This window comes from Natator depressus, chromosome 17, assembly GCF_965152275.1.
Source record: "Natator depressus isolate rNatDep1 chromosome 17, rNatDep2.hap1, whole genome shotgun sequence".
Taxonomy (NCBI): domain Eukaryota; kingdom Metazoa; phylum Chordata; order Testudines; family Cheloniidae; genus Natator; species Natator depressus.
The window spans coordinates 12,188,864-12,331,286 of record NC_134250.1 but is presented as its reverse complement, the minus strand read 5'-3'; the positions used below and the strand labels follow the sequence as shown (position 1 = coordinate 12,331,286).

At 45.5% G+C, this 142,423-nt stretch overlaps 5 protein-coding genes and 2 long non-coding RNA genes across 9 annotated transcripts; 2 read left to right on the top strand and 5 right to left on the bottom strand.

Annotated features, from left to right (window-relative positions):
- Positions 1 to 5,287: 5,287 nt before the first annotated feature.
- LOC142000502 (uncharacterized) lies at positions 5,288 to 22,578 on the bottom strand. The gene is made up of 3 exons (XR_012642263.1): positions 22,465 to 22,578; positions 8,043 to 8,152; positions 5,288 to 5,371 (listed from the first exon to the last, which is right to left on the bottom strand). It is a non-coding gene; the product is annotated as an uncharacterized LOC142000502 (long non-coding RNA).
- A 22,714-nt stretch (positions 22,579 to 45,292) lies between these two features.
- LOC142000331 (uncharacterized) lies at positions 45,293 to 55,493 on the bottom strand. Its single transcript, XR_012642211.1, has 3 exons — positions 55,411 to 55,493; positions 52,671 to 52,822; positions 45,293 to 45,504 (listed from the first exon to the last, which is right to left on the bottom strand). It is a non-coding gene; the product is annotated as an uncharacterized LOC142000331 (long non-coding RNA).
- On the top strand, positions 47,244 to 92,011 carry SMTNL2 (smoothelin like 2). Its single transcript, XM_074974520.1, has 9 exons — positions 47,244 to 48,093; positions 75,096 to 75,183; positions 75,960 to 76,202; positions 76,902 to 76,964; positions 79,224 to 79,299; positions 81,557 to 81,730; positions 82,409 to 82,526; positions 84,187 to 84,338; positions 90,382 to 92,011. Exons 1-9 carry the CDS (start codon positions 47,689 to 47,691, stop codon positions 90,506 to 90,508), a joined length of 1,446 nt encoding a protein of 481 aa, XP_074830621.1. The 5' UTR covers positions 47,244 to 47,688; the 3' UTR covers positions 90,509 to 92,011.
- A 5,990-nt stretch (positions 92,012 to 98,001) lies between these two features.
- Positions 98,002 to 107,831, bottom strand: LOC142000329 (tricarboxylate transport protein, mitochondrial-like). 2 transcript variants are annotated; one of them, XM_074974521.1, is made up of 9 exons: positions 107,634 to 107,831; positions 105,288 to 105,395; positions 105,060 to 105,159; positions 104,046 to 104,184; positions 103,597 to 103,681; positions 103,257 to 103,361; positions 102,899 to 103,014; positions 102,071 to 102,144; positions 98,002 to 101,429 (listed from the first exon to the last, which is right to left on the bottom strand). In XM_074974521.1, the coding sequence occupies exons 1-9, from the start codon at positions 107,746 to 107,748 to the stop codon at positions 101,315 to 101,317; spliced, it is 957 nt and encodes a 318-aa protein (XP_074830622.1). In that variant the 5' UTR covers positions 107,749 to 107,831; the 3' UTR covers positions 98,002 to 101,314. The 2 variants fall into 2 exon arrangements, with proteins under 2 accessions (XP_074830622.1, XP_074830623.1); XM_074974522.1 differs by lacking the exon at positions 107,634 to 107,831 and adding an exon at positions 106,438 to 106,552.
- Positions 107,832 to 110,501: 2,670 nt separating this feature from the next.
- On the top strand, positions 110,502 to 121,831 carry TEKT1 (tektin 1). Its single transcript, XM_074974674.1, has 8 exons — positions 110,502 to 110,661; positions 111,574 to 111,820; positions 112,749 to 112,914; positions 114,138 to 114,266; positions 114,830 to 114,973; positions 115,878 to 116,100; positions 117,701 to 117,897; positions 119,583 to 121,831. The coding sequence occupies exons 2-8, from the start codon at positions 111,631 to 111,633 to the stop codon at positions 119,740 to 119,742; spliced, it is 1,209 nt and encodes a 402-aa protein (XP_074830775.1). The 5' UTR covers positions 110,502 to 110,661; positions 111,574 to 111,630; the 3' UTR covers positions 119,743 to 121,831.
- LOC142000419 (F-box only protein 39-like) lies at positions 120,750 to 123,065 on the bottom strand. The gene is made up of 3 exons (XM_074974675.1): positions 122,052 to 123,065; positions 121,667 to 121,843; positions 120,750 to 120,878 (listed from the first exon to the last, which is right to left on the bottom strand). The coding sequence occupies exons 1-3, from the start codon at positions 123,063 to 123,065 to the stop codon at positions 120,750 to 120,752; spliced, it is 1,320 nt and encodes a 439-aa protein (XP_074830776.1).
- A 4,622-nt stretch (positions 123,066 to 127,687) lies between these two features.
- Positions 127,688 to 139,616, bottom strand: XAF1 (XIAP associated factor 1). Of its 2 annotated transcripts, none has more exons than XM_074974440.1 (9): positions 139,483 to 139,616; positions 138,646 to 138,729; positions 136,214 to 136,349; positions 135,367 to 135,423; positions 134,518 to 134,776; positions 133,196 to 133,263; positions 132,067 to 132,411; positions 130,727 to 130,796; positions 127,688 to 129,304 (listed from the first exon to the last, which is right to left on the bottom strand). In XM_074974440.1, exons 2-9 carry the CDS (start codon positions 138,711 to 138,713, stop codon positions 129,291 to 129,293), a joined length of 1,017 nt encoding a protein of 338 aa, XP_074830541.1. In that variant the 5' UTR covers positions 138,714 to 138,729; positions 139,483 to 139,616; the 3' UTR covers positions 127,688 to 129,290. The 2 variants fall into 2 exon arrangements, with proteins under 2 accessions (XP_074830541.1, XP_074830540.1); XM_074974439.1 differs by lacking the exon at positions 139,483 to 139,616 and adding an exon at positions 139,211 to 139,455.
- Positions 139,617 to 142,423: the final 2,807 nt, after the last annotated feature.

The following is a 142,423-nucleotide window of genomic DNA, read 5'->3' as shown; positions in this document are numbered from 1 at the left end:
CCAGCTGTACTGTACTTGGGCAGCTAGTTTATGCCGCAGTGGCTACCCTGACGTTTTCAGCATTTTAGCTTGTTCAAAGCCAGCGTGTGCGCATGTCTACCCAAGCTGGAAATCCTATCTCAGCTGCACTGTGGACATACTCTTCAACGCCCTTCCTATACCTTAGGCTGCGGCTACGCTAGACATCTTACAGCTTCAACTACACTGCATAGGAGAATTAAGTCACATTTTCTAAAGCTCTTTGAAACCTGCAACTGAGATGAGCTACATACATGCAAACTACACATGGGTTAAAAGAAAGGAAGGAATAAATAACAACCCTACCTGAAAATGTCTGCTTTTCCTCCAGAGATGCTAGGAGTTCTTCGTCATTGTTTCAGCCCTCTCTTTGCCCTAGCTGCATATACGGTAAATGTTAGCAAAGCCATAAATATAGAGCATGGGAAAGGAAAAAAAAATCTTCTGGAACACGTATGGTTTCAATTACTTATCAGTTGTGGCTGACTGTGCAGATTGGTATCTGGGAGAAACATATGATGGGCCAGCTTTTAAATCACAAATAAGGCTCTGTTTCTTTATTATGGGGCAGTATTTTCCCTTATGAGGGACCAATGGGTACAGATTTGTGGGAGGGAGGGGGTTGAGAGAGTGTGGGAAGCAAGGGGTGTTGACTTGCTATGCCCCACTCCCACATTTGGGCTACTTGGTTCCACTTGTGTCCTGTTACTGAAATCAACATCTTCAGGACGCCATTCTTAGCAGCGCTGTTTTCTGGGAACTTGCCGGCATCAGGCAGAGATCTCCTGTGGGCCAGAAAGGCCTTGATCTTGCTAGCCCTTGTGCAGCACCGAAGGGAGTGCAAGGTTAATTACACAGCAGTACAAGTATTACTGGAGACTATGTGACACAAGTTATCCCCTTTGCGGCATAGAGTGGGACAGAGAGAATGACAGGCAATTGGGTCCTTTGGTTTCCTCTATTTGGTACTCTCGGCAAAGAGGGAACAGTGCGGCTGCAGATAGTCCAGCAGGTCCATTACAACGTCACTGCTGGTATTAACAGGCGACCGTGGGATCGCAAAGCAGCTCCCACGAGCAAGGGTGAGCAATTGCCAAAATCAACGTCCAAGTGATAAACTCCAAGAACCTTATGTGCTGGGGCTGTTTGGTCAAGTGCTGGGTTTTCCCACTGTGTGCTGGATAAGAACGGAGTGTGGCTCGTGCCGTTTTACTGAGCAGTAACATGAGATGGGATTGGGGTCCGGGCTGGTAGAAAGAGTGCACTTGCTGTGCGCTGAGGGTTCTGGGGCACACTGAAACAATTGCAAGTTAGTGCTACTGAGCACCATCTACAAGCACCGATGGGAGGGAAAGAGAATTCTGACAGATGATGGTGTCAATTCAGGGCAACTGCGCCTGTATTTCCCCTCAGTGGTCCATCTCTCAGGCCTCCAGCTGCAGCCTTTCTTGGGTGTCTCACATCCTCCTGAGCGGGGTATTTCCAGACTGCACAGGTCCCTGCTTTCACTGTGTTATTCCCAGCACAGACAGGCTGTGCGCAAGGACACCTGCTGGCTTTCTCTTTAGAGGCGGTTAACAGGTGTAATTGCTACAGGGACAAGTTACCCACACAGCACGTCCCATGCTTTATTCCTAAGGTAAAAGCAGGAGAGAGGAAACATTAAAAGCAATAAAAACCTCCATGCACCCTCACAAGCTTACCCGAGGCCAGCCCAGCCCTAAGACAGGCTGTGGCAGGAGCAGTCCTTCAACCCCCCATCCTAGGGGTTTCCTTCTGGTTTTAAGTTCATCGCAACTTCAGCTCAGAACGGCACATAGTTTTATGGGGCCTCTGTAGGCCCAGTCCCTAAGCACTGGGGCCCTCCATGGACCAGGGGTCCTGTCCATTTGCCGGATCAGGAGGAAGGTGCTGAGCCTTTTTAAAAACAGGCTATTTATCCAAAAATCCTTTGTCTGTTGCTTCCTGGAGAATCCAGGTTGAGCTAGGAAAGGTGCACCTCTCCTGGGGGTGGTTTCCAAGAGCTGATGACGGAGGAAGTACATTAGCACCCCTGCTCCATCTAGAGAAGGTACATACACTGCCACGATCACCCATACACCACTGCATTTTTAACACAATGGACCCCTAGGTACTAAACCTAATTCAATAAGGTTTAACTTAACAATTCAAGAAAGTTCATTCAGGAGATTGTCGGTCTGTCACAGATGACTCTTTAGTCCAGTTGGCAAAGGCATAACAAGATCCAATGGCTGGAGACTGAGGCTGGACTTCGGACTAGAAAGAAGGCAGGCCCATATTTTTTACAGTGAGGGTAGTTAATCATTGGAAGCACTTTTCTAGAGAGAGGCTGGTTTCACCATTCCTTGAACTTTTAAAATCCAGACTGGATCTCTTTCTAAAAGATCTGCTGTAGCTCACACAGAAGTTATGGACCTAGTGTCGGAATCACTTGGGGAAATTCTGTGCGATGCAGAAGGTCAAGCTAGATGATGTCCTTCTGCCTTTAAAAATCTATTATGTGAATACCGATAACATTGTTCAATGCTATTAAAATGCCTGTCTAATGGACCAGGCCAGCAGTTCAGGTTTCACGCCCTTCGGAGCCGAGGAGGCAGAAAATATTTGAGGGACCCCCTTGTTAAAACCTTAGCACCACATTACTAGTCTCAGAATACTGCTATGAATTAGGGATAGGGTGACCAGATGTCCCATTTTTATAAGGACAGTCCCGTTTTTTGGGACTTTTTCTTTTATATGCGTCTATTACCCCTCACCCTCATCCTGTTTTTTCACAGTTGCTATCTGGTCACCCTAATTAGGGAAGTGTCATTATCCCCATTTTACAGATGAGGAAATGGAAGCACAGAGAGGTTAGGTGACTTGCAAGTCTGTGTCAAAGCTGGTGTTAGAACTCACGCATTCCTAGCCCCCAGTTCTGTGCACAGAACCCTAGACCTCTGGATTCATTTATGTACATTTCTAAAACAAGACATAAAATACCCTGTTCTGCTCCTGTACCCAAATGAAAGGGGCGATAATATGACAAGCAAGCAAGTTTTCCAGACTCACAGGCCTAGAGGGAGTTTTACTCGGGTCAATGGAGAAAACATGAGTTATTTCAAAGGACTGTTTTGCAAGTTCATAAAATGCGATGAAGTCAGAATGACAGTGTGTGCTTAAGGCCAGATGAATGTTATATCATTCGCTTTACACACAGCCCCCTCCTGGCCTCAGCCGTCCCTTTCGGTGTCTGACGCTTCTTGAAAACAAAGCTCTGACAAATACTACTTGCCTCACGCTCCCTTGTGTCTCTTTCTGGTCCTGCTGATTCACACACTGAGGACAGGATCTGGAGGCAGTAATCCAGTTTAAACACTATTACCTTCTGTCCTGTCTCGTGGGTTGGAAGTCCTATATCCACCTCAGAAAGGCCTGATCCTGTAGTCTGTCCTGTCCTCACACAGAGCTCCCTGAACTTCTCTCAGCAGGAGTAGGAATCTCATGCATAATGCAGTAGGCAGATTGTGTCACGGCCCCAGATTTTCAGAAGAGCTCCAGGCCTGCGTTAGAAGGGCGCGCTGTTTGGGTCTGGGTTTTCAGAAGAGCTCCAGGCCTGCGTTAGAAGGGCACGCTGCTTGGGTCTGGATTTTCAGAAGAGCTCAGTGCCCAGCGCTCTGAGCAGTTTGGAAAATCTGGACGTATGTTTGTGACCAATTGCAAGACAAACTGGAATTAACTGAAGGGAAAGGTGAGCTAGCTGGGTGAACGAGTGGCCATGGGCTCATTTGCCAGAGTCCCCTGCCCGGGAGAATGCAGGAAATGTTGACTTCTCTTGCTTGCAGGGGAGCAGATTGGTGCTTGGGAAGCTCAGGAAGAGACAGCATTGTGCTGTTTTAGGTAAGCTGAGGGGGCTATTAGCCAAGAGAGTCAGGGATGCAACCCCATGCTCCAGGTGTCCCTAAACCTCCAAATCCCAGAAGCTGGGACTTGATGACAGGGGATGGAGGTCTCAAAATGGCCCTGTTCTGTTCATTCCCTGTGAAGCATCTGGCACTGGCCACTGTCCGAGACAGGACACTGAGCTAGATGGATCATTGGTTTAACTCAGTATGGGCGTTCTTATGCAGTTAATTTCCCACCTCTAAAACCTGAAACCTTTGGAAAGAAACAACAGTCCTTAAAACAAACAGCAACTTGCTGGTGTGCTCGGGATGGGAGTCAGGCGAGGAGCCCTTTCAGATGGTAGCTGTCTCCATCCAGATTCTAACAACCACTTAATGTCAGCCTCCTGCGTCCAGTATGCAGGGTTAATGCAAGGCACTGTTTTGTTTTGCTTCATTAACAAAGGGTTGATTAGTGGTTCCTTGCCTACACTAATGTGCTTTCCCATGAGGGCCTGTCTACATGCTGTAACTTGTGCTATATCGGTTGAGAAACCAGTTGTTGCTTTTCTGGTGACATTTTGGGGTGGGGTGGAACGAAATCAAACATATACATGATGACAATTCATCCCCCCCACCCCCCGCTGTTCTGAATCATGGCACAGCTTGCAGGACAATGGGTTTGGCACCTCCTCTCCCAGATGATTCTGCAACTGTTCCTTGTGTCCTAGGGAAACTGCTGCGTCCAGCACACTCTCATGCTTGCCAAAACTGCTGTTCTCGTCTCTGTTCTATTTCCATCCAAGTCTGGGTGGCTGCTATACCGATTAGTGCTAGGAATGAATTCACTCATCTGTTATTTCAGCTCCTTAGATATATACAAGTCCCGCTAGTGACTCTATCTGACTGAGATGGGAGATTGGGTTTTTTTTGACTGACATTTTTGTGACTGACTTGATTGATTAGGGTACTTCTGGAGATGAGTTTTCACTCCTGCTTAAGCTATGATATTCCGTCCAGGGATGGCTGCAAATTATAGTTACATTGCACAGTGCATTCGAATCACAGGATTAACTTCCTGCCTGTCTATTTCTATGCCAGGAAGAGGTTAGCAAATCTGCCTGCTAGCAACTAACCCCCTAGCTGCAATGATTCTCAGTCCCAAGGGTGTTAATTTTTGTTGTCTTCCTGACTGATCTTGCACTGTTCTGACTGCACTGTGGGACTATATGTGTAAAAAGTAACTAGTCACAGACAGTAAAGAAGATGGTTTTGTGGTTAAAGGCCTGGATTAGAACCAGAAGACATTCACTTCTAAGCTCTCCGCCAGGCCTAGTGTGTATCTTAGGGCAAGTCATTCTTGCTGCGTCTCAATTACCTTTGTGAATTCTTCAGGGCAAGGACTGTCTCTTGCTATGTGTGTGTACAGCACCTGGCATAATGGGGCCCGGATCTTGCCTGGGGCACTGCTGTAAGACAAATGAAAGATGATACAGTACTTGTAAAATTAGTAGGCCAAATATTCCAAAGGTGTAAGTGGTCACTACCCCACTGAGGGCCACTGAGTGAATTTAGCCCAATATCTCAAGTCTTTCAGTTAATTAACTGACATAATTTGCAGCTGTTTGAAAACAGAATCATGGCATTTCTAATGGTTAGTCTGCTGTCATTTATGTCTCCCCATTACTCTCCAGTCTCAAATGACATGTCACCCTTGGTAACATACTCTGTTGCACCGTCTGTGATTTTCCCAGGTCCTTATTGATAACAGATCTTGGCTGCACTAACCCCTTTATTCTTAGCCCACTTTATCTTAGCCACTGACTGTTGTTTTGAGGCGCTGCAGATCTTTGAGCCATCCGCATGTGGTTCCCATCACCCGGCCAACGCTAACTTCAGTTTCACCTTTTATTTCCTACTGCAGATACGTAAAGTCATTTTTTGTGCTGTTCCCTCCCCCCCCCAATTATTGTTTCACGTTATGCAGACCGCAAGCTTTTTGGGACAGGGACTCTCCTTACATTTTGTGTCTGTATAGCACCTAGCGGGGGGGACCTGATCCTTTACTGGTGTCAATGCAGGAGGAACTGGATGAAATCCTATGGCCTGCATTATACAGGAGGACAGACTAGATGATCACAATGGTTCCTTCTGAACTTGGAATCTATGAATCTATTAACTGAGGCCTGTCGGTGCTATTACAATAATATGCCTGAGCAGTGCACAAGCTATCCCAAGGCTTTCAGAATATGCCTCTCTCTTGGTAATAAGTTAATAACAAGGACACTACATTTCTAGAGGAGTTTTTCAACCTTAAGGTTTCCAGGTTTATAATTTAGGAATTATTTGCCCAGCACTAAAATGCAACCACCTCTGAGGCAGTATGCAGCAGCTGTTTAGCAACACATAGCAAAATGATACAACAATTTAGGACAAGAATAGAAGAATATCATATGCAGCTGAAGGCAACACAGGGAATTTTAGATAAGCAGAATATCAGCAGTCAAACTGGAATTTGGCCAGGATATAGATGTTAAAGACCCCTGGTAAATTTTGTGAATTAATGATCACGTGACAGTGAAACCCTGCCACAGGCACCCTCCCACAGTCCAGTTTTCCCTTCAGCTATCCAGGAAACGGAATGTTGTCTCTCTTGGCAGAGGGTTCAAACCCTTTCATTCACACAACGTGACATAGTCCCTGAATCACTCCTAGTCAAAATAGCTCCTCCCCAAACCCCAAAGTAAAACAAGGTTACAGCACAGAAGCTTTCCAGTCCCATTCAAAGGTTCCCAGGTCACCCATCCAAGAGTCATTGACAACTCAGTCCCACTTCCTTTCCCCGTCCCAGGCCATCAACCTGAGATTTCTAAGACCGGATTCTATCCCGTCCCAGGAGCTGTCTCCTGTAGCCACAGATCATGTCTCCTACAAGAGGGTCCCTGCAGAGTTTCACTCCACAGGCTTATCCTCCGTCCTGTGAATCCTATCCCTGCTCAGGGCAAACTCCCTCCAGGACCAACCCTTGTTCCTCGGCTCTTCCCACAGCCCTCCACCCCAGTCTTCTGTCAGAAGGCTCCCTGCAGTGTTGGATTCCCCTGGCCTCCATGCCTGTGGGTTCTACCGCTGCTCCTCTTGAGTGAGCCCATTGCTTCTGGGCCCAGTTTACACCGGCCAAACTGGTCCTTCCCCTTGTTAAAGGGGCCTCTGCACTAGCCTTCCTGAAACTCAGGAGGGTTCCTCAGCTCTAGCCATTCCTCTCAATAGTGTTCCTCAGAACGTGTCACCAGCAGCTCACAGTTACAGCTTTCCTTCAAGTCTCCTTCAGCTCTTTCCCATGGACTCTCTGCTGCTTCTACTGTCTCTCCTCTGTTCTCAGGCAGCCTGCCTGTCGGATGCATGCATGGTGGGCACACCCTCACTTGCTCTCTTTCTGTGGCCCAGCTGCCTCCTCTTAAGCACAAATGGGAGACAGCTGAGCAGTTACAGGTGAACTGGACCCCACTTCCTCTGAAAGGGGCCAGTCTCCCTCTGACAGACCACGAGTGATGAGGACCTGAGTTTTACACCTCCAGGAGCACCACAGTGTTCTGTGGCATTGGTTCAGGGCTGATTCAGATGGAAGCATGCCACCTGCTGCATCAGCCCTTGGCGGGTGCTTTCAAACCTTGCTCCATTTCCATTCCCAAGTGGGTCAGTTCTTTGCTAGTATCCACCTTTGGGAAGCACCAGATCTGCTTTCCCGACCTTCAGTATAATTCACAGGCTGCATGTTTCCCCCTTTTACAGAGACCAGGAAGCACAAGGGATAGCGCATAGGTGTTGGAACTAGAGGAGCCGCCACGCCCCCTGGCTTGAAGAGGTTTCCATTATATCCAGGGTTTACAGTGTGGTTCAATGGCTATCAGCACCCGCACTGTACAAATTGTTCCAGCCCCCCTGGGATAGCGTGACAGAGAATTTCACCTCCTTTGGATCCAGGTTGTGATACCTACACTCGCACTGCGGGATGCCGTACTCACACTAGTCCCGTTGACTAAAGTGGGACCGCTCCAGGTGAACATTCCATTCACGTTGAGTAACGACATCGCAACATGTGCTCTGTTTTTATACCTCGTTCCTGTAAGTAACGTCATTTACCTTGTTAGCACTGAGTCCGGCTGCTCACTTGAGCTGGAGTTACTTCCTTCCTGCCTCGGGCAGCACCACAAACAGCCTTACGTAATGGAGTGAAACTTCTCCCTCAGAGGCTGAAAAACAAATAGCCATTGGCAGTTTCCTCTAGCTGCTCTTGCCTTAACTTGAGAAACTATTAACTGGCAATCTGACTTTGATACCTGCACCAGGCAAGTTTGATACCAGCCAAACTACTGTCAGGTGAGTTACTTCTATCAGCCCTACCCTGAGTTCTTCTCTTACCACAAGTTTCTATTCATTCGGGTTTAACTTCCAAATATTGAGGCTTTCACTCAATTCTCTGGCTTCTCTTCTTTATAAGGTTCTTATACCACTCTCCTCACTGTAACATCTGAGCACCTTCCACTAGTGCATTAAATGACATGCCTAACATCTATTGCACATTTGTTCTCTCATCCTCTCCCCAGGGGAAGATACACAAGCATAGGAATGTCTTGCTTTGATGGGGTATTTTGTGTTGGTTTTTTTTTTTGTCTTCCATTTTGTTGGAGGGGATGTTTGTTTTTATTTTGTTTTAATATACCTGGTGCTCAGTGTTTATGCTGGAGAAGGCAGGTCAAAGAAACGTGCCTTCCACTCAGAGCAGAAGGTGTGAGGTTTGTGATGGCCCTTAGTCCTGGAGGAGTTCATTCCACAAGCTCAGACCAGCCCCTGAGAAAGTTCAGATTTCAGAGTTGGCAATTTATATACACATCACCTCGATCAATCGATTCCCAGTGCTTTGAAAAGTAACACCCCACGTACAGTGAGTGCTAAGTCCTTCTGACACCTCAAGCTTGGATTGAAAGCTTCAGATTTCAAACATTCAAAAGTTTGGATAGAGGCATGCAGTGGAGGTTTTGGTTTGGTCCGTTAGAACGATAGGAGCTATTTGCAAAGTTTGGAACTGGATCCAGGTTTGGAGTTCAAATGCTTCAAAAGCTCATGGATGTCAAACCCAGAACTCTGGTCTGAATCCATTTCTAGTTCTCACACAGAGAACAGCAAAGACTGAAATCCTCACATCAGCTGATCTGCTAAACATCTCAAACTCCCTGCTGGGTTAATTGATTTCTCTCCTTTGCTCATGTGTTTGTACAATTTCCCCCAAATGGCCTCTTGGAGCTTGGGGCATTTCTTGTAACTCCATATTTAGTTATCCTGACTCAGCATGTTACCTTGCTTTGAGTCCCTTTTCACTGTTGCAGGCAGAATTATTGCCTTCCTTTCTGAAAACCTGCCAATTGATTTTCATATTGAATAAGAAATTCACAGCTCAGAGATGGGTAGGGTTGCCGATCCTCCCAGTTTCGGTGTAAGTCTCCTGGAATTGGGCTCTATCTCCCGGAGGCTACTGAAGCCAAACTGGGAGATTTTAGGCCACTAAAAGTCCAGTGGCACACCAGGGCTAAGGCATGCTCCCTGCCTGCCCTGGGAGTGGGGAGAGGGTCTCTGCATGCTGCCCCCGTCCTGAGTGCTGACTCTGTAGCTCCCATTGGCCGGGAACTGAGGCCAATGGGAGCTGCGGGGGCAGTGCCTGCAGGCAGGGGAAGTACACGGAGTCCCCTCCCCCTCCCCCCAGGGGCTGCAGGGACGTGCTGGCCACTTCTGGGAGTGGCGCGGGGCCAGGGCAGGCAGGGAGCCTGCCTTAGCCCCACAGTGCTGCCAACCAGGAGCCGCCTGAGGTAAGCGCTGCCCAGCCAGAGCCTGCAGCCCTCACCTCCTACTGCACCCCAACCCCCTGCCCCAGCCCTGAGCCCCCTCCAGCACCCAAACTCCCTCCCAGAGCTTACACCCCGCACCCCTCCTACACCCCAACCCCTGCCCCAGGCTCAGCCCAGAGCCCCCTCCCACACTCTGAACCCCTTGGCCCCAGCCCAGAGCACACACACCCACACCCTGCCCCAGCCCAGTGAAAGAGAGTGAGGGTGGGGGAGAGCAATCGACGGCGGGAGGGGGGATAGAGTGATCGGGGCAGGGCCTTGGGGAAGGGGCAGGGCCTCATGGAAGGGGCGGGGCAAGGTTGTTTGGGTTTGTGTGATTAGACAGTTGGCAGCCCTAGAGATAGATTCTATGCCTTGGAATTCAGATCACAACCCTAAGTTTGGAGGAGTCCAGATCTGGGGGGTTGGTTCATAATGGAGGGAGGAGCTAAACATAAAATCTGAATCTTAATCTGGGTGTAGATTCCTGTCTGCCCTCCCCCCTACCACAGGAAAAGGTTATGGGGTATTTGGACTTCGGAGCGTTTTAGTTCAGGTCCAGCTCTAGTTTAAGTGAAAGAAGGAGAAGAACATAACCACTTACATCAAGCCTTTAACCCAGTTATGGAGACCCAGTCAGGGCCTGTCTAAACGACGGCTTTTAAGGGTCTGATCCAACGCTCATCCCAGGAAATGGAAGGACTTTTGTCGACTTCACTGGGCTTTGGATTAGGCCCTGAAACCTGATGTAAGTGCATCCCCGGACTCTATCCCAGTGTAGGAGGGGCCTCTATAATCTAAAGCTCAACCCTCAAACTCTTACTCAGGACTAATTAGAGTTTGCACAATGTTCTTATTGTTTTGCAGTTTATTTATAGTAGCACCCACTGTGTGCTCAACAGATTCCAAAGACTCAAGATGTACCGTTCCCTGCTCACAATCTAAAGACAGGCAGACCATGGGACACAGGGTGAGACAAGAGGAGCAACAATAGACAACGTATATACAAGTCACCCCCAGGCTTTGAATGCCCCATACAGAGTGAGTGCTAAGTATTAGGCAGCCCCCTCAGACAGCTCATGCTTGGACTGAAATTCTTGGCACCTGGTTTGTAAACTACTTGGAAATATTTGTCCCTGCTTTGCACCCTCCCCATCTCACCCCCAGCTTGACCTTTCATGGCACTGACAGGAAAGCTGAGTGGTCCCCCGAAATGTCTGTTCCTCAGTGAATTCAGCTGTGTGTTGTGTCCCCAGTTCCTCCTGGGGCGGTGAATGAGATTGGTTCTCATTAACACTGCCTGGGCATTTGGCATTTCAGATTACATAGTGTCATGTCCATTCAGCGAGGCCATAGTGATGTTTAATGAACGGGGCCCCAGTGGTGTCAATCTCTGGCTAAACCCATCGTCTGGTCCAGCGCGTTGCAGACTACACAGAGACACTAGCTCTGACTAGCTCCTGAAGGGATTTTGTTTTTATGCAGGGAAAGTTTTAGAGGCAACATGCCTACCAAAAATATACTTCTGGATACAGACTAACACGGCTGCTACTCTGAAACCTATCAAAAATATTAACACTCTACCTCCACAGTATGCAGTATGTTCAGCTTTCGTAATGAATTAATGGTGCTTGGCTGTTTCAAGAAAAAAATAAAATCTGAGCATTCGTTTTTTACTGGTAGGGCATAATACCGCTCTGAAGACATAACCACCTACCCCACCACTGGGTGCCAGGGCTCACCAGTGTGGGTAGCTTGGTACTTTGATGGGAGATGTAAAGCAACACCTTTGAGAATCAGTAGGTTGCAGGCTACCTGAGTCAGTACGAGTCTGGTATTATGGGTCACTGAACTGCGGGAGCTACCGAGGAGTAAGAGCCAGGTGCTGACCAATTGTGGCAATTAAAGATTCCACAGCACATTTAATGAAAGTCTTGGCCAAATTCCCATTCAGGGCATTAAATCTCACTTGCCTAAATTCCCCCTGCCATCTCTACTGGAGATGGTGTTCTTCATTTCCTAAACCGTTTTATAGTGTTGTTTCACACTGCCATGTACCCCACAAGAGGTGGATGATTTAGTTTTTTATTCATATTTGGATTAAAATAAGGCAAAGAGGCAGAGAGCATAAGTAAGCCAGAACACAGAATAATTACGAGCTCATTAACAGTTCTCAGAAGATATTCAAATGGCTCCCCAGAACAAAAAGCCAGCATTGGGTCTTGAATACAAAGCTTGGAATATATTTAATATGCAAACCTGATGTAGCTATCTTAATTGCTCACATACCATAGTGACAAGTGCATTATGAAAAACGAAATCGATAGGTTTCGTGTGGGGGGGTTAGGGAGGGATTAAGATTTAGGCTGTCTATACCACAGATTTCTGCTGGCATAGCTGTCGGCTAGGGGCTTGAAGACGTGTGATCTCTGACTGACATAGCTCTGCCAGCACGAGCCCCAGTTATATCAGCAAAGCTGCACTTTTACCAGCACAGGTTGTTTAGTTTTGTGGGGATGGACAGACACAGGGAGCTGAGCTAAGACATAATGGTAAAACTGGCACTTTCCTATACTGGCAAAGTGCTCCTAGTGTAGACATAGCCAGGACTTACCTCCACAGATCACTGAGTAAATGAATAATGAAGAGAACAGGAGAAGCGCGCGCGCGCGCACACACACACACACACACACACACACACACACACACACACACACACACACACACACACACACACACACACACACACACACACACACAGACAGTCAAATGGCTCCAGCTCTCTTCCACCCCCCACCTCCCAGCTTTTGATCAAGATCAAAATTTCTCCAAAGTTCATGGAGCATTTGGCTTGGAGTTTTGGTTTGAGCCCATCACTGCATAAAAATAAATCATTATCAAAGACTAGCAGAATTAGCTGATAGAAATGGCAATCCTCCATCTAGCCCAGGGGTGGGCAAACTTTTTGGCCCGAGGGCCATATCTGGGTATAGAAATTGTATGGCGGGCCCTGAATGCTCACAAAATTGGGGGTTGGAGTGCGGGAGGGGGTGAGGGCTCCAGGTGGGGATGCAGGCTCTGGGGTGGGGCTGAGGATGAGGGGCTGGGGGTGCAGGAGGATGCTCTTGGCTGGGACCAAGGGGTTTGAGGGCAGGAGGGGGATCAGGGCTGGGGCAGGGGTTTGGGGCGCGGGAGGGGGTTAGGGGTGCAGCCTCCGGGCAGTGCTTACCTCAAGCAGCTCCCAGAAGCAGCGGCATATCCCCCATCCAGCTCCTACACGGAGGAGCGGCCAGGCAGCTCTGCACACTGCGCCATCCACAGGTGCTACCCCTGCAGCTCCCATTGGCTGCAGTTCCCGGCCAATGGGAGCTGCAGGGGCAGTGCTTAGGGTGGGGGCAGCGTGCGGAGCCCCCTGGCTGCCCCTACACGTAGGAGCTGGAGGGGGGCATGCTGCTGCTTCCAGGAGCTGCACAGAGCGGGGCAAACCCCCAACCCTGCTCCCCGGTCGGAGCGCCAGAGCAGGGCAAGCCCCGGACCCCTGCTCCCTCGCAGGAGCTCAAGGGCTGGATTAAAATGTCTGGAGGGCCGGATGTGGCCCCCAGGACCATAGTTTTCCCACCCCTAATCTAGCCCCAACTCAATCACTCATAGAATTATCATTTCACATAAACAGCTTCAAATGAAAAATTGAATGATTTATGGACATATCTACCTGTCCATAGGTTTTCTATAGCTCGGGTCTCAAAGATATTTAGGTGCCTAACACCCACTGATTTCAATATCTTTGGGGATTGGGACCTAAATGCCTTACTGATCATCCTTTTATTTTATTGTATCGTTGAGATCACCCCACATTTCACTATTTAGAAAGCGTCTCATTCATTCTGCGTGCCAGAGGCACCAACCTCCAGGCACAAAACAGTCTTTCATTGTTGGTGTTCATAGATTTTTCCATCTACAGAGCAAATGTGAGACACTTGTTCCCCCCAGAGAAAATGGACAGAGCATTCAAACTGTGTCGTGTTTCATAGGCCGCTGTGCTGTATTTCATTTGTGGATAAAGTTATCCCCCGCAGAAGCCTGGATCACAATGAGGAGGACGATCTATATTACTGTGGTACCTTGAGGCCCCAGCTGAGATCAGAGCTCCATTGTATGAGGTGCTGTGCGCACACAGATTGAGACACATTCCCTGTTCCCAAGAGCTTATGATTGAAGCAGATGAGACAAAGGAAGTATTGTTACACCAGCGTTTCCCCCCCAAACAGATGGGGACCTGAGGCCCAAAGATTCAGGATCAGATTTTTAAAGGTCTGGAGGTATCTAACTCTCATTGATTTCAATAGAAATCAGATTCTACTCTTGATGCTGTGATATTATTTTGTTTCCAAGTCATCTATGAGGCCTGCTGAAGGGAAAAAGGGGAGAGAAGCTCTGGATTGAGAAATCAGAGACCTTCTTTATGTTAGGCATCAATATACCTTTTAAATTTGACCCTAAGTGACTTGCCCAAGGTTACACAGGGAGTTTGTGGCAGAGCCAAAACTAGAACCTAGCTTTCCTGAGTCCCAGGCTCGGGCTTTAACTACAAGACCTCTCAGCCCTTAAGTACAGAGCATACCCACCCCATACAACCACTCACATAGACTATCCCCTGAGCACCCATGCAAGGCATGGAGGAAACTGAGCTGGAATTAACTCCTTGTTTACCAGGACCCCACTACACCACCCACCACATCATTAGCCATGCAATCACAGAAGCTCTTGCTGGCCTCGGAGCACTCCTGTAACTCCGCCAGTACTGACTACCCCAGTGCAGATTCCCCTGATGGGGAGAGCTGCCCAGGTGGCATACAACTTCTTTAGAAAGCCCTGTATCAGTCCCCACAGCCCCTAGTGTTCAGAGCAGGTCACGGGCGTGGCTGGGGGAAAAGGCGCAGCGGGAGCATGCTAAGCTCTGGTGGTCTTTGGCTGGCATAACAGCCTTTGGGTGCCTGCCGTTCAACTGTGCTACCCTCAAGTCATTGGGTGGTTGCTCAACATGCTGTTTAGGAACAAAGCTCCAAAAACTACCCACACATGGCTCCTTCTTCCTTCTAGGATCAGGGTAAAAGTAGTGCCACCTCCAGCACCAGCCCTCACAGCTGTCCTCATAAGGACAAAGACATGAAAACAACCTCCGCCTCCAAAGATACGGTTCCCTTGGGACATTTTTAGAGCCATAACATCTGCAAGATTCCGTGGAGCCCTTTCTCACTGGACACAGAAAGAAGGGTGGTGAAGACCTATTAGGTTATCTCCACCATGGAATCTCAAACATTTCCATGCTACGGACCACGTCTTAGGGAAGAAGGGGAGACGGTGACTGCCTCCTGCAACTTCTGTATGAAACCTATTGAGACAATGTGACCTAGCAGCTAGACTGCAAGATGGGGACTCATGAGATGTGGGTTCCATTCCTGGCTTTGCTTCTAGCCTGCTGAGTGATCTTGGGGAAGTCATTTCACTGCTACATGCCTCAGTTTTCCCCACCTGTGAAATGGGGATAATGACACTTGCCTCCTTTGTAAAATGCATTGTGATCTACTGATGAAAAGTGCTATAGAAGAGCTGGGTATTATTACTATTGATTACCTCTAACATGTAGTTTGGGGGCAGCACTAATTAGGGAAGATGAGAATAAACTGTGAAATTAAATAAAATAGATGAGATGAAAATAAACACTCTGTAATAGGAAGAGTGAGGCTGCAGTTAGTTTCCACACACACGTCTAACCCTTCTGCTTTTGCACTCCTTGGGGGCAGGACCTAATGTCTGTGGCCCAATTCCTCTGCAATGCTCCTTCTAGCAGTTGGGAAATGCTTAGCAAAAGGTTAGCAAGTACTCAGATCAAAGTCATTTACTGAATAGAAATGTAGACAGTGCTTTTACCAATCACTGGTCACTGACTTCAACGACTAACATAACCTAGACTGAGAATATGAGTCTTTGTTCCCCTTTGGTGGCTGCTCTACATAAGAGGAAGAATCTACCACTACTGTCAGCTAATGGTGTTGTCCCATCACCTCACATGGTAGGACTTCATGCTGAAGGTCATGGGTTCAAACCTCCCTGATGATCCAAGTGGCGAATTGATATACTTGAACAAAACATAACTGCTTACTTGAGTGAAATGCTCAGATAAGCTGTTCAAGTGCTTGGTAACAGCCTGAGAAATGTTATGCAAGTTATTTACTTTGGCAGGGGGCTTTCTTGTTGCATGCTCTTTCCACTGCTCTTGGGCTTCAGCCTGCAAAAGGCAGAGCCCGCCCCCTCCACTCCCTACTGATTTTGGTGGGAGTCAAGTGTGTTCAGCACCCTGCAGGATCAAGCCCCTGATCTCTCCAGGTCATTGTCTGTAAACTTTGAAGTCTGGCTGATGCATCACCATTGTGCAGACCCACCTGAAATCGCCCTGTGGACCAACTGAGTGCTGAGAATCACTAGCCCAGTTCATCCTGATGCTACTGCCCTTACACGCGGACAGATCTTCAGCTGCTGGAAAGTGTCCTAGTCCCACTGGCTTCACCGCAGCGATGCCAGTTTATACCGGCGGAGGATCTCCCCTGCATCTCCATATCCACTCGCACGACATCTGAGTCACGTGGACTTCTGATAACAGGGCCTGGTCCAAAGCCCAGTAAAGTCAACGGCAGCTAATATTTGGCCAACCTAGCTTTAAATCACTCACCCAGTGGGACTTCTGCCACTTGACTCGACAGACGTTGCAGTTAGCAAAATGTGACTATGTGGTGGGTCTGGATATACGTGCAGGGCCTGATTCCATTCTCATTCCAGTGTAAACAAGGAATACCTCCACCCACATCGGTGGACTTACACTAGCTTCAGTGAGAGCAGCATCAGGTCTATGGCACACAGAGTTTGCATTAAAACCACGTGTGCAGCTTTAAAAAGAATGTTCTGAGCCCGAATTGTTTTTCCTCCCTGGAGACCTGAGTACTCAAGAAAAAATAATCACATTGAGATTCTCTCGCTCTTTCTCCTTTCCCCTGCTTATTTGAACAGCTGGTTTCTGGAAAGATATTACACTGCCCTTTAAGTTTAATGTCTGCCATGGGGTTCTACTGGTTTACAGGGCCAAAAATTCCACGTCCAAATAATGCACCAGCATGACTGTGATTGCGATAGCTTGCTAGACTCAAAATGCAATCCCTGCACAGTGCTCAGTAGTTTTACGAACGCTGCCATGTAAACAGCTGGGGCAGGCTAAGGGGCTTGCTTTAGTTTAAGACCTTCTAAGCAGCCTGCAAGGGAGGACGGTGCTAGCACTTGGCAAAATGACAGAATCGTAAAGGTTTCATAGGAAGCCTAAATTGGAGATAATGGACCCAGTGACTCCCAAGCGCAACTCCAGTGAGGTCAAGTGAGTTACACCAGAGGTTCATCTGACCCATCCCATTTATTTTTAGTTTCCCCTTTAACATTCCTCTGTGTGTGTATTTATATCACTCCCCTCCCACTATTCCCCTTCCCTACCCTTTGTGCTTTGATTTCATTTAGAGGATAAGAGTTTTCAGGATAGAGACCATGGGCCACATTGTGATCTTGGTGACAAGGGTTTAAACCCCGAGTAATTCCACTAGGATGAATGGAGCGACTCCAGTTTTACACAGTTATAGTGGAGATCAGAATCTGGCCTGGTGTCTTTTAATGTACCAGTAAAGTGCCATGCATATCTACCTTTATTAAAGTTACAGATTAATGAATTCCACTGAGTTTAACTGAGGGCCTGTCTACACGGGGACACTCAGGAAAGTTAATCCACATTAACTTTTAAAGTGGATTAATAAAATCACATTAAATCCCGCTGGGGACATTCTGACTCAGAATAAAGGCTATATCTATACTGTGCTGTAGTGAGGACTACAGGCATGTTAACTGCACAGTGCACAAGAGCTGCACTCTAGCTGCCAGTGTGGACACTGCTGGCAAGAACTAAAAGGTACCTAGTTGGTGTTAAATATACTCCTCTTTCAAACAGGACTACATCAATGCAAACTAGACACCTTTTAGTTTGTGCCAACAGTGTCCACATGGGGCAAGTTAGAGAGCAACTCTTTGGTGTGCTCTGCGATTCCCACCCCCCTAAAGTCTCTAATTAGTTTAGGCTAATTCACTTCCCAAGGCCTAAACCAAATTAAGGCCACTTTAATTCACATGGGGTTTTAATGCAGTTTTACTAATCCACTTTAAATTCACACCCTTATTAGTTAATTTAGATTCATTTCCTGAGTGTCCCCATGTAGATGAGCCCTGAAACTTTATGAGCAAAAGGGACAATTCTGGCTCTCTGTTTCATTAGAAACTCCTCCCAGCCAGCAAGGTATCGCGTTATGGCTACCATTGGTAAAAGGCTTAACACTGTTGCTAGTAGCTGGTGGAGACAGTGGCCTTATGCAAATTAACAAGGGTGCCACATAAACCCCAGCTTTGTAAACAGGGAGAGCTAAAATTCTCCAGGGAAACATGGGAGAAGCAGCGCTTCATCTTGTGAACGGTGCCAATCTGCGTAGATGGACAGCAAACCAAATCCAAGACTGAGTCATGGGTTGTCTGGATCTGCTCACACCCTGGATTTCCGGTCTCTGCAAATCACATAGAAATGGGCTCTTTGGTGGATGGGAGGGTCCCAAAGGAGGGCATCGCAGTATGTTGGAAAAACAACAAGCCAGAGAAGTTACGTGTTTGGTGACAAGAGAACCCCACATAGGGAAAGAGACAGACAGCCAGGACACCGGTCATGATCCAAATGGCAGGAATTGTATATCATACCACAGGAATGTGTTGGAGGGATTGTGAAGGATACTTGAGGAGCACAGCAATCCGAGTATTATCAGGCAGGAAAACCACTATCATGCATGGGTCTGATAAACCCCAGAAGAGCCCCGAAGAATGCCATAATGGAAGCTGGAGTAGTTTATGAAGTGCCTTGGGAATGCAGAGGGAGATAGTGGGGAACCCAAAGCAGATTACACCAAAGGAATGAGGAGTGACACCCCTGTACTAGCCACTTAATATTTCTGGTGCTATTCAGCTGCTCGGGGAAAGATGCTTCCTGGAATGAGGATTAAAACAAGGGAGCAGCATGCCCTACAGCAAATTTATTTGGTGGCAAAACGCCAGCCCTCTCTGTTTTGAGGTACCTGTATCTTTGGGCAGCTAAGCAGCCCACCTCTCTGAAAAGCCCTAAAGCCAGATTTTGAAAAGAGCTCAATCCACCACAGCTTCTATTGTTCTCAGCAACTTAGGCATGAAGAGATTTCAGAAACTTGCCCAACGTCACAGGCAGTGCAAGGCAGAACCAGGACTGAGTCCCACTCCATTTTCTGTACACTGATCGTGCCAAAGAGCCCCAGTCATGGAGCAGGACCCCATTGTGCTAGGCGCTGTACAAACACAGAACAAAAAAGATAGCTCCTGCCCCAAAGATACTCTGGTGCCGTAACCCCAAGGCTGTTGTCTTCCACCAGCTGGTTAGTTGGGCAACCAGGCTCTTTCAAAATCGATGCCAGCTGCTGTTGTGGTAGAAGCCAAGGAGCGATTAGTACTGTGGTTAGCACTTGGATGGTTGGCCCTCCAAGTATAAACCAGCGCCACCTTCACAACACACCTGAGCACTGCAAGCCTTGTGGCTCCTTCAGTCTGGATCGCCGTCTCCGTCTTTGGATCTCCAGCAGTGTCATTCCTGGGCTGCTGGCCGAGTTGAAATAATTGCGAAAGGCACTCAATTAAACAGAGTCCCATGGAAAATAATAGGTAATAGTAAGATGTATATGAGGAAGCAGGTGCTACGTAGGAGACAGCGATCACGGAAGTGGTGTCAGGGAAGCGGCCGTGCATTCTTCTACCTCTTCTGTAACAGAGCGCTTTGGGACAGGTGCTGACACCAAGTGTCCCATCTCCAAGACCACCCTTCACCCCAGCAGCCCCCACCAGCTGGAGTTGTGCCAGGGTGTCAAGTTGCCTTATGCCGTGAACAGCTAGAATTTTGATCTGGAAAGAATTGGAGCCACCTGCGGCATGCTGTCAAACCCATGGTCGGGTAACATTTGGCCGAAGAGAGGGTGACTGGGCCTTGGTGTTATCTGAAATCAATATTGGGAAAACAAAGTTTGCAACCATGGTAGCACTCCCCCGCTCTCAAATGTTACAGGCTGAAGGGCTTTGGCATCCATGTACATTACATTTCAGGATATCTCCATAGGTGCTTCTTGCTCCCTTAGGCATGAGGAATAATAGAAAGACTGGCTGAGCTAGGAGTCAAGAGCAGAAGCACAAAGCAGGGAACGGCTGCTCCTTTCTCTGAACCTGAACATGCACCTGCCCTCAGAGAATGTGTGCTCTGTTACTTCTCTGCCATCAGGAACTTAGCATTGTGATAATCCCCAGTACCAAACATAGATGACACAGAAAAGTTGCCTATCAGTTATTTTAAACAGCTGAAGACCCTTGGCGACAAGCCCATACGAACTGAATATTACCTTCAGCTGTTTTCAAATAAGCTTTGCAGATTAGTACTAATGGCTTGATTTTGGTATCCCTGGGGCAGGCAATAAGAAGATAAATAATATGTTAAAATTAACATTAATTATGTTCTTTAAATCTCTAAAACTGCGTAGCCTTACATGCTGCCAACCTGTGAACAGTTCTTGCGAACAGTTATTGTATATGTGCATTTTGGGCACCAAGTTCCGTACCCCACACTTTTCATGCTTCCATATTATTTAGATCATACGAAAGTCTGTCTGTGTCTTAGGCAAGCCTTTAAGGTCCTTGTAAATAAATATTGATGGATTACTTTCCTCATAGTTTATTTTTGACTCACAAATGTTTTGGCACAGTCTGAGATTGGGGAGATTTGTGATGGGGCTGACGAGGATACATTTTGAAAATGAGGATTCCCCAGCATGCACGCACACACACACACACACACACACATACACATTGTACATATACACACACATATTCTACACCTACGACACACCCATATACAGACATATTGCACACACCCCGCACAAACATTGTATACACACATGCACACATGGTCCATAGACCTACACACACCTATTATGCACGCACAAAAATACACAGCACACCTATATTGTACACATACACACATGCAGACATGATACCCACACATATACACACTCTTCTCTGACCCTGTAAAATCCACTGAAGATCGACCTGCTCTGCTATTCCATTCTGTTCTATTAATTTCACTATTTCCTTCTCCTGTGTCATCCCTGGTCCTCTGGGCTCCTCTCTGGGAGTCTTGATGTTGAAATATTACAGGAAAGACAGTTTTTTTTTAAAATCCTCCTTCTGTTTTGAGTGATTGGGCTAACAGAGGGAGAAAGCAATATGAAGGGTGCAAAAAAGCAGAGGAAAAGAAGGGAAGTTCAGGAAGAAAAGGGGAGAACAGGGAAGGGTGAGAAATGAAGGGGGGGGAAGAAAAGAGAGAAAGAGAAAATTGAAAAAGGACAGAGATGAGGGAAGGAGAGAAGTGACAGGCTGTGAAAACAACAAACAAAAAAGAAATGAAGTGTTCACTTTCACTACCAGTGCCATTGTTTTTGGGGGCTGAACACCAATATGAAATGTTAGTTTAACATGATGGGCTGCACAATCACAGGTACCACAAATGGGATCTACCCTCAATTCTCACAACCAATGCAAAATTTCTCCTTACAATATGGCCTGGGCACGTCTCTCACCTACACTGGTTTACATGAGTTCAGCTCCATTGGCTTAATGGGCTCCATCTCTGGAGGATGTTAAACAGAAGCTACTAAAGTTAGATATTTTTAAATCATCAGGTCCAGATAACTTGCACCCAAGAGTTTTAAAAGAACCAGCTGAGGAGCTCGCTGGATCATTAATGTTGATTTTCAATACATCTTGGACACTGGGGAAGTTCCAGAAGACTAGAAGAAAGCTAACTTTGTGCCAATTTTTAAAAAGCGTAAATGGAATGACCGAGGTCATTATAGGCCTGTCAACCTGACATCAATCCTGGATCTCAACATAATGGAACAGCTGATACGAGACTTGATTAGTAAATAATTAAATGAGATTAATGTAATTAATTCAACTCAGCACGAGTTTATGGAAAATAGATCCTGTCAAACTAACTTGATATTTTTTTTTAGATGAGCTCACAAGTTTGGTTGATAGAGGTAATAGCGTTGATGTAATATACTTGGACTTCTGTTTGACTTGGTACCATACAACATTTTGATTAAAAAACTAGAATGATATAAAATTAACATGGCACACATTAAATGGATTAAAAACTGGCTAATTGAAAGGTCTTAAAATGTAACTGTGAAGGGGAATCATCATCAAGTTGGGTATGTTTCCAGTGGGATCCCACAGGGATCAGTTCTTGGCCCTATGCTATTTAACCTCTTTATCAATGATCTGGAAGAAAACATAAAATCATCACTGATAAAGTTTGCAGGTGATACAAAAATTGGGAGAGTGGTTAATAATAATGAGGACAGGTTACTGATTCAGAGCGATCTGGATCACTTGGTAAACAGGGCACAAGCAAACAACTGTATTTTAATACAGCTAAATGTAAGTGTATACATCTAGGAACAAAGAATGAAGGCCATACTTACACGATGGGGGTCTCTCTGCAGGGAAGCAGGGACGCCGGAAAAGATTTGGGGTCATGGTGGAGAATCAGCTGAACATGAGCTCCCAGTGTAACACAGTGCCAAAAGAGCTAATGCAATCCTGGGATTCATAAACAGGGGAATACTGAGTAGGAGGAGAAAGGTTTTTTTTACCTCTATATTTGGCACGGTGTGACCATTGCTGGAACACTGTGTCCAAATCTGGTGCCAACAATTCTAGAAGGATGTTGATACACTGGAGAGGGTTCAGAGAAGAACCGCAAGAATGATTAAAGGATTACAAAACAGGGCTTATAGTGATAGACTCAAAGAGCTCAATCTATTTAGCTTATCAAAGAGAAGGTTGAGGGGTGACTTGATTACAGTGTATCAGTATGTACATGGGGAACAAATATTTAATAATGGACTCTTCAATCTAGCAAAGAAAGGGATAATATGATCCATTGGCTAGAAGTTGAAGCTAGACAAATTCAGACTGGAAATAAGGCAAATATTTAACAGGGTGAAAATTAGCCATTGGAACAATTTACTAAGGTTGTGGTGGATTCTCCATCACTGACAATTTTTAAATCAAGATTGGATGTTTTTCGAAAAGATCTGCTCGAGGAATTATTTTAGGGAAGTTCTGTGGCCTCCATTATGCAGGAGGTCAGACAAGATGATCCCAGTCCTCTCTTCTGGCCTTGAATCTATGATGGGGTTACTCCTCAAGTTTGAGAGAGGTAGGGTGACCAGATGCTAAATACAAAATATCGGGACTGCCACAGGGGGAGCGCCTTTTCAATTGTTACACTCACCCGGCATGTTCGGCGGCAAATAAATCTTGCAGGCGAAGAAAAAAGTACCCGCCGCAGAAATGCTGCCGAAGTCCATCAGTGACTGAAGTACCCGCCGCCGAAGACCCAGACATGCCGGGTGAGTGTAACAATTGAAAAAGCGCTCCCCCCCTGCCTGTCACCACCGCCTAAGGGGAAAAAAAAAGACATGCCCGAAACAAAATATTGGGACAAATGGCGTCCCGACCGTGCTTTGGTCGGGACACGGGACAAACTGCTCAGTATCGGGACAGTCCCTATTTTATCGGGACGTCTGGTCACCTGAGAGAGAGGGGACAATCAGGCCTGAAATTTTCTAGCATAGTCTGGTGTCAGGGTGGGATATGAACTGACCACTCCCGGCAGGAATTTCTGAAGGGTGGGGTATGGAAACTCCACTGAATGACTCTAATCTGTTTCCCACAACGTCCAAATTATGACTCCAGATTTAAAAGTCACCCAGCAACACTCACAAGGAAGATCAGACGACAGGCTCCAACAAGACCCTCCCAGCTACCATAGAGTAAGAAACCAGCCTCACGCTTCCTTGCACATAATGTGACTTGATCACATTCTATAAGTATTACATGGGGAACAAATACTTGATAATGGGCTCTAGCAGACAAAGTATAATAAGATCGAATGGCTGGAAGTTGAAGCTAGACAAGTTCAGACGGGAAATAAGGTGTAATTTTTTAATTTTTTTTTTTAACAATCAGGGTAATTAATTATTGGAACAATTTACCAAGGGATGTGGTGGATTCTCCATCACTGACAATCAAGATTTAAATCAAGACTAGATGTTTTTCTAAAAGATATGAGCTAGTTCAAACAGGAATTATTTCGGGGAAATTTTATGGCCTGTGTTATGCAGCCAGACTAGATGGCCTTTTAGACCCCTTTACACTGCCAGAGCAGCGTAAAAGGACCTTAGTGTAAATGCAATCAGTCCCAGGGTGTTGAAATGACTCGCCCAAGGTCACATGGAAAGTCAATGGCAGAGGCAGGAATAGAACCCAGGAGTCCTAGTTGCTAGTCCCTGCTCTAATCAATCACTTAAATGGATGAGAAATGATTTACGCAACTTATAAAGCTGTAAATAAAATGGTAATAATGATACACAGGGGAGGTTAAATCTGCAGCCGATAAGTCTGAAGGGGAAACATAAATTAGCTGAGGTATGTGCCTGCAGTGTGAAGGCACTTTTAAGAGCGCTAGTTCACAACTCAGAGTGTTGACGTGTTTACTTGCATTGACCAGTTATAACAAAGGCTCAGACAACAATGTACCTTACATACGCTTATCTTCCACTACGTTACTGGCAATCAGGGTGTTTCACACAGTTTAAGCAAGGTCTCTGGGAGGGCTGCCTTCACCCCATACAAATAGGTGTCTCTGCATGGGGCTGGAGAGTTAGGATTACAAACTTTTGGAGTGGCTGCCTGGTAAGGCCTCCATTCAGCAAGGCACTTAGAACATACCTAATTTTAAGCACATGCACGGGCTCACTGAAGCCAATGCCTAAAGTTAGGCATGTGCTTGTACCTGGCTGAACTGGGGCACAGGTGGACAATTAGGCCCAGATCCTCAAAGGCATTTAAGCCCCTAACTCCCATTGAAATCAATGGTAATTAGGTGCCAAAGTTTCTTTGAGGATTTGGCCCTTAGTGGTTAAGGCTTTGTATCAATTCCGTCTGCAGTTCAGCTTCCCCGCCTGATGCCAGGGGCCTGCCTGCTTCACACAGTGGATTTTTCTGTTCCACAGTTTGACACGCCAGCTTTTAGTGGGTTTGACATGTGCCTGCGGTAATACAAGCTGTCTTGTTGGCAGCTAGCGAGGACTGCAAAGTCCTTTCACTCCCTTGTCCCTCTTCTGCTAAAGGATTATCATTTGGTACACAAGGGACAACAGGTGGGAGTGAGCTCTGGGAGGTGCCAAGACACCAGGGCTGCTGGCACAGAGGAGGGCCTTCCTGTGGAAGAAATGGGATTCATGCTGTTACGCGAGCTGCCCATTTAAACTTCTGGTTGCATGGAACCTCTCAGAGGGCATGTAACTAAACAATGTAGGTGGGCAAAATGCCATGCACTAAAAGCGGGGCACAAACGCTGACAGGCAGCTACACTCAGCAAGTTTCCAAGCCGGCAGTGTCCTAACTGTGAAGGTGCCCAGTGCTGTTGTGGCTAGGAGGATGTGCTATCTTTTAAACAAAACTCCAGTGTTGTTATCATTCTCTGTGTCATGGTCTCCTCTAGAGGCCACGACTGAGATTCGCGCCCCACTGCACTAGGCGTTGAACATACAAATAGTAAGAGATAGTCCATGCCCCATAGAGCCTACAATCTAATTATACACAACAGACAAAGGGTGGGTGGAAGGAAGTGTTATTATCCCCATTTTACAGATAGGGAAACTGAGGCCCAGAGTAGCAAAGTGACTTGTCTGTGGTTGCCCTGGGGAGTCCATGGCAGAGCTGGGAATCAAACTGTCAGTCTCCAGAGTCTCCAGCTGGGGCATTAACCATCCTCATGTTTCATTTTAGAATCACCTTGTGCCAAAAACCTGGCTTGTTTTAAAAAAATTAATGTTTTCCACCCCTAATGAAAATGGGCATTCCTGTCTGTTCCTCACTTGGGTCCAGTCCACCCTGCACAGTTTGGGCTGTGTTGTAACCAGGCCCCAGTCTCGGTGGTTTGTAGGGTAAATGGGCCCTTACTCAATAAACCTAACCCTTCTTAGAAGATATGTCCTGAAGCTGTTCCCATTGAAGTCATTGGTGAAACTCCCACTGATTTTAATGGGGGCCCCATTCAATTCAGTGGGAGTTTCATCAACGGCTTCAGTGAGGGGTTGAGGGGAGCCAGGATCAGACCAGAGCGGTCCTCACAAAGCACATCAACTAGCAACGAGCTGGTTAATTGTTTTCTATATTTAGTCTGTTTCCCAGCACAGCATGGAAAATGGCCAACTCCCTCGGGATCAGCAGGGGTGAGAGGGCGTACACAGTGGACTCAGCAAAGCACAAAGGGAAATAAGGGGCAGGGCGTCCAAGCGACCCCCTTCTCAAAGGAAAAAGCCATTCCCAGAGTTCCTGGGGGACACTCAGCATTGGGAGCACAAGGAGATGGATATTTATGTTTTTCACAAATAAGTCACAAAGCTATTTTTAGCCGGCCTCCCACTTCCTTCCTTCCCTCCCTCCCCCCCCCCGCCCCCCGCCTGCAGTCCGAGAAAGACATCAGCATCGGGCTGTCAAATCGGCTGAAGAGCCCATGTGAGTGGGTGAGACGAACATAAACAAAAATGTCACCAATGCTGATCTGGTGTCAGTTCTGGTCCTTGAGGCGGCTAATGAATTCACTCTACTTCTATCATAGCAAGCTTAGCGGGTGATATCCAAGCCTGCGTAGAGGCCAGTGCCCAGCTCAAGGCCTATGCACTGCAGGACCTGCATTTGGGTGAATATCACCCTTTGGAACTAGGGCAGAGTTCACAATTAGCTTTTCCTGTATGGACACGTGTAACAGTCAAACACATGCACAATAAACCACTCTCTATGGTTCCTTTCAAAATGAGGCAGTCTGTAAGCAACGTTCAATGGGAAACTGAGGGCTCCATTGAGCGGGAAGGTCTGCAGATGTCTGCTTGGGACAGAAAACGTGCACTCCTCTTGCCACTGTAATATTCAATAACTGTGGGGTGTCTGAATGTGCCATTGTACTGTGGGCATTGAAAGCAAGTGGGTACCAAGATATTTGAAAACTGGACACCAGCTGATCTCTTCCCTTCCCTTCTCCCTCACCACTTGGCTGAGGGAGGTGTGCTGTTACACACAGCAGGTGCAGCTAGGCCGAGTTCCCTAGCCTGAGAGAGAACAGCAACAACAGCAGAGTGCTGACGGTAATTTCAAACTGAGTGGCAAGCTGGCCTAGTGAAGTCAGTGCAGGCCTGCCGGACAGGAACGCCTGAGTTCTAATTCTGACACTGATCCTCCATGTAATTGCATCGCTTTGTGCCTCAGTTTCCCCCTTTGTAAAATGGAGACAATACCAAAAGCTACTTCCCACCAGCACTGGAAGAACAATTTCGTGAATGCTTTGAAGTGTCCACTGGACAAAAACCACCATTGCAATTGGCTCCCTTGTTAGTTGGTGCAGACGAGCCAAGGACTGCCTGGGTCATGGAGGCTGAACTCTTCTCTCTTGGCTAACGCCAGCCCCTCCATGGCAGCTGGACAGGGGCAGCGTGGCGGAGGTTTGCACCACGACAGCTCTCAACGCTGTATCTATTCTCAGGGATTGATTAAGATTAAATGGAGCATAGATCTATCAAAACCTCAGGTGCTCATGAAATACCAGTCGCCTCACAAACTCCCCCCACACCACAAACTCACTTCTTGATCTCCCCCAAACCACCCCCCACGAAGGTACTCTTCCTCCCAGTGCCTCTCCCCAGAGGGGCTATTTTCCTTTTCAACCCCAGTGGACTTCCTGGTCCTCCACTCTTTGCTGCTTTCAATACCAAGCACTCAAGGTTTCTGCTCTGGTCTGCCCCTGTTGCTTTTGTGGGGGGCCAAATCCTCCGTCTCTTCACAAGCAAATCTCTGATGGATACCGGTAAAGCCAGGACTTCTGTAGGTGACTCTGGTTAGAGAGAGGACTCCAGGCTTCAAGGCTGTCAATCTAGCAGCTGTCACCAGGATGAGATTCACTCCCACACACAAAATCTGACCTGGACAACTACATGCCTTATGTAACAACAACAGTGACAGGCCAGAAATAAAACCCGAGGACCGAATTACCTCTCTACACTCTGCAGGCAAAACCCAAGTTCACTTGCGCCAAACAGGTAACGTAGGAACATAGGACTGGCCAGACTGGATCAGATGCCTGGTCCATCTAGTTTAGTAACCTGTTTCCCACAATGACCAGAACCAGACGTTTCAGAGGAAGGGGTAAGAACCCTGCAGCAGGTAGATGTGGGATAATCTACCCCCACATACACATTAGAGAGGAAGGGGACACCTTGGGAGAGCTGTGTTCTCTTCTCTTCTCTGCCACAGGTTACTGTGTGACATTGGGCAAGTCACTTAGCAATCTCTGTGCCTCAGGTCCCCCAGCTGTACAATGGGGACAACAGCACTGCCCTGCCTCAGAGGGGTGTTGTGAGGGTAAACACAGTAAAGACTGTAAGATAATTACTATGGTAATTGGGACCACAGATGTATCTTAGATAGACATTAGGTCTCCTCTCAATCTCTAATAGAAAGAGACTGATTTAAGCTCTAAAGCATGAGGCTTAATATCCCTTCCAAAATTTTCATTAGCATTAGCTAGTGTAACTCTGTTATCGATACAAGAGTCCAATTCCTTTTCGACTCTGGATGAGTTCTCTGGCACAGGACATCCTTCTGGCTATGTGGTAACTAGGTGCTCAAACTGCAGCATTTCAGCCTGTGGCCGACTGCCTCTTCTGAGGGGAAGCACATCCTTTCCCTTTCATTTTGCAGCCAGGGCACGGGAGGTGCCCCTGTATTTGTTTTATCTGAGGGACTTTCACTGCGGAAAGCAGAGTGGAAAATGTTAGTCAGATGGGACGTTTGTTGAGCTACACGGCAATTGTTACCGTAAATGTTTGGCTGAAAAAACAAAACATTTGTCCTGTAGAATATTTATGGAACTCGAGCAGGTTTACACAAGTGGTGGAGAGGCAATTACAAATCTCAGGGTCCCTTCCAGCCCTTTGCCAGTTCCCTCTCGCTAGCCCCAAGGAAGGGCGGAGCGATCACAGACTTCTGAACAGCACAGGAAGAGCTTTTTGGAACCAGGGCCTGTCTACACTGGCTAGGATTGGCTTGGGGAATCCGATTTGTCTGCAGTTACTGTGTTTCATTTATTTGGATCAGGAAGGGGGGGGGGAACAAGCAAACAGGATTGTTAGGGGTGATGCGGGGGCAGAAGGGGATGTTTCTGTAGGAGCATCACCTCACCCAATTGGGTTTCTCATGATACAACCTGCGTGGCTGCTGATTACTGGCTGTCTAAAGAATAAATGCATCCAACCCCGCTGCAGAAGCCCGGCCACCCCAAGTCCCGAGTCCTCTTGGAGGAACCAATTCAACTGGACTTGCAGGGCTTGATTGCAAGCCCTGTGCCGCGGGAGGCAGGGGGTGGGGATCATCCCGGGAGCCGGCTCTGTTGAGAATTCCCCTCCACTGTGGGTGGGCTAGCCAGCTGCAGCCAGGTTACATTTCCTTGTGTCCTCTGGAGGGAGAATAGGGGGTTGCTCCTGATGAGCCTCTGTGGAGTGGAGGCTCTCCCCAGTCGGGTGACAACTGGGGGAGACCGGGAGGGGCCAAAAGCCCCCTCCACACACACCGCCTGGTTCCAAAGTGGAGCTGTCAGATAGCAACACGACCCATTGGCCGGAAGACACTCCTTCCTCGCAGACAATCAGGAGCCGGGGGCTGTGGAGAGAGCAGCAATAGGCCTCTGGTCCCCCACCCTTCCAAGCTCCCCACCCCACTCTGGTGGCTGTGATTAAATCCCTGCCCTCCAAAAGACCGTCACTCCACATGGGCTACAGCAGCTGAGCAGCGTCTCCCACCAGGAGGCCTGTTCAGGCCAGTGCAGACCTGCCCGCCATGGGAGTGAGGGGCCTAGGCCGCCCTGTGGGCTTATCCCAGTAGGATCACAGAGTTCTGCCTGGGCGAGGGCTGCAGGCTCTGGCCCTAAGGGGAAAGCATGTTGTCATGATGAGAGGTGATGCAAGCCCAATTATCTGAAGGATTAAGAGCCCTCCCTTTCATCCAATTAAGAAAAAAAAAATTAGAGAGCCTTGTCCTGAGGAGCAATGGTACTGCAGGAGATAAACGGTTCCCCCTCCAGTCACATAAAGCATGCAAACGACTCCATGAGAAAGAAAGACAGAGACATGGAAAATGTGAGTCTAGCCTAGCTGTGGCCAGTTGGAGCACGATCCTCTAACACCATCCTGGAAGCAGCATTCCCACACACCAACACACTTCGCCACAATGGAGAGCTTTCAGGGAACACAGGAATTGCTCCCCGCTACCTCACCTGATTGAAAGTATATTTTAGTTTATATTTTTTTAAGGAAGGGCCAGATCCTCAGCTGGCGTAAATCACGGTTGCTCCGTTGGCTTCCATGGAACTATGCTGATTTACACCAGCTTACAATCTCTCCTGAAATCTTTACACTCATGTCAGTTGGGCACGAGAGGCCAGATTTTCAGGAGCTCATTGCCCATAATTTGGACCAGTTTTCAGAATAACTTTGCTCTCACCCAGGCCTCTAAATAAGAGCCACATTTTCAAAGCAGCTCAACAACCAGGAGCTCCTCCTATTTGACACTTACGGCCAGATTTTCAGAAGAGCTCAGCAGCCAACGCTCTTTTGAAAACCTGATCTCAGTTCTCGATGCTGAGCCCTTCTGAAAATTCTGGGCCAGGTGGCTTAATAGAAAAGCCCAAACTACTTTTGACATTGGCAGCCCTTGCGCTTTAGATTGAGGAATGGCACAGCTCGCTGGGTTCAGTAGGAAAAATGCTAATGATGATTTGGTTCAGCTAGAGAAACTCCTTCACAGGGGATGTCCCACCTTTGTTCCGTATCCCACGGCCTGGTACATCAAAGGGGATGGGGAAGAGGGGCTACTGGACTAGGTCTGATTTTCAGAGAAATAGGATTCTCACCCCTGGCTCCCACTCAAGCCCAAATTCGGTCATGAGGGCAAGGAGATTCTGGAAAGTGCTATGTGAGTTTTCATCTGTTCCCTTAAGGCTGAAAAAACAAACCTGCTAAGAGTTGCCCATAATCCCCCCTTGAGCAGAGCAGCTTGATTTTATGGAGAGGAAACTAGCAGAAGATTTGACTAAGAGAAGATACAAATCAGTAAAGAAACTAAACTACAAGAGCCTTCCAGTTGCTATTGACTTTACCATTAAAGGCAGCACTAGACTTTAACCTTGATACACATCATCAGTCCAAGCACTGGGAGGGGGGCGGGAAAAGGGCCAATTACATACAATCTTCCAGGGAAGAAATTGGAGAAGAGTGGAAATCTGTTGCCTTGTGCAGGACAAGAATATATCGCTAAAGCAACTGACCTACGCAGGAACTGCAAAAAGAAATTCTCAATGTATACTTTTCAGCTGACGGAAGGAGATTTGGCCTTACACCATTTAAGTTACAGCTTTCAGAATGATACCATTTTGCAGCCACTCTTTCTGCCTTATGGATGTGATCTCCTTCCACTTGGCTTAGGGTTTTATTTGTTATTCCTCCTTATTTCACAGGCATGATAACTTCTAAAAGGCATACAGAAGATGCATGCAGGCTAGGAGCATTTTGGGTAGTTGCATCGATCCATCCTGTCTCATTGTTTTCATAACTGTCTCACTCGCGCTTCCAAATCTGGGGTATGTGCCAAAACAGGGAGCTAAAGATAGAAAATGTTTTGGAAAGCGGTATACATTGCTCTATAGGTTAATTACAAGGCACAAATTAGCCTGATCCTTGTTTGTCATGTGGACTTCGGGCCAGATCCTCAGCTGGTGTAAATCAGCGGAGCTCCATTGAAGGCTGAAGTTACTAGATTTACGCCAACTTACACCAGCTGGGGATCTGGCCCTTTATCTTAACACTATTCATTGAGGACATATTTCCGTTTGGTAACAATCTGATGAAATGATAAATCCAGTCGATAAATCCACCTGCTAATCAAGCCGCCATTGCTCTGGCCCTGACATACATCAGAACAGCCTAGAATAGTCAAGCTATTTTAAATAACTTCTACTTTTCCTGCCCACTCCATGAGCTGTCCTATATTTGTCAAAGTACATCAAATCCATCTGAGCTATGGATACGTTAAAAATGGCAGTGATCTTGCGGTTATAGCTCAAATCTGATATCTTACAGCAAGTCTAGGGGAAATTCTAATGGTATTATCAATATTTATATAACATCATAGCATCGCTTGGCACGTCAGAGATTTTTAAAAGATGATCACTGCCCTAAACAGCTTATCATCTAAGATTCCCATCCTGCAGACTTATGCACCTGCTTAATTTCATGCACTGTATTTTCATTGGGTCTACTCACAGTGCGTAAAGTTAAGCAAATGTAAAAGTCTTTGTAGGATTAGGGCCTGAATAAACAAGAAAGATAATGAAGGGGACAATGGAAGGGATAGCAAAAGCCGTTAAGACGTGGCACAAACTAAGAAAAAAGCTTGAGAAGCCCTGAGCAAGAGGAATTTAATCTAAGCATTCAGAAGCCTCCTATGAGAAGATAAATGCTTAAAACAAAAGGAATGAGAAAGATATAGACAGACACAAAGAAAGACTGTGTCAGCCTCACAAAACGGAAAGGTGAATGGTTTGATGTAATGTCTCCCTGTTGCATAAACCCTTCCCCATCTCTATCACTTCTCCTTTTCTTCCTTCTTTCTTTTTTTCTAATCCTTATCACTGGAATTGTTCCAAGTGTATTTTGCACACTGTCTCACTATCCTTTTTCTATCTTCACAGTACTCTATATTACATTTACCTGTTATAGAGGGCCTAATCCTCCCTTAGGGTGACCAGATGTCCCAATATTAGGGGCTTTGTCTTATATAGGCAACCATGCCACTCTCCCCCAGAAAAAAAAAAGTATCCTGATTGCCTTCAGCGAGCTATGGATCAGGCACCTGGTGTATTACATGTGTCTGACCTGTACTGTCTGCATCTGAGCGAGATGGTCCTTTTGGGGGACAATAAGCATGTCTTTTTATACGACAGATCAGTGCTGAGACCATTGTCGATGCTCCACAGATAATGCACAACAATTAGCTCTAATATATGAGACTCTTCACTTTCCCTTTCGGTTGTTCTCTCCTTCTCTTTGAGTCTTGCCAGCTCCCACCTTTCTCCTCCTCACCCATCTTCTGTTGTTCTTGTTCCCCTTTCCACACCCCGTCTCCTGTCTAACGCTCAGTTACCAATTCTGCAAGGACTCTCCGTTCTTTCTTTAGTACCTTTTGCCACATGTGTGAAAACTTCCAGTCGATTTGGAATTGAGGAATATTCCTGCAGAACCATCTATAACTGGACACCTTCCTGAAGCAGAGGTGTGTCTGTTGGCTGCATATTTCAGTCCTGCTGGAGTACTGGCTACTCCTGATTTCAGAGCCATAATTCACAAATTAAATACATCAAGAATCATGCATGGTTTGTTTAGGATGATCTGAAATAAGATAGAGTGATTCTGCTCTAAACTGCCCTGGCTTAGAGTTACTAGCATGCTTTGTATCCACCTCTAAAGAGGAGTAATTCAAATGATCAGATTTTACAGCACAATGAATTCTACACAGATGAAATAGTGTTAGTGCTGGGGTAGTGCTGACCTTGCAAGTAGAAGAAGTCACACCTTCTGGACCTTCCCTTGTGGCTAGCTGGGGAGGGGTGCACTTATTTTAAATAGATCAAACCTCTGTCAGGAGCTCTTTCCTCCACCCTTGCCTCCCCACATTCCTGTCTAACCTAGGATCTGCCCAAGCTTCTCCCCTGGGGCTGAACTCAGCCTGGGTGCAAGGGGGTTCAACTCCTTCAAAGTCAGTGAATTGTTCCTACTTACACTAGGGTTGGATTTGGCCCTTGGTCTCTTTTCCCATCCCCAGCTTGGCCCTCTCCTCCCTTGCTGATGGAGCAGCCTCCTGGTTAGCATGTTCCATCTTCTCCCCTTTGGAAAACCTACCTGCTCTGTGACGCCCATGAGCACCAACAACCTTCCTAGGCCCCTGACCCCAAACTGCCTCCCACTTACACCAGCTTTACGCCAGTTGACTTCAATGGAGCAACTCCCGACTGACACTAGTCTATGGGAGAGGGAAATCAGACTCTGTGTTTCTTTTACCTTCACTGCTTCTTTCCAGGGGCCTGATTCTCCTCTCTCACACTCTATGCAGGTGTGACTCTGGAATTACCCGCTAGTGTCCAGGTGGTACATGTGAGAGGAGAATCAGGATCAGGATCCATGTCTTTATATGGTAAGATCCTGGGGGCGCAGAGCAGTGAGTACCCTGTTCTCTAAGGGTGCTGCAGTGAAAGCTGGTGCTGGGCACATGTATCTTCAATCTCCTGGCTCTTCGTCCCTACATGTCTGTTTAGTGTGATGAATCAGACCCCGTAAGCCCCTCAAGGCAGGACCCACCTTAATACATGTATGTAAAGACCTGGCACATTATGGGGTGCTAGCAAATAATCCCAGTAAATGGCAACATTTTGGAATGACCTCATCCCATTGTGCAGATGCATCAGTCTCGTCGTCTTTTGGGCCAGCCTCACTTCTGTGGGTTCTACTGTCAGCACTGCCTGGTGCAACACACCGCCTGTCTGCAGGCCTGTCTGCTTCTCGTGTCTGTTTCACGGGTGGGTCTCCCATCCAAACCACAGCACAAGCCTGGACACCGCAGCATGCTGACACCGAAGAGAGAAGGCTCCAGTCACTAACTCAAGCAGCAGTAGCCACCCACCTAGCCAAGATGTGAAGGTGCAAGCAAGCATTTGGCACCATTCAGACTGATGGCCACTTAGGAAGGAGTGAAGGAGCGACACTCCCTGTCTTATGGAATGACAATACTCCAGTCACATACTGTGTTACAGCCACAAAAAGCCACCTTCTGGCTCATGCCTCCTCTCCTGGTAGCTATTATTTTTTTTAAAAGGGCAATTCTATTTGGGAGCCTAGGGTCAGATCCCCGATCTCAGTGATGCCCCTCCACATCCTAAGTTTTTGCAGTGAAGTGGTGTTTACATCAGATTCCTATCTATCACATGCAACATCTTGTCCAATTCACAAGGCCAGTTCAACTAGAATGCACAGGGCTGGGATTCGGGAGATCTGCATTCAGTGCCTGGCTCTTGCACAGGCTCCTGTGTGACGTGCCAAAGGTCGCACAGGAGGAGAGCCTCAAAGTGCAGTAACCTCCTTGGGCACTTCTGAAAACCTGCCCTTTACCAGCTTGGGGCCTCAACTCAGCCATAAAATGGGGATAATAATATTTCTTTTCTCTCAGCCTTTGCCTGTCTTGTCGATAGATTGTCACCTTTAGGGGACAGGGAATGTCTTCTACTATGTGTGTATATGGCACCTGTGTTGGGGCCTCTAGGTGCATTAAACAGTGATTGCAACCCTACTGCTTCCAAAACCATACACCATTGTCCTCTCTGCCTGCTGACATTTGGCCGGCTCACCTTTGTCTCGTAACTTCCTTAGTGCTAACCCCTCCCGGAGATTCTCCAGTAGCTTAGCTTAGCAGTGGCCTCTGCTTTTTGAGCTGCGGAATCGGAGTTCTACCTCTGTTCCCCCATGATAGTTCTAAGCGACCCTGGTGTGTAATATAGCAAGAGCTGGAAGGTCTCAGGGATGTGTTACAATAGCATGGGGCTTGTACATCCTCTTGGAAGTTGTTACAGTACGGTAGCCCTACATTTGTTTTATTGTTTCTTCCTCCAATAGGTTGTCATTCGAGAAGAAATAATACATACTTGGCCTGCTTTTCATTTACACCACGGTCCCTTTCCTCTGCTCTGACCGTGTAAAGGAGCCTTAGAGTGGGTGTGAATGCAATTTAAGGCCAATTTATACACTGCCAAAGCGTTGTAAAAAGTCTGAGTGTAAATGGCAATCCGGGCCCCTGTTCTTTCTAGAGCTCACCTCCCTAGAAATGTAACAGAACTGAAAATAAACAAGAGCTTCTCTATATAACCTGGGAACTTTTTGGCACCTAAACCATTATCTAGAAATTCTAAGGATCATACTTCTCATAATTCTTGGCTAGCGTATGTAATGTTCTGGCAGGAAAAGATAAGAGCAAACCTCAGGAGGATAAAATGATATCACCCAAAAGTACATATTTACAAAAGCCTAGGAGTTAGTCGCCTATTAATTATAAATGATACAGTTTGCCCAGCTTTCAAGTCTGACAACGCTAGTGACCTCATTGTTTTCATAATTAATCTCTACCTGTTGTAAAGTGCAGAGCAACATGGTACTGTAAGTAGTTGACTGTCATCATCTCTTCTGCAGTTGTGGTGATTTGCCCTTTATCGTAAAACAAGGAAAGACTCAGCAGAAAAATCACAGAAAGCAGAATATCTGACTAATAGCATGTATGCCTGGATAAATTCCTAACAATTGCCTGCTGTAGAAATATCTGATTAAAATCCATTCCACAAAGGCAGCTTGACGCTCTTACTCAGACTAGGTCTTTCTGGGGTCATTCAGGAAACCAAACTGAGACTTGGAGATATTTGTTCGTTTCGGCCCAACCCACCACAAGCAGATCCAGACCCTGAAATTGAATACCTCAAAGTTTGGAGGTTCAGGCCCCTCTCTGATTCTGTAGTTAGATGAGCTTGTGTGTTGGGTGGCACATTAGTTTGTACAAAAACCCTTTGAACCAGACGTACCTACTGTAAGTAACAGATGGTGAAAACTCTGGGGGGCGTCCAAAGAAGTTCATCATGGTCTTGGCTTACTAGGTCCTGCCTCAGTACCGAGGCTGGATTAGATGCTCTCTCAAGGTCCCTTCCAGCCCTACATTTCTATGTTTCTACCCCAATAGGAGGCTTCTTTCTTGTTTTGTAGTGCATTTGGTGCTGGTGAAAGGTGCCTGACAGATGGCTCTGGAGATGGGAGTCCTCTACCCTCATGTGCAGCATGTTCGACTAACGATACCGTGCCCAAGAAATCATGCCTTGGCTACACGGGAAAGCTGTACCACTTTAATTAAACCAGTATTGTTAAAGCTGCACAGTGCCGCGTAGTGTGGCTGCAGTTATACTGGTATAAAGGAGGTGCTTTCTACCAGCGTAGCTGCTTCCAAGCGGGAAGGAGAACAACTACATCAGCAAAAGGCATCTTTAAGCTGGTGTAACTGCATCCACACTGGGGCTTTTACCGACTTACCTGTTTCGGTAAGAAATTATGCCCCTACCTGACATGGCTATAGCTAACTTTCAAGTGAAAAGCAGGCCTTAGAGAAGGAAAAGGTTGGAAGACGAACGAGAAAAGTTAAAAACCCAATCGTCACATCCTATACCCTTTCAAGCTCATGCTGCTTTAGAGTTTTGCAAAAGGTCATATCTCCTGTTTGACATGCTAATAAATGAGCATGGAGTAAAGAAATGCTCAGCATTTCCTGTGGGGTAACATGTTTTCCCCATGAGCTGCCAGACCTCCTAATTGCCTGCAGAGTTTTGAGTTTGGCGAACCACCCAGATATAATAAATAAAGGTTATTGTTGGTTAAGCCACGAATGCTTTCAAGGTTTCCACGGAGGACAAGAAGAATGCATCACTATAGAACAGTGGACAGTGTGGCCCTGGATTACTTGTGTAAGAAACGAGAGTTGAGAGAGGTAAGAGGGGTGCTAAACAGGGCACAGTCTTGAAAGCAAAAACAGAGGGTCTCAAAGAAGAAGCCAGAGAAGGGATTTGCATGATGAACTGCAGAATCATAGATGCTACTGAAGACCTTTTAGTTAAGAGGTTTTTTAGTTCAATCTCTGTGTCAGGGTAGGATAGTTTCCTTCAGTCTGTTTTCTAGCGTTTTGTCCATTCTAGTTTCAAATGTCTGATGTGACAGCATTATCCTTTGCCCCCTAGTGCATCCCAACATGATCGAATTATACAGTGGCAGGGTTGGGTTACTCGTGAACTATACATGTTGCAGGAATTGTGAAAAGGGCTGTGTCCGTAGCTATCTGAAGACACTCAGAAATGTAGAGGATAACTGCCAAAGCAGATATCTATCTACACAGCTGGCAGGAATGCAGGACATTCCACCAAATCAGATCCAAAAGGAAGTAGCTCTGTTTGCACTGGAAATAATTGGAAGAGCTGGGCCTAAGGAATATTGATTGTTTGGAGGAAACCACATCTCTCAGGTGGCACTGGAATGGGAGAATGTACATATCCCCTGCTGGTGTCTCTGATCAGTGATCTGACCTGCAAAGTGAGCACTCAGAGTTGCTATTGGGTCCAGTCCTACCCCACTGAAACTAATGGGAGTTTTTGTAAACCAGTATCCTGTTCGAACACTATCCTGAAGAATCAAGTTAGCTCACCGCTCAGGGTAGACTAGGCTTAGTTATGATTAGCTGATGTAATATTGAACATAATTTGCCCTGGGCTATACTGACCAATAATCATAGTCAGCCTCACATCAGCTCATCTGCCTCCTCACAATCATGTTCCAGTGTGATACAACTGTGCTCTTAGACCACTGACAAATATTAATGTCTCATTGTTTCCTTGTGCTCCCCATCTGTATCACCTGTTGTCTCGTTGGTTTTTTTTGTAAGAAAGGGGGAAAAAGAGCCTGCAAGTCTAATTCTCAGTATGGGACAAGACCAGAGGCATAAATTACATATTTATATATTTTACTAGGCTGAAGATTTTACAAGGCTGCCGAGCATTTCTGGATTAAGGCAACTGCAGTGTGGCCTGTTGTAAATATTCTATTTAGAGGACAGCTTGCTGCAGGGGCTTTGTGGAATGTATCTGTCTGCAGGACAAACTAACTTTAAACTTTCTATGTACATGGCAACCTACTGTAAATACCATCTCCTGTGTGCATAGTCATCATGCATGCCGGCACAAATCCTGGCACTGCTTCTGTTGTTAGGGCAGCAGTGACATTATAGTTGCCATGTCTCATTCCTGATCCAAAGCCCACTGAAATAGATGGGAGTGTTTGGATTGACTTTGCTGAGTTTTAGATCAGGCACTTTTCTGACCCAATCCTGCAGCACGTACAGGAATACTTCTTATTACTCAGGCCTCATGTACCCATGTAAGGACTACTCACATGCGTAAAGATTGGGGCATCAGTCAAAGTGCTTTGCAAACATTAGTCAGTTAGAACCTGATTTTGAGGCCAGTGTTTACACACCCATTTCTTCATGTCAGCACGATCAGTCCCTCAGTCTTTGCAACATCCCTTAATTACGGGTAGGCAGGTGCCATTATCCACAATTAGTGGTGGGGAAGCTGACACAGAGAAGACAAGTGACTCACCCACGGTCACAAACGTTGTCGGAGTCAGTCTTAGAACTCAGCTTCCCAGCCTGGATTCAGGCCACCATGCTCAGTAGACCAGATTCTCCTTTACGCTGATGTCACTTTACATTACTACGGTAGTAAGAAGGGGATCGGTAAGTACAATTACACTCGGGTTGGGTACATCTTCACTGCAGAGTTAACACAGGCTCTTATTTGCCCCTAACCCCACTCTCCCATTTGCACACAAAACCCTCTCACCTATGTGGTGCTTTTAACCCTGGCTAGCTGGCCCTGCTGGTTGGTTTAGAGTCTGGGTTCTGCTTTCACTTGGGCTGGTAACCCTCCCACTTTGCAATGAAGATACAGATTAAATCACGGAAGTGCTGACAGTCCTCCAACACCTTCCCACAGTTCCCCCACATGCCCAGAAAGAGAGACAAGCTCTCCCAGAGCTCACTGAGACAGAATCGTACAGCAGCTCAGCTTACTGCAGTGTTAAGAACCAAGGGACAGACGGGCCCCCAGAAGTCCTAGGGACACACATGAGTAAGCACAGCAACACGAAGGTTCCAGTAACTCGGGTAAGGCTTTGCAGTGTGGCTACTCACAGCTGGGTTAAGCTAGCCCTGTTCCCCGCCACCTGAGTTAACTCTGCAGGGAAGACATACTCTTTAAGGCCTCTTTACACTGCGGCACACTAGAGCAGCGTAAAGTGGCCGTAGAGTACATGAGACTAAAGCTCAGCATGATTATTTTGGGAGAAAACAATCAGAACCTCCCTGAAGTCTTGGTTTTAGCTATCTCGAATCAAAACTTTCCTGAACTGTCCTGCTTTAACTATCAACAGGTATAGTGAAGTTGTACAACCCCTCCCTAGTGTGGACCCAGCTATCCCTGTATAAAGATATAGCTCTTTCCTAGATGGGAAGGGGAATAAGCTATCTCAGTATAAGGCGCCTTTATAGTGACGTAACTGCATCTCCACTAGGGATTATAGCAATTTAACTACATTGGTAAAATTCAATAATAAAAACCCCGCACTCCTAAACTTAGTTATATCAGTACCAAAACTGCATATAGACTGGACCTAATATTCAGCTCAAAGTCTGGGGTTTTCTAGGAACAGGAGACTGGAACTTGGGCTACTCATTGTCTAAGCCTCTTTCCACTCTTCCACTTGTTATACATATTGTGTTCATATCATTATGGACCCTACAAATCTCATTTTCTGGGATTTTGTGGGGAAAACCAATTGTGCTGATGTGGACGTTTTGCAAAAACACGGAGGTTAGAGGACAGGACAATGCTGCATAAGAATCCTTCAGTACAGATGGTACTGTCATTCCCAGGAGAGCCCTACCCCTTCCTTCCTTCCTTTCTCCCTCCCTCTCAAACTATTTTAAAAAACGAGTCTGTATTTGGGTTTTAAGAAATTAATGGAGTAGCTGGATAATATTACATTATCAGATGTATCATGTTAAGATTTGAACAATATTAAGGGCAGCAAAAGATGCCTTTGTGAACTAATTGCAAAATAGCCTGTCATCCTTCCAGTACTGTGCTAACTTAAAGAACCAACGTCAAGGGTACTTAAACCCCTACAGGACTGGATAATGCAATGCCTCAAACCAGCTGACTCTTACTGGGTCAGAGCCTCAGCTGGTACATCAGCCTAGCTTCATTGACTTCAGTGGAGCCCACTTAAACTAGCTGAGGATCTGGCCCAATAACTAATGAATTCCCCCAGTACCACTAAATGCCAAGTCAGTATAATTAACCACAGTTTAAAAGGGGGAAACTGAGGCACGGGGTTTAAATGACTTTCCCAAGATCCCACAGCAACAGGGCAGCAGAGAGAGGCTTTGTTCTAACCCAGAGTCTTGTGCTCAAGACAGCAGATTACACCTCTCTGTTAGATTCTTGGGGCCTGACTCTTCTCTGAAATCAGTTTGACGCTACTGTAATGCCACTGACTTCATGGAGTTACTCCTGATTTGAGAGTGGGCTAGTCAGGCCCTCGGGGCTAACCTGACCACTGGTGTAAGTGAGTGCAACTCCACCAACTTCAGATCGTCCCTGCTTTCTACTTTAAACCCAACTAGCCTTGAATTACAATAGTTATGGCCAGATACAATTGTAGCAGACAGTCTTCTCAAAGGTTACCTTAGTAACACGAGACAAGGACCACATCTCATCTCAGCGGTAAACTGGAGCAAGTCATGGAAGTCAGGGGAGTCACTCCGGAATTAATTACACTATTGTAGCTCTGTGCAGAATCTGGCCCAGACTGTAACAGATAATTGTGGCAAAATTATGTCCTGAGTTACAGTCACGCAACCTCTTTTAACTGGGTGGAATAACTGACAAGTAGACATCTCCCCACCCTCAGCACAATCCAAGCCAGTTACTATATGCACTTTTGGTACAAATCTAGATCCTGATCCGGCAAGCAGCTCCCTGCAGGTGTGCTGGTGTCTGCCTGCTTGGAGCCCCTTCCAGAATCAGGGCCTTACACAGTCTGATGACTGCTAGGGTTGCTCAGAAGAGATGCTGGGACTACAGCAGCAAAGGCTGACTCTGGAGATGAAAAGAAAGGCGAAGAGGAACTTGGAAGGCCCCCTGTGGCACTGCAGCCTGTTCCAAGGGAGATAAAGAACATGATGTCACTGCACACACTGACGTAAATCTTGTGAGTGAAAACAGACTGGCAGCCCGTGGAGATCTGTAACAAAGGCTGGGAGCCTCCTTTTTAACCCTGTGTTGTGCTGCCTCGTTCACAATAAAAACAAACCAGTAGCTGCAGCTGCTGAGATTTTTCCATTCCCCACCCTGCCCCTCCGAGAGGAGAACAGAGAGCAAATTTCACCCTGCAGTTTCCCAGCCCCTGAGCAGAAGAAACTCATGTAGGGGGCATTGGATTCAGCTACCTTAAAAGAAAAGGCCTGATTCTCCTCTCCCTTACACCAGAGTAAATTAGGACTATCTCTGTTAAAATCACAGGAGTTAGGCTGGTATAAAACAACCGTCAGACCAGAATCAAGTCCAACATGTACTCCAATAACGCTCAGAGTAGTTGGTAAACATGTACGGCCACTGGATTGGATGGATCTATACTGTACCAGTTTACACATGCTGCTGAGGACCTGGTCCAGAAACAGAAGGATCAACTGGTGTCTGAAATCCCCCCCAAAACTACTTTGTTGGGCCTGGACATTGTATTCTGCCTCATGTATATCTTCCCCCAGCTGACCCTGCCCTGCACATTGCAATGTACACTATGAATGCTTATGGACCAAATTACGCCCTCCTCAAAAATGTATCCAAAATGCCAAATACGGTATCCAAATATAAGGAAAAGCAGTTACTCTGCAGGAACTGGAACTAAAGAGTGAGCACACAGAACCCATAACAATCAACTTTTTTTCTTTCCACAGATCCCAAACTCAAATTTCAGTGTTAAAAGGAACATCTGAATCACCGCAGAATTTCTTCTTGCCAGCTAACACTGACTTCATACTTGTTTTAGCTCTATGTTACACTGCTGATTGAATAAAAGGCTATTTTGTCATTCTCTATCCGTGCTCGCAAATAACCCAAGCGTGCAAGTCAATTGATAGCATTTGGATTTACATTTACTGACGGCATTTATGGGGTAGAAGTTAATTGATTGGATTAAGTTTAATTTGGATGAGCTCATGCCTTGGGGGGCGGGGGGCGGATGTGCCAGATTTTCACTCTCAAACCTCAAGGAGAAATTTTTAAAGCTTTATAGCTGCAAATAAATCTATTTTTGTCTAACATTGTTGTACGCTAGCCCTGCTGATATCAAAGATTCCAAACACCAGGGAAAAAATATGGCAACAGGTCAGCACGGATGTGCCAAAATAGCTCCATAGGTTGTTACAAAAACACATGCACGCACAAAAACCTTGGCAGTAAGCATTACCATGAAATAACTGTTGGAACATTTAATAGATTAGGTAATATAGTGTTCTTTCCTGTCTCCCAATCAAAAGAGACAGATTTTTTCTTTTAAAGGATCTAAGCAGGATTCTTACGAACTTCGTGGAAGTGTTTACATTCTATACTTAAAAAATGACAGACCAGCTCTGAAGGTGTAATAATAGTTGGAATACAATATGGATCGACTGATGAAAGAAATGATTAGGGGGAAAATATATTTAAATCTGATGAACTCTCCTGTCAAACTTTAGGGAAAAGCTTAGGCAACCTACAATGCTCAGACAAATAATCCTTATGGGAGCAGATCTATTTGCAATGGGATTATTTGCATGCATGTTACTTGCATGAATAAGGGTGAGTCACCAGAAAGGCTTACAGGATTGGGTTCTAAGAAAACTTCAGGCTCCCTAAAGGTGCCCCACAGTTGCCAAAATATTAAAATTGAATTAAAAATTCCACATGAATGTGGGTAAGTCCCCTTACCATTGATGCACTGATTCTTGGAGTGCACAGAGGCAGTTTTGCTGGCAATGTTATCACATTATTAGCACTACAACCGGAAGCGACAGAAATAAATTGAGGTCTTGGTCCCATGGAGTGTTGAGCTGCAGATTCGAATCCATTTTTGTGTAAGCTTTCCAGGTGCAGACTCAGGGTTGTACAGCGCTAGCACATCACGGGCACTACCAGAAACAAATACTAGTAACATTCCACTTCGTGCAGCAGGGACGGAACTGTGTGCTGGGTTACAGTCAGGAACTCCTTTGCGAGACCACTGAACGCAATGGGTTTGGCCAGATGTCAGGGAGGGCATAACTGGGCTTGCAACATCTTTGTCACCACTGAAGATGCGCAAGATGGAACGACTTGATTCTCGGAGCCCAGATGGAGTTTGCTGGGCTGGCAGTTATTAAAACCAGACCTTTTTTATGTGTAAACTGAAAGCTGAACACATTTGATCTGGGACCCACTGAGATGCAGTAAGGCCCACAATGCCATTTGCAGAGTCACTTGTCAGAGCGGAACCTTTCTTTGAGCCAGAACATGCCCCAAAGCTCCAGCTACACTGGGTATTTAAAACATGTATTGGAATCACACTAATGCCTGGATGCTATAGTGCTAGGTGATTTAGAAATGCTGCAAAATCCTTACACAAAACACACCACCATTCTACAGTAATAGTCCAAACAATCCAAAGCACGGTGGTCATGTAAACTGCGGTGTTTGGGATCACCACAATATTTTTCATAAGGCTGGAGAGACAATTCTGACTAAACCATTTTGGGTATCGGTTTGCTTGGCCAGTGTGGATGGGGCAAAGTAATTTCCACACTGTGATTAGAAGCCCAGTTCTAAATACAGCTCACACTTTTAAAATGGTTCGGTCCCCAACCATGCTGGTCAGCCAAGTCATGCGAGAAACCATTTCAGCTGGAACTGTATTTCACCATGGTTCCAAAACCTGGTGAAAAGCCCAGTGTAGGTGAAGGCCTGTCTGATGCTGGCAGGAAAAAAAAAGTTGATTTCATTGTACTGGACAGATTTCCAGAAGTGTCTCATTTGGAGTGAAGAAACAAGCCAAGTGGTTTTTGTTCTAACAAGATGGCATGGTACTGCTGCTCTTAGGCATTGTTTGCTCCTGTCTAATCTAGGCTTGATCCTAAAAGGTAGAGCACAAACAACTAAGGACAAGAGTGTGTGGACGCCCTCCCATGGACTTCGGGAGCTTTGGCTCAGGCACGAAAAGACGACCTACATTATTCGATTTTTAAAAAAAATCTTATTTTCAGGCATGACTTAAAAAAAGAGGCACAGGCAGAAAGAACAAAACTCAGAGCGAGAGAGGATTTTCCAAGTTGTCTAGGAGATTTGGACACCACGTTCTTGATGATATTCAGGCATCTAAATCCCGTAGACAGCCCTGAAGCTTTCAGACAAAGTGTGTCTGTCTTCTTCCCCCGGTAATGCTGCCCCTTGGTTTATTTTTTTCATTCTTGTGTTTGTTTTTTATATTATCTGTTCAATGCTGGCTTTGTCGTTGTTTGTGGCGGCTGCTCCATTCCCAGGGCTGCATCCAGCTGTGATGACTTGGAAGAGGGAGATTTCAAACAAACAAAAATAAGTGCTGGGCATGATTTTAAATGTCTGAAACAAACAGCAAGTGTCCCTCATCCTGAGAGAGAGAGAGAGAGAGAGACTTTGAGACTGGATTTTAATTTCTTCCAAAATCAGGAAGGCCCTTCCTCCACATTGCTGTACTTACTGAATTGTGCAATGTTCCACATGCATGAACAAGGAGAGAAGTGGTTTTATAAATAACATTATGATGTAATTATTCTTTACTTGTCTGGGTCCAGACACACCAAAAGAAGTGGATTTTCTTGGAACAGATATGTGCTGCTTAGGGCTTGTTGGAAAATTTCTATCAAAACTTTTTTTTTTTTTGGCTGAAAATTGAGCTTTCAACTGAATGAAATTTTTCATAAAAGGTGGGGTTTTTTTCCTTTTAATTTTTTAAAATTTTTTGATGGAAAACGCAATGCCTCCAAAATTATAATTTTCAGGTTTTGGCTGAAAGAATTTTATTTTTTATTTTTATTGAAAGTTCAAATTTTCAATGAGAAAAAAATATTCTGATCAACTTTCCCCCAACCCCCCCATATCCCAAGAACTGGCATAAAAATCATGAGATTTTAAAAACGAACGGGGGATTCTTTTTATTTACTTCCTTTTTATTTGGCGCATATAGAGGTCAGGCTGTCAAGCTTTTCTCTTTAAATAAATGAAAGCTGATGTCCCAGTGAATATCCTAATTCCTGCAGCTGGGGGCTTGGAGAAAAACAAAAAGAATCTGAAGCCTGACAGATGGCAATGCTGTGACGAGCCCCCGTTTAAAGCTGGCTTCTAACTGGAGTGGCTTTGCAGGCGTCACCCCAGGAATAAACCTGGCCAAGTATAGCCCCAGAGCAGCCCTGGTTTACGTGCTTGGGCATACATCGCGTCAGTATTTAACCGAGTTTGCAGCTCATTCTGGACTCCACAGTCTCAGAGCTGCTGCTGCCTGTCAGGGGACAACAGTTGAGCGCTGACCCCTTTCTATGGCAAGAAAGCATCTATTGTCTTATAGGCCATTGGCATTTGCTTGTAGGGTTGACTCAGAGCTGCAAACTGGGCCCCTTCTTCCCACAGACGGGAGAGGAAAAGGGGGTGTTAACACAAATCAAGGAGGAAAGAGAAATCAGTGGGGGTTGAAGGTTAAGGCCAGCTTCAGTAATGAGTCAATACCATAAATAAGTGCAAACATGTGTGTGTCTCTGTAGATCACACCTACCTCTGCCAGAGACCTGGATCTCTGGGAAACACCTGCGTGGCCTGCCATACCAAGAATCTCCCTGGCTGTGCACTGGTAGGCGTGTGAGAGCGTGTGGCAAGGGGAGCGCCGCGCGTGTGCAGCTGTGTCTGGATGGGAGCAGGGCTATGTGAGTGCCGCGTACATGCCCGTGTACAAGTTATGTGGGAGAGTGTGTGTGCCTTTACTCTCCCAGAATCCAGTCCCCTCTCCCTTTGCCTCCAGGCTCCCCCAGGGAGCGATAAGGAATGTTTACTTTGGCAGGAGCATCCAAGCAACACAGGAAAGACCAGATATGCAACCCCCCTGCTCAGTCCTCTCCCCTGGCTCCCACTCATTCCTAGCCACCTCCTCCCACAGTTCCCGCCCCACCCACAGCCTTTCCTTTCTGATCCTCCCTCCCCACCCTGCCTCCCCCCCCCCTTGTCCCCTCCCACCCCAGAGCATCTCCCCTGCAGCTGCACGGCTCCTCCAAGAGCTGTTGACAGAGCCAAGCAGCCTCTGGCAGCTGCGAACAAGCCAGCCCCCCTCCCCACCCCTTTGCACTGTCCCCTCCTGAAATTGCATCGCCTCCTTGGAGGAGCTGGAGAGAGACACACACAGCCAGCCCCGCTGCTCAGCCAGCTTTGCTCTCGCTCCGAGCCAGGGCTCCCCCAACTTCGCCCTCCCTCATTCGCTTTTCTGTGCAGAGCTGCCAGAGTTGCCTAGTGCACCCCCGGAGCGGGGAGAATGCACAGAGCCAGCTGGAGCCCGGGGAAGTGAGCGTGCGAGTGCCCCGGGCAGGAGGTTGCCCTGCAGCAGGGGCTGGGGGCTTTCCTTAGCCCTGTGTTTCTCAACCTTTTTGATACCAGGGACCGGCTTGCTGCCTTCCTAAACTGTGTCAGGGAGATCTCAGGGACTGGTGCCACGACCCTCCAGCTTTGGAGTGGGGTGTCCTGCGTTCGCAGCCCCCAGCCTCGCTGGCTGGGAGTTTGCCCGGAGCCCGGCAAGAGTCCCCGGCACCCCAACATGGACACGGTGGCCAGCGACATCGCGGACCTCAGCAGCCAGGACGCGCAGAGCGTGTGCGAGGCACTGGGGCGCTACGAGGACACGCTGCGGGGCGCTGTGCGGGAGATCCACGTGGACATCCAGGTCTTCAAGCAAGGGGTGGACCGGCAAGTGGACGAGGTGCTGCGCCTCGCCAGCCCGCTGGCCCGCACCGTCGCCGAGCTACAGCAGGAGAACCAGCGGCTGCGCGCGCAGGTGGAGCGCCTGGCCAGGCAGGTGGAAGCCCTCAGCAGGTCGGCGGGGCTGCCGGACAGCTGGGCTGCGGAGTGCGGGGCAGCCGGGGGGCCCAGCTCTCCAGGGGCTGGCGCAAGGCGGGCCAGGTTCTCCAGCCATGCCACCTTATCCATGACCGGCAAGAGCCAGGTAAGCACTGCTGGGAGCGGGGAGCTGTGCTGGGGCGCCCCCGTGGGGGTGGTTGGGCATTGCAGGGTACTTGGGAGACAGGGGTGGCTGGGGCACCTACCCCCAACTGGGGAGCACCAGTGCACAGGAGGGACTAATCCAGGCATTTAAAAAAATCTCAGCACCCCCCTCCGCTTGTTTTGAACAGAACATCTCATAGACCTGGCCAGTTTGTGAACTAGGCCTGAACGGAGATTTCACTCCCTTTAACAAAATCAAATGGCAAGGACAGATCAAAGATAGTGCAAACAGCCTGTTTGAAATCTGATGATGTTACTGTCTGATGTCTCTCTGAACAGGAGCTCATCTAAGGATTGTTTTTATCTCTGCTAGTTTCCTTCCTTAAATGGTTTTAAAACAAAATCATTGGTCTTTATGTATGTGGGGCCAGGTCCCCGGAGGGTATAAATTGGCATAACTCCATTGAATCAGGCCCCTTGGGTCAAAGGGGGTTGTATGAATGAGGAGAGAAGTTGGGAGAGCCATGGCTATATATCTAAGGCCCTTGAGCTTGCGTCCAGAGGAATCATTGCCCAAGGAAATTGTGTGCGCCCTTTGGTGTGCTCCAAAGGCAAAATGAAGCCCTCTCTTCAGGAGTCTATTTATGTGCTACAATAGAATTCCTCCCTGCCAGGGGTGATTTAGTGTTCTCCAGAATCCCTGGGCACCCACCCCCCTGCAGGACAGTGGTATGGCTCTGAGAATGGGCCCTAGAGGATAAGGCTTTTATGCTGTCATTCCAAGGTCATAAACTTGCAAGAGCAGATAAAAGTGCTTTCTCAGGGCTAAGTTGGTCTGTAGCTTGGTACGGGGAAACCCCACAGAGTTGAGCAGAAACTCTGCCCGAAACATGATACCCAGACAAATTGTTCATTACAGTACAAAGAACAGAGGGCCAGGTGCAGCCCCTACCACCTGGAGGTCGTAGTCAGACAATGAACACCTTTCCCACCCCACCAGGGCCCCCATGTCAGCCACAAGGATCACCTTATGCCCAATAGATTATGCAGGGGTGCTAGGGAAGGTAGTTTAAGGCAGTGGAGAAGCACAAAACTGTTCTAAGGTAACTGAGGCTCTGGATCAATGCATGAGTGAGTCCTAGCCCTATTTAAAGGGCCTTGGCTGGGAACAGTTGAGAGCTTTTTAAAGAGCTTCACCATGGGCAAGTGGCAGCGTCATTGCCTCCTGCAGAGAGATCTATAGGGTAATCTGGATATCAAGTGACTGTACTGGACTGAGTTGAGCCAAGATTGTTTTACGGGGCAGTTTCATTTGTTGCAATCTTCAGAGGCATCGCCCTAGGAAGATTTGCTCAGTCTTCACAGTCTCACTGCAAGTGTTTGAACACTAAGAATGAAACAACTCATTTCATGCTTTCACAAAGGTCTGACAAGCCCACTTGGCAGTTGCTACAGCTAACTCCCAAAATGCGTTGTCAGACTTTCCTCAATCCTTAGGGAAATCTCTTGTTGAAGGTAGTGGAGATTTGCTTATAGACTAGAGCAGTGGTTTTCAAACTACGGGTCACAGACCCAGTACTGGGTCACGGAATGGAAGGCACTGGGCTGCGGTGGCTCTGGTCAGCACCACCGACTGGGCTGTTAAAAGTCCTGTCCGCGGTGCTGCCCAGCTAAGGCAGGCTAGTCCCTACCTGTTCTGACACGGTGCTGTGCCCCAGAAGCAGCCAGCAGCAGGTCCAGCTCCTAGATTGGGGGGGCCACAGGGCTCTGCATGCTGCCCCCACCCCGAGCAAGGAACCGGCCAATGGGAGCTAGGGGGGCGGTGCCTGAGGGCGAGAGCCACACGGAGCCACTTGCACACTTCCGCCTAGGAGCCAGACCTGCTGCTGGCTGCTTCTGGGGTGCAGAACGGTCCACGGTGCCAGGACAGGTAGGAAGCCTGCCTTAGCACCCCCGTGGCGCTGCTGACCTGGAGCAGCCTGAGTTAACCCATGCCCCAATCTCCTGCTCCAGCCCTGAGCCCCCTCACCCACAGACCTGGAGCCTGCTCCTGCAACCCAAACCCCTCATCCCCGGCCCCACCCCAGAACCTGCAGCCCCAGCCCAGAGCCCCGTCCCCCTCCTGCACCGCAAGCCCCTGCCCCAGCCCAGGGCCCCCTCCCACACCCTGAACCCCTCATTCCCGGCCCCACCCCTCAGCCCTCACCCCAGCACCCCAATCCTCTGCCCCAGCCCTGAGCCCCTCCCAAACCCCAAACCCTCATTCCCAGCTCCACTGGGTCATGGGCATCAACAATTTTCTTTAACTGGGTCACCAGAAAAAAAGTTTGAAAACCACTGGACTAGATAAATGCTTAAGGATTTGGCCTGTTGTACATACATAGCAAATCTCACAGCTCCTGATCCAAAGCCCACTCAAGTCAATTGGAATCTTTCCACTGAGTCCAGAGGATTTCAGGGCTATCGACCAGAAAGAGATCCACTACATTTAGTATCGCTAACCCCCACTATCCAAAAAAAAAAAAAAAAAATCACAAGATTTAAAAAAAAAAAGATTTTTTTGCCATCTGGTTTTTGAACACTTGGGTCACGTTTTCAGGCTTTTGTCTACAGTCCTGGGAACCAGACACTTCCTTTTTTTAAAAGGACAGCTGAGATTCTTATATAATCAACATGACTCCCAGAGCTAAGGCTTCATATATCACAAGACTTGCAATTAAACAAAACCAAACCACCACACTTTGGTAACACGGGCAGCTAGAAACAATTTTAAAAAGTCTAGTGGCTGTTCCCTAATGACAAGAACCACATCCAACAAATGCAAGTGTACTACTAAGAGGCACTCGGGTGGCGTGGTGCTGGGCAGAGTATAATTGCCTGGATAGAACAGACCAATAAATGTTCTAGTTACAGCTCCATTATGATCAGCAATATTTCCTTTCTACTGCTAGAAATGAACACTTTGCAATCCATAATTGGGTGCTGAATCAGTGGAGATATCTCCAGTTCACTAGGGATGCACCTGATATCTTGGCAGCAGTGGCTTGACTCTTGTGCATGAATTATGTTATGCAATATGATATAGGCGAACAGAAAATAGTTTGGGGTAGTTCATATATTTTCTTTGACTGAGAAGTAGCTACTGTTATTTTGGGACTTGAGCCCTAGGGTGAAATTCTGGCCTCATTGACTTCAGCTCCAGAGTAGGGAAAAGAACCACAAGAATACCAACAACTGAGATACTGCTATCTGTTTTGTTTGTATTACTAATGCATGTATTTCTGGGTCCAGTCCTGCTCACAATAAGGATGAGAATAGTTCAGAGAAAAAGAACGGTCCAGTGATTCAGGTGCTAGTCTAGAACTCAAGACCCTGGCTCAAGTCCTTGTTCTTCCTTTGTGACCCTGGGCAAGTCATTTAATCCCTTATCTGTAAAACTGGAATAGCAGCATTTTCCTACCTCATAGGAGTATTGTAAGGATCAGTATAAAGACTGTGAAGTGCTCAGATACGGTGGTACTGTAATGGGGCCACAAACAGACCACACCCACTGAAGTCGGTAGAAATATTTCACTTCAATGGGCAATGGATTGGGTGCTCTGACACTAGCTACCCTCTCTACCTCGGTTTCCCCATCTTTGAACTCGGGAATGGTGGGGAACTGAGATTTAAGCATTTTCTTAGTTTAGGAAAGGAGTGATTAACAAAACACATCTTAAAGTGCAAAGCTGCGCAAATCTTTTCCTGCACATTGTTATGAATTAAAAATAGGAAATTTTCACAATTCACTAAAGAACAAGGATGCTTTAAAAAAGCAAAAACTGGCTCATTTTCAAACAAAAATGGCTTTGCATCCAGTAGCATGTAAAGGGTCTTTTTGCATATTTGTGATGTTAATAGCTATTATGGGTACATATTGTTGTGGGGCCACCAGGCTTTTTTGAACACAGTTCTGCAAAACTAAAATATTGCATTTTTCATGTCATTACTATTAGGCACTACTGTCACAGCATTCATGAATACAAGACCCAGCTGAGTGCAGGGTCCCCTTGTGCTAAGTACTGTGTGTAGACGCAGTACGGGGCGGTCCCCATCCCAAAGAGGTTACAGTTTAAAGGGACAAGATAGAGACCAAGTGACTTGCCCAAGGTTACACAGCAACCTAGTGGCAGGGCCATGTCTCCCGAATCCCAGTGCAGGGCCCTATGTAATTCACCATGCTGCCTCACAGCTTTATTTCTCCCTCTTTAATAAGTTGCCTCGCAGAAGAAACCCACCCTGTTTATTTCTCTGATGGAAGCTTTCTTCCCAAGGCATCACACTCCTCTGGTCTGGTGGCTCTTTATTTTGCCACGTGCACGTGAGAATCGAATTTAACCCACTGAGCACCCCCAAAATGCAAGGTCGGGCTCATCATTTTGTATTTTCTGAAGAAGAGGGTGGAAGCTTACACCGGAAGAGTCTTGGGCGTCCATTATTTACAGTAATATAGGTTCCCCCAGACCAGCTGCATGTTAATCCGTAGTGCACGCTGCTAGTGCTATGAAAATGGGGTTGGATTTCTTAGCTTCAGCTTACCTCAGGTCACTGGTTCTGTGCTATGTTTCAGACAGCTCTTGGCCTGAGCTGTCATTCCCAGTTACCAGTGATGTCATTCAGAGCAGCTGGCTTTGCAGATCCCCTGGGGAGAGGTGAGAAAGCTCTTACAGCTGGAGCTACCTCGAGCAGCCCTAAAAGACAACAAACGTATTGAATGTACACTTATATGATGGATGGCTTTGACTTGTGCAGGGATGAGCGTGCCTGGTGTGGTTCTGTATGGCACGCTGAAGTCTTGGGAGAACGGCTGGAGGATACCAATTGTTGAAAGTGATTTCAGGGGTCTGTTTCATTTTTAAGCACGCACATCACCGGAGACCAACACGAACCCTCTGCGGAGTTCTGCTCACGTCAGCAGTTCGGTGGAACTGCCTCCAAAAGAGTTTCCCCCCCCCCCAGCACTCCTCTAGTGGCCTGTCTACGCTGCAGCTGGAGTTGTGACTGCAGCGGGTGTGGGCACACAACACACTAGCTTTCATCCAGCTACCGCAGCTAAAAATAGTAACAACGCCACAAGAGCGTAGAGCCCTGCTAGGCAGGCAATGAGTATGTGCCCAGCGTTCTAGGTGGGCGTGTCCAGTCCGTGCCAACATCTGTCCGGGTGCAATTTCACTGCTACTTTTAGCGGCGCGAGCTAGATTAAAGCTGTGTGGGGATGCTTAGACTCGCTGCAGTCACACCTCTGACTACAGCGCAGACGTGTATTCGGGTGAAATCCTGGCCCCACTGATATCAGTGGGGAGTTTGCTGTTGACTTCAATACGACTATGATTTCACTCTCTGATCTCCTTCACCAGCCCTGCTGCAGAGGAGGGGGAAAAGAACAACTTTCTATGTGAATGAAAAGGTAACATAGGGTCCCATGTTTGAAAATCGGGCCTAACAGGTTCCTGTCCATTTTAGGTGCTTCCAGGCCAATATGATTATTCAAATGAAGGATTAAGGTTCCCATGTCTGGAAACTCCCCATTCAAACAGAACAAACACACAGTACTGCTTTCAGAGTAGCAGCCGCGTTAGTCTGTATTCGCAAAAAGAAAAAGGAGGACTAGTGGCACCTTAGAGACTAACCAATTTATTTGAGCATAAGCTTTCGTGAGCTACAGCTCACTTCATCGGATGCAGTCAGTGGAAATTACAGTGGGGAGATTTATATACACACAGACCATGAAAAATGCTGACATGCTACCTTTTATTTAGGGTGATTTTTGGTTGCTCTGTTATAGCGATAAACAGAACTGTATGTATCCAGTTTCAGATTCTGGCATGTAAAGGTGCACACTGCAAGAGGACATCATTTTCGTGTCCATATAAGCTAGAAAGAGGAGCTTGTACCGAAACCCCTATGAAAGGCAGAGTCCTTTACCCTGCTTGAATCCATCACATGCATATATGTACCTGCAGAATTAGTGCCCGAACACAGCCCTCTGCCTGGGGTTCCTTGACAGCAGTTGAAGTATCTGTGGGAAGAAAGCTAGGCTGTACCTGGTTTTTCTCCAAGGCCTCCCTGTCTCACACTTTAGTTTCCTATGCCGGAAGAGTCACTCTCACCTCCGAGGTGGAGTTAATGAGCAACACCCACCACAGTGGGTCAACAGGAATTCTGTGTTGGACACTTTACAAAGTGGATCAACAGAAGAACCTGCCACTTTATCTCAGATCCCGAACTGCATACCTGTGAACTCTGGGGAAGTTCCGATCGAGAGTGACACACTCCCAAAGTTTGGGAAAATCTTGTTAGGCCCATTCTTTAAAAGTATGATCATGTCTGTCACCTGCAGATTTTGATTCTTCACTTCCCACTGCAGGGTCAGGCAGGATGCTAGAGCTGGTTGAAGTTTTTCAATCAACACAAGTTTCCTGCCCCTCAGAATGGAGTTTTATCTAAACCAAAACTTTCCACAGGAAAATGTTAGGACTCTTGTTTTTGCAACCCAAAGTTTTCCAAAATATCAAATTTGTTTCTCCTTTTTTCCTGTCTCCCTCCGCCCCCAGTACAATAAAATGAATAAGCGACAGAGTAAAGAGAAAAATGAAACGCTGCAACTTAGCTTTTCAGAAGCTGATGAAGTTTTGAAAATTTGGAGAGGAAAAAAGCAAAGACGAAGAGGAAAGTGAAAGATTCCAGACATTAGGGTGACCAGACAGCAAATGTGAAAAATTGAGACAGGGGGTGCGGGGTAATAGAAGCCTATATAAGAAAAAGACCCAAAACTTTGGACCGTCCCTATAAAATCGGGACATCTGGTCACCCTACCAGACATACATTCTAAGAGTGCGGGCAGATGATCCCATATCTGCCTACTCTGGGGTTCTTACACCTTCCTTCTTCTGAAGCACCTGGTACCAACCGCTGTGGATGACATCATCTTAAGTTAGATGGGCCTGGAGTCTGATCCAGTCTAGCAAGTCCTATGTGCCTAGTGCATTCAGTGCTAAGAAGGGGGGAGGGAGACCCCAAACATCTGAAATCTTGATATCCATTTTTTGATAACTCTATCAAAATCAATGCTTCCATTTGAATTATTTCAAAATTTTCCCATAAAAAAGTCATTTCTTAAAAAAAGTTTAACTTTAATTTGAAACTGTGGGGGGGTGGGAAATAAACAGGTTTTTCCCACCATCTCTGTAAGAGACACTTGCAAGCACTTGGATTTAGTCTGCTACAAGACTTTTCCAGCTGCACTTTGGTTATAATTGACCCCGCCCCCCCAACTCACCCTGGCACAAATCCATTCGCAACTTTGAGCTACCCAGAGAAAATGAGCCAGACCCTCCAATGGGGTAGATCAATATAGCTCCCTTTGGCCCAGTCACTGCAAGGTAGTCCTATGCTGCAAATTGTTGTGTTCCTGAAAAAAAATTAAAGATTAAATTATGAGTGAGCCAGTGCAGCCCTATGCAGGGCTGGATTTAAGGGCAGGTTACCCAGGCAATAGCCTGGGGGTGCCAGGCTTGGAGTGCTGGTTTTGTTGTTAGTGACAAAAAGGAAAATAGGGAATACTTGAAACATGTTACTTCAGACATTCTATGTGGGTTCATTTTTCACTAACCTCCTAGAATGTTCTGGACCTTAGTAGAATCTTGTGGAACCTTCCAGACTTTCTGAGAACTACAGTCTCCTCAAACCTCCTAGAATGTTGTCAGCCCTGCCCGCGCGGGTATATAAGGGGCGGGGCATCGCCAGTCAGTCAGTGAGATATAAGAACGAAGTGAAGCGAGAGCCTAGTTGTGATGTTGTGAACCTTGTTTTATTTTTGTAATTGTGAAAGTATACTTGTGTTTTAAGATTTGAAGAGTGTAAGTAGCGACTAATAAAAGGACATATTTAATGAGATGCCAGAGATCTCTATCGAACACCTATCTACACAACGATATAAAAGAAATACTGTTACTTCTTTTGCCATGCGTAGCATGAAATGTTTGAATACTGTGGATCACAGACTTTTGCTCTCCCTAATACTGTTTTACCCTGCAGAAAATAAAAGATGCTCCTGAAGATGCCTTCAGGAGCTCAGTATAGGAAGCGAAAAGCTCAATTGCAATCTAGTTTGCAGCAAGGGGCAAATTTGATGGGAAAAATATCTGAAACAAAACAACATACACTGGGCTTTAGGCAGTAGCAATCATCCTAGTGCAGAAAAAATTGAGGAATTTGTTTGCTTAAATATATGACATGAATAAATACCGATTTACAGATCCTAGCATGCAAATGTATCGTCCTATCTGACAGGGATAAATCATGCACGCAAATCATGCATCAAAGTTGTGAAATGGGCTAACAATGCAATGCAGGGGAGTGAGCACTGAAGCTGTGCCTTGCCTGGGGCACCATTTGGCCTGGACGGCCAATTGCTATCAAGGTGTGAGCTTTCTGGGAGGAGTGTTCATAGTGTTCATTACACAGTTGTCAGGAGGTGATCCACAGCTTAAACTGAGTATGTCCTGAGCTACCACGTACTTGTTGCTTGTATTCCTGCTTTCCTCAGAGAATTAGATTTTAAGCTCACTGGAGTGGGGGCCCTGGGTGAAGGATTTCACCTCATGTCTTTATGTATGTTTGTTACAATATCCTAGCACAATGGATCCCTGATCTTGTCTGGGGCCCTTTGGTGCGACTGCCATACCAGTAATAGATAATGTGCAGATACAGTTACAGCAGCCCCATGACAAGACTGGAAGGATGACCGGAATCCACGCTTGATACATCTGAGCAACACCGCCGAGTAGAAGAGAAGTCATTAATCCTCCTAGCCATCTATGCGGGGATTTGAGCCACTTGACCACCAAGGTCATGGATTTCAGTGCACCTGATCTGTTCTCAAGTCCTGCTCGGCACCAGCTCATTTGGAGCCAACCTAGAGCCTGTCACTGGAGCTCCGAGTATTCCTTTGTCTGTGCTCCCCCGTGCAGGCTCTCCCTTATGTGGGACTTACATGGTACAGAGAGCCATTATGTCAGGCTGAATTTCACCCTAACTGGATACAGGAGAGTACCTGGAGTTGGGAAGGAAGGCAGATGTGAGTCCATCCATGTATTTTACAACAGCTCATGCATAATGCCTTTTTAGGTCTGCTGCGTAGAGAGATTTATTGCACTGATTAGGTGGAGGGGGGAGAACCCTCTGAGCTAATGCAGGTTTTCTGATAAGACTGTGCGTGTATTATTCCACTGCAGAAAGGCCACATGCAAACAATGCCAGGTTTGGGTTCAGTTGTGGCATTAAACCACAGCCTGCCGCAGGAACAATGCCCCAGTGTGTGCTGTGGAAGTATGCCAGGCAAGCACAGCTGTTCTGCCACCTTAGAATAAAGTGCAAGGCGTACTCTTCCCCTGTGGGACAAGCACTGCTGGCTGGCATGCTGGGCCCTGGGATCATAATGTGGAGGGCATACTGAGGCTGGCACTAGCCTATTGCAGCACCACCAGTGATCACCCTTATATTCTAACTTTGTTTTGAGGGTTTAAGGTTCAAGGGTAGATATTGTCACCCATCACTGCAGTACATATTTGACCTCTGCTCTTCCTCCCTAGTGCACCTGAGCAGGCCTAGATGCAACTGACCCCCTAGGGATAGATTCCACAAGATGCTGAGCACCTCCTATGAAGTGTTCAATGCTTTTGACTCTGACTGACATAGACAGGGGACAGTGGGCACTGACAGATGGTGCTAAGTACCATGCAGAATAGGGCCCTCATTGAATGAGCCCACAGTATTTTGTTATAGGTAGTGTTGTTGCGGAAGTGCTCTATAAAACAGATCTCTCTCTCTTCCTCTTCACATATGAGAGTAGTTACTAGATAAGGGATAATAGATAGCACTCAAGAAGATGCACTCTTACTTCTCTGCTGCTGTTGGCAGTGCTGCTCCTTCAGAGCTGGGCGCCCAGCCAGCAGCCACTGCTCTCCAGCTGCCCAGCTCTGAATGTGTGCAATAAGTCCCCCCCCGCAAAGCTCCCCGGTTTGAGAACTACTGATCTAGACCATCCCTGACAAGTGTTTGTCTAACCTCTTCTTAAAACCTCCAATGATGGAGTTTCCACGACCTTCCTAGGTGATTTGTTCCAGTGCTGAACTATCCTGACAGTTAGGAAGTGTTTTTCTGACGTCTATTCTAAATCTCCTTCACTGCAATTTAAGTGTAGGTCTTTCTATGCCACTCCTAAGTGTCAGCTAGAGCTGGTTGTTTTTTTACTTCTGCTTTAGGCTGTCTACACTGCCACTTTCAGCGCTAAAACTTTAGTCGTTCAAGAGTGTGAAAGGACACTCCCCCTGAGCGACAAAAGTTTTAGCGCTGAAAAGCACCAGCGTAGACAGCACTGTATTGCCGGGAGCGAATCTACCACCGTTCATTCGGGATGTTTTGTTGTTGTTGTTTTTTAAATCGCCGGGCGAGCTTGATAAAGCATGTCTTCACTGCCCACGTCACAGCGCTTCCCTTAATGTCTAATTTGAAGAAACTGATCCTGTAAAGTTCCCTATTAAAGTGCAGATCTACTACGAACAGTGTTTGTGATGACTTGGCACTTTATTCACCCACAGACCTGCTCCATGCATATATTTTGGGTCTTATCTGTTTACTAGCCAAATCGAGTTTCATTACATTTACTCTTGCTCACCCTGCAGAGAAACACTGCTTCTGGAAGAGCAAGCCGGGTTCAGTTTTGGCTTGTGCCTAGTCAACGGAATGGTTATCCAAGTTCCAACAGCAAAATCTTTATTTATCTCCCACTTGATAGGAGTCGTGCAAGGATTTGTTGAATTCAGTGATTAAGGCCTACCTGTGTACTGTTGGGAATTAGTGCAGAGACGTGACATCAATTTACCAATCAGAATGAGCTCTGGACACTAAGGACCTGATTCCTCACCCATTTACACTGGTGTAACTACTGATTTCAGTAGTATTACTCCACATGTACAGCCATGTGAGGAAGTGGAGAATTGAGCCCTCAGTATTCACAGCCAGACTCTAATAAAACTAAAATTAGACGCTGTGTAGCAAAACTGTTCTATAAGGTTAGTTATTAAGAAACCTATAGAACTCCACTTGTTTGGCTCATAGAACTCCTCCCATTCTGTTAGCTACACTAAACTGTTTAGTCCCTATAACATTCCTATTTGGATTTAAAAAAAATCCCTAGGATTTTCCTTTTGAAGGATATAACCGATTTGACACCAGTTTTCCAGTAGGAGTAACTCCACTGACTTCACTTCCCCTGAGTAAGAGTGCAGAATCATGGCCCATTAATGTGTTTTCAGAAGCAAACCAAACCCTACCCTGGCTTACACCACTCTAGTCATTCCAGTGAAATTCCTCTAGATCGGGCCAAATTCTGCTCTCCTGTTCCAGTGCTTATTTATGTCAATTGCATTTGAAATGTTGTCAGTGAATAACGAAAACAAAATGGTCGCCAGGGGCCCTAAAATACTTGCTCAATAATGCAGCAAGTGTCTGAATCCTATTTTTGATACTTGAAGCCATCCAGGAACAATTCCGTTAATCTCCGTTTTTGCAAGCTGTTGGCCTGTCTCCAGACCAGGGAGGATTAACACCATGCCCAGAGCTTGCTCAGGCCCTTTCTTCAGCACACCATGTCATAGTAGGACCATTAATGTTCAGCATACCCCAGAACAAACCACTTCAACATAAATCCAACAGGTAATTTCCCCCAACCCATTGTCTTCCTTACCAGTCTCCCTGCTTCCTTACCAGTCCTCCTAGAAAACACCTGCCAGGGAATCCCCCTGTTCTAGAAACCATCCTACTTCCTGGAGCTTCTCCTATACCCACTCTTACAGCCGTTACAGGAAACAGGAGCTCAGCAGGAAATCAGCTGACCCCTTTGCAGCTGGTTCTGATCACTCCCTCTGCTATGCGCAAACACTTGTTTTTACAGGGGCATTGCCTCTGCACAGGGCTGGCCGGCTCCAGGCCCCCTGTTTCTTTTGAGGGCAAACCACCCGGTTGCACTGATAAAAGGGTTAAATACTTGGGGTGAATTTGGTAAGAATCTTCCACCAATGTTTGAATTAAATTGTTTTGTGGTAAAATCTGGTCAAGCGGCTGAGTGATCTTTTGGGGCCCAATTGTTTCTGTTCCAAGGGCCTGATCCTCCATTTATTTTATTTTATTTTATTTTTTTTGGCCCATGGGTGAGGCTATGGAGGGGCACGTTACTAATGTGTTGGCAGCATTTGTCTGCACTCATTTAAGGGCCATTTGTCATGGCTCAGCTGCATTTGGCCCTAAAACCTTGGTGAGAATATAACAGCATGAAGCAGTTCCCAGAATCTTTTTTCCTCCATGAAGTTTGTTTGCTCTCTTAATGCTGCCCAAATTACTGCCTTGAGGGTGTGCATTCTTCTGAAGTGGGAGCCAGATCCTTTAGATAACCTTTTAAGGTACACGCACTAGCCAAGCTGTCTGGAATTTGTACACTCTGCATGGCAGGCGGTGGGTCAACCTGGCTTCAGTAACATGAGAAGTTACACCAGGTGTGAATTCGGACCAGTGAGTGTTCTCTATGTCCTTGCCGTCTTTCTCTCTCTAGATAATGTTGTTTGCCTTCTCGTTTTTTTTCTCCAACCCCCCCAATCCCCTACATTTTAGTACCATTTGTCTTTCCTTCAGCCCTTTACTCATATCACAGGTTTCCTCTCCCCCCCCCCCCCCCCTTCTCCAAGAGTGGCAAGCCAGCTCCTTTCACCAGCACTGAATTTGCAAAGGGCCCTGTTCTGAAGGCAACATTTCTTATGGGCTTGATTTTCAGAAGGGCGGATGAGTGCCCTGAACTCTTCCTGAAGTCAGCAGGAGCGGTGGATGCTCAGCACCTCTGAACATCGGGCCCAAAGTTACGTCGATGGAAATTTTGCCAGTGTCGGAAGTGCAAGATGGTGCCTTGAAAGGGGAAAAAAATAATCTTCCCCCTGATCATTTTCAGAAACAAGTGACAGCCTCACCATGAAACCAAAGACATCATAAAAGCAAATTAGACAGGAACAGATATGGTAAAGCATTCTGGGCATGATCCCGCACTCTGGTCCCAATCCAGTGAAGCACTTACATACATATGCAGTCTCGTTGACTTCAGTGAGACTAAGCATATGGTTAAAATTAAGCAAGTGCTTACGTGCTTTGCTGGATTGGAGAATGCTCAGCATCATGCGGGACTGAACATTTAGGCCCTTTCAGGAATCCTGCTCCCACTGAAGTCAGTGATGATAATCCTCATGACTTCAGTGTTGTGCTTCTGACCCTTCATGGGTTAAACAGGCTCTCTGGGACAGGGACTCTCTTTTTAATACAGGTTTGTACAATGCCTGTAACAATGCTATGGGATTTCTAGTTAGATCACATTTGTAAGGTACTGTGCACATGAAAAACCAGTTGGAAGGCTTCAGTGTGATATCCACTGCAAGATTGGCTCTCTAGATACCTGTTTATTATTATTCTATGACGAATCAAGATTCTCAAGCGTGATTTTGCATGCCTCCATTTTTGGGTGGCCAACCTGAGACACCTTAAAAGGGGCTGATTTTCAGAAAGTGCTGAGCACCCACTCTGTGAAAATCAAGCCACTTTCAGTTGGGCAACCAGAATCACTAATCACATCTGAAAATCTGGGCAATTAGTAATAATTAATTATCCACCAAATCCTGTGGCCCTCACTCAGGCAAGATGTTCATAGAAGTCTATGGGAGTTTTACTCAAGTAAGGACTGCTGTTTTAAAGACATTGAAACCGTTTGCCTTCCAAAAATGCCCCCAATCCGTTCGTCTCTCAGGCAGCCTGCCCATCGCTCAGTAATCATGGCTGTGTCTGCTCTCACAAGGCATGTTTTGTTATGGGTAAATTAAAGCTATATTCAGAAAGCAAGGCAATAGGTTAGAGCGGGTATGTCTACACTGTGATAAAGACCCGCAGCCTGACCTGGATCAGCTGACTCGGACTGCAGGGCAATCAAATTGCAATGTAGATGTCTCCCGCCTTGTGGGGTCTCAGAGCCCGGGCTTCAGCATGTTTTTAGTGCCACAGCCCGTGCCCCGAGAGCCCCAGTGAGCTGGCCCGCGCTCTGAGACTCAGTGCCAGGGGTTTTTTATCACAGCGTAAACATACATAGCGTGACTTCTCCTGAACGAAAGAGAGCACATGGTGCCGTCAAAGCCCTGCTGAGGTTGCATATGGGGTCCATGAACTGTAACTTGTATGATTCTATTTAACACTGTGTACATAATCCAGTATGGTGCAGTCAATAAAAACAGCAGCTGTGTTTTTCTGTCTGCAGGAAACAAATCCAAGTGTCACTTACTAAAACCCAACAGCTCCCATGGTTTAGCGCTAATGTTTTATCGTTGCATTTGTCATGTTGCTACCCTGGCAACAAAGGCCACTTGCTTTCTGTTTTTCTATGTGTAGGAGGTTTCTGTGTATCAGTCCTGAGAATTCCTCTGCTGCTGAACATCAGGGGTCAAAACCTGGTTTCTGAGCCAAGCAGGCTTTTATCTAGGGATCCCATTACTGTTGTATCTGACCACCTCACAATCTTACAAGTATTTATCCTCCCAATACCCCTGCAATGTAGGGAAATATTTCTGTTATCCCAGTTTTACAGATGGGGTACTGCTGTGATGGTTAATTTGCTGGCTCTTGTGATAAAATCTGATCCGATGCTGTGATGATCATAGGAGCATGCTGCACTGAGGTTTTCTAGTCTTGCTAAAGTGCAAGCTGCTGTCCTGCACTGGTGGCTAGCTAGGGGAAAAGTGTTAACACCTTCCTACATAGCACTGCATGCAGTCAGGGAGGTGCTAATACAATTTCCCTTTTGTGGGTATGGCTTGTCTGAGGGGATTTCCTCTGCATTGCACACACTTGCCTGTTGTTTAATCCTCGCAGTTCCTCTTTATTCTGATCAACAAAGCGTCTTGGCCTCAGAAGCCAGACAGAGCTATTTAAAGGAGAGACGGGCCAGTCCACACCTCTGTTTGATTGACTTTGTGCACCGCTTTGATCCCTGTCTCTCAGACTTGAATTGGAGCTGGTGTCAGTTCATTAACCTCCTGCCATTATATCTCCTGCTCTACCCGACTCTGTTTTTCCGTGACCTGAACAGTCTGATTCTTCAGAGTTAACCCATTTTCCAATAAAAAGGATCCCCTGCAACAGTGGCTTCCTACCTGCCCAGACAACCGTTTGAGACTTGTCCCTTTCCCTTGCAGCCATCAGCCTACGTGTATCGCCACTTTCTGTTCAGTCGGCATTCTTCTCCTCCCCTCTGGGCTTACCTGGGGATTTGGAAGTCCGGCTGCCTGATCCTTGGGCACACTTTAACCCATCACAGAACGTCAGCATTTCCAAATGCAAGCTCACCCCAGCGTCCTTCCCAAAATTCAAAGGGGTTCAGATTTGAGATGCTGGTTCTGGCCTGTCCCTAGCATCTATTTTTCCTTATTTGCCATTATTTTCTCTCTTAACACCCCAGCATGAAACTCTTATTGCCAACAGAAACAGCTGTCAGAGAACCAATAAGGGAAGTTGGTAATTACTCCAGATGTCTGCACCTCATTGCAAATTTGTAGCTACCAGAAAATGTGTTTCATGAGACAAACAGTGTCGATTTACAATGCTTCAGCATGAAGCTAAACATAGGAGTTAAAGGTTCACAAGGTGACAGTGTTATAGGGGTGTGTAAGTGTTTTCAGGTTAAATTAGCACTACCGCCTTCAGCGATAAAGACTGAGATATTCAAAGCTACCCAGGGGATTTAGAGGCACAACTCCCATTAGTTTTGGCATGAACCATGTGTCTAAGTCCCATAGGCAGCATTTAAAATCTCAGCTAGGTGCTTTCAACTGCATATTGATTCCCGATAGCATATTGAAGGGGCTAGATTCATCTCTGGTGTAACTCCATTGAACTTCCAAGGAATAATTTAGCTCATGAAGTCGTAGGCTGAGTACAGCTGCATGCTGACAGAAATCTAAATGAAGAAAATGGCAGGTCATTTATTTCTGATGGAAAGTATTGACAAGTGATTCATTTTAACTCCCATTATTTCACATAGAAGTGAAAATAGACAAGTTTATGTCGGGGCTAGCGCTAATGTGAGTATTTCATTCAAGATAAAGATACCTTGCATGTATATAGCACCTTTTGACAGAGGCTGTCTAAGAACTTTGCAAAGGTGGGTAACAAGTATGATTACCCTAGTTTACAGGAGAAGAGACTAAGACAGAGAAGGTCAGATTCTGAGCTCAGTTAAACTGGGTGTACGCTGGCATAAATCCATTGGTGGATTGAATCCTGTTCTACATTGGTGAAATCAGAATCAGGTCCCGGGTGAATAAGTGCTTTGACCACAGCCATCTGATAAGCCAGGGGCAGAACTGGCAAAAGAATCCAGGTTTCCTGACTCTTCATCTCCATAGCAAACAACTCAACCTGCCTCTGAGCTACCTTGACTTCTGGGATAGTTTGTAAACTACCAGTTCTTGAGAACTACATCTGAAATCACTGTTTTTTAAAGGCCACTTTTCAAAACTTCCCATAAAGAAATAAACCAGATTCTAACTGGTTTCATAACATTTTGCAGACTACCTCTTTTTTTTTTTTTAGAAAAGATGTAATGTATAAATGTAGCAAGAACAGATGTAAAGTCTGGCATCCTCTATATCCCTCAGAGGGGAATGCCGAAAGATATATCCGCAGAGAAAGAACAAGAGGATACCAATATATATTCACAGAGTTTTGTTTCATTCAGATTGCCATCCTTAAATCTGGTCATGCCATAAGATGAATATGGCATATGGACAGAGAGAACACACAACATAAAATAGTTATCTACAGTCTGGAGCTCATCACTTCTCTTCCCCTGGTCCTGCTCCTGCTATTAGAGCAGAAGCTTTTGTTTTGCACACTCCTGCTTCTGCCATTGATTTGGTTTCTTGGCACCAAACTTTTATGTGACACCATAATGGACCCAAATCTGGGAACCACTGTTGTGAAGGTGCAGAAGAATGTCATATGTTTGAAGGGTGATTTTAAAAGCAGGCTGCTGGAGATCAGCTCCTTGTTGGGAAATCTGTTGCTGTTTGTCAGATTTTTTAATCCCTGCATTCCCTCCTCTCCCTACCTCTGATTGTTTGTGGAAGAAGAAGTCCTCTGTCCTTTCTCACTAATCACCTCTGACATGTCAGTGGTAACCCTATCTCCGATGATCTTTCTGTAGTGTTTGTAGCTGGGCTCCGTGCCTGTCTGAATAGGATAGTCTAAAAATGTAGCAACAGTGTTCTCTTTGGATTCTGTTGTAGGAGAGTCCCCTTTCATCGTGTTTAACATGCCGTCCACCAAACGCATGGCAGCATCTTCATGAGTCACTCCAGTGTTCCTCCGGCATGCGCCACATACTTTCTGCACTCCAACTGACAAACAAGCTTGGCTGAGACAGGGATCACGGTAACTCCTTGCTTCTATGTCCCTTCTCGGAAAGGCCTTGGAACAGCTGGCAGGGCTTTCTATCGAACACCAACTGGTGGCATCGGATGAGGAGTGCCTCTCCCACCATTCCTCTTGCATCATTGCAAAAGCCTTGCTCAGGGAGATCTGTTTGCAAAGCATTGCCCATGAGGTTATGTGGGCTGGAGCTTCACCTGGTCAATATTTCCTGAACCAGATGACCTAACTGTCATTTGCCATCCCTAACTCTGGTGACAGGGTACCTGGTTGGGTTGGCAGAAGATCAGCTTGTCTTGCATTTGCAGTTATTGAATGGTTTGCTGTAAAGAGATGGCTCCATGTGGGTAACCCGGTGAAATTTAATGGGCCTGTGATATATAGGAAGACACACTAGACCAGTGGTGGGCAACCTGCGGCCCGTGGGCCAGATGCAGCCCGTCAGGGTAATCCGCTGGCGGGAAGCGAGACAGTTTGTTTATATTGACCGTCCACAGGCATGGCCGCCCGCACCTCCCAGTGGCCGCGGTTCACCGTTCCTGGTTAATGGGAGTGGTGGGAAGCGGCAGCCAGCACATCCCTGTGGCCCGTGCCGCTTCCCGCAGCTCCCAGTGGCCAGGAACAGAGAACCACAGCCACTGGGAGCTGTAGGCAGCCGTGTCTGTGGACAGTCAATGTAAACAAACTGTCTTGTGGCCTGCCAGCCGCTTGTTGCCCACCACTGCACTAGATTATCGAATGGTCCTTTCTGACCTTAAACACTATGAAATCTTCTACATTCCTGTGTTTGCTACAGAAAACCTGGATAACACAGTTTTCTTCCCAGTGTGCCATGTAGACCAATGGCCTTTCGTATATGACATGCACAGTGTTTTATAAAAGCAGATGGGAAAACGTGAAGGAGGAGTAAGGAAGAAGCTTCCTGTTGATGTTGTCATGGAATCATAGGGCCAAGTTTAGCTCTCAGCTCCAAAATGGGAGAAGCCCCACTGATCTAGGTGCAATTTCTCCAGATTCACATTGGTGCAGCTAAGGACAAATTTGGCCTCGTGCTGGAAAAGAGCTAGTAGTCCATTTAGTCCATCACTCGGCCAGTGCAGGATTGCACCCTATTCTACACTTACTACTGTTTTCGCCAGTCTAGCTTTAAAAATGTGCCAAGAAACGGGCTTCTGTCTCATCTCTTGGGAGATGATTCCAAGGACAGTAGCAGTGCTAATAACATTCACTGCTGAGGGCTTTTTCAAAGCTGCAGGGTCATTTGCTACTGGAGAATATTAGTGTTATCTAATAGATCATTTTCTTTAATGGCTTCTTACTCTGACACAAGACTTAAGAGGGAATGACCATGTCATGCTTCTTCCTGGCCTGCCTGTGTTCCCCCCATCTTTTGTGCCTTTCCCCTTTTCTGTAGTATCAGTGATCTGTGATATGCTAGGCATAGAGGGTGAATTCTCGGCACGGTTGAAATCCATGGGAGTTTTGCTGTTGACTTCAGTGCCTGTTGCCCAGCAGTAAAGTGGGGATGATGACATTTTGCTACTTCACAGGGCTGCTGGGAAGCTCATTTCATTAAAGTTTGCAAAGCACTTTGAGCTCCTCCGGCGGAAGTGGTTAGAGAAGTTCAAAGCCCCATTATGCTGTATCGCCGACGCCAAATGTTCAAAAATCATGAGTCAGACCCCCACCATCATGAAATTTTCTAAAAAATAACAAATGTTGCGTTCTTTTGACTTGCCCTCTGGTTTCTGAGCCTCGAGGCTGCCCTGAGCTCACATTTTCAAGCCTGTCTCTGCAAGCACGAGCGCTAGACACTTACCTTTTTTAAGGGGAAGCTCATATTGTCACTGAATCATATGCCTCCAGGAGGGGGGGCTTTCATAAAAACACCAGCTATCAAGAGACTAACGATTGTATCGCTAGAGTTGGCAAAGAGAGATTATGGGATGCACCTAGGGGTGGAGTCTGAGAACTCAGGAGTCTAAGCATCTTCTCTCCTGTTATCAGGTCTTTTCCCCCACCCCCATCATTATTTTGTGCCTCCCAGTAGCACTCAAAGCCCCCCAGCCAACATCGGCACTCCATTGTCCAAGGAGCTGATTTACATAATATGGCGTATCAGAGACAGCCCCCAAGAACAAACAATCTCAATAGGCAAGACAGACAAAGGCAATATTACTCTCCCCAGGTCAGAGATGGGGAACCGAGACATGGAGAGGTTAAAGGCCGAAGTTTCCAAAGAGCCCAGGGATAGATTTTTCAAGTGCGAAGCACCAGATTTTCAGAATTGCTCAGCTCCCAGTTAGGCACCTAAATAGTAGTACTCTGCCTGGATAGCACCAGAAATTGAAGCCAGATCTCCTGAATCCCAGATCACTGTCTTAACCACAAAGCCAGCTTCTCCTTTAACACTACCTTGGTTTCCCCCACACTGCTGATATCTAGGACATTGTAATTATCAACTGTGCCTATAGTAAATCCACAGAACAATGGTCAGCATGGTAGGAAGTCAGTGTAATGGGTAGGATAACGCACTGTCTGCAAAGAATGACACGTAATCTGCCTGAATTCTGTTTTGCTGCTGTCAGTGAATTCACTGGCCTATTCTCGGCCGTCGTCGGGTCCATTAGAATCAACATGTACCTCCGTCTGGAATCTGTTTCTTTCTAAGTGTTCCTTTTAAGAGAGTTCCTTTGAGAGAGACTGACAGCTCCGGGCTGAAAAGGCAATTTTCTGAGCATGTAATTAAGTGTCTCTCCGGGTGTCTCAGGCAGATGCTTGTTCTCTCAGCTTTTCCAAACCATACAGCAACCCCAGGCAGCACATTCCTTGGAGAGCGATGTCATCATCACCTGTGTTCCTACCAGGGCTCATCAGCTAAAAGGAACTGTTACCTTTCTGAAGAGGCTTTAAAACAAAACCATTGCATCTGAGTGCTGGGGAGCTCCGGGGTGCAGCAGAGAGAGAGAGCGGAAGGATTCGGAGCAGTGCTCTCAATCGCCAGGGTTTCATGATAATTGTACCTTCTATCCAGGGGTCGTTTTACAGACATTAATGAATGACACCTCACAGTATCCCTGGGCGGTAGGAAAGTATTGTTTTACACGGGAGGAAAAATACATTCTCAAACGTGGTCTTTAAATTTGAGTGCATGAATTTTGGGGTGCCCAGCTCCGGACACCTGCAGTTTACATTTCACAGCTCCTGAGCACTCATAACTCCAGCTGAAATCAGTGGGAGCTACAGGGGCTCAGCACCTGGGAAAACAGGCCCCAGAGGTCTACAGTTGGGCACCCAAAATTAGAGGCTACTTTTGAAACCTTCAGCACAAGTGACTTGCCTGGGGCCACAGAGGAAATCCACGGAAGGACTGGGAATGGAATCCTGGCTCATAGACAATCAGTTCCCTCTTACACACATTCAGCTTACAACTGTGCTATTCGTAGGTCTCATGTGGTCTATGTACCCCATGCTGGTTCAGCGGACAAAGCAACTGCCCGCCTGCTCAGCCAGAGCTGATTGGCACACCCACATGGCAGCTGTGCTGTGAAGATAAAAGGGCAGCAAGACAGGCAGGCAGGGAGGCTGCCAGAGGGACGGAGGGACCGCAGAGAGAGGATCCCTCCAGCAGACTGGTGAGACGCAGTTAGAGAAACCAACCCACCAAAGAGGGAGACGCTGTGGGGAAGATTACAGAGGTAGGAAGTAGCTCAGGGAACACCAAGGGTTTGAGGGGGTCCTGGTCTGGCTGTCTCTGACAAAAGTCCTGAGCTGGAACCAAGTGGAGTGGGTGGGCCTGGGTTCCCCTGTGTATCCCATCTTAGAGAAGAAACTCCTAAATCCTGGAAAACTAGGGCTGATTAGCCCCTACTCAAGCCATGGAACTTCTGCTTCCCCTTTATCCTACAGGGGCAGAGTCTATTGAGGAAGGATTGGTCCTTGACATGGACTTGACAAATGCAGAGTTGGGAGTGACAGCAGAGGGGAGGATGGAGTCAGGTGGGCAAGCCTCTGCAAGGGGATGCTAACAGATAAAGACCCCCCTGAACAACTCTAACCAACAATGAAAAATCCATTCTGCACATTTACCAGCCAAGGGCCAGTAGCTCCCATCAAAGTCACTGTGAGTTCTGTACAGAGAACAGTGGCAGCAGAGTGTCCTTTGGCATTAAAAAAAAAAAAAAAAAAAAAAGTCAATCCGGCCACTTTGTACAAAGTGGGTTAAATTCCAGCCCCAGTGACGCCAACAGGAATTTCACTGTTGACTTTAATGGGAGCAGGATTTCACCTTTCCCTAACTAAACTGTGTTTGAATTGTTGCAAACTGGAGAAAGTGAGCGTGTCTACTGTCGGAGGCATCCGTTTCTGTGCATGCCAGAGCAATGAGCATGCTATACAGGAAGACTTGGGTTAGCTGCACTTTCTGTTTCAGTGGAGGTTTGCTGTTATTTATCTTGCAGATACAGCATCATGGGGGTGTTTTTGTAACTCTTATTCTGCTTGCCTCATCTATGGCAAACCAGTCATGGAAATATTTTGTCAGATGAGAAAATGATTCCCTACAGTTTGTAAACTGACATTATCAAGGGTAGAAGGATCAAGAACTGAGCTACCTTTTTTGTGTCTGTTTGTAAAGCTTGTGGAATTCTTTGTGGGTTTTCCTTAAAAAAAAAAAAGTCAATGGTTTTTACAAACATTTATTATGAAAGGATGGGATTTTCAGAAGCGTGCCACGCTCACTTCCCTTTGCTTCCATTGAAGCTGATCAGAGCTTTACCACTAACTTCAATGGGAGCAGAATGAGGCCAGTACTGAGCACGTGTGAAAATCCCACCCAAACCCAGCAACAGCAGCTCAGCATTCAGGAGGAGGCTGTCATCAATGATAAGCTGCTCTGCAGGGCTATGGAGCGAAGTTTGATCTTGAACCCTGACTGCATGCTGCCTCAGCACAACAAAGAGGAGGCAAACAACCTGGCCAAAGTGTAAAGGCAGCAAATCAGAACACCAGGGCATAGCCTGACCGCCATGTTACATCCCTGCTCACTGCATGATCAAAACATGGGACCTCCGACTCGTTAGCGACGATGCGCCACCATCAGCACTGACGTGACTTCACTGAAATCAATGGAGCTATGCCAAAGATGATTGGGCCCACATGCTAACTGTGACTTGTGCAGATGGGAACCATGTGTGGAGTCCACTTTACACCCTGTTGAAATCTGAATAGATGGGCCATTATTTAGGGTCAGACTGTCTCTGGCTGGTGCCAGAGTGCGATAGCCCTTCCTCTCACCCCTCTCTAGGACCAAGAACAAGTGCAATCCCTGCCCTCAGGGTAGGGTAGAGAATGCTGTCTCTGGGCAACCCCCAGGAAACAAATGTTGTTCCCCCCAGCAGCGCAAATGGGGAGTAACTTCCCTAAAGTCAGTGGTGTTGCTCCAGTTTTACACCAGTGTAATTGAAAGCTGAACTGGGCCGGTGGACTGACTGTTTACACTTATCACATCATTAACTTCAAACATGTGAGCAATTCCATTGAAGTTAAGCACATTGCTTAAGTGCTTTGCTGGACCAGGGCCTAAGTCAGTAATGGGTGGAGGGCTGCATGCTGTTTAGACATCAGTGCACAGAGCCTTGGTAAAACACTCCGGTCCTCAAGGTGAAGATGCTCCACTCACTTCCGGTTCCATGCTTACAATGGATTTTAGTGGATAAGAGCACATTTGGACCATGGGGCTTGCTACTGCATGATACGGAGAGGGAGCACCTCAGCCAATGGGAGTGCTGAGCACCGCCTACAGGGAAGCACCTCATTCAATGGGAGTGCTGAGCACTGCTGCAGAGGGAGCTTATACCACCCTCATTACTATAGTATTTGAGTGTCTTCCAGTAGTGGATAAAGCAACATGCCTAACATCTGTGCGAAGTAACTTACTGTATAGCAAAAGCCAAAGCAGAAAGCTTGGCTAATGGATAGAACACAAGTCAGAGGTGTCCCCATTTATGTCACAACCTGGCCCTTTTTATTTTAAAATGAGCCTTAAGGTTCAATTCTGCACAGGCCCAAACGGGCTAAATACTTCAGCCTGAGCTTAACTTTAACACGATGAGTAGCACCACTGAGGTCAGGATAGGCTGGCTTCTCTAAAATTTTGTGTAAATCACAAGAAGTGAGTAACTAGTGGCAGGTAATTTGGATTTTTAAAATTCTAATAGCAACAGAGGTAAAATGTGTTTGTTTATAACTTATGGGGCCAGATCCTCAGCTGCTGTGAATGAGTGTAGTTTAATTGAGTGTTATGGGGCTATGCTGATTTACACTGGCTGAGGATCTGGCTAAGGATGTATAAGTTAACAGCATTCTAGGCTATGTCTACATTTACAGAGGAGTGTAGCATACAGATACTGCACACCCAGCTAGCACAGATATAAATAGCAGTGTCGATGGTGAGGCACTGCTTAGACAAGTAGAATACAGACACACCCGAAGCTTAGGGTGTATATATCCTATATGGCTCTCTCTATATGTGCAAGCAGTCCCGCCTACGTCTACGCTATTTTTAGCAGTGTAGTGTCCTGCTGCCCTCTGCCCTGCCAGATCCTTTCACTGCCATGTGTAGCTACACACCACAGTGTGGATGCAGCTGGCTTTTCACTGTGATACATAGCTACACTTACCCTACACGCTGTCACAAGTGTAAACAATAAAGCCCTACATGTTGGGCTAAACTCTGCTCTCAGTAACACTGGGGGTAAATTCTGGGAACACCATTCAATCCACTGTGTTGCTCCAGATTTACACTGGTGTAGCTGGGAAGAGAGTATGTCCTTCTGCATTTTTGCCAACTTCAAGAGTTCACAAGTTATGAATCAGGCTCTAAAATCATCATTGGTTTAATTATGATTTTTTTAAATAATAATAATAATAATCTTTGCCTCCAGATTTCTGCATCTTTAGGTCACGCTCAGTTCACGTTTTCAGGCTTTTCTCCATAACCATAACGGTTAGAAATTTCCATTTAAAAAGAAAATGAAAATGGAGACTCATAAAATCACCTGCCTCCAGGAGCTGAGGCTTTAAGATAAACACCAAATATTGTGAGGGTTGGGATAAAATGATGTGAGTGGGCAACCCTGCGTCTGGTGGGATTTTTTGTTTTGTTTTGTTTAATCCTGCACTCTGAATCCAGGGAGAGAGAAATTGACATATAACTGTTGCATCTAATGTGACAACCCACTTGCACAACTGACTGCTTTGTTTTCTTTCATAATTTGCTTAGATTGAGTAAAGACACGGATGTGTTGCAGATTTTTTTTTAAACTTTTGGGCCAGTCTGGTGTAAAGTCTATTTACAGTGACATCAAACTTTCCCATGGACTTTAACTTAGGGAACTCGCAGTTTCCCATAAAAAGGTATAAATACCACAAACATTTTTTAATCGAAATAATCATGTGACTGCGAAAAAAATCTTTTTTTGGTCCCTTGCAACCAAAAATTGTGTACTTTCTGTTGGATGACAAAACCAAAACATTCTTGGCTGATTTGCCTGGAATTAAATTAGCAAACATCTAAAAGTAGTGTAGTTTTCCAAAAACAACATTTCAAAAGTTATAAATTGTAACTGAGTCATAAAATGCTACGATATTTACTTTTCCCCGAATACTCTTTCCATATGTCATCTAATTGTAATGACTGTCATTTTATCTGCCTTAAGTCGAAAGAACTTGTGTAGAACATTAAGCAGTTTTATGCAATGTCCTGTAAATGTTGTATAAAGAAGATTCATGTGTAAACATAAGGGACTCTTCAAGTTAATGTTGAGAAGAGTTATGGGCTTTACTCCACAGCTTGTCCCAGTGGAAAACTTTTACGGGACATAAATTATACCACCGCTGTACACAAAGGCCATTAAATCATTCCTAAGGTAAAAATACTAGGTTAGGATTTAGACTTACAATAAGTTAGGCTCAGCAACTGGATTGTCTGTGTGGAGAAAAAGTTGTCTTTTATTTTGCCCATCCTGTACAGGAGGGGGAATAGATTTACTGGGATACTGCTGTAATAACTTGGACCTCACTCCTGCAGTCAGTCCTGATGTGTGTGACTAACTTTACTCACAGGAGTAGACCTGTTTAAGTGGATGGGGCTATTCAATTTAGTGAAGTTTTACATCTGCATCAGTGCTTGCAGACTTGGGCCCTCACTCTGTTTCTGCATTGATTTTCATAATGTGCATGCAAATCCTGGGTCTGATCTTGTGAGGTGCTGAGCACCCTAAACACCCAGCACCTCTTTTAGGCCCTGATCCTGCAAAGGCTTAACTTTACACATGTGAATAGTCAGACTGGCTTCAACAGAACTACTCACATGTGTAGAGATATGCACATGCTGTAGCTTTTGCAGGATGGAGATATTGTGTCAAAGACAGCGCAGAATCATTTGAAGACATGACAAAGTTGGCTATAAAGCAGAATAAATTAACTTTGTGCAGAAGAACTGTGACGCATGACTGGTATGTGCATCTGTGAAAAAGATCACACTCAGTTCACTGAAAGGTACAGACTGAGCGTCTCGTGTCCTGGGGTGAGATCTTGGCACTCTTCAAGTCCATTGGAGTTGTGCCATTGATTTCAGTGGAGCCAGGATTTCACCCGTGGTGTGCATACCACTGATCTAAAGTAGACAAAACTGATTTTGATCCTGCTTCTTTCTGCTCCCAAAGAAATGAACGGGAGTTTTGCCATTGACTTCACTTGGAGCATGATCAGGCTTTATTTTCCACACTGTGTTAAATTAACAGCAGATGGGCTCACCTACAGTTCCCTACAAGTGGATGGCAGTGGTATTTGCTAATATTAAAAGCATGTCAGCTTTTAATATTAGCTGCCCGTCTTTTCTGTATAGCAGAGGGCTTTGTTTTAAGTTGCAACACAACTCTGGAAGGTTGGGGGGCGGGGGGGAAGGAGCACCAGAACTTCCAAGGTATTAAAGTAACAGAGGGTGGAAAAGGCAGAAATTAGTCTTTTGTGTGATGCCCCCTGTGATTACAGAAAGTTCCCCACCTGAGCGTAGTGTATCCTCTATGTGCCACAGGACAGGAAACCCCCAGTGCGTAATTTGTCATGAAAGGGGTGCCAGGGCTCAAGCAATTTTTTTACATTCATAACTGAGGCAGCAAGCCCAGAGTAGTCGGGGCTCTGAACTGTCAAACCCAGAGGCGCTGGGGCTCAGCCCTGGCAAAAATTAAGCATCGGAAACCCCTCCTTTCCGCACTGTGCTCCTGAATAATTTGGCTTTTTGGGGTAGGGTCTGTCTCCCACTCTTTTGCCTGGAGACTATTACAATGGGACCTGATCTCAGCTGGGGCCTCTGGATGCTATGACAGTGACTACCATTAATAATTAGAAAGCCAGAACATCGTTCAAGTGTTGCGTGTCATGTTTTGGCAGAGCGTGGACCTGGATGACCACAACGAACCTGAGACTAGAAGAGTTTCTAATTCAGCCATAGTTGAAAACGGACACCAGTCTTTGTCAGGTAAGAGGAGAGAAGTCCTCGAAATTAGTCTTTTCAAGATCAACTGTGAATGCAAAATATTGCTGCTGGTCAAGAGCTCAAGTCTGTCAGGGTCTGAGTAACTCTCTAATGTAGCCAGTGTCTTCCTCTGGAAGTTGCTCAGCATGGATACTGTACTAAGGCCCTGACCCTGAAACTCTTAGGTATATGCTTGGTTTTATTACCATGATTAGCCACGTTAACTTGTTCGGCCCTGGTTCTGCAATCCCTTAGGCACATGCTTAAGACCCATCATCAGCATGACTTCCAATTACTATAACAGGACTTTGTATTCTGAATGCCTTCCTGTCCATACATTTCAAAGGACTTTGAAAACTATTAATTAACTCTCCCCACCTGTCTGTGGGAAAGGTCTTATTATCTCTCTTTCTCAGAAGAGGAAACTGAGACACGGATGGTTTAAGTGAACCAAGAAAGAATAAAGGAGTCCTGCTTCCTAATCCCCAGCAGTAGGCACTAGACTTAGTGGCCCTAAAAGAAAACACAAGTGGATTAGTCATCTGAAGAAGCTTCTCTAATTAAGAATCTTAAAGAGTAGAATATGATCAGTTACTTCTAATTTATATCTGAGTCTGTGAAATAAATGACATAATCTGCTAGGGGAAAATTTGATTGTTATTCCAGTCTTTCCTAAAATAAAATTAAATAAAGCCATGGTGCATAGATATTGTTGTGTATTATTAAAGATATCTGTCAATAAAAGTATTTCTCTCTACTTGTTTCCTTTAATACCCTAGGTCAGGCAAAAGTCTCACAGGAAGTGACCTCTTCCCTTCAGATGTCAAACTCGTCCCCCGAGGCACATGCCCCTGCAGTAACCTTACGGATGCCCCACCTTCCAGTTACTGCAATAACAAGAGTATCAGAGAAGTTTTCAGGAGAAACCTCCACCTTATCAGGAACTAGTAATGCTACCAGTAGCCTGATAGGGCAGAGCAGGAGCCAGAATGAGGCTGTGAAAAAAACTTCCAGCCAATCAGGTAAAAGAAAGTTCTAGATATGAAAATAATTTGCTCACTGAAGCCAGCTCTGATTTAAAAAAAAAACAAAAAAACCCAAAAGCTCATATAATTTGATTCTTGTTCACACTATTCAGTGTTCTTTTCTGAACTGCACTTCATGCAAAGGTTAGTCGCTGTGATGTTTATAGTCCAGTTTATCTGAGTCTAAGTCACACACTGCAGATTTTACATAGACGTTGCTCCCATCGGGGTTAGATAGGACCTGATCCAAAGCCCACTGAAGTCAATGAAAGTCTTTCCATTGACTGCAGTAGTTTTGGGATCAAGCCCATAGTGGTTTGCTCACAACTTCCCCGTGAGGAAAGTCTTGTTGTTCCTGTTTTACAGATGAGGAAATTCAGGTGCAGAAAGTTCAAGTGACCTGCCTGAGATTTCAAAGAGGAGTGAGCAATGCAGCCCGGAATAAAACAAAGGAATCCTGACTAGAGTGGGTTGGAAAATAGGAGTGGGGTAGGGGTTATGGACCTGATTCTCCTATTGCAACAGTCTGACACTGATGGAACGTCACTGAACTCCTTATTTGTGAAAGGAAAGTCCAGCCTCATTGCCAATGAGAGAAATTGTGTCCAATTAAATAAAAAATCCCTCCTCTCTACCTGCCCTTTTATTAAAACAAAGAAACAAGCAAACCCCTCCTCTGTCTTCTTTGCTTTTCAGTGACTGCTGTGAAGACCTGGAATTCAAGTTCTGTGAGAACAATGGGCACCTCCATAGCTGCAGGTGGGTGTTATTTTCTCAGCCCTTCAGCATGGAAGGTATATCCAAAACCCACATTATTATGCTAAATAGTACAGGGTAGCCAATGCTGCAGTGCTTGCGGGTTCAGATCTGGTCCCATCTCTGCTGAGTAGGATTTGTCTATCCACTAATCTTTAATTGGATGGTTACATTACATCAGTATGTAGTAACACTAAGAGCATTACAAGGCTGCATGCAGAGGTCCAATTTAGCCCCATTGAAGTCAAGGAGAGTCTTTCCATTGACTTCAGTGAGAGTTAATAAATGAATTCTTAGCAGAGGGCAATGGTCCATTCAGACTCAGGGCATGTCTACACAGCAAAAGCTGTTCTCTTGAATCCAGCTAGCGCAGGTAACAGCAGTGAAGATAGTGCCGCGTGGGCTTCAGAGCTGGCTAGCATGCCAAGTACATACCCAGGGTCTGTGCCAGTCTTGAACTACTTGCGCTGAATCCCGTGCTATACTGTCTTCACTGCTATTGTTCACCTGTGCTAGCTGGATTCAAAAGAGCTCTGGTAGGCTAGCCTGTACACACCTTTTGCTGTGTAGACATGCCCTTGGAGTAGTTTGCCACTGCGGTTTGGATGATCCAGCCAGAGCAAAGAAAAGCCTTCAGTTTATTTTGGATTTTCCACAATGCTCTTTGTCCTTACCACAAACACTTCATAAATCACACTCCCAGAAGGGAATTTATTCTCTTAGCCTTTGAATGGTTTGTCTAGCACTGAGGCCATGGTGCTACCAGATCAGACTGATTTTGCGTTCTTTGCTGTATATTGGGGCAAACTTGATTTTCTGGAGGAGAGAATGACCAGACACCTCCGCTGTGGGGAACATGGAGGGAGTAAGGGCTGTGTGAAGCTGCAGCCTGTAGAGCTGGTGGGAAAAGACTTTAACATGGGTGGTATACAAATGAAGGCAGATCAAACCCTGGTACATATCAGGAAGGCTGCTAAACAGAGCTGCTTTGGTACAGCAGCCACACAGCATGGGAGACTGAAATTGCTGGTACCACCATGGCAAAGCAAATTCATTGGAGGAGCCTTCGGGATGAGTAGCAGGGTTTGAAAACGTTTCTTTTCAACATCTCACCCCTTCTTCAAGTCACAAATGTGTAAAAGGACAAAATGCCTCAGCCTCTTAATTCACGTCGAAACAAATGACTTGAACTCTGTCCTAGAATGCTGTTAGTCCACATCACCAAGCTGTTACTCTCTGTAGACAGCAATGCCATTTGGAACCGATTTGCATAGTCAGTTCTGCAGGGATGCAGAACGACACAGCCTAGAAAACGCATTACTTCTTAGCACAGGCTTGCACGTGGAGGATCCAGATCAGCTGTGGGCAGAAGAGCACAGGAAAACTTGTCCCTTAACCGTCCAAGGATTAAACCTGAGATGAAGAATCTTTACATTCAGTTTTCAAAGGGCAATTTAGTTTACACTTGAAAACCTAGGGCCCAATTGCCTTTTCATTTCCGGTACCAGGGAGTAAATCAATGAGGTCGATGCAGCTACATGCATATGAAACTGATGGAGAAGAGAACCGGCCCCTTAGTGTTAATGCTGGGTGAGCATGTGCTTCATTCCCATGCACAAGTACTGAACAGGGCGGAGACCCTGGGCTGTGTCTCCAGGAGGCATGACACAGAAGATGCAGCCCAGGGAGAGGTAGGGGCAAAGCTTTGCTGTCAGCCACCTTTGCACCCTGCTGAACCTGGGCTGCTCGGGGAGGGCTGAAAGGCCCTTGGTGGAACTAAAGCAGCCTGTGGGGCAGCTGCTTTAAATTATATCAGCCTCCCCACAGCTGCTTATGGCTTGCCAGAGTGACCACAGCAGCCTATGATATAGTACCTTTTCCTGATGATCTTCCCTGACATGCCCTGGCTCCATCTCCAGCATGCCCTCTACTCTGGGACTGGCAGGAGGGCCAGTGTAGGTCTGCCTGCGGTGTCCCATTCCAGTGTCTGCACCAGGGGAATTGTCCCATGGCCCCTTGGGAGCTGTTTATTGCCCTGTATGCGACTATAGTGGTGCCTGGGACAGCGGGGAGAATCTCTTCACAGGAAATCATTAGCTCATACTGGCAGAGGTCTTTTATAGAGAAATCTGCAACTTTTCATTGCTGTGAGTAAGAATAAATGTGTGGCCACATGTCAGGAAATAGATTAAAAACATGTGGGGGAAGGAGAGAAAATACTTTCAACACTGATGCATCTTGTTTTTCTTGCTGTTTATACAGAGAAAAGCACTTCTGTCACAAAGTCTACGTCAGCCATGAGCTATGGATTGACTAGTGGAACCAAAGCTAGTGAAAGGTAGGATCTTTCCTTGATTATTTCAGTGAGACTTTTTCTGAGTGTGTTCAACATAGCCTAAATGCAGAGGTCTTCTGTTGACTCACCCTGGCAGCCAGACCAAGTGGATCCTACTGGCTTCAGTCTGAAAAAGGGTTTGAGTGTCTCTGAGGCAGAAAGAAAAGGAGTACTTGTGGCACCTTAGAGACTAACAAATTTATTTGAGCATAAGCTTTCGTGAGCTACAGCTCACTTCATCCGATGCATGCACTCCTTTTCTTTTTGTGGATACAGACACGGCTGCTACTCTGAAATCTGAGGCAGAAGGAACTAGAGACCGGAACAGAGAGAGATCCTACAGGTTTTCTCAGGAACTGTCAAGCTCACAATGATGCTTAGACTGAGATTAGTTTGTAACGTAAATTAACAGCAAAGGCAAACCCCAGAAATGGGTTACTGTGTTAGGAGCAGGTTGGGAATAGCATGTGGTTACCTGCCCTGCATTACAGGATAAGGGACGGATGGGCTTGTGGGTCAGGCACTGGATGGGGACTTGGGAGATCTTGGTTCAGTTCCTGGTGCTGCAATAGACTCCCTGTGTGACCTGGGACCCTTAATCTCTGTACTTCAGCACCCCCCTGTAAAATGTGGGTAACAATATTTCCCTACGTCACAGCCATGTTGGAAAGATAAGTCCATTACTTTGTGTGAGGGGCTCAGCGAGGGGGCCATATAATTACCGAGATAATGTGATAACCTTTGATCTAGCCGGTTCCCCCAGACAGTGCAGGATTGTTCCCTGCTGTATACTTTATTGTGCTTTAGCTAGGCTAGTGACCTATGTCTTCACGCACGGAGTGTTCCACCGTCATACAAATCTCACTGTCAGAACGCACCAAGTTCAGAACCTTGCTGTTGATTGCCACGTTGCTAGCCCTGTTCTAATCCCAGCGTGAACAGGCACAGATGGGATGTAAAAAGCTTAGACATGTCCTTTAATAGCCATGCCTGGGCCTCTGAAAGCTCCTTTTAAAGCACTCAGCTGTGTAAAAGTTGTTATTTTGGGTCTATTTTTGGCACTTGAATGCATGACCCCTATCAAACATCCTTAGTTTGACTGGCCTGCAGCTTAGCTTGCAGCTTTAAGTTTCTAAACTCCTTGCAGAACACACTATGACTTTCTGCCTTCACTCCAAAAGGCTAACTACCACACCTTTGTGATTAACTCAAAGTCACAGTTGTTTAGTATAGGATTACACAGTATCACAATTACTGCAGCAATATCAAGGCATCCTCAGCATGCAAAATCTCATCAAGAAACAGGGGAGCACAGGTTACCTAAACCTCTTAAACTGGGCTTGCATCTGCCCTGAAAATTTCCCTGCACAGGGTTTTACATTTCTTTTGAACAACTAATAAGTTAGGATGCTATACCCGCTCCTTGGTGGCTAAGTCATAGGAGAATGATCATCGTGGGCTTAATAGTAGATCTGGGTTTGAGTCACAGCTCTGTCGTGGATAATGTGTGATCTTGAGCCAGTCAGTGCCTCGGTTTGTGCCTCAGTTTCCCCCTGTTGGAAATGGTGGGAACACACCCACCTTCACATGTGTAATATGTGGCTTAAATCACTAATGTTTGTCAAGTGCTTTGGGAACCTCAAATAGAAGTGCAAAGTGATAGATAATCCTGTATAATATAATCCAACTGGCCTGCTGGTGTAAATTGGCCTGGGTCCATTGGAGGCAGTGGAGCGACGCTGACTTACAGGAGCCGAGGATTGGGCTTAGTATGAGTGATTTAGGAGCCCAAGTACCAAAAATGTGACTTATGCCCCTAGATGCCTAAATCTTATTGGAAATTAATAAGGATTCAGACCTTACGTGCCCAACACTTAGATTTTTAAAGGGATTTAGGAGTTGCTCTGCTCAGAATTGCCACGGCTGATTTAGATGGCTAAGTCCCATTTTCAAAAGTGATTTAGGCCTAGATATTTATTTAAGCGCCTAACTCCCACTGATTTCAATGGGAGTTAGGCATCTAAATACCCTTGGAGACCTGGCCTTTTGCAGTCTACGTCCTCTGACCTTTCAGTTAGATTTAGGTTCCGAAATACCCAAGTTACTTTTGAAAATGGCTAAGTTATTCACATGCTTTTGAAAATGTTTATTCCATGTGTTTACGCTGCTGAAGTTTTGCTGTTACTGATCTCAGTGCTTTGTGGCGATACCCAATGTTCCAGATAGTTTCTCTTAGAGCGTTTTTGGTGTTCTCTTCCAGCAATACCATTGACAGTTACTATGATGTGACACCCAAATCCTGCTCCCCACCTCCGACTGTACATCGCCAAGTGGAAAGGAGGCGAGAACTGGTGCGGTCTCAGACATTGCCACGCACTTCAGGAACACAGGCCAGGAAAGCACTCTTTGAGAAATTTGAGCAGGACAGTGGGAAGTATGTCATACTCCTTAGTCCTCTTGCATCCAAAGGGGGCTCAGTAATGGGAAAATATTCTGCTAACAGCTTATAGCAGAGGGATCTCCAGATTTGGAAATTTGAGCAAAGGAAAGCTGGGGCCTGATCCAGCTCCACTGAAGGCAATGGGAGAATTTCCAGTGGGTGCTGGCTCAAGCCCTTGGTGGACACCTCCAACCAAGAATGAAGATCCGGTAATGTCAGGAGGTCAACCTGAAAGGGACAGAAGCCAGGAAATTCAGAGCTCAAGCTGTTGTATATTCACTTTCCTGGCCCAGTGGGTGTTGTTCAGAAGGGAGTGTTGTAAAAACCTCCCTCTGGATGGCTCATAAAAGGAGATGGATTTCATGGTCTTATAGTGTTATCTGAGAGCCAACAATATGTACTATGCTTTACAGGACATGGTCCTTGCCTCAATGTTTATACTGTAAATAGAAGCTAGAGGTGAAATTCTGATTCTTTTGACGTCAACAGGGGTTTTCCCTTTAGCATGGTTAGGGCCAGGTTTCCCCTATGCATGTCTCACATAGGCAACGGGTGGCAGAAGAAAGGTTGTGTTTATGGGTTCTTTACTGTCTATGTCAGGGCACACAGCTGATGTGAAGACATTCGGATTAGTCTTCTCTAGTCAAGGTTTTCTCCCTTTTCTTCTTCTAGAGGAAAAGGAGAGTCCAAAGCAAAGCTGAAGCGGTCACAGAGTTTTGGGGTTGCCAGTGCAAGCAGCATCAAGCAGATTCTACTGGATTGGTGTCGCTCCAAAACCATAGGATACAAGGTGAGAAGACGTCACTGCTTTCCATTTTAATTCTTTCCAGGAACTTCTTTGAGTATTTCTACAGAAACTGTACTCAAAAAGTGTGTTCCACAGCTAGTGAATCTAAAATACACTAGACCATGGGTTACATTTATCACTGGTCTCCAAAAACCCCAAGAAACGGTGTGTGTATTGCTTATCATAGAATCATAGAATATCAGGGTTGGAAGGGACCTCAGGAGGTCATCTAGTCCAACCCCCTGCTCAAAGCAGGACCAATCCCCAATCAAATCATCCCAGCCAAGGCTTTGTCAAACCTGACCTTAAAAACTTCCAAGGAAGGAGATTCTACCAGCTTAGTTCATTTGAAGTGAATGAGACTACTCACATCATCGAAGTTAGTGCTTAAGGGCTAGATTGTTTAAAATATTTAGGCACTCAACTCGCCATAGGAGTTAGATGCCTAAATTTCTTTAAAAATCTGGCCCTCGGTGCTTTGCTGGATTGAGGTCTGAATTGTTTGCATTTACAGGATTCATGTTACGTTTGTGCACTCTCTGCTAATGGCAGTGCGTGCCTCCTTTATTCTACATAGTGAGATGTGGATAGGGCTGGAGATTACTCAGTAGTACTATTACCTGGAGACAAAGATAACTTAGTTATGCAGCAGACCAGACTACTCTCCATTAGAATTAGAGATGTTTAATCATATTAAATGCTTGAGGTTAAATTCTCCCAGTTTCAGCATGTTCGTGTCTATGGGATCGCTCCAGTGTAACTGAAGAGAATCTGAGCTGGGGGAGGTTCCGTTAATGTTACATAGCATTAAACTGCATTGCCTAATGCAATTGCAAGGGAAAGGGACAATTTCCTAGATTTATAAGAACAAAAGAATGCCCATGCTACAGTTCCATTCTGAGAAAACAAAATATTATTGTTGTTGAACACTAAACTCAAGGGTATGTTCCAACAGATAATGAAACCGTCAGTCTGACTTTTGTAGGGTGGGGAAAAGTCTAGCATCATGAAGCAAAAGAGCCCAATTCCATTTCGTTACATGGGTGCAAATCCAGAGTGACTCTGGCTCTTTGCTGTAACGGCAAATGGGCCAGTTTCTGCACTGTCCTACACTGTGTGCAGTCCCTCTGGGGCAAAGTGTCCCCTCATTTACCTTCAGACAACTCCCTTAAAGTTAACAGGGCTATTCAGAGTGTAAGTCAGTACTAATTTGACCCTAAATGTGAAGCAAGCAAGTACAGGTTAGTCTTTATACGACACTAAGCACTGCACAGAAAAATACCATCCTCCGGTTAGTGACTACTCCATAGGTATAAGTAATACTCTCGTAAGAGTAGACAAAGACAGAGGCTGATCCAATGCCCATTGAAGTTAATGGCAGTGTTTCCATTGTCTTCACTGGGCTTTGGACCAGGCCCGTAGACTAAACATCTGCTTTGCACCTGTGCTAACTTTCGCAAAAGGGCTGAGGATGCCAATTCTCCTCTTAGCTGAAATAACGTAATGGGTGTACAAACAAGGAAAAAAAACATAAGGCATCTGCTAAGTACTCTGCATGTTCCCTTTGGTGAGTAAGAGAAGGGCAAGAATACAGCCATGAGTGAAGACGGCTGCAGTTCCCAGCTCTGTACATGGCCCTAAAGCTCTGTTTGCATTCTGACAGCACCTTGATCTACAGAACTTCTCCTCGAGTTGGAATGACGGGATGGCATTCTGTGCCCTGGTGCATTCTTTCTTCCCCGAAGCCTTCGATTATAATGCGCTTGACCCAGCTAACCGCAAGCGGAACTTTGAGCTGGCTTTCACCATGGCTGAGTGAGTATCACTTTAGATCTCTGTGAAGTGCATCCAATTAAAGTCTCACAAGACTGTGCGGCAACAGAGTGTGATCATTTCTCTCTCATACCCTCCATCACAAGCTCACCCTTCTTATGCCAGAAAAGGGTAGTAAGACATCACATGAAGCAGGAGGCTCAGGAATCAAACGAGGCATTTTTAGCAGATGACTGGTAATCAATAAGTTGTTGCAAAGAAACTCCAGGGCTCTGTGTCCCAGTCTGTCTTTGGATTCATGCACTCAGATTCTTGCCTGCCAACTCCAGTTCTCCCTATCAACCAGAGCTATTATATACACAAGGGATTTAGGAGCATCAGTACCATTTGAAAATCTCCCCCATAACGCTTAGCACCAGAGTATCTATAAAGCACTTATCATTGTAGCTTCTAATAGCTGGGTCCTGCTCCCACAGCAATTCATAGCAGTCTTGCTACTGACATCCGTGGGAGGCAGGACTGGGTCTTTAGAGTGTGGGTACGTGCACTAACGTGAAGTTCTGATGCACTTGATTTAGGTCTGGAAATTCATGATTTTCACTTTAACACTTTCAGAAGACTTAACTTGACCTTTCTATTGCACATCATAGAGCTTCCATTCAGGTTCCATTCAGTAGCTTAAGTTAACCTGGGCTGTTGTCTAATCGGATGTTGTTTCCCTCTAGTCCTTTGAGGGAAATAAGTTAAAATAGCTTTTACAAATTCTGCTGACAGTTATTACTGCATGTTCCCGACAGGTGGCTTTTCTAAATCCATGTAAATATCCATCTGGAATGCTCTTAAACCTTATAAATTTTATTAATTGAGATTTGGAAAAAACCAGAAATGGTCTTAAGATGGATTAGTAGTAACTATGACAAAGTAACCAGATCAGACCATATGACTCGTAACTGTTGACAGCCTATTGGATTTCAGTGTAGCAGAGAACAGAATACATGCACTTTCCTTGAGACAGCTGGAGGGTGGGTTATACAGGGTGACTTACAAACACTGGAAGATACAAGCAAACTGAATTTAAAAGAAGTTATTATTCCATTGTTAGAAAATTGGGTCACTTTAAAAATTACTCTCAGCCAGATCCTGTAAATTGGCGGATGCCATTGATTTGACTAAACTGGTCTAGCTCCATTGACTTTAACGGTGTTACACTGATTTACAGCAGCCTGGGATCTGCCCCTCCAACTTTAACTTACGAGGTCAAGGATTCTTTGCCTTTGAGTTGAAAAGTTTAGGATTTGGAACCAGGAACCAAAACAACAGTCCCAAGAGTCATGATACCATGGTGCCTAATCAGTCAAACTCACATTTACAATACTCTAACCTGGCAGATAGGACAACTGCCTTTTGGCATCCCCTGAAAGGGAACAAGGGTGGCTATTGCAAGGACACTTGCAATGAGAGATTATCCCCCCCAGCTCTCAACAAGCCTATCATGGCAAAGTATGTGCAAGACACGGCCGTTGTCTTTATTTTTCTGTAGCTGTAAAATGATGTTGATCCGTGAAATAAACACAAAATTAAGTGGCGAAACAAATGTAAAACATGCATCAGTCAAGAGGCTGTACATGAGTGGTCTTTGAGCAGACACTAGTTGTGGTGTTAACATACGAAATAGCGAGGAAAGTGGAATGCAGTACCAAAGGCCTTTTACTGTTCCTGCTGTGCGTGTTTACAGGATGTATAGAACTAGTATGCCGCTGGCCTATATATACAGCATGATTCTGTGTACTTGCATTTCTGCAATCGACACTTTCCTTAAACTGAATTTCTCCTGACTTTTGGGTGACTAAGGAACATACGATCAGACTCTCATGTTTGGTTTTTTTGTTTTAGTGGAATACCATTGTTGTTTAGAACAACACTTATTTTGCTTTGTGAAATACTGTTAGGAGGGACGAAAGTTATGTCTGTACACTCTTATCATTGTCAATTAAAGCAATTAAAATGTCAGCCTAGGGCTCTGTTGTTAACACACACATTTGTCTAAGGGCCCGTCTCTGCTGGGGAGTGATTTGTACCGGTGTAGTTAGACAGGCACAAATCCCAGTGTAGATGTGCTGCACCAGTGCAACTTAGTGCGGTTTGAAACTGGAGTAAGCTGCAGCAGGGCTTGTCTACACGCTGCGTTAGTGTGCCTCAGTGGGGTTTGAATTGTAGTGTACACCAGCATGTTGTACGCTAACTGGCCCACTTGCACCCTGCTAACCTAGACTAAAAGTTCCTTGAGTGTGTGTTGAGTCCTGTTTCAAACAGTACTATGTTAACATGCACTAGGGAACTTTTAATGCACACCAGCTGGCTCCACACAGGCCAGTTAATGTGTAACACGCTAGATGCAGACTAACACGCTGTGTAGACAAGCCGCCAGTATTTCATCAGTGCAGTACATTTACACTAGTAGTTGGCACTGGTGTAGCTACATTGGCACAAATACCCTTAAGGTCTGTCTATATTGGGGTACATCTACACAGGGGTAAAAAAACCTACGGCTGGCCCGGGCCAGCTGCCTTGAGCTCATGGGGCTCGGGCTCTGTAAAACCGCTGTGCAGACGTTCAGGCTTGGGCTGGAGCTCAAGCTGCGGGATCCTGCAAAGATGGAAAGTCCCTAAGGTCTACGCAGCAATTTGTAGCCCCGGAGCCTGAGCCCAAGTCAGCTGACCCCAGGCCAACTGCAGCCATGCCGTGGGTCTTTTATCTCTATGTAGACATACTCTAAGTCTCTTAACTAGGACTTGAAAAATATTCAGTACTATTTTGTTCCATAGATGGTAGCAAGAAAAGCAAAACTACTAAGAGATGCCAGCTGGTGGACTATTGATTATAGATCACAGAACTCTCCCAGTGTCACATGGAGTACAGGTTCACTTGCTATTAAAGGCAGAGCCGATTTAATTGTGTTTCCCAGCTGCAAAGGTCTGCAGATATATCCCTCCAGACTCCTGCAGATGTGTCTTCTATTGAAGGCCAGTGGGAACTTCAGATGATGTTTCCTCTCTTTCTTCCCAAGAGTAAGCATCAGGAACAAAGCTTTGCCCTAGTCAGCACTGTCAAGACCAAATCCAGGCTAACGAAGGAGCAGATGGCCTAATGGAGAATGTAGTATTAGCACTATTCTTGTTAAAACCCTAGTATGCTCTAGCTCATTGTAGCTTCATAAAGGACCTGATGTCTGAAACTCTGTGTCGTGCTATAAAAGCTAATCTTTCCAGTAGGCCAGTCGTCAACAGGTATTGGGAGCGTTCAAAGTTAAAATCAAGAATCAGACAGCAGTCAAAGCAAATCACAAGGAAAGCTCTGAAGCGCTACAGTTTATGGAAAGTGGCTCATTTTAACAGTTTAAAGCATTCCACTAAATTCCGTTCTGCCATTTTCTACATAAAGAAACATTTACTGGTCTTAAGGGGTTTGACATTATACTGAAGCTTTATTAGGTAATTGCTGCAATGTAAGTGTGCCATCTGAGTGGGATGATTTTATAACCAGCCTTATAGTGTTATTTCACTACTCTTTGGGAAAATGGGCTCTATATCCTCTATTTGGACAGAGAAGAACCTACATCCTTTCTAGCTTTTTATGATACAAGTCATAGGTGACTCTTACTGAACTTTTCCAGTAACCATCATAACAAAGAAACCGAGGTTTACAGACACCTCAGGGAGTTAGTTATCCCACTCTCATTGACATTCAGTGGGAATTGGGCAACGAACTCTGAAACCCCTTTGAAAATCCCACCCTAATACCCGATTTAGATGAGGTCTGCATGCGAATCTCACCCCGCTGGAAAGATCAAAAGGATGCAGCAAATGGTTTAGTTTTCTGGAGTGAGATTTGCAAGTCTCCTCCTAGTTATGTCCATGAGAGTTGACTTCAGTGGTAGCAGAGAGGGGCTAGTGCTGTGCATTTCTGAAAAATCTCAGCCCTGCTTGTTAGGCGAAGCTCTGTAAAACAGATTGAGGGATCACACCATGCAGTTGCGTCATCCTGCGTGTTTTGGCACACCGGATCAGTGAGTGAGACCAGGCAGGGTTTGCTAAATTCATAACAAAGGGGCATTTTTCAGCTATTTGATAATTTTGTTCAATTACAGAAGGAAGGAAATTTTAAGCTGCTTGACCCAATGTAAACATGACTCATACTCAGCTGCTGTGCAGTTTAACTTGGGTAACAATAAGAGCGCTCCATGGGGTACACAGTTAGGTTCAGCATGCTCTTTCCAAATAATCACAGGATGCAGCAATGCACGGCTACAGGCACCTACAGCTTTTGATGTAGCTTCAAACACTGTAACACTGACGTACAGTAGGCCCCACTCGGAGTGAAGTTTTTCAAATCAAAACTTCATTAGAACTGGAATCACCGTTTGCCATGAAGCAAAACTCTCACTATAAAGGCCATGCACCGTATTTGAGCTCGCTGCAAGCGAGGTCAGTCATAGATAAATAAAATGATAGGGGAAGATAATCTTTCTTACTCCTGCTGCTCATTAACACTCCTGTGAGTAAGCCTCAAGATTTTTTAGCTGGTTGATTTCTGACATGAACTATAATAGAATGCATTACCTCCCACACGCCTCTCTCATGGCACAGGGTGGCTCTGTACAGCCCTGGTTTGGTCTTCCCCTTTTCTCAGGACTCTCTTAGGTTTCCTTATGGTTAACACCACCCCAGCCTAGGGCTGGTTCAATAATATTTACAGTTCCAAAGCAAAAAAAATCCTCAGATAAAGTCCATCACCACTACACATACGTTCATACTCAGCTTTCGCATGTACAGCCAGTCCTGGAGCTCTTCTTCTGTCCCTGTTGGCTCTTCACCGAGCAGCCACTCTCAGTCCTTCCTAGCTGGAATTCAGCCTTCTCATGCACTAGCCCTCCCCTTATTCCTCAGGGGCTCCTGGCTCTGTACCCTCTACCACAGCCGTCTCCCCAGCCGGGGCTGAGAGAGATCCGTGGATAGTCAACCTTCCCCTACTGGTGCCTGCCCCTTTATAAGGCCCAAGTGCTTTCCCTTAAGCCCAGTTGGGCAGCAGGTAATCAGTCCCAGGTGCACTGGACCCCTCCCTCCCTCTCCAAGGGACCAGTCATCCTGTGGCCCAAACCCAGCTTTTTTCATAGCCAAGATGGTGTGCCGAGATAAATGTGGGCTAGACCACAAGAGACTCTGAAAATTCAGTAGTAACCTATTAGAGAAGAGCTGCATGTGGAAACGTCAGCTTCCCCCGGCGGTTGTTGACTCCGACCTTGGTGCTTTCTTTTAGACCAGAGAAAGACTGGTCTCTCTCATTTCCTTCCACATGACTTGGGTTCTACTGGACAAACCTCTGTCTGCCCAGCGTGCATCATTCCACAGCCCTTCTGTCACCCCAGGCTTCAACAGACATCTGCTCTTCTGCCTCATCCTGGATCCTAGCCTGTGTCAGCCCTTGATCCTGATGACTATCCAGGACTGCTGGCTGGGTCACTCCCACCTAAAACAAACATCCAGGCCTTCCTCATGAATTCCCTTGCCATTTCACTTACCCCTGTTGTCCTCTGCAAGCATCCCTACTGGCTGACAGAACAGCCCTGGGTTCCCCTCTGAACAACTGGAGTGACCTGGGCTTCCTTTCTCCTGCAAGTGGGAGAAGAGGATTTGCAAACCCGAGGGACCCTGCTTGCTGAGGCCCAGGGCAAGGCAGGGGAACTGTGGCATGATGAGAGATAGGGATGCATCCAGCAAAGCATTAGGGGCTTGATCTAAAGTCTATTGAAACCAACAAAAAAATCCCACTGAGCTTTGAATCAGACCATGAGGAGAAAGGAGAGACATGGAACAGGAATGTTCCCTGCTTACAGAAAATGGCAGCCTTCAAGCAATACATGAGCTTGACTGTTTCAGTGTTAACTACAGTGTTATAGAGATTTCTTTGAGAGAAAATTCCACTGTTTGATACAAGCCCAAGTGATTCCGATATTGGGGTAGCAAATGGATACTGGAAATTGTTGGCGATAACCCTGTTTGATGGATCTGTTTTGGTGTTACTGCAGGAAACTGGCTCACTGCGACCGCCTGATAGAAGTGGATGACATGATGGTGATGGGACGCAAGCCAGATCCCATGTGTGTTTTCACCTATGTGCAGTCACTGTATAATCACCTGCGTCGCTTTGAATAAACCCACCAGGGAAGCTTGAATACAACCCCATACTGAGACGACTCCGGTGTTTTCTCAACAAAAGGAGAGCAGTGTTTTGAGAATAGAACGTGGCCACTATTGTTCACGCAGAAGCTTGTTATCGTCCCTGTGCTTGCATTCAGCCTTGTCCCTGCTTACACTGTTGCCAAGCAGGGCCCCAAATAGTGTTGATCACAGCAACGGGCCAGTAAAATATAGGGAAAGGCAGAAATTGTCATTCTGGTGCTAGTGATAAGTTGTTTTAAATACAGTTGTGTTAAAAGATTGAAGAAAGCTAAATTATAAGTCTCCTTCTGGTCAGCTTGGGACACATGGCTCTGTATGGTAAGAGCACCTCTGCTTCAAAGTCATTCTCTCCTACCACAGTTTAAGCCACACAGGAGAATGCAGATGATGTTTTCTACTCCTCTACCCAGTGTAACACACAAGAAACAGAAGGCAGCTTACACCAAGACTTTACAAAGGAAGGCAGCCTCTGCTCTAGTGAATACAAGTTATTTGACTTCCACCATTGCAATATCACCATGCTCGGGTGTGCTTATTATGTTATGTGTGTGTGCGCAACATGACAGCCGCTGGCGGGGGTTTTTAAAAATCAGTGGCCCATATGGGGATTGAAACCACAGCCCAGGGCCTTTGCCACTTAAGCTAAAGGAGTTACACACTTCACTTGCAGCAGTAGTAGGCTATTATCTTTTATCTGCATCAGCCACTAGGGCCAAGGGACACAACCCACCGAGTGTCTGAGCTCAAATCCCCATATGGGCTATTACTGTGTAACAGACTCCACCAGCGTGTGCTAGTGGGGGGCGGAGAGGGCGCAAACTTGAAAATCTTTTGCTCCAGTGGTTGGTTAAGCCAGCACCTGCACAGGCCTCAAGTCCTTGCTAAGGAGGCATGGGGGGAGCAGGGCTGTTACTTGTACGCAATTATGTACGTGTTCATAAATTTAGTGCTTACAAACCAGCGAGTCCTCGGGAGTCCTATTTAACAGGTACAGCACAGGCAGCAGCGACGTGCCTCCACCCCAGCCCTAGGAGAGATCTCCATGATCCATTCCCTCCTCGGCCTCCCTGCTGAAGGGGCCTGCTAAGGTGCCACTGAGTATAAATGATTTGGGAGTTTTGGAACACCTTGGGCTATTTCTGATCTCAGTTAACCCACAGTAACGTCAGTGGTGTTATTCCAAATTTACACTTGTGAAAAAAAAAAAAAAAATCAGATTCCACCCTCTGGCTTCTGTTCACTAGATCAGCAGCTTTGTTTTTGCAATGAATGTAAAAAAACTGAAGTCCCATCCCCCCCCAGAACAAACTAATAAAACGTAACAACTGCCAGGCAAGCAGATTGCTCTTGCTCAAGAATGGTTTTTTTACCTGCATCTGTTTCTGTTCCTCACAGATATTTATAAAAATGACTTTGGTTCTGTATTGATGACCATTTATAATAAAATATATGTCAAACTCCTTTTGGTTCAGTGCTTCTGGCTGAGTAGAGGATAGAGCAGGAAAGAGATTCCCAGAGAAGTTTTTTCAAAACTGAAATATATTTAGAATTTAAAGGAAAAAAACCAACACACTGGGTCCCACTGTGATCTCAGTCACAGGGCTGTAAATCCAGAGCAACGTCATTGGCTTCAGGATGTGACTGAAGCCGCTGGGTCCTTCTGCAGTACAAAGGATAGTAATAATATTTAGTAGGCTACAACTCTTTGCATGGTAGGGACTATCACAGCTGCTCTCTGTATGAGTGTCGTGCTCCCTACCAAGGCTCCTCCTTCATGTACACAGAGATGACCCACTATTAAGGATAGTAGCCTAGGACTCAGACTGAATTCAATTCCCTGCTCTGCCACGGATATCCTGTGTGACCTGGGCCAAGTCACTTAATCTCTCTGTAAAGATGAGAAACTGAGGCTCAACGGGGAAAACAGCACTGTCCTACTGCCCAGGGGTGTTGTGAGGATAAATATGGTAAGATGTGCCGATACTATGGTGATGGGAACCGTATGTGTACCTAAGATTCAGCTCAGACTGTCCCACAGATCATCCTGCTTCTCCTCAGTTGGCTTCTAGAGCCAGCAACTGCTGCCTGCTTCCCCCCACCCCACTTTACAGAAAACTGGCAACAAGATTTTTTTTAAATGTAAATAGTAGTTGAAACTACAGTTTCTAAGCATGTGCAGCTCAAACGCTGGACTTGCTAAATATACCAGGCCAGATCCTCGGCTGGGGTCAATCACCATGGCACCCTTGAAGTCAATGGAGCTACAGTAATCTGGCCCAACTACATCACTGCAGTCCCCTTCTGTACAATGCACAAGCTTGCTCAATTGAGTCAACACAGAGGGACAGGCGGCTGGCCTCTCACTGCAGAGTTAGGAGCCAGCCCAGAAGGGACAATGATGCTAACATGGATTGCTAAATGCACCATCCCTGCAGGATTTTCACTACTTTGGCCACACTCCTATTCCTGTTGAAGTCAATGACAAAACTTCTGTTGGTTTCAATGGGAGCAGGATCACTCTCTTCCTTATAACAACTACACTGTCTGAGCAATCACTACAGAACCAGCACACGTAAATGTGCGTGCAACTGTCGAAAAAATTACCAGGCTGAGGTGGTTCAGGCAGTTCCAGATCCATTCGTCCGATAGACTGAACTCAGCAAATGAATTTACATGGTCCAGGTCATAGTTTGTTGAGTTACAGATCTTCTCCCCCTCACTGCCACGTTCTCATCTTATCCAGCCTATTTTGTTCCAACATCTGAAGCAGGACTTCCAGATACCTTGCAGAGATAATTACATCACAAGCCTAGGGCTGAGCCCCTCCTTTGCCAACTGCATAGCAAAGACCAGGCAATAAATAAGTATTCTCTCACTACAACAACTTTCTAAAGTTTGGTTGTTCTGAACAGTGGGCCAGTTGATAAGCTGGTGTAAACACATGCAACTCCATTAATTTCCGAGGAGCTTCTCTCAGTTACATCAGCCTAAGTTTGGCCTGAAACTGAACAAACCAACACATGGGGGTTGGGGGGAAGACAACAAACAGAAGAGCTATTGACTGTAGTTACCCCCACCACTTCCCTCACAGTTTTCAAAGGGAATCCCTCAAACAGGAAAAACACACTGAGGTTTCCTAGTTGCACTTCAATTGTGAAATGTTTTGCTACCCCCTTCATGCTGAAAAGTGTTGGATCAATTCAATCAGAGAGATGAGCCCAAGCTACACCATTCCAATCTGGGTCTGAACTTCCCCAAAGTTCAGAAGGATTTGGATGGAGAGTTTTCTTCCAATCCAAATAGTTTGGTCAGACTTTTGGATCAGGTACCAAACAGCCCAAAGTTCAATGGCGTTTGGAGTGGGAGTTTGGCTCAGGCCCCATCTCTTGTAAAATATATTATTGCCCAATATAAACAAGGCTGGGGCTCTTGCTTTTCTAGCAAACTGGAAAAGAATAAGGAAAAGCCATTAACCGAATACGTAAACTGACAGTTCAAGCTGGGGGGCATCCTGCTGTTTATAATGCAGATATCCTGTTGCTAGTGTCACAGTGGAAACAATTTGAAAGCCTTTATGCACATCTGAAAAATATAAGGTGCCACATCCCAGTTACTGCTAACCTTCTAGCTTTTACGGAAGTGGATAGAGGTTTGGCACGCTTTTGCCTACTTGTCAGATAACGCTTTGGTGTTCTGAGTTTTAACATTGTCCTGAATGACCAAAATCATGATGGAGAGTAAACTATTGCTCAGCAAAATGTGTTCTGAGTTGGAAAGCTCTAGATTGCTATTTCAAAGTCTTTATCCTCTTGAAATGCTCTGAAAGCAAACTGTCTTTAGAGCCAGAACATACAGACCCTTTCTCACAGCACAGCATCACTATTTTCTCCATTAACATGGTCAGTAGGGACATTACAGTATGATTCTTACTAGCCATATACCTTGCATCACCCCAGATTCATTCACATAGGCCCCCGCTCAAAGGGCTTGCGCGCCATTGATTTCAATAGGACATAAGCATGAACTTAGGTGGTTTGCCAAATCAAGGCCAAATGCAAATCTACTGAGGCACGGAAAGCTGAAATGACTTGCCCAAGGTCCTCCAGCAAACCTGGGTTCTATTCCTGGCTCTGCTACTTGTATGGTGGGGGTATGCTGCTTGTATGCCCCAGGTTCCCCATCTGTAAAAATGGGGATAATGATAGTGACCTGGTTTGTACAGAGCTCTGCAAGATACACTGATTAAAAGCATTATAGAGAAGATATATTCACGAAGCAGTCACAGGCCAAATATTGTGCAGCACCAGACTTCCTCTCCTTCACTGTTTCAGACGTGGCCACTGACTTTGTCTTTTGCATTTAGCTAGTGGCAAGTAACTATTATCTTACAATTATGATATATTCTTGGACATCTGTTTAAAAATAGTAGAAATATGAGAGCTCATTATAAAAAATGAACTCACTTTCAGCTAAATTTAGCCTTGTTGGAAGTTTGTGGGGTTTTTTGGTTATTTTTTTTTTAAATCAACATTGAAAATTTTCAAACCAGCTCTACAACACACACATGTACGTATGTTGCACTGGCAACTTTTACTCATTCTTCATCTTGTCGGCTTTCTCAATTTCTTAATAGTATGTTATCTAATTTATAATGAAATATAAAATTAGTTGTGCATGAGCTTGCGCTAAAACTGAAGCCTTTAAGGGACACCTCTGCTGGATTTCTTTATATTATTTTTCCGGCTCCACAAATACCTATTCTTCAAAAGGGAGAACAGGAGACCAGCATTTAATAGAAATTAATATAAGTGGTATATATCAGATTCAACGGCAAATGGCAGTTTTGAAATAGATGGCTCACTGGTTTTCTAATGTCCTTCTAAAAAACTTCAGAGCCAGTCCTCAATGCATACAAAAGAGCAATCATGTTGTTCAGTGGCACTTCAAGCCTCCTTGTAAGACCAGATTATTTTGCATTCAATTTCTGCAACACTAAACATGTTAATTTTTCCTTTTCAGAGATTTCCTGGATTTCAGTGTAACTGATTAGGGGGCCCAAGCCTGCAAATCCTCACTTTTGGGAGCAGGTTTGCAGACTTAGGCCTTCAGTAAATATAGTTATCAAATTGTAGGCTCCTTAGGATAGAGACTTGCCATGTTTTATTTGGTTGTAAAGTGTCAGACACACCTCTCTAAACATTGGTAGCAAGCAGCTGATCTAGTATTAACAGTGACTGAACATTTCTCTGCTGTACTTCTAAGCATTTGCAGTAGAACACTGACCTCTAATGGCTAGAAATCAGTTCAAGATCACTGTGTAGTGCTAATTCAACTACACAAATTCATTTGAACACATTCCCAAACGCATCTCTCATATAAATAAATAAAATGCATTGAATTATCTGATTACTTTCAAAGCCAGACTAAAAGCAGTGTCTGAAAATTAAGAGGCATCACTGTGCATGTACAGTTTAGAGCAGGGGTCAGCAAACTTTTTGCCCTAAGGGCTACATCAGGATATGGAAATTGTATGGCTGGCCATGAATGCTCAGGAAATTGGGGGTAAGGGAGTGGGTGCAGGCTCTGGGGTGGGGCCAGAAATTAGCAGTTCAAAGTGCAGGAGGGGGCTCTGGGTTGGGGTGCAGGCTTTGGGGTGGGGCTGAGGATTTGGAGTGCTCTGGGTTGGGACCAATGAGTTCAGAGGGCAGGCGGCTCCCGGAAGCATGTCCCCCCTCCAGCTCCAAGGCTCAGCCAGGCGGCTCTGCGCGCTGCCCCGTCCACAGGCCCCCCCCGGCAGCTCCCATTAGCCAGGAACCGCAGCTGATGGGAGCTGCAAGGACGGCACCTGTGGACAAAGCACTGCGCAGAGCCGTCTGGCCACACTTCCACGTACTACGCAGGAGCCGGAGCGAGGGATTGCTGGCTGCTTCCTGGGAGCCGCACGGAGTGGGGCAAACCCCTGACCCTGCTCCCCTGCAGGAGCTGAGGGCCGGATTAAATGGTCTAAGGGGCCGGATGTGGCCTGCGGGCCATATAGTTCGCCCACTCCTGGTTTAGAGCATTGTTTGAAATATCCATAATGATGTTTTAAAACGTGATCAATAGTAACTTTAATTACTACATCAGAGACAAAGTAAGATACATGTGTAGCACCAGGGGGATCTGAATGAACAAAGGAGAGAAGCTACATTGCCAAGAACTCCAACAAACTTCAGTGCAGCCAGACCCTCACTATCGTACCTGCCTCCCCTAGAGAGGGCCATAGGCAACACTCAGAAGAACATGGTTTCACTTTCCATTCCCCCAGCCTCTCAAACCATACCCCTCTGCGACCCTGCTAGTGAGAGATGAGAAACCCTTACAAGACTTTATGAATGCATTCATAACAGTTGTATACACACTTCCATTTGGAGTGCTTGAACATTGTAATCTGATCAGTATAGATTGTGAATATGCATTTTCATATGATGAATTTCTATATATCAATTACTGTGCAGCCTACAAGGAAACCCATATTTAGATTTCAAGAACCATTTACCATTGTATCTATTTAAGGGCCCCAAGTGTGTCTCCACAGTAAAAATGCAGGGATAGAACAAATTAAACAAATAATCACCTTCAGTAGCTGGATAGGTGCTTCCTACCTCTGTTCCATCCAGTAGTTATGTGGAGTTTCTAAGGAGAACACTGGCAGTGATGCTGAGTGAGAAGAGGATGTCCCAGCATAATTACCTTCCCATCCATATAATTCTACTGAATTTCTGAGATTGTTTCCTTCTGCACCATCCAGCTGTGGAGAATACAGAGGTATATAGAACAAATATCTTTTGCAGCAGGGATTCCACTTTAGTTGGATATATTTACCCAAATAATATGAACTACATCACTAATCAGATTACAGTGGGCAAGTTATGCTCTCATTTATTTGTGAAAGCATCAAGATTGCATTGGTATAAAGAAAAGCAAACTTTGGTCCATTATCTTCTCACCCAGTGATTAAACACTTTTGAAATGTATCAAATTCTCATTTGTTTTCCCTGATGAAATCCACAAACAAAAATTTAAGAAGCTCCATATTTAGATTTTTTTAATTCTTTTTGAAAGAGACAAAAGATTGAACTTGTAAACAATTATTTAACATTAAAAATAAAATGTAGCAAACAAGTTAGAAATGTTAAAGAAACACGGAAAAAGGCACAAACATTAGAAAGTGGCTTCCTTGAAGCATTGATCAACATAGCATTTCCTGGTTATGGTGCCCAGTAATGAAAAAACTTAGAGACCGTCTAGTAATTCCATGTACTACCGACCAGAACAACTGACAAGTCCATGTACTACTGACTAGACCAATACTAGGTACAAATAAGCATAACTCTGTACAGTATTTTTACTTGCCAATGTGGTAGCTTTGTAAAGATGCTGTCTGTAGGTGAACACAATCATTCTGATTTTGCTACAACTGAAGATAACGTGTTCCTATTTCTGGTCCAGCCGATTCGGGATTACAAAATAGGCAGCTAATGAGCCAGTACGGCTAAATGAACAAAGCTAAAAACACTAGTCCCCAAACCCACATACAACTTAACACAGCTGTCAGTATTTATAAAAGTCAGCCCCCTCAACAACATTTAAACTTCATGATCAGGCTTGATGCTTTCCTGTCACTTCCTCAGCTCTCCTCTCCTGTTTAAGCTTAATGTCCTAGTATTTAGTCTTATTGCTATTTCTATTTGATAGGCCAGAGCCAACTCCTTTCATATAGGCACTGTTATAACTATTTAAGTCACTGCAGTTTGTCACCTTAGGTGTTGCTTCCTCCTCAGCTGAGCTCTGAAACTAAGTGGCCACTAAAGCCATTTTTAGCAATGAATCATACTTAGGCTCTGTGGCAATGAGGAATTTGGACAACATTTACAAAGGCTTTGAACTGGTTATCTATATCAGAGTTGAAGTGGCTGATACAGCTATAAATGGCAGATCATCTAAGGTTGAAAGTAGAGCTGTAGAAACAGAGAACAGTTTGCCAAGAGAACTCACCCGATATCCCTTTGATGGCGCAGTTAAGACAGATGGGGTCACTGGGGATCAAGAAGTTTTGGCAACTACAGAGTGATTTTAGTGGACACAATTTTGGTCAATGTGGAAACTCCAGTCAATAGTGCATGGGGACAACCTTGTTGTTTATTGAGACAGTAACGAGGGTTGTAATGACTTTGGCAATAAACTATTCTTTAAGTTATGAAGGTGGAAGCCCTGCTATTCTGGAGGTAACAGTGACTATGTAAAGGAACCATGTTATGGCAGTTAAGAAGTAATGCATATGGCTTTAGAGTGGAGTGTCTTAAAATTCCAATAATTCAGCAGACATGTTAAATACAGTATTCCTTGATGACCCGTTAAAAGCAACACCCGTTATAGGTAGTAACATGGGTCCCAATTCTTGAGGGGTTCCTAATATGCTCTGTATGTGCTTTGTATTCACCAAAACCCAGCAGCAAATTATCTGTAAATCGCAGATTACAGAAATACTTTAATATAGAATGTAAATGGCCAATTCATAGAGAAACATGCACTAATCTGTTGGCCAATGCTTGCTGAGGGCAAGTGAGTGGACTGGCACAAGTTTCCTATACAGTAAGGAAGCTTCTACAACTAAGTTTCCAATCTCTTGTACTTGGTGACAAATCCAACGACATGCTAATGGTGAGAACCACAAGAGGAAGGGATGTTCAGATACTACAGGGATAATAGGAGACAGGGCAGTACCTTTGCTTTGACATGATCCTTTGCCTAAATTGCGGTGAGCTTAGCTCTAGTTTGACGTTTTCCGACTTGCCCAAGTCTAAATGCCATAGCAAGTCTATGCTGTAGGATACAGTACGCTAGATGACATTTTATCTACATTGATTTGGTCCTTTCAACAACTTTTTTTAATGCTTGTCTTTTTTAAACTATATGCACCTCGGGCCCAAATTATCTTCAGATTCACTGATGTAACCCTTGAAGTAACTCTGAATTTACACTAGCGTAAGAGAGAAGTATTTTCCCTGCCCCCATTTCCCGGAGGATCCATGCACACAGATTAAATGAAGTGTCTTCAAATGCGTTAATGATTAATGTAACACCAAAATAAAGAGGTCAACTGGAATCATTTTTGAAGAACAAGTGTTATAATGTCTTAAGTTTATTCTCTCTTTCAGGGAAAAAACCCCATTTGCCACGCTCAGTGTTCCAGTTTGGCAGGCTGATTACTAAAGCATATATTAAGAACCAACATACTTATCTGTTCATAAATACAAGACTACAAAATATGTTTTAGGGCATTATCTAACCCTTGAAGATGCAGCTCCCTGAGTTCCTATTCCAGACAGAACATCAGAGCAACTTTCAGGGATGTCCCTCAAGAAGCTGGAAGCAGGGGTTAGATCTCCAGTAAGACTGCAATGGCCAAGTAAAGTTACCAGTATACAGACAGAGCATAAAACACTGCAGAAGAAGTTTTGGAAACTTTATTCTGCAATTTTAGAATAGTGCTAGACCTACAGTCCTTACTCAGGTAAGATTCACTGAACTCAACATGAGCTTTACTTAAGTAAATATAGCAGGACTGGGCCCTTATATAGTAGGGATGTAAAAGGTTAAACAGTTAGCCGGTAAGCATTACGCTGACCGTTAACTGGACCTTAACCGTTAACCCCAGCACAACCCCAGCCCCGGCCAGTGGGCCCCCTGCCCCGGAGTGACCTCGGTTAACCAATTAAACAATATAATTTTAATCATTTAACCGGTTAACTTTTTAAACTGATATTTACATCCCTATTATAGGCCAGTGATCTGGTCCCAAGCATTCCTTGCCGCTTCCAGTGCCTCAGATCAGAAAGCTGGTCCAGCATTCTCTCCACAGCAGAAGCCCAAAAGGCAGCTTCCTCCTGGCCCAGAAATCAAACTCAAAAGTAAAACCAAAACCCCACCAAACAAACAAAAAAACCCAAAACCCCTATTTACACAGTTGCTATTCAGCCTGACAGATGCTGTCAGCCAGCATGGAAAGTTTGTTCCCTTCTCCCATTTTTCAGCATATGTGATCTTTCAAGAACAGTGTGGCAGACTCTGCTCTCATTTATACCAGTGTAAGTAAACAGTAACTCTATTGAAGGCACTCAAGCCTTGTCTATACACACAAGTTGCACATGTTTAAAAATCAGATTACCTAAATCTGTTTTGGAACCAGTGCACTTTTAAAACTAGTTTATGCGTCAGGGTAAAAATCTATCTATATAAGCCAGGTTTAAATTAAATGAGAGTGTCCATACATGAGTTAACAGTAACTAAAATCCATTTAAAACCAAACAAAAAGCTTTTAGTTGTTTGACACAGCTTTGTGTTTAGATGGGGCCTCTTTGGAGTTTAGTGGTCAATAAAATTAATCCAGAGATACACTCATGTAAATAGCAGAATCCAGCCAAGTGTTTTTACTTTAATTGGTTTTCTGCCTACCAAGATCATCAATTTCAGCTGTGTTAGGAGCCAGTATGTATGCAGTTAGTAATACTGCCCTACTAACCTTTTCTCTACACCATACAACTTATAAACTTCGAAGTAGTGTAATGTTTGGATTACAGTTTTGTCACTTTAAAGAATGAGGACGGAGTGATAGTTTTTGCATTTCAAACACCTTTGATAATAAACCATAGGCAATAAGTTCAATTTAGATCTGCACTCATTGGCCTTGGCTAGCCAGCTATCCAAACTGTCCTCGTTAGACTTATACAAGCAGCATCAGGCAGTTTTCCAGACCTTGTTGAGAACATTGACCACTTCTTCATAAATAACAAACACAATTGCTACATCCAAACAGACTCGACCAAGACGGGGAACTGTTCCTTTGTAAAATCTGTAGGTAGAAGAAGAAAATGCTTCATAGAAGAACATATTTTTAGTTTTTGGAATAAAAATTCAGATGATTTGAACAATGAAGTTGCCTATACAGCTATAAATCTATTTCACAAAGTTAATTTCAAGGGCAAGTTGAACTTTTACAGTTTTGCAAATAGTTTCTAATAAGTATTCCTAAAACAAGTTGCCTACAGTAACTGATTATATCAGATTCATAAACTGGCAATGAAAAACCCTGTTAGATCAGTCCCATCCGTTGGCAAATAGGCAATAGTTCTTATAGAAGATCAACAGCATAAACTGTTCCAGAAGCATGTATGGAGAGGAGTGAAAGTTATCAAATATGCTTCCATCTTCTTTTCCTCTGTGACCAGTCTGCATGTGACAGACAGTCATTTGGGGCAGGGCAAGGAACAGTAGTTGTAAATGGCATATACTAGTTCTAGACTGCACTAAAAGTGAACCCATGAAGACAGACACCAAAACAGTACTAAGATAATATCAATAAATGCCATTCTAGCAAAGAGGTGTAGGGTGGGCTAAGAAGTGTTACCCATCAAAATATGGAAAACAATAGTTTCACTGCAATATTGCAGCTATAATATCCCACATATATCGACAATAGTTGAATCCACTTACGCTAATGAGCCCTCCTTTTTGAGGATCTGATAGGCACAGTCTAGTGTATTTTTATATTTATGGGCTTCCAGGCCCTGAAATGAAAAATAAGTGAAGTGAGTTGAGTGATTAGAGATCTCAGCTTTTAGCGAATTCCAGTATAAATTGTAATTAAGAAATGGCTTTTTGGAAAGATGTCACCTCCCCACCCCTCAATTAGAATCCCAAAATTGTCACAGTACTATCTGCTAAAATTATATGAACAGTGGAAAAACATGGGAGGCCCAGAGAGAAGTGCAGGATTTCCACAAAATTCTACCTGCCACTTTGGATTAGTTTATCTGTGAAAAAAATCCCAGTCACAAATTTTGAAGCTTTTATGCCTAGTTTTCATTTTTAAGACAAATCCAACGATGTGCCATCATTAATACACCTTTCCTTTACAAATGGAAATTAAGCTTTTAAAACGTCAGCAGAAACCAAGCAAATCCAAGGATTTCTTCACAAAAATGTGGCTCCCTTTAAGGTAGTTGTGATGTGTGGTACCTGACACAGCCACTAGCAGAGCACTATGCTAGATCTGAAGGCAAATGCAAACTTTGTTAAGTGAGGAGTCTTTTTCCGCTCGGTGTTTGTTCACTGCGTAGCACAATGGGGCACTGGTCCACAACTACAGTAATAATAATAATCCTCAAGAGTCACAGTAACCCAGAGAAATTGTAGCTGTAAAAGACCAGCGTATGGGGTTCTTATTGCCTTCTTCAATGAAAGATCAGAGCTCTGCTAACTAAGTGTCCTGAGAGTGGAGAGACCGTTTATTTTAAGATTAGTTTCTGTAGTGATTTTTACCTGCATCCTGGTTTTGATGACATCTAATGGAGTATTGCCAAAGACACTGGCTGCTCCTGCAGTAGCACCAAATGCAGCTGTAATAAATGGATTCACCTTTCTGTGGGGATCATCACCTGATCAGGCACATATAGGAGATAAAGCAATTAGACCATATACTTCAACTAAATTTCTAAAAGCATTAGCATTTGTACTTAATTTAGAATATATATTCTCATAGTCAATTAAGTGGTCAACAAAACAGTAGGAAGTATTGATCAAACTTTTATAACATTGCCATTTAAGCAAGTTTAAAAAATTAAATAAGATTTATCTACTTCTCATAATACAGTTCAATTGCCAGCCTGACTCATTTTACCTAGATACCAATTGCGAAGGGAAGTCATCACAAAGAAACGGATAGCCTGGTTTGAACCTTGTTTGAGGACAGTTGCTGTCAGCCCCTGATATGTGCCACGTAAGCCTGTAAAAGATTACATAACTTTCATTTTATATATACACATTTTAAAAAAATGTGAGTGAAAATTAGACAGCCAGAATGAACCTGCCAGTCTACTGAAACACTGGAACAAACCATGATCTCTCTCAACACATTTATCTTATACTATTAGGCTCAAATAGAACAAAGGATGTTTATGGTTCCCCCATTAAGTTATGCAGAGATAAAAACCACAATAGTTTTTGCTACATGATTATACCTTGTTCCCGAACAATCTCCCGGACACCTTGGAAAAACCCTCTGTACTTTGGATTTAAAGAGGACTGATCATGAATGAACTTCACCTGTAACAATTTAAAATAAACTTTAAGCACAACGTTGTCTCATGACTATTATCCTCTAGTCCATCATTTAATATGAATAGGGGCTATTTTATTAGGTTTTGCAATACTGCCAACTTCACAATTCATGGGAAAAACCCTCCCCTGCCTTTTAAACAAAAAAATTTCATAACTACGTAAGTTTGCACAGTAAAGTGATAATACTCTGGTCTAGTTGCCCTAAGACGGATGAAAATAGCACAAGCTAAAATGTGGTAGGCCATTTTAAAAACCACAATGAGGAAAGAGTGAGAGACTTGTTTAGCTGACAGGAAGAAGTTTCCAAGAAGTAGATGTTATAGCCTATGAATATTAACATTCTGCCCACCTTTATAGTTTCCATTGGACAGACGACTAGGACAGCTTCTGCAACACCAGCTCCAAGGCCACAAAGTAAACTCCTTTTGTTGTCTAATTTCCCATTTGAATCCTTTGCAATATTACTGAGGAACTCAAACATTCCAAACCTGCAAGGAACAGAAGAGTTTTGTTTTCTCCACCACAAATTTCCTCAATCTTACCATGTGTGATTTGGTGTGTTTCCCTTAATATTACTGAAGTAATAACTATGACAACAAGTCAAAAGGAGACTGTGTGCTATCATAACAGCCTTATTCCAAATGATAAAGCTCAGTAAAGCACCAGCTAAGAAATGCAAAGAGAAGACAGAAATACAGAATGAAACAATATCACATGTCTAAGTAAAAATGTCATCTTATTCTTAGCAGCAGCACCCAATAAGATAATGAAGTTGACATTTTGCAGCGATCACTATCTGACCCTGGAATGTTTGATCCAGTGCATACCACAAATAGCCTCGTGATGTTAAATCTATATTATCTAGTACTTTATTTAAAACACTATGATCCCAAACTGGGTCTTTAGCAAGAGTGAAAACTTATAAAATGGACGATTCACACTATTTTCCCCTTTCGAATGGTGTAACAGTCAAACTGATGTTGTGTCTTCCCCCCTCCCCCCCCCCCCCCCAGATGTTCGTGTGGCCTAAAAATCTGCTTAAAGTTTCAATACAGAACATTATTTTTCAAGACCTACATTGCAAGACAAATAAGATACAGATGGAGCTCAAGAGAGAGAACTGTACTGAGCACACCACAGTTCTTTAGAAATGGGGGGGTGAGGGGGGAAAATGGTACAGTTACAAATAAGATGCAAAAAAAAAAAAAAAAAAGGCAGAAAGCAAAAACCAGTCTCATTTAGCACTTTGAGATCTATAGATGAAAAAAATCATGCTATAAAATTGATAAAAACCCATCAGCAAAGTCCTTCCACAAATCTGACATTATTATATTTATGAATAATAATTTAGAGATCATCTTACCTGACAGCAGATTTTGGAATAGAGCCATACAACAAAGAACTTAAGCCCCTGTACAGACCCTTGACACCATGCTCCTGAATGGTTAGCCTCACACAGTGACCTGCAAGACAATTTCTAACTTTTACTTTACAAAAAAAATCATAAAGCTTTGCCTGCCAGGCTAACAGTCTACTAGAAACTTTGTTTGATATTTTAAATGCACACAAATGTGAGTTGTTATCCTCTTACCAATGCTTCTATACCGAGGGGGATTTGCTCTTTCATCCAATTGTAACTGTGTTTTTACATATTCTGTGGGAAAGGTGATACAGACTTCAATACCTCCAGCAATGCCACCTGCACAGAACAGAGAGGTTGAAATGTTATGCTGTTATTTTATAGAAACAAAAAGCAAGCGACACACACATTGTGCCATACTGCACTGCGCCAATCAACATTGCTAATTATCCTATTAAAGGTTTGGCAACAATGCAATAAAGTACAGCAACACAGCAGAAACATTTCAAAACCAGAAGACACCCAGAAAAATTACTGGCTCAGCCAATAACTATTACAAACCAAGCAGCCAAGACAAAAGGGGAGAGGATCAAAGAATTCCATTGAGACAATGAGAAATAATTCCTAAATTACAAATGCAATACACCAACAATCCAAAAACAAAAAGCTTGGTTACTTTTAGTAAAGATTAAGTGCAGTTAGAGAGGAGAGATTCCATTAAACATCAAAAAGGCTAAAATATTAACTATGGAAATCACAAGGATGGTGGTATAATTTTAGCTTAACACCCAGCTCACATATACACACAGATCACTAAACAAACCAATAAACATGACATAAAAACCAATAGACACACTAATACAAATCCAGCAACCACACTTCTTGATTTTAGTGGGAGTTGGATCAGGTGATTTTCACTTTAGACTTCAGCTGGAGTTGTGGGTACTCAGCATTTGTGAAAATCCAGCCCAGTATTTATAGATACCCATTTTTGGAAATCTTGTTCCCCTCTGTTGACTCTTCCTAATATCCAGTTGAAGGTTTTATTATTCTTGGGACCATACCTATAAAAACTTTAAGAGGTCCCCTTTCTCTCTTCACCCACAGAATCCTTCTTAGAGTAATATATTACTCAGCAACAATTAACCAAGGAATATTTCATCTCAGGCTTCTGCTAATTTCAAAATAACCTTTTAGAAGCCATCACTGGAATGAGATCACTTTTCAGGATCTCCATACAGCCTCATCCTTCTCCCACTGAAGTTAAAGGAAGGATTCCAGTTGACTTTAATGTTAGAAGTATCAGGCACCTAGTCCTTATATAGCACACATGCTAACCATGCTTTTCAAGAGATCAGTCCCGATTTTTAAGCTAACTTACCATTTTTACCCCCATTCCATTAATCCAGAAACCCCTCCAAGTTATAATATTTCAATGCAGTTCGAGGGTGTGTGTTTCCAGCTTTCAAGTGATGGATATGACTGCAAATCAATTTTTTTACAACTTGATTCTCCGCTGCTTTGTACCTATGCAATCATTTACCCCAGTGCAAAACAGTTGTAAAAACTCCACTAAAGCAAAACAGTAGAGTTTTACATGCACTTTGAATATGCATGAGTGATTAAACAAGGTGCAAAGCAGTGGAGAATACAGCCCTTACTTGGGTCCCTAAATGTGAGTTTTTGAAAGTCTGGCCTTCAGTCCCAGGGACTGACAACTTCTTGCAGAAGGGAGGATGAAGGAAACTCATATGGCTCCATGCACCCCAAAAAATCTCTCTGCACAGCACAGCCCCCTCCTTGCGACCATTCCCTACCCCTTGCGGGAAGCTCACTCTGTGTCATTAAAGGAAATGAACACAAAAAGAAGTGGGACTCAGCAGCCAGGTCAGCACCACTGTCTTTGGGGTGAAGCTAGAGCAGCAAGGAGCTAGGGGAAACAGCAGTGACACCTTCCATGGCTGTCCCAGTACAGGGTAAATTACAGCTGTCATGATCCGGCCAACACCCCCTTTCACCTCCAGCCAAACCACCCCAACCCCACTGAGACCAGCCCCCCCCCACCTCCAACAGGCCCCCCACACCAACAGCCCCACTGAGACCAGCCCCACTGGGCCCCCCACACCAACAGCCCCACTGAGACCACCCCCCCCCATCTCCAACAGGCCCACTGAGACCTATCCCCCTTCTCCAGCCCCACTGGGCCCTCCCTCGCCCAGCCCCTCTTCTCCAGCCCCACTGGGCCCCCCACACCAACAGCCCCACTGGGCCCCGCCCCGCTAAGACCGACTCGAGCCAACGCCCCCTCTCACCAGCACGCGTTGCCACGCCCACCCCCCGCATCACCGCCACCAGCCCCCCCCAGCTGGGACCCGGGAAAGCCGCGGCCGCGGCGGGCGACACACACGGTGACACCCCCCGGCGCCTGTGGCAGCGGAGGTGCGGGCGGGCGCTCAGGGAGTCTGAATTCCCCCGCCCTCGCGGCCCTATCCTTGCGCATCGGGCGGGGCGGGCGGGAGGCGGCTCCTCCTCCTCCTGCTCCCTCTCCACGCGGGCCTGGCCGGGGAGGCTCCTTACCGGCCAGGATCGCCTTGCCCGGGTGGGTGAGCTTGGTGGCTGCGGCGGCAGCCACGGCCCGAGGAACCGCTGGCTGGGCGGACATGCAGGCGGCTCTGTCTGCGCCTGCCCGCATCGCAATTCAATCGCGCGCCCGCCGCTGTTCTGCCCGCCAATGCGGGACCGAGCTGGGTAGCCCCCATCGGCCGCCCTCTTTGCGTATTCATGAGACCTTATGAATATTGATGAGTGGTGCCGCGGGGCGGGCTCAGCCTGGGGACCGCTGATTGGCTGCGGGGATAGTGCGGCTCTGGGATTGGCTGGCTGTGGGTGAGGCGAGGGGGGCGGGGCGGGGCGGGGAGATGCTGCAGGCTCTGTGCATTGAAATCTGTGCATTGAGGTCTGCAGGCTCTGTGCATTGGGGGGGATGCTGCAACCAAGGCCCAGTGCATTGAGGGGGATGGGGTCTGGGAAGGGGGCCTCATCAGGTGACATGGCTCACAATAATGCCTCATAGGACAAGGGGTAATGGGCTGAATTTGCAGCAAGGGAGAGGAAGGTTAAATGGAGGGAAAACCTAACCCTAAGGATAGTTAAATACCGAAACAGGCTTCTGAGGGAGGTTGTGGAAGCCCCCATCCTTGGAGGTGTTAAGAGCAGGTGAGACAAACACTGGTCAGGCATGGCCAGGTATAGTAATGTTGCCTCAGCACGAGGGGGTGGACTAGATGACCTCTTGAGTAGAGCCCTGCGCAGATACAAAATGTATATACCTATACAAAGCGGAGATCTGCGGCGCTGCAGGGCTCTACCAGGAGCTGCAGCCGTGAAACCAGCAGCATGTTGGGCTGCTGCTCGCAGGAGCCAGCACCGAGCCTGGGCATCTCCTCCGGCATGGCTGTACCGCCCCCACAGCCCTGCCCGCTGGAGCGGGCACCAGGCTCACCGGCAACCGTCCCGTGTCACGCGAGCGTTTGAGTGGCTCCCAGACAGGCGTCCCTTCCACGTAGCGGGGTGTGTCTCCTGCCCGGGAGCGTGCGAGCCGCTTGCACACACTAGTGTGATCAGGACAGCTGCTGGTGAGCCTGGTGCCCGTCCCAGTGGGCAGGGCTGGGGGCAGAACAGCCACGCTGGGGGAGCTGCCAGGGCTGGGCGCTGGCTCTTGCAACCAGCGGCCCAACATGTTGCTGCTTTCGCCCCTGCGGTTCCTGGTAGAGCCCTGCAGCTCCGTGGATATCTGCTTTATATCCGTGGATATCAGCATCCTCGGTTATAAATTTTGTATCCATGCAGGGCTCTACTCTTGAGGTCCCTGCCAGCCCTACATCTCTATGATTCTGTCTGATGTTATTACATATCTTCTTTTTATTTAATTTTTAAAAATTATTAAAATCAGAAAAATTTGAAAGATCACATTTCCTTTTCCCTTTATGCTGTTCAGTTGCTTATTTTCATTTGTTTATTATTATATTGCATTCAAACAGGGAACCTTGACTGCTCAGTTTCTCTTTCTGGTTCTCATGGACTAACATAAGATGGTGTTTGGGTTCACAATAGCCTGGGAATGTTAAAAATTGTTCTAATTACTAAGAATAAAATTATTCTCATTGTTTTTAATTTTAAAAAATCCTCTCCATCCAAAAGTTTAATTAAAATTTGTGTTAACCATAATTTAAGTTAGGGAATAAAATTATTTGATAATGTTTCTTTAAGGGTTCACTGAGATGTTTTAAAAATAAAGAGGCAGTTTTAGATACATAAACCAATAAACAGAATATGTGTAGGCTTGATATTTACAAATAAATATGTTTTACAAGCAAAATATTTTGAGTGTATTTCCTCTTGGACTTGAGTTCAAAGTTTTATGTTTTCCCTCCTCCAGTTGATGACGCTAGCACAGGGTAAGGATGAAGGCTGCAAGAGAAATACAGAACACTTATTTCAGATAAAGAGGTTCACCAGTTCTTAGTGGCTTTACATAACAGATAATAAACAAAGGCCCAATCCTGCAAAGTGCTGAGTGCCCTTAACTCTCAGGAGCAGGAGCAGGCCCTAGATTGTCAGAGCAAAAGTTCCAGAATCAAAAGAAAGCTAATGGGATACCACTGGATCACACTAAAATATTTTGAGGTGGACTTTACAATCTGGGGTGACTGAGACATGGATTTAGGTCTATGTGCACAGTTCAGCTCTCAGGGTGATCTGGAATATTTCCCCAGTTTTTGACTCTTTCAGCTCCAGCTTCTGTCTCCTTCCAAGTTTCACATCTCTCTTTCCTGTCCTTTCTTCTCCCTTCTTTCCATCTCTTAAATACCAGATCCTTCTCCTCTCAGTAATCTATAGCTATCTGGTATTTACAGAGCACTGATTGCCATAGAATTATCCTAATATGCCTAGACTAATCCCTTTTTCAGTTCAGCTCCATCTTTTCTTGTCTCTGGCTCCTGATCTCCTTTTGTCCCCCGAAAGGAAAAAAAATATAATTACATGTTTAAAAACAAAATAGTGTTCATAAAATATTGTTGAAAGTCTAACGTTTTTTAAAGTATTTAATTGGTTACAATTTAGACAGTCATTTAAAGCTCTTGTAACTAGGTTTCAGTACAAGGTAGATGATAATTCATTTAGTTAGTTAGCTAGATTTAAAATAATAAAGCCGCTTATCCCAGGCTGTAGGCACCCTAACATAATTAATTGTAACAATAAATACAAGTGCATTAAGTCTCTGCGTGATAGATAGATGCTCATGTGCTGGAAGGGAAAGGACTATTATTCTCCAGCCATGTGCCTCTTCCAGAACCCCGCCCCTGTTGCCAAGGTGAAGTGTTGCCTTGTTCCCATAGGAACGGGTTTGTGTATATTCCAGGCTGTTTCTGAGTCTGCTCCTGGAATATTCAGTCTGGGGGGGGGGGAACATGCTTCACTGCTGCAGCAACTCAGGCTGAGGTCACAATCTGGAGTGACTCGACCGGTTAGGGGAAGCCAAGATCTTAGAACTTGGCCAGCTTTTGCCATAAGCAACAGTCAGGCCAGTAGCCAGACAGCAAAAGTAGGTGTGCAGTTTGAGGGGACAGATTGGCGTGGGTGGGTTTGGCGGCATGCACTGATGTATGTCTGTATTTGTTGGGGAGTGACGGGAGGGGGTGGATTTGAAGGGAGGGATTGGTGTGTTGTGTGTGTTTAGGGGAGGGATTGTTGGGGAAACACTCGGATGAAAGCACAAAATCTCGTTTTCAGCACAAGGGTATATTATAATATGTTTATATCTTGTACCAAATTCATGTATTTTATCATGACCTCTTGGCATCACCGTTTCCATAAGTAACAAAAATTACCTTAGCGGGCCTTCGTTTTTGTTTTCTTTTCTTCTGTCCTTCCTTCCACTTTTTCCTTCCCTTGTACCTCTTGGTGTATTTTCTCCTCCATCTTTTTCAGGTCTGTTTTCCCTTAGCCTAATGTTTCTGCTTAATTCTTTTTAAAATGGTCAGCTCAGCTCACCTCTATGCATGTTCCTACATCTCTTCTTTCTCTTCAAGAGACTTTTTCTGATTTTGCCTTCCTCTCTTTTTTTTATTTTCCCTATTTGTCGCTTGAGTAATTTCGCCCTTCTTTTCCCATGTTTTCTTTCTTTCTTTCCCTATGTTATCTCTCACCTTCTTCCATATTCCTTCTCAGTGTCTCTCCCTACTCCTCCCTGCCCTACAAGCCCCATCTCTCCCTTTATTCAATCCCTCAGATTTTCATGAGCCAGGATTTTGCTTTATGTGGTTTGGCTGCCAGTGCCTTCCCTCTCCCTCATCATCCTCCAAGCTGACCCAAAGTCTGGTCCACGTGAAGTCTTCACCTACTTCATTCAGGGGCTACCACTTACCCAGTTTCCATCCTATCCTCCCTGACCTGAAGGCAGATTGTTTTGCTATCTGTGCCCCAATGACCTGATGCAATACTATCCCATTTTCAGGTTCTCCATCCTAAGAGCTAAGCTGCTGCTTCACGTTCAGGATCTTTCAAAAAGACAATGGCCAAACTGTTGCAAGCTCCACCCAAGTTCCTCCCCCCAGAGTGGCATATTGCAAACAAGACACAGTATGCCAGTGCAGAGAGTCAGAGATCCAGGTCAGAGCGACTTGTAGCTGAGAGCCAGAGGCTGGTGGATGAAATCGAAAAAACAACTCAGAAAACCCAAAGCGACGTTAACAAGAAAATAGGTGATCGTGTGGGCTTTGTTATTTTATTGATATGATTAAGGGAGACTCACAAAAGCAGGAGATATTAAATAGTAGCAAGTTTTAATGGCTTATTTCTCCTTCCCTTAGAAAAATGGGGATGCATTTCCAAATCCTTTTAAAAACACTTTGTGATGGATTTTATATTTTTATAACCAAACAGTTTCAGGCATCTGTTAGATATAGGGAGACAAATTCAGTCCTGGTGTAATATTTACTAATTGTTAAGGCAAGAGCCTGGACTGAGTAAAGAAAGAAAAAAAAACATATCTTGGCTCACACTGGGTCATACATTACATAGTCCCACCTTGGAAATGGTGTAGCTCCACCATGTTCCATGGGGAATTCAGAGAAATTGCGCATCAGGGTGCCAGGAGTAAGGTGGATGCAGTTGTGATTTGCCCTTGAGGATCCTCTTTCTTACCCATGTATCTCTGCAAAGGCCAGTTACAATCTGACCCTTTGAAAGCATTATTATTTTTATTACAATAGTACCTTGAGGCACCCAGTGTGGCCAGAGCTTCATGGTACACTGTACATAGATGTAGTCAGGGGCAGACCCTACCCCAACGAGCTTACAGTCTAATGAGATAAGACAGACAAAGGAAGAAGTATCATTATCATCACCTCCATTTCACAAATAAAGAGCTTAGCCACAGAGAAATCAAGCAAGTTGCCCAAGGTCACACAGGAAGTCTGTGGCAGAGGCAGGAATTGAACCACATCTCCTGGTTCATAGTCCAGTGCCTTAGCAAAACCATTGCAATACATCAGCATACATAGCTATGTGCACAGCACTTTCTGTGGCTCGAGTCCTTTTCTGCCCAGGGCTAAGGCTGGGCCGTGAGGCTCTGTAGAAAAAGCTGGGCTTTTATTTATAATTAATTTGAAATCTCTCTTCGTTCCACAGAACAGAGACTTGATGAAATAAAATTCTGGAAGCAAGAATTAGATGACAAACTAGAACAGATTGTTAATGAGACAGAGGTGCTGTTGACTTTTAAGACAAGGCTAGAGAAAGCATTGGAGAGCTGTAAAGAGCCACTATTCATTGCTCAAGAGTGTCTCTTGAACAGGTAAGAGGAATAGCAAAACAACAACAACAATAATAATTAAGGGGGTAAGAAAATGAATTACTAAGCTGTTAAAAAAACTAAAAACCTGACCGTGTTATGGATAAATGATATGTCTGGGTCTGGGATGTATGACATGTAAGGCCCAATCCTGCAAAGTGCGGAGCCCCTGCAACGCCTGCTAAAGATGGAGTTTCTAAAAGGGGGTATATGGGAAATAGGTACTGAGCTCCCATTGACATCCGATGGGAGTTGGGAACTTTGCTCTTGTAGATGTCTTTAGAAATCCCAGCCAAAGTCAGCAGGATTTGCAGGCGCTCAGCACTTTGCAGATTTAGGCTCTTCATAAGAGAGACAGACACCCACAGAGAAGGAAATGCTTTGTACCCTGTGCTCCAGCAGGGGAGATCTGGGTTGGATTCCCATTCCCAGCCTCCGTCTCCCATATGGCTCCAGGAGCTGGCAGTGCTATGGAGACAGTGCTTCCAGGCCTTTGTAGGGAAAATAAGGGAAATCCAAGAGCATCCCGTTGGGCTGAGTGGAGAGCAGCGCTGATAGGTTTCAAGTGCACTGCAGTCTTCCTCCTCTGGAAGGATGGTGACAATGAAGTGGGTCATCAAGTTTCAGGCTGTAAAGTGGATGAAACTTGAGGAATTCTAGGGCTTTGATAGCAGGCATGGAGGACTGCCCTCAGAGCTCAGGTCCTGATGGATTCTCAACAGTGCTGAGCACCCACAGCTCCCATCAGCTTCTGTGGGAATTAAGGCTGCTCAGCACCCCTCAAGATGGGCCCTAAATAAACAAGTATGTAAGAAACATGATCAATATATGAAAGCAAAGTGAACAAGTCACAGAACCCCGTCCTTTTTGTGCTTCACTGCGACTAAGCATGTGAAGAAAGGCTGACGGCCCAGGCCCATTTGTCATGTGTTCTGAGCAGAACTCTTTGCTTAATTCATCTTAAAAAAACCTTTGTAAAATAAGCCAGGAAAGAGAAAAGCAGCATTATTCCTGACCCTGCAAATGAAGGGCCTGATTCTCTTCTTGGCTGCCTTCCATGGAGTCACTCCTGATTTACGCTAATGTACACCAGAGGAGAATCAGGTCCTAGGAGTGGAAAGGTGGCTATTTCCAATAGTTATAACAAGAACAAGGGCTTTGGGTCTCCAGAGCTGCAATACTCAAATGGTCGACACAGAGTGATGGCTCTCTCCTCTTTCTCTTAGGCAAAGGCGAGTTGGAATTGACTTGGTCCATGACGAAGTGGAGCGGGAACTGATAAAGGAAGTTGAAGTGCTCCAAGGGGTTATGGCTTTGCTTGAGCGCACACTGGAACAAACCAATGAGCAAATTAGGTATCAAGGGGTCAACAGAGGAACAAACCACCGGATAGATCAGATTGGGGAGTGCTTCTGGAGAGGTTGTAGGATGGCTAGTGTCAAATCCTCAGAGGTGCTAAGCAGCTGCTGAAATCAGAGGGGAGTTGCAGGAGTTAGTACTTCTCAGGGCTTAGACCATGCCATTCGGTTTTTAACAGCACTGATTTCAGTGGAGAGTTCTGTTTAGACACTGACGGCACAATATGCCCCAGCATCCGTTGATTCCCAGGGCCCCAGTCCTGGTCCCACACCAGTGAAGCCAGCGGGAGTTTTACCATTGACTTCAATGGCAGCAGCAGCAGCATGCCCTAGATTTTTACAACTTGTAACTCACAGTATTGCCTATTATGATAATAACATTCATATTTTCTTATTTACCTGATCCTGCCAACAAGCTGCATGGATGTCAGTGGGATTTTTGAGTGCCAGTGGATGGCAGAATTTGGCCCTTTAGTGGTGGTTTACCTCCATTAAAAAGAGAAGGGGATAAGTATTTTGTTAGGTTTCAAATTAAGAGAGTCTAATTGTTTTCCCCCAAGGTTAAATCGTTCAGCTAAATACAATCTGGAGATGGATCTGAAAGACAAGTTCACCGCCTTGACAATTGATAACTATTGTTCCAACTTGACAAATAGTACACCTGATATAAGATATGCCAGAAATGTACTGAAGGTTGAAGGAAAGTAAGTAGTATTTCCCTAGCTACACATCCAGTAGTTATACAGACATAATATAAACTGTCCCTGTAATACAAAGCCTAACATACCCACTCCAGTTTATAATAAGGTTATCTGTCTGTCTCTCCGTCTGTCTGTCTATCTTAGGGATTTATACTGCGGCCCATCACCATAGTATCTGAGTGCTTTTCATCTAAAATCAATACTAACAACGAAGTTCCTAATGGACCATTGTTCTGTTGAATGGATCTGGTGCTAATTGTTTATGAAAGCAAAACTTCATGGCACTGGAAACCCACAATGGATTTACTAATCTAACTTCCAGTTCCACCTCATAATGATTGCAGAATGTGGTCCAGTAGATTGGCCATTGGAGTAGGAGTCAAGAGATCTAGGGTCAATTTCTGGCTCTGTTATTAATCTGCTGTATGACCTTGGCAAGTTGCTTCCTCTGTTTCCCCACCCAACTTTTGTCTATTTAACTCTTAAGCTAAAGTCTTTTACTATGTGCTTGTACAATGCCTAGCACCATTGAGCCTGATGTTGATTCTGGCCAATAATTATAATGATGCTTAATAATGATGAACATAATAATAAGCAAAAAGAAAAGGAGGACTTGTGGCACCTTAGAGACTAACAAATTTATTTGAGCATAAGCTTTCGTGAGCTACAGAGCTGTAGCTCACGAAAGCTTATGCTCAAATAAATTTGTTAGTCTCTAAGGTGCCACAAGTCCTCCCTTTCTTTTTGAGGATACAGACTAACACGGCTGCTACTCTGAAACCTATAAAAATAAGCAATAATAATACTGCTTCTTTCATATTAATAGAGATCTGCTGTCGTTAAATCATTTATGAATACACAAAGAGGGCTGAAGATACATAAAGAGACTTTTTTTATTTTATTATAGTTCTGTGAGCCCTGAAGACTGGGTAGATTTCTCGAATGTAAATGTTGAAAAGGCCGACAAGCAGAGGAACAACTCTTTGATGCTCAGGGCCTTGATTGACCGAATCTTATCCCAGACAGCAAGTGACATGCGCAAGCAGTGCGAGACGGTGAACATTGCTTTTAAGAACAGGGTGAAGGAGACAAAAGATGCAAAGAACAAATTGGAGATCCACCTTGCTAAGGTAAACACTAGAGCAGGGGAGGGCAAACTATGCCGGATCCGGCCCGTCAGGGCTTTCAGTCCAGCCCGCAGGATTGCCGGCCCTGTGGCACAGCAGGGCTAAGGCAGGCTCCCTGCCTGCCCTGGCCCGCGCCGCTCCCGGAAACGGCCGGCACCGTGTCCCTGCGGTGCCTGGGGGTGTGGGGGGGGGCAGAGGGCTACATGCACTGCGCTCGCCTGCAGGCGGGAAACCGCGGCCAATGGGAGCTTCGGGGGTGGTACCCGCAGGCGAGGGCAGCACGCAATGGAGCCGCCTGCCCCACCCCACCCCTAGGAGCCACTGCCGGACATGCCGGCCACTTTCGGGAGCGACACAGGGCCAGGGCCAGCAGGGAGCCTGCCTTACCCTTGCTGCGCGCCGCTGCCACCCCGGAGCCGCTCGAGGTAAGCAGTGCTGGGCCGGAGCCGCACCCCTAACCCCTCCTGCACCTTGCATCCCAACCCCCTGCCCTGAGCCCCCTCCTGCACTCCGCACCCCTGCCTGCACTCCCAACCCCCTGCCCTGAGCCCCTTCCTGCACACTGCACACCCTCCCATACCCCACATTCCCTCCTGCACCCCAACCCCCTGCCCTGAGCCCCCTCCTGCACACCGCACCCCCTCCCACATCCTGCACTCCCTCCCACACCCCAAAACTCTGCCCCAGCCCTACATTCATGGCCCTGCATACAATTTCCCCAGCCAGATGTGACCCTTCGGTCCAAAAAGTTTGCCCACCCCTGCACTAGAGGACAGTCAGCAGAGAAAATAGGACAGGGACATCAGCCAGTTCTATTGATCCAATGCCTTGAGCTATTGTGCCTTAAGAATTCTGACTTTGCAGTTCTAAGCTGGACAAAGCCCAGTACTTTTTCTGTTTTTATAGCTAAAGTACCATTAGCTTTTCCATTCCCAGTTATACAAATCCTCATGATTGCATGTGTTACAAGGCACATGAAAGCTTGGAGGCTCTTGACGATAACACAGTGCTACATATTAGGTAGTAGCCATTCAGAGGCAGCTATGGTCTAGTGGCCGTGTCTGGACCTGGGAATCAGATGACGCTTGCTGTGTGACCTTGGACAAGTCATTTAAGCCCAAATTTTCAAAAGTGGCCTCTAATTATGGATTCTTCAGTGTTTGGGTGCCCAACCTACGACCCCTGGAGCGAAATCCTGGTCAGTTGAACTCAACAAGAATTTTGTGACTGACTTCAGTGGTGCCAGGATTTCACCCCTGAGTTTTAGAGATGCTCTACAACACAGGTGTCCACAACTCAAATGGATTTCAGCTTGAGTTGTGAATGCTTAGTACCTCTGAAAATCGGGCCCTAAGTATCTCAAATTGGACACCCAAAAATTGAGTGTTAGAGACCACTTTTGAAAATCTTGGCCCTAATCCTTTGCTGCCCATTGTGCTGCAGTTATCCCATCAGTAAAATGGGGGTAATAATCCTTGCTCACCTCTGTACTTTGAGATCCACCTATGAAGTAACGCCTTAGAATTGCAAAGTATCATTATTAAAGAGGATGTCAAGTTTTCAAGTGGCACCGTGCAGCACTTCCCTTTGTTGATTTACTAAGGTGATGGATGAGATTACATCCCAGGAAAAGAACATTGCGGCCTTAAAGAAAGCTATAATCGATAAAGAAGGACCTGCCAAGGTTGCTCACACACGTTTGGAGACAAGGACCCATCGTCCCAACGTGGAGCTGTGTCGTGATATGGTCCAATACAGGCTGATCAGTGAGGTTCAGGAGATCACAAACAATATTCAGAGGTAAGTGAAATGGTGAAACAGCAAGAAGTCAGTGGTGTTGGTCACTGGGCAAATGTAACCAGCCAAAGAAGTAATAAATACAGACACACGCACAGACATACCTGTTCGCACACAGTTACCACACATGTTTTCAATATTCTGTATACCTATTTTTCTAGATATGGTGGTAGAGTAACAGAACCCTGTTAAAGGGTATGTCTACACAGCAAAAGCTATGCATTGCTTAGTCTAAGTGAATTAATTTGAATCCAGCCACTGTTCCTCAGATGTTCTTGTCAACTGCTGGAAATGGCCCATCTTGATTATCACTACAAAAGGTTTTCTCCCCCCCAACCCCCGCGCTTCTGCTGGTAATAGCTCATCTTAAGTGATCACTCTCCTTACAGTGTGTATGGTAACACCCATTGTTTCATGTTCTCTGTGTATATAAATCTCCCCACTGTATTTTCCACTGAATGCATCCGATGAAGTGAGCTGTAGCTCACGGAAGCTTTTGCTCAAATAAATTTGTTAGTCTCTAAGGTGCCACAAGTCCTCCTTTTCTTCTAACAGCTGTGAAGACAGCGCAGCATGGGTGGTACAAGCCCAGCCCAGGCCCTGGCTACATATTTGTCTCACTAGCCTGCTCTGAAGCTTGTGCTGTGCTCTCTTCATTGCAGTCATTACCTATGTTATTTGGATTCAAACTAGCTTGGGTAGGCTAGCCTGCGCACAGCTTAGCTGTGTAGACGTACCCTTAGTGCCACGTTGTTTTCCCTGAGAGAGTTATGGATATTACTGTGGTTTTTCCACTCGTTAGATCTTTAAATTATTAAAAAGAAGATGTGATGGGAATACCTGGAGCATCCCAGCCCCGGCTTTGCCGTTATTGTCAAGAAAAAATTGTACTTTGTACATTGTTTTGTTGTCCTTTAATTATACCATTTCCCATCTGCTTCTGCTTGAGGAGAGCGAATGGGGCTGTTCGATGTTGTGGCTTAACAACCTCCCTTCAAATCATTTTAATTGGGAGAGTAAGTTCTGCAAAATCATCAGTACCCAGCGTGTTCCCAATCAAATGGTGCTGTTTACAAAGGGAGGGAGATTGCGCCTCTTGGATCCGTATGTGGAAGAGACCCTTAGCCAATGGACTTATCCCCTCCCACTTGGCATTGTCTCCCAGTTTCTGTGGAGTACTCTTTGCTGATCTGATGATATATCTGGAAGGGCTGGCAGGCCAGGGGCAGGGTTGTTATGGGGGTTTGGGGATTAGTGGCATCCCCCTGTACCCAGCAGAGTTTATAAGGAAAAGGTAATGGAGCCAGGAGCCATATTATCTTGTCATTTGATACCCCTTTATAAGAGGGAGAGGGGAAGGGCTCCTGGACAACCATGGCCAGGAGAAGTCTCTGATAGCATGGCTCCGAAAGAGCTGCATTGCTGGAGAGCAAAGCGGGACAGAGAGGCCCAAACACCTGGAGGCACAGAAGCTCCTTGTAGGAGGCCACGGGACCTGCAAGGTGTGGGGGCATCTGTCCTGCATGGATGGGCCACACCCCCCCCCAGTGGAACAATGTGGGGAGAAACCATAAGGGGATCTTCACAGAGATTTCCTCCCGCCCATCCCGTTGGGAGGAAGTGATGCCGCTCAATAGCAAGAAGGTACATGTAGTCAAAACTAACGTCGCTCTTTGTTTCTCCCCTAGACTAAAGGACACATTGGCACAAGCTGAGGTGGAGCTGAAAGGTCTGAGCCGTCGACAGCTTTCACTGGAGGAGGAGATCCAGGTCAAGGAGAACACACTGTACATCGACGAAGTGCTGTGCATGCAGATGAGGGAGTCCATTTCCATTAACAACTTCTGAAGCCCTGGTGTCGGATACAGCATTCCCCCACACTGGGCCAGATTCTGCTCTGAGATACACCAGGGCAAAGACGGAGTAACCCCACTGAACATTAACCTAGCGCCTCTGTGTTTACACAAGTGTGACTCAGAGCAGAACCTGGCCTAGGTGTGTGAATTAATTAAAACAGACCTAAATGCCTCCTCCACAGCTGCCTGTGTCCCAGAAAGTCTATTGGAAGCTTTCCAGTAGACATTAAAGTTATGGAACAACAAGAAAAAATCCTTCATTCCAGCCACTTAGCGTATCTTGGGTGCTGTCAATGTCACTGTTTTTCATTGACAGATTTTTTTAACTACATAAGCTAGAACAGATATTCCTACACAAAGTCACTGATTATGTTAGAGAGACAGGAAGCCAGCAACCATGCTAGTTAGGGCCAGCTGTGGTGATGTGTACACCTGTCCACTGACAACTGGATGGAGAATGTACTTCAACCAAACGTAAGATAACTGCTGGCAGAAGCAGTGTTGGCTAATGGATAGGACTCAGGAGACCTCCCTTCTATTTCTGGTTCTGTCAACGGCCTGATGGGGGACCTTGGGTTAGTCACATCCCCACTCTGGGCCTCAGTTTCCCCATTTCTAAAATGGGAATAACGATCTCCTTTGTAAAGCACACTGAGCTCTACTGATGAAAAGCATATATAAGAGCTAGGTATTATTGTAAATGTGACTGTCCTGGCAGAATAATATTCTCTTCTTCCTTCGGTGCCATTGCAAAGACAAGACAAAATAACAAAGATGAGACACTGCGGGCCATCTGCGAAAGCCAGAATTTTAATACGTGGGCCTCTAAAATTGCTCACTGCTTGTTACAGTTCTAGTGGGCTTTCCCTTTCATTGGCTTTCCCTTTCAGGGACATTGCTAATACCATTAGTCTCCCCACAGACTTCCTCAGAGGACCAGATCAGACATTTCCTAATGTGACTGGTTTTTATTTTAACTCCTGGCTCATCACACACTGCTCACACCATTGGGTAGGCGATGACAAAATAATTAAGCTCTGAGTCGATCAGGTTTCTGAACTTCTTGTAAATGTCTCGCAGCAGTCGGTCCTCTTCGCTGGTCTCATGCCTGGTTGTGTAAATCCTCACCTGCGTGGATCATAGACACACAAAGCTGCCACTGCAGTTAAGCTCGTAATAGGGAGAAGCCCAGGTGGCTGTTGAGACTGCTAGATAAGCCAGCCAGCTAGTAAATGTGGTCAGATCCTGAAGTCCTTACTCAGTTTTTGCTCAGACAAGATTCCTAGGGCCATCAGTGAGAACTTGCGTTATTACAGACTGAATGAAAACCTAGACTTCCCCGCCTTTGGGGATTTCAATAGCAGAATAGCTGGGAAAACGAGTGCCTCATTCTCTGTCCCCAGAACCCCTTGATCCCCAGGATCAGCTCTTGGGGTCTCTGCTGGAGGCTCAGGGTTCTGGGGTTCTGCTATCTCCCTGGCAGGATGGTTTTCCCTGGCTGCAGCTGTCCTTGCCCATGATTCAGGAGAGCATCCCTATTCAGGACAGAATATAAGCACATGTTTAAGTCTCACTGAAGTCAATAGGACTTAACCACGTGTTTAAATGTTTTCTTGAATAAGGACCTTCTTTATAGGGGCTCCCGAGCATGGGATTCTGGAAGAGGTGACACCGGGGTTGTCACCTTATCGTACCGTTTCTGAGCATTCTCTGTGGGGCTGGTCAGGACATGGGAGACCCATCTCTGCAAGTGGACCTTGGGAATACACGCAGGATTCTTACACTTCCTCACAACCCCTTTCCCTGCATATTAATGGTAACTTTCAAACCACATTTAGAGGCACGGCTGCATTAGTATGTTCGTAAACTACATTTCGACGGGGTGGAGGGTGGGAGGTTTGGAAAGAGATTTTTACCTTCATGGTACACAAGACACATTTGCCCTCTGCCCGATTTTGCAGCAGCCTCTCCACAAATGCCACACTGAGGAAGGCCCAGACTTTGAGGAAGAACAGCCTGTCGCACGATAACACGAGCTGCAGCAGCTCCTCATCCAGCAATTCATGGTCATTGTTGAACTCTAGCGTTAATTTCTTGAAAATAAATAACAGTGTCAATGTCTATACCAATGGGCAGGGCAGTTATGTATGGGACTCATCTCTTGTGAAAACTGCCTTGTGGAGCTCTAATGACCTCATGGGTCAGGGTTTCACTTTTACACCGACAGTTTGGTACAATGCCCACACGGCCACCTGGTTAGATTAGTGACAAAACGGTAAAACGTTGCTGTTCCCACCATACCTGCAGAATGTGCTTGTAGGCTGGTAAGAGATGGGTGAGGGTCGGCCTCATCGACCAGTCCGGGTCACTGAAATAGCAGCTCAGTAGACTGATGCTCCTGAGTGGGATCTCCACTAAGAGTATCCTGGCTAGACTGTTGTGCTTCATGACTCTTTCAAAGAAGAAGTTCACTTTCAGTTTGGGTGCTCTCTTGGCTAGGTTGGCCCAGGACATCCCCCAAACCACCTGCCCGTGAGGGTCATGGATGTGGCACTTGATGTTTATAGTCCAGAGAGAATGGGCGTTGTGCTCGCACAGGATTTCCAGCAATTCATCGGAGATGCAGTTGTAATTGAGAGTCAGGATGACCAGGTTGCGGAACGTGGACATAGTCTGGTGGAACAAGGGGCTGCTGTAGATGGAAAGATGGTGGCTGAAGAAGTCTTCTATGTTGATTTCAGAGGCAAAACTTTTGTTTTTCAAGTAGCTCAAAGAGCTCAAAAGCTCACAGCCTTCTTCCAGCGTCACTCTTGCTCCTTTCAGGTTGAGATAATCAAGGTGCTTGCTCATTCTTTTCAGGAAAGTACTTACGTTCTTGATAAACTGAGTCCTGATCCCATTTTTCCAGACCAATCGGTCCAACTCCAGGTGCTGAATAGTCAGGGATACCAGACGGCTGTTACATTTGCCCAAGCGCGAGAGAAGCCCCCTCATAGTCACTTGAAATTTTCGGGTCAAAACAGCATTGTAAGGATTCAGGAACTTGATCTCTAGGTGTTCCAAGTACTTGCCGAATCTCTTGACGTACCACAGAGCAGATTCAAACTCGGATGTGTTTGACCTGGATGGCCGCCCACTGAAGGTGATTGTTCTGGTTCTCCAGAGAGAGCCTGAGTACATGGCTTGATTCCATTTTTTACAGACTAAAGCAGCCCGAGATCTGTCCCTGTCATCTAGCCACCAGAACATGTTGCTCAGGCAGACGTCAGGCAAATAGGCCCAGCAACTCTGCTCTGGTTCACTGTCATCCTCCATGAAGGAGACAGTCAGTTCCTGTTGGGTGCAGAATCAAACCTAGATGGTTTCTGGATCAGGAAGGCTGTGGGTAGTTTGTTTGCTAGAACAAGAACGTTCCAAGTGAATAGCAAAACTCCTGCCTCTTTACATCCGAACGCCGGTGACCACATGAGCTCTTGGGTCTAAACTGTGATCTAACCAAAAGAGAAGCAAAAGAGAAAATAAGCATAATACTTATGCTGAAAGATGCTAATGGCTGCCTTCAAGTGGGTCTGTGATCGAAAAACAATGGCAGACCACGTTAAAGCAATGTGTGTGCTAAGCACCCTTCTTTCAAGCTCAATGAAAGGAACAATCAACCCCCTTTATGTAGTGATAGCTGGAGAAAATAAAAGGCATGAGGACTAAGCAGAGCTAAAATCATGTGGGTTGAAAGGCTTACTTGATTGCCAATGCAAGGGGCTAGGGTATTGTTTTGCAAGGTGTGGGTACCCAAGTATGTACATGTATTAAAGGAAACCAGCAGAAAGCCAGAGAAGCCGTTGTGAGTGCAACCCTGAGGTTGAGTGTTCATTAGGGAAAAAGGTGTGTTAGCTTGAGTTAACTAAAGTAAGTTCCAGGGGAAGACAAGGCAGTTTGTAGTTTTCACGCAAGTTAGCAGGTCAAGTTAAAAACTACCTGCTCACCTGTGTGACAACTACAACTGCCTCGTCTTCACTAGGATTTACTTCAAGTTAGCTAATTCATGTTAGGAATATACCTCGTTTTCTCCAGCGTAGACAAGGCCTGAGAAGAAACAGAAAGACAGAGCTTCTGGGCAAAGAACTTGCTGGAGTGGCAGTCCTGGAAATTTCTGAGCAAGGAAACTGCCTGCCGTTTGTTTCTACTTTGTTTAGGGAGACAGGACTTTATGTACATTCTCTGTAAGTTAACAGGATTGCAACAAAGAAATACCCTGACTCATATAATCAATTTCTCTTCTCAGCGGAAACAATCCTACAAAGCTCCAAGTGTTGGTTCACTGCTGAGGCCAAAGGGGCAAATTGTAAAATTATGTAACAGCAAAAGGTACTGTTTCAGTTCCTTGGCCTCCAATAATGCTTAAACCTTCGATGGTAAAATGATATAGAAGTTCCAGATCAATTTGTTAAATTTTCTATCTATGCAGACTCCAGAAGCTCCTGGAAAACACCAATGTAATTGAAGATGGCTTTTCTGCATGATCAGTTATTTCTTGAGCAGCCTCAACTCAGTGTTCTTGGTACTGTACAAAGAGTTGCTTTCCTTTGTACTGCACAGATTAACTGCACTGCCTGAGATGAACCAGCTAAACCTGCTGATTTCAGCTGCTCTTCTGGGGTAACATCACAGCCTATTTTGGGAGGTACTGTAAAGACCTGCTGAAGCTTTCCAAAAAACTTTGAAAATTGCTCTATTGAAACATCACATCCAGGGAGTTAGGGGAATAAACATTAAGCTGTTCAGCCAATGGAGTGATCCAATTATTCAGTCCATTTTAGGAGTCCAGTGTGGTCCAATGGATAGGGCACAGGTAGGGAGTCAGGAAACCTGATGGAGGGTTATAAAATTAGATGAACAAGGCATGTCATGCAAGAGGAGTTAGTTACCGGTTCTGATTTCCATGCTGGACTGGTGGGAAGGCATTCATACCCCAGCACCCTATCCTCTCTGAGCTTGTCCTGGCAGGGCTCAGTGAGCACTGAGACATGTCATGTGCCTGCACTCAGCCATTATGAGGGAACAGCACATAGCTTCTGTGATGTCGCAGGCCCAGCCTGGCTTTATCCAAAATGGGGAGGAAGTCAGTTGAACAGTGTCCTTGATGTGAAGGCAGAAAGGAGAGAAAGATGCATTGCTTGGGAGCTCAGTGCAAACAGCATACAAGGAATCTTGGGGGCTGCTGCAGTACATCCTCCCCATCCCTCTATGAAACCAGGTGATGCGTCTGGAAGCTGAGCCGCAAACTGCAAGGGAAGAAAGTGGTGCTTGCTCCAGCTTTTAACCTAGGGGCCCCAAACCTCATGCATGCAATGCAAGTTGGTTTCCACTTATGACAAGATAATGCTTCCATCCTTTTATAGACCACTCAATGCAATACAAGTGCATAGAATAATCTGCAAGTATTTGCTCAGTTTTCTGACACTGGGTTTTGATCTGCTTGAGGAAGATGTTAGGCTATACTTTCTCACTTATTTAACGTGTTACGGATCAGATGCATCTGAAGCTGGTGGATTGTCACTATTTTTGCAGTCACCGGAGAGTGAATTTATCTTTAAACAAAATAGCTCCACCGCACTCAAGCTTTAAGTTAAGTAGCTAAAATCACTTTCGTCCCTACGGGAGTGAAATTGGAAAGAAAGCTGTACTCTCTCAAACTCCACCCACAAATTGAGCCCCACCCATTTGTGACACCAGTATAAGATGCTACTCACAGTATACTCTTCAGATTTTCCTAATATGATCATCCCTACATGCTTTGATTAGCTGTGAAGTAAACAAGGCTGCCATTTGAATGGTCAATCTTAACTTCAGGTTTAACCCCCAATTGAGAAGAATGAGAATAGCTCCCAGCTCCCTGCACTACGGCTGCAGGCTGTCCACATACTCAGGCAGACTTGTCACTGTTTGTGAGTACAACTTTTGAAAATTCTCTTTGTAACAACAAGGGATATATATTTATATTTACACAAATGCTTAGTTTTTGGAGCACAAGCTGGCTGCTCCATTCAACCCCAGCCCATTTAGTTTAATTGTTGTACCACAGTGTTTTGTTTTACATGTGACATACATGCCAGAGAAGTTAAAGCATGAGTGCACCAGGGTTCTACAACCTTGCTTTTAACTCTGATGGGCCTGAGCCAAAGCCTGTGCTCAGAGAAGAGCATCCCAGAGTTTGGGGGGGGGGGGCAGGGTTTGAAATACAGATCTGATTTACAGCCCAAGTTCCATCTCTTGTTTTTTGATGACGGTCCTTATTTTACTACACCCAAGTGGCCGCTATTAAACAGAGAGGGCCGTTAGCAAGAGAATCCAATTCTGCCCTTAGACTTCAGTAGGAATTGCACACATGTGTCTGAAGATCAAATTTAGCCCATACAGAAGATGTAGCAGTTGGTGGCAGGGCCAATCTAGTTATCATACTTATCAGCTCTCCATTACTGTAGTTATCTGAGCACTTCACAGTCGTTGATGTCGTTATTCTCACAATACCCCTGCGAGTTAGGGTAGTTGTAACAAGGTGGCCTGCTCCTCTAAAGGCCAGGGGGCGCCAGCCCTGTTCCATTATCACACCCAGCTGGGAAGGGATCAGGTGATCCCGAAGGGCTGAAAGGGGCTCGCTGAGAAGAAAACTACAGAAAGCAAACAGGCTTCTGGGGTAGGCCTCGGAACAGAAGGTGAGGCCTTTGTTGTCTGCTTTGGCCAAGGGACTAGCTTTGTTGGGTGAGTTTTGTGTTTCAATAATGAAGTGAGGAAGAGGGCCTATTCCAGACTCTGGGAAGGGTATCAGGCCAATGGGCAACAGAAATGTTGATGTTATGCCCCTTTTACAGGTGGTAAATTGAGGCCTAGAGAGACTAGGTGACTTGCCTGAGCTCTCACAAGACATCTGTGGTAGAGCAGGGATTTGAACCTAGCTCTCCCACTTCCTAGACTAGGAGCCTAGCTACCAAACTAGCCTTTAATGATTCTGCCTTTATCTAATCCAGGTCCCCTGCAGCTATGTCTCTATCTGCTTCCCAGGGCTAAGCAAGCAGGCTTTTTTGGAGGCTCATCTCTTTGGTGGATTCAGTCCATATTGAACTGTCGTGAGTCAAATTCATCCCTGCTATGAGCAGAGCCAACACCCCATGAAGGCAGTGGAGTTAAACCTCAATTTGTTCCCATCAGCCCTTGTTTGCAGGGGGCTAAATGCTTCTCTGTTAAAACCTGTACAACTCCATTGACATAAGGGGGGTTGTTGGGGGGGGGGTGCACAGAATGACAGCATACTTAGTTCTGGACTCTTGGGGAATTAATAAGAGGCCTGTGGGAGTGGAAAACTTTGTTCCAATGGCATTTAAAACATTATTGTTCATTCACTTTACCCCCTTCTCCTTGCCCCCTGTGTGCCCCCCCCCAAAATCAATCTGCTATGTTAAACTACATTTATTGTTTCTGGTGATGTGGAGTTTAACATGATTACCACGATCAGCCAAGGAATGTGACTTCCCCCGCCCCCAAGTCTGAAACATGAGCTGTAGTTACTGTGCTGTATTGTAGCACCCCAGCTCTCCCTTTCAAAGGAGGGAGGGGATTCTCATGACTAGTGCTGGTTAGAACAGTATTTCTGTGGGGAAAAAACTGAAGCTGTTTTTAGTTCAAAGTGTTTGAAACAGGCCCAATTATAATTCATTTACTGCAAATAAAAGTCTGGGACCCAAAGACTCCAGATCTAGGCCTCAGTGTGCTGTGCAGACAAAAAATGAAGAGACTAATCTAGCAGATCTTTCTATTATAATAAAAGTTTATTGGAGTAGCACTGAGGAACAAACCCCAGTCAAGGATCAGGGCCCCATCGTGGTAGGGCTCTGCACAGACACTAAACACACTTTGCTTCAGAGACATTACAATCTTATGGCTTTTTGCACATTACAATGACTTCTATGTCTTGGGATACTAAATTTATTATCCTATGCACATCTGTAAAACACTGAATGTAAAATTAACGTAAGAAACTGCTACGGAGTGTGAGTTAGCCCTTATACCCCAGCTACACACCCGCTCTCCCAAAAAAGCAATTGTGTAGCTATCTATATTCCATAACGTAGAATTGTTCAGCAGATATTTAGGATGGGCTTGTCAAAACCAGGGGACATCTTTACAAGTCAGCTATTGACTTCAGTGGAAGCAATGAGCGAGGCTAGTGCTGGCAGCATTGGAAAATCCTATCCTGCTTAGAGCTATCTTGTAGGTCTCATTTCGATAGTCAAATTTGGTTCATTGACGCTCTCATCAGTAAAACATCCAGGTATCAGAGACGCAAAGCAAAGGGTATCCAGTTACGTACTAGTGGCTTGGCAGCGTGGCTTCTTCAGATAATGTAAATCAACATTCGTTTTCAAATGGATTCAGATGAACTGGGTGAGAACGCACCTAGCAAACAAGGTCACTTGTCTGATACACTCCGCTTCCAGCAACCAGTGGATAGGATCACATACAGCTAGGAGTGCTTCAGTGCAGGGAAAACACGGTACCAATGAAATAACCTTATTTATTCACAGTTAACATTTTTATTTGTTCCCACTCAACTAGAGTTCAACATCTGCCTCAATATACAACCCCCACTTGCTCTGGAGATTTAACTTTTCCACCATTTGCGTCGATCAGTTCATGTGGAAACAGTTTGGGCTCAGTCGTACGAGGGGCTGAAGACTCTCATCTGCCAATGAGGGTGCTCAGAACCTTGGGGGCTAAGCCGCGTGGGCTGCAGTCAATGACTAAGCTCCCATAAAGTTCAATGAGACCAGTATTTAGCCCTTTGCTGTGCTGGGCCACACGCTATGAGTCAGTGAGGTCCACAGCTCTCATTGAAGTCAATGGGAATGGCAGATGCTCAGCAAATCTACAGTGCTTATGAATTCCTTGAGGAGAAATATTTTCCCCAATAAGTCACTATGATGCATAAGCTGCTCTCAGTGGTGAGGTGTGTGTATGTTTGGTTGGGGGAGAAGGGCTGTGAACGAGCCCAACAGACCTGAGTACAACCTGTCTAGTGGTGTGGGATGGATCACTATGGGAAGTTAGGGTCAAAGTTGAAAGCCAACACCTTGAAGGCTTCAGTGTAAGCACTGTGGGCCAAGTACTTCTGTCACGTTACTGCACCTTCAGCCACGATGCACCAGCATAGCTGAGAGGAGAATTCAACCTTTAACCTCCACTCTTGTGACAGGCAGGGCACAGAGAACAAGTGAGTCCCTAAGGAAGGACTACATGTTAATGCCCAAAAGGATGGCACTCGTTGGGGCACAGCTGTGCAGACCTTTCTGGTGGAGCTTGACGACGAGCCTATTTGATTCAGAATAAATTTCCGAGAATGGTTCTTTGTTCTCAGTCTAGTGTAGGAAGCATGACGCTTTTATTCGCTATGTATAAAGCCATGTGTTTAGAATGCCGTTACTAGCGCTGAACTGAAGCCTGGGGTCTGGTGGGGCATCTCTGGTTCCAGTTTCTTCCAGTAGTGCCTTAGAAAGGCTCCTCTGTAAAACAAACAAAACCCAATGTCTTTTTTTTTTTTTTTTTTTTTTAAACAATGAATCGGTAAGCCCATGAATTTATGCCCTTACCTCCCCTGACCCATTTTGACTGAGTCCATTAGAACAGTCCAAAGTACAAGGAAAGTGAGTACAAACTATGTAATGGATGGGTAATTATTTCAGGGTACGATCCCATATTCCTAGTCAGCCAAAACTCCCTTTAATTTCACACTCTGGTGCATTCTCTGTTTTAGTTGTACGGCATATTTCAATGTGTAAATATGCTGCCTACAGAGAAAGGCAGCCATTTTGTGTCCAGGTTGGTGCAGTCTGTCTGAGGAGAGACATACACTGTATGCTCTTTCATTGATTTTTGTTCTTGTTTTTTTCCCCTTGATATAAAACAATGATAGTTCTGGCTAAAAGTAGAAGGTAGCATTTTTGTCTATGGAAAATATTATACAAAGCAATGGGAGATTGTCCTGAGTAAGGACTGCAGGATTAGGCCAAAGGTCCTTATAGTTAACATCACTTAGGCCAGGTCTGTGCACAGCTTTTGCACTGGTATAACTGTCAGGGGAATTATTATTATGGTTTTATCAGTACAGTTACACTGGTGCAACCCCTAGTGTGGATGCCATTATACCAGTATAAAGGTGCCTTATAGCTTATGCCCCTTTGCATACAGAAATAAACTCTACTAGTATAAGCACCTTTAGACTGGCATAATTGTGCCCATTCTAGTGGGGTTGCACTGTTTTTATTATAACACTATAATTAAAGTCATATAACACGGGCGGGTGCACAAGCCCTTAATTAAGATGTGATTACTAGAAACTTGTGGTTGGTTCTCAGTGTTGTCGTGCATCTTGAGTACCTAAAATCCTGTCTGCTAGGACAGCTGAAGACCTCATGCTTTATAAAAGGACAGCAGGGAGCGGATTTTAAGTTCCTGTGTGTAACTGAGTTGGTATGAAAATGCAGATATATGTATTTTTTAAAGTCTCCAACTGGAGAGTGGCTATAAAATTCAGTATTGACCTGTGGCAGCTTATTCAAGTGGCAAGCATATAAGAATAGATGTTGGGAGCACCCAAGTTCTAGTCTCTCTGCCTCTGCTTTAATGTATAGCTTTGGGCAGTTGCAATGCAGCTAGGGCCAAATTCAAGCATTCCTACTGAGTTAGCTTGACTAGGGAATGGGGGCCTTGAAGATCAAAGCATAGTTTCTAAACATGGAGACGGTCTAGGAAAACATACCACTATCCACATTGAAATACCCAACTGCCCTGTGATGCTTTGATCTTTAACATTTCCAGAGGCCCCTGCTATGGGAAATGCCCCATCGCCCCGACTAACCCAGCACCTAGTAACTGTGGATGGCTCTAACTGAGTTATACTGTATTTCTTAGAAATATTATAGTACCTTGTTTTCCAGGACTCCATTTTGGTTTCCTCCTGAGACTTTGCAAAGAAGCCAGACGCAGACATTTGGTCTGAACAAATGAATAATAATGACAGTGAACACAAAAGAACATAGCCCTGCGTCCTTTATGTATCCACACTAATCACTAATCAACCCTAATCACGCTCATCATGCTGTATTTATGTATTTGGAAGCATATTGGGAAGTGAAGAGGGAAGAAGAGGCCGAGTACCTTGCAGGATCTGACCCTCCATTTCTGCATTTGAGGCAGGGATGGGAGGGAGAGTAAAGGAGGTTTTAAGCCATCTTTGCCACCTCTGTATTCTGGAGCTATGCAGGAGCTTGTCCATGGCCCCTTATGAACCCTGGGAAGCAGGCAATAGCCATGCGCCTGGTCACACTACAGATCCCCCTCCTACACCAGGGGATGGGAATAGGGCTGTGCAGAAACCTTATGCTAGCTCTACACTGGCTCTGCCCAGGGGCTTTCCTCTGGGGACTGTTTGCACCCCTTTTAAGGCCCCTTTGCGCGGTCAGTAGTCTGAAAGGCCCTTAGCGTATCTGAGAGTCAAGCCCAGTGTGATTTACCAGACCAGATTCTCAGTTAATTTAAAGTAGGCGTAGCCCCATTGACTTCCATGGATCTATGCCAGTCTGCACCCATGAGTCACAGCTGCAGGACTAGGCCCTAAATACTAAGGGCTGATTCTCCACTGTTACACCAGCTTTGCATTGATGTAACTTCCCCCAAATCAGGCAGAAGATAGATGTTGTGGAGAGCAGAGTCGGGCAGTGTCAATCCAGAGTAACTCCATTAAAGTCAGCGGAACATAGGACTGGAAGAGCCCTCCAGCATCATCAAGCCCAGCCCCTTGCTAGCACAGGCAAACCCATCATATAACCCCGTTCGTAAGCTTATCAAGCTCCATCTTAAAACTAGTTAGGTGGTTTGCCCTTTCTACTGCACGCCTGTTCTGGGACCTCACTCCTGTGATGGTTAGAAAACTTCTAATTTCCAGCCTGAATTTATTCATGGCCAATTTATACCTATTTGTTCTTGAGAGCCAACATTGTCCTTCAGCTTAAACAGTAGTGAAGTTCTGCTGGATTGTCATGAGTGTAAACAAAAATGGAATCTGGTCGGTTGTCTACTCCATGCCCAGTTCAGGGCAGCGCATGCTGCCAGCTCTCAATAAGTAGTGAATAATAGAAGAGGCAGGTGTGACAGCTGAAGTATCATTGGTCTCTAGATTGAGGCTGTCTAAAGTCCGGCTGTCCCCAGCACCCCTTCGCTATCCTCCACCCCCAAGAGTGTGCAGGGGGCACGTAGCATTTCTCACCTCGTGCTTCCTTAGAGTCGGACCTGGGAGAAGAATATTGCACTGGGAACAGGTCACCAACACATCGTAAGTCATTGGGTCTTCGAGAGCCTTAGGCAGTATGGGATCCAGTGTGGCAGTGAAAGCAGGGCGGCCTGCTGACTTTTTGTTCTTCAGTGGCTTGAGCAAGGGCCTGGAGGCAGAAGAGTCCTTTTCCTTCCTCTTTGGGCGAACGTCCTTCCACGCCGCGGCTGCATTCTCGTGGGGGGGAGACGTAACCAGAGAGGGAGGTGGGAGCGGGCGGGATTTTGTAACAGACTGGCTGGCGAGAATCTCCGCGAGTTTGGAGAGCGGGCTGCACTCATTCTGTGGAGGACAGTTAAAAAGAATCATGAGAGAACAAAGGAAATAGCCAGATGGTGAACCAATGATGGGTGGCCTTGATGGTGTTGGGAAAAGGTATAGTCTGCACAGCAATTGAATATAAGAAAATTAAAAACATCAGAAGGAGATAATGGGAGACTAAACTCCAGTAAAGATGGAGGTCTTTAAAAATACTGGGGAGGGAGAGAGGTTCTACAAAGCAGACAACAACTAAAAGTCCCCTCTGGGGTGGGGAAGTCAGGGTTTGCAGGTGGTTTACAAAGCGAGGAGGATGGAGTCCAAGTAGATGCTCCAATGGGGAGTGAGGCTCTCATTAGGAGCTTCTGCAGCAAAGGCACCATCAAACTGGCTCAAAGGTTAGTGACAGCCCTTTCAGAACAGAAAGACCCCTCAGGGCAACAGAACTGGGGTCTACGTTCTTCAGGGCTGCTTTAACCAGTCTATCTCGATATGCCGCTTCCTAGGCAGTGGGTGAGAAGGACGCAGGGGGCATGTAATGTCACAGCTGTTTGCATTCTGCATGAGCAGTGAGAGGCTAAGAGCCCTGGAGGCAGCGCTGCCAAACACAGACTGGTGCTAACGGCCAAGCTCGTGGTCACGAGGGCATGTGTAGCTGTTGCTAGCTGGACGTGGGATAGCAATGGCTGTGCAAACTGAGCAGCCAAAACATGTTGTCCTACCGAATCCAACATGTGGCTTTCGACAGAAAAGGCCTGACTTGAATGAGGCCCAAACTCTTTGCTGGTTTAGCTCCCAAACCACTTACCAGGTGTTGGAGGTACTGGTCATCTGGGAAGGACTTATTGCACTGCAGACAAAGATTGTCACTGAGACCTTCAGAGGAAAAAGGGAAAGCGATCTATTGGTAATACGCAGAGCGGGCACGAGTCCGTAAAATAGTGTACCCAGGCTCCTCAAACTCGGGTCACGCTGACTAGTACTAGAGGCACCTGATCCAAACACCACTGAACTTCAAGGGACCAGAGCCTAAGGCAGATATGGACCTGGATTTCACTGTTGACCCCTATTAAATAAACTCAAGTTCTGACCTTCCCTCCCTGCTGAACTTTGGAGTGGTTGAAATCTGAGTCTGGATCCACATTTTGCCTCTTAGGCCCATCTCTGCATAGTGCTATCCCACAAAGGATTGTATATTTCCCAGTGAGTACGTTCTTGCTCTCTATCTCCCATTGTTCTTTGTGGTGCCTACCAATGATTCTGAGGAAGGACAGTGTTCACAAATGATCACCCACTTATCCTATCACCCTCTGGTCAGGCCTCTTCTCTTACCCAACAGAAAACCGTCCCCAGCCCCAAGGGAGCATGATGCTATCCAACGCTTCAGTAATGGGCCTGGCTGTTGACACTTCAGTAGGAAGAAAGTCCATCTCAAATGTGCTACTTTTAAAGGTCACTGTAACAGGCCAGCAACATGGACTCTAAATACTTGAGGATTAAGCCAATCCCCAGGAAGGGGGTGAGTTTGTTGCGCTTTAGCTAGTGTTTGCAAAGCTGCTTGTTTAGTCACTCTCGGCAGTTTGCAGTAGAAGTAGGATTGTTATGCCAACTTAATCGGATTGGTTTAATGGGATCGGGGTCCCTGCCTGAGAGAGAACACTGTCCTCCAGTTCTTGCACACCCAAATTGCCCTTAAAGCCAACAGGAATTTTGGGGGAAATAAGGAATGGTTGATCAGGCCCTAAGATGTCACTCTAGCTGAAAAGTCAATGGTGTGATTCTTATTTACACTAAGGCCCCTTTACATTGCCAGGGGCCTCTTGCAGACAAAAATAAGGCCCAATGTTTCTGAGTTATGCCACTATACATGCAGAGCAACTCCACTTGACATCACCAGAGCTGCTCTGGATTTACAATTGTTGGTGTAATTCAGAGCAGAATTTGGCCCTTTAGCTGTGGCTGGTTAGACAATAACCCCTTGTGGGGAATTTCACACTATACAAAACAACCTGGATTATCAAGATTCATAGAGAATTGTGACTACAGTAATTACAGATAACTGGGAATTTCCAAAGCAAAAGGTGCTGGAGAGACGTGACCTTGTTGCAGATCATGAGGGATTTTGGATACCTGAGGGTGGGAGAATCGAGGTTTGATGAGCAGACTCCTCACTGGGTTGATAGTGCATCTCACCGTTGCTTGATAGCTTACTGCCATTCTGACAAACGTCTTTGTGCTTGTCCAAGTCCTTGTACATGATGTATTTGTTACACTCCCAACAGAGCTCAGTGCGACTACCGCAAGCCTCCAGGTGCCTCTGTAGCTTATTGAAGGGCATTTCCAGCTCACAGAATGTGCATTTCAGTGATCGCTCATTACATTCATTGGACTGCATGTGGGCAGAGGAAATTATTGCAAACGGTAAATCAAAGCCGAAAGCATAAGGATGTTGGGCTGCAGCAATTGCTGCCGGTTCTGAAAATGTCCCCGCTAACTTCTCCATCCTCCTCTCGTTCCACATCTCCTTCCTAACCATTCCAACTGTCTGCTTCTCCCACCACAGCGTTGCACCTTATTGCAGGCCATCCCTATGCTTAGAACGGCCTCTCGCTTTTCAGAGCCTCCTTCCTGGAATTGTGAGAGATGTGAGCTTGGGCTGCAGGGCAGAAGTGTCACTATCCATGAAAACAGTGGGCCCCCTGAGATGTGTAGAGGTGATAGACTCTCCTAGCCAATCCCTGCAGAACTACGTGGGAAGAAGAGGGTAGGGACAGTGCTCACCATGCTTATTTAAATGTAAAATGTTCTGTTAAATTAAACTAAGGAACAACTGTCATGCTTAAGCTGTCTGACTCAGGGGCTGCTACATTTCAGCAGGCAAGATGTTTATTTTGAAGTCATTCCTCTTCAGTGCATATCAAGGTGATTTGTCAGAGATCATCTGAATAGGATTCTGATATTATACATCACTCTACTCACCTCATGATTCTCCAGTAGGTATTTGTGCATGCTTTGGTGACACAGTTTACATCTGACCTGAAAGTGAAGGGGGAAAAGATTTAGTAGGTTGCTTAGGGGAAAATACGAAACAGATCATGGGGGAACACTTCAAAGATGTCTGGTGGCATCTCATGCCAACTCTGCTTCAGGCTCATTGCCTAAGATGGTGTCTCTATTTTCATCCCGTTTGACGAAAAGCTAGTGGAGATTGTAGTTTTTGCAGCAGGGACTGAGCTATGTTATGCAAGATTTAGTGGAAAATACAGTTCTGATCTGGCTGTTCAAATGCAGGATTTGGCCACTTTATTCAGGCATCTGAGCCTGAAAGTTCCCCAAGTTCAATGCTAAGGACAAGAGCCTCACATTTATATAGGGTCCTAACTCTCATTGATTTCAGTGGAAGTTAGGAGCCTATAGCCCCATCAATATAGGGACAGATGCTCAACTGGGGTAAGATATCATCACTCTGTTGACATCAGTGGAATTAAGATGATTTATGCTTGCTGAAGATGGCTCCAGTAGGACCTGATTCCTATGCTAGTTCTGCTATGCTAGTTTTATGCATTGAAATCAGTGGAGTCCCACCAGCATATACTAGGTGTAACAGAGTGGAGTCAGGTCCATGTGTTCTAGGCCACAGACCCTCAGCTTGAGCATGTAAGTGCCATGTGGCTGGATGGGAGCTGTGAGCAGGGAGGAGAGGATATTTTGTGCTCTTCAGCTATAGACGTTCGTTGCTATTTGTCATCCAATAGCATGGCCAGGCTAAAATGAAACATAGCTCATAACTGGGAGCTGTTGTTTCAGGAAATAGAGCAACTCCCACCTGCTTATGTGCGTCTTGCTGATGCTCCTCCATCTCCTTTAGAGCAATAGGTTCATCACACTCTGGACAGACAGCAAGAAACCGCACGCAGTGGGCCTCATGGAGAGAGAAATTGGCAGCAGACACATCTCGTTTACTGTGTGGCATGGAAGGGGGAAGGAAAGGAATGTTACTGGACCTCCTTTAACTCAACTGGCTTGTCCCTGAAAATTAGAGATGAATATTTATAGTTGTGCCCTGTTTGACTGAGACATTTGGACTCCGTTGCTGAGGTTGCACTGTTCTCCTATGAACATCTTTAAAGGGGACAGGCACGGTCAGTGGATTTAAGCCCAAAATATCTGGGTCTGATTCTCCTTTCACACATGTGCGAATCAGGAATAACTCCGACTGAGTCACAAAGGGGTGAAGTTGATGCGAGAGGAGAATTGGGCCCTATATTCATGTAGGGAGCTGCAAAGTTTGGAGGTGGATTCCAGCTGTCCTCAAGTTTGGAGAACTTTGGTCTTTAATGGACCTAGGACAACGTACATCTCCACAGATTTTTGGTCCCGATTACGGTCATTTGTTTAGGCTTCCCAAGGCTGGGAAGATATGTATGGGTTCCCGATAGGCCAGTGGCTCTCAACCTTTTCAGATTACTGTACCCTTTTCGGGAGACTATAACAGGGTTAAAAAAAGAACTAGATAAGTTCATGGAGAATAGGTCCATCAATGGCTCTTAGCCAGGATGGGCAGGGATGATGTCCCTAGCCCCTGTTTGCCAGAAACTGGGAATGGGAGACAGGGGGTGGATCCCTTGGTGATTACCTGTTCTGTTCATTCCCTCTGGGGCACCTGGCATTGGCCACTGTCAGGAGACAGGATACTGGGCTAGATGGACCTTTGGTCTGACCCACTATGGCTGTTCTTATGTTCTTAGGAGTCTGATTTGTCTTGCATTCCCCCAAGTTTCACCTCACTTAAAAACTACTTGCTTAAGAAATCAGACACAAAAATACAAGAGTGTCACAGCACACTATTATGGAAAAATTGCTGACTTTCTTATTTTTACCATATAATTATAAAATAAATCCATTGGAATATAAATATTGTACTTACATTTCAGTGTATAGAGCAGTATAAAGTCGATGTCTGTATGAAATTTTAGTTTGTACTGACTTCGCTAAATGCTTTTTCTGTAGCCTATTGTAAAACTAGGTGAATATCTAGATGAGTTGATGTACCCCTGGAAGACCTCTGCGTACCCCTGGTTGAGAACCACTACCCTAGGCTACCTTAGTGACCCATGCTATTAATGGGAGGATGAAGAGACTGATTAGCCTGGATGGGGACTTAGCCAGAGAGTTAAGTCGTTTTGGTGACAGAACCATTGGGCATGAGGGGAAACTGAGGCACTGGCAGGGTTTGGAGACACCTTGCTACAGATCCCTATTCCAGATTCCATGAAAACTAACTTTCCCTATAGGCCGGTTATTCCATAATCCGGGAATTCCCTCAGCTTCTTTTGAAGCAGTTGGTACTTGCTGTTGCCAGAGACAGATGAGTCTCTGGTCTGGCCCACTGTGGCATTTCCTGTGTTCCTAGATGTTTGCATATAGAAGCAGAATGTGGACAGTAACCAATGGGGGAGGATCTGCCCATGATAAAGGGAAACATGTGTTTTTAAAATACAAAAAATAGTTTAAAAACTCTTGGCAGCTTTTTTGCAAAGTTTAACACAAAGCAGATAACAACCCTTCCCACCTCATTGCTGCTGGCGAGCTTCAAGAGCCTGCCCTGGCCCTGACCCTGCCTTCCTCCTCACTGAGAGAGACTAAGGGGAGCTCTTTAGAACAGTATCCGAGGGGTAGCCGTGTTAGTCTGTGTCCACAAAACCAACAAGGAGTCCGGTGGCACCTTAAAGACTAACAGACTATGCCCAAATAAATCTGTTTAGTCTTTAGGGTGCCACCGGACTCCTCGTTGTTTTAGAGCAGTGGCTCTCAACCTTTCCAGAGTACTGTACCCTTTTCAGGAGTCCGATTTGTCTTCCGTACCCCCAAGTTTCGCCTCACTTAAAAACTCCTTGCTTACAAAATCTGACCTAGAAATAAAAAACTGGCACAGCATACTATTACTGAACAGTTGCTGACTTTCACATTTTACCATAGAATTATAAAATAAATCCATTGGAATATAAATATTGTCCTTTCACTTCAGTATATAGAATATAGAGCAGCATAAACAAGTCATTGTCTGTAAGAAATTTTAGTTTGTACGGACTCTGCTAGTGCTTTTTCTGTAGCCTGTTGTAAAACTAGGCAGATACCTAGATGAGTTGATGTACCCCCTGGAAGACCTCTGCGTACCCTAGGTTGAGAACCACTGGTCTAGCGCCTCTACAACCCTCAGATATATATATCACACTGGGGAAATAAAGGATTTCTTACCAGTTCTTGCAGAACTTGCTCTCCTCCTTCATGGTTTCTCTCGGGCTGTGCCCCTCTTTCTCTTTCATTATTTATTTGCTCAGCCTGTAGGGAGAGAAATGAAACTGAAACTGCCTGTAATACTAACCCAACCCTAAACTACGGCTCTACCAACAAAATCTGTGAAACAGGAAGAGTGGTGTGAGTAGGGAGGGGCAGTGTTTGGTGGTTGCTGTTTACCAAGAGCTCGGGTGAGCCCCGTCCTGGAATAGACTCAGCTCCAACCTAGTCTCCAGGTGCTATGTGTTTGGGGTGGTATTTCCACCCTCTTCCTCTGTATCCCAAATTACTTTGAATACAATAAGGCAGTGGCTCTCAATCTTTCCAGACTACTGTACCCCTTTCAGGAATCTGATTTGTCTTGCGTACCCCCAAGTTTCACCTCATTTAAAAACTACTTGCTCACAAAATCTGACTTAAAAATACAAAAGTGACACAGCACGCGGTTACTGAAAAATTGCTGACTTTCTCATGTTGACCATAGAATTATAAAATAAATCCATTGGAATATACATATTGCACTTACATTTCAGTGTATAGTCTATAGAGCAGTATAAACAAGTCACTGCCTGTATGAAATTTTAGTTTGTACTGATTTTGCTAGTGCTTTTTCTGTAGCCTGTTGTAAAACTAGGCAAATGTCTAGATGAGTTGCTGTACACACTGGAAGATCTCTGCATACCCTCAGGGGTATGCGTACCCCTGGTTGACAACCACTGCAATAAGTAATTTGCCGAGTTGCATGCAGACTTTTCTCTGGGGCTGTGAAAGCCTCTAGAGGGAGGGGGAGCTCTTCACCTGCTCAGCTCCAGCCCTGAGGCTGCCTGTGATCCGATGGCGAGTCTGCAGAGTCAAACTTCCTTGTCGCAGGGGACAGCACAGGGATCTGTTCCTCCACCCCCTTCCTGCCTGTTGCTGTGAATTCCTTTCCTGAGGACAAAGAAAACATGAATAGCCTTCAGTGGATTCCTTGGCAGACAGCCCTCCTGATGACCACAAGAGGGAGTTAGATTTCAGAGTAGCAGCCGTGTTAGTCTGTATTCGCAAAAAGAAAAGGAGGACTTGTGGCACCTTAGAGACTAACAAATTTATTTGAGCATAAACTTTCGTGAGCTACTGCTCACTGCATCCGATGCATTCAGTGGAGTTAGAACGCCCCCCTTGTTTTCCTCTTATTTTTCTCTATCCAGGCTTTGCGTGGCCAGCACTATAGGATCCCAGCCCTGATCTAATGGGTCTTTCCCATCTCCTATTTAGACCAGAACCCATGTGAGTGCAGGATACAGTCCTCTAAGAGAAGGTGCATCAGGAATTGAAATGATGTGAACATGCCCAATATTAATTTGACTCAGGACAAAGACCTGACAGATGAAGCAAGCTGACCAAAGGAAAAAACTCCAAACCTGTTTTCAGGTTGTCACTGCATAGGAAACTGGTAGAATGTTTCACACCTAGGGCATTTTCTCAAATGTCTTAAAAGGAGCCTGGCATCTGCGGGCTGTTAAACTGACCTTGTATGACATTTTGCTTATAAACACGCTGCAAATTTCCCTCCATCCGTAACATTTTATCCTAATGGATGGGCACAGGACTAGGAATCAGGAGACTTGGTTCTAGTTGTGCTGTAGATAAGCCCTAATTTAAGTGAGTTTGTGTGGAAGAGAAAGTAGACAGAGCATCGTAAAATAAAAAGCAGATAATCTAACACGCTCCAGGCTCATCTCGCGATGAATCTCACTGAGTGGGCTTCAGGCTGTTTTGTTACTAGCGTGGAAGATTACTTACAGCTCGGCGCTAGTAGGTAGCTTAGAAATGTTACCCTCCACCTCACCGATCCCCCATGGTGTCTGTATCTCCTCCAAGCCACATCCTCCTTTGTTAGTACAGCTCATTGGTTTCTGACCATGTGACAATGTCCATTGTTATCTCAGCCAATCAGAAAGAGCCCTTGGCCTGGTTTCCAACTTCAGTTTCCCATTAGCATTTGGACCTTGCATCAGGCCACAGGTCTGAATCCAATGGGGTCACTTTGCTTCATTCATTCTCCCCTTGTCTGTCCAGAGAACTATCAATAGGGAGAAATTTGCATGTGGACACAGGGTGCTTCTCACTATTGGAAAGATGGTTGGTACCTGTGGCATTTTCTAATAACTCCTAGTGCTCATAGAGCACTATTTACCAGTAGCTCTCAAACCACTTCATAAAGGGAGATCATCATCCCTGTTTTACATACACGGGGGGGCCCAGCAAGGTCACCCAGCAGGCCAGGGGCAGAGCTGGAAATAGAGCCCAGGTTTCTCAAGTCCCACTCCAGTGCACTATTCCCGAAGCACGCTGCCTCACCGTGGAGACAAGTCCTGAGTTTCGTGAGCATAACACTTCCAGAACCTTCCAGATCACTCTTGGGCTAGCTTTTTGTTTTGCCTAATAACCCTCAATCCACTTCAGGAGAACTTTTTTGGTATGAACAAAGGCAAATCTTTAATCTGTGGGCATCAAACCTCCCCTTTGCCCCAGTACAAATATTGTGATGGTTGGGATCAGTAGGTAGGGTGACCAGACAGCAAGTGTGGAAAATCGGGACGGGGTGGGGGTGGGGGTGTAATCGGAGCCTATATAAGAAAGACCCAAAAATTGGGACTGTCCCTATAAAAGCGGGACATCTGGCCACCTATCAGTGGGGGCACTTGAACTTGCAGACGTGCTAGATTTAAAAGGCAGGGGTCGTGACAGGACATTTTCAATGATTGGTGCTTGATTGTGGAATTCACTCTGTCCCATTGGTCCAGCACAGTTGGGATCCGTTGATGTTTCCAGTCAAACTGCAAGTTCTTTTTTTGTTGTGTCGTGAGCTGACGGGGATATAGGTTGGTTGTGGAAGAAGGCTTGTGTGTGCTGTGCTGGAATATTTCTTTTTGGCTGCTGATCCACATGAAATTTGGACCAAGTGTAAATCATTATAAGGCTCTAGATTTCTAGAGATGCACTTCTAATGAATCACAGGGAATAAACGAGGGGAAGTAGGAGTAGAATTCTGTTCCATCACATCGCTTCCCCATTTCAATCCTGGTGGAATTATTTTCGTTAGGACTATCTGGTGGACAACCTATGTCCTGACGACCGAAAAGCCTGTATCAGTGAATGGAAACATGAGATTACTGCAGCACTAATAATGGAAACAAATTGTCACACTGTACACTGAGGTTCCATTTATAAATGGTTTATAAAGAGTTAGTAGGTGTTATAAGTATGTTACAGACACAAGCAATAGGTTAGAGACCTATTAATAAGCACACCAGAGTGTGATATAGATGTTTATAAGATACCTGTTGACTTGTTGGATTCTGTAAGAATCTATAGCAATTGATTAGCCATCTATTAAAAATATATTAGTTAACCTTTATAAATGGGACCTTAATATATAGTGACTCAAAAATATTAGCTGCAAAGGATTATACTTCATATTTATTATTTACTGTAGTGCCCATGATCTGCTAGGTGCTTTCCAGACATATAAAACACTCAGGGGCTTAGTCTAAGGATGGACAGTTGGACAGGTAGATAGACCTCAAGGAAGAAGATTTTCTGGGCAAAGCAACAAGATTTGCTATAATCTGGATTTCTGCTCTTGTACCTGGGCAGCCTAGAGCAGGATTTCTCAACCTGTGGGTCAGGACCCAAAACTGGATCTCCAGAATGTTCCAAAGGGTCGCATGGCAGCTCCTGTGGCTTCTGTTCC

Coding starts and splice junctions, on each gene's coding strand:
- LOC142000329 (XM_074974521.1), bottom strand. CDS start 107,748: ATGCGGGCAGGCGCAGACAGAGCCGCCTGCATGTCCGCCCAGCCAGCG. Junction 103,015..103,256: donor CCTTCGCAATTGGTATCTAG/GTAAAATGAGTC, acceptor GTGCCTGATCAG/GTGATGATCCCCACAGAAAG. Junction 102,145..102,898: donor TCATCAAAACCAGGATGCAG/GTAAAAATCACT, acceptor TTTTCATTTCAG/GGCCTGGAAGCCCATAAATA.
- TEKT1 (XM_074974674.1), top strand. CDS start 111,631: ATGGCCAAACTGTTGCAAGCTCCACCCAAGTTCCTCCCCCCAGAGTGG. Junction 114,974..115,877: donor GTACTGAAGGTTGAAGGAAA/GTAAGTAGTATT, acceptor ATTTTATTATAG/TTCTGTGAGCCCTGAAGACT. Junction 117,898..119,582: donor ATCACAAACAATATTCAGAG/GTAAGTGAAATG, acceptor TTTCTCCCCTAG/ACTAAAGGACACATTGGCAC.
- SMTNL2 (XM_074974520.1), top strand. CDS start 47,689: ATGGACACGGTGGCCAGCGACATCGCGGACCTCAGCAGCCAGGACGCG. Junction 48,094..75,095: donor CCATGACCGGCAAGAGCCAG/GTAAGCACTGCT, acceptor ATGTTTTGGCAG/AGCGTGGACCTGGATGACCA. Junction 82,527..84,186: donor CCAAAACCATAGGATACAAG/GTGAGAAGACGT, acceptor GCATTCTGACAG/CACCTTGATCTACAGAACTT.
- LOC142000419 (XM_074974675.1), bottom strand. CDS start 123,065: ATGGAGGATGACAGTGAACCAGAGCAGAGTTGCTGGGCCTATTTGCCT. Junction 121,844..122,051: donor CCTACAAGCACATTCTGCAG/GTATGGTGGGAA, acceptor TTTATTTTCAAG/AAATTAACGCTAGAGTTCAA. Junction 120,879..121,666: donor GTGTCTTGTGTACCATGAAG/GTAAAAATCTCT, acceptor TGATCCACGCAG/GTGAGGATTTACACAACCAG.
- XAF1 (XM_074974440.1), bottom strand. CDS start 138,713: ATGAAAGAGAAAGAGGGGCACAGCCCGAGAGAAACCATGAAGGAGGAG. Junction 135,424..136,213: donor AGCAAGACGCACATAAGCAG/GTGGGAGTTGCT, acceptor CTTCACTTTCAG/GTCAGATGTAAACTGTGTCA. Junction 133,264..134,517: donor CTCGATTCTCCCACCCTCAG/GTATCCAAAATC, acceptor TTTCCTCTGAAG/GTCTCAGTGACAATCTTTGT.